The sequence below is a fragment of the Siniperca chuatsi genome, linkage group LG17, assembly GCF_020085105.1.
Source record: "Siniperca chuatsi isolate FFG_IHB_CAS linkage group LG17, ASM2008510v1, whole genome shotgun sequence".
In the NCBI taxonomy this organism is placed as follows: domain Eukaryota; kingdom Metazoa; phylum Chordata; class Actinopteri; order Centrarchiformes; family Sinipercidae; genus Siniperca; species Siniperca chuatsi.
Window position 1 is genome coordinate 8,057,030 of NC_058058.1, and position 119,797 is coordinate 8,176,826.

General features: G+C 39.5%; 5 protein-coding genes and 1 long non-coding RNA gene across 22 annotated transcripts; 2 read left to right on the forward strand and 4 right to left on the reverse strand.

Moving 5' to 3' along the window:
- Positions 1-1,603: 1,603 nt before the first annotated feature.
- thrap3b (thyroid hormone receptor associated protein 3b) lies at positions 1,604-20,252 on the reverse strand. 5 transcript variants are annotated; one of them, XM_044172939.1, is made up of 12 exons: positions 19,796-20,252; positions 16,383-16,537; positions 11,752-12,561; positions 10,111-10,704; positions 9,119-9,285; positions 8,834-8,945; positions 8,651-8,726; positions 7,754-7,935; positions 6,391-6,622; positions 5,789-5,938; positions 4,184-4,192; positions 1,604-3,272 (listed from the first exon to the last, which is right to left on the reverse strand). In XM_044172939.1, exons 2-12 carry the CDS (start codon positions 16,502-16,504, stop codon positions 3,045-3,047), a joined length of 2,682 nt encoding a protein of 893 aa, XP_044028874.1. In that variant the 5' UTR covers positions 16,505-16,537; positions 19,796-20,252; the 3' UTR covers positions 1,604-3,044. The 5 variants fall into 5 exon arrangements, 4 of the variants coding, with proteins under 4 accessions (XP_044028874.1, XP_044028873.1, XP_044028875.1 ...); XM_044172938.1 differs by having other exon boundaries at positions 4,184-4,228; XM_044172940.1 differs by lacking the exon at positions 4,184-4,192 and having other exon boundaries at positions 19,796-20,251.
- A 4,951-nt stretch (positions 20,253-25,203) lies between these two features.
- LOC122865039 lies at positions 25,204-29,916 on the forward strand. Its single transcript, XR_006375375.1, has 2 exons — positions 25,204-25,890; positions 29,702-29,916. It is a non-coding gene; the product is annotated as an uncharacterized LOC122865039 (long non-coding RNA).
- Positions 28,578-75,217, reverse strand: LOC122865031 (MAP7 domain-containing protein 1-like). Of its 8 annotated transcripts, none has more exons than XM_044172950.1 (18): positions 74,827-75,217; positions 54,872-55,081; positions 51,520-51,588; positions 51,268-51,288; positions 48,311-48,474; positions 46,937-47,045; positions 46,006-46,110; positions 39,543-39,662; positions 37,935-38,062; positions 36,535-36,671; positions 35,726-35,967; positions 34,064-34,403; positions 33,228-33,408; positions 30,467-30,571; positions 30,291-30,341; positions 30,142-30,196; positions 29,728-29,997; positions 28,578-29,159 (listed from the first exon to the last, which is right to left on the reverse strand). In XM_044172950.1, exons 1-18 carry the CDS (start codon positions 74,891-74,893, stop codon positions 29,149-29,151), a joined length of 2,385 nt encoding a protein of 794 aa, XP_044028885.1. In that variant the 5' UTR covers positions 74,894-75,217; the 3' UTR covers positions 28,578-29,148. The 8 variants fall into 8 exon arrangements, with proteins under 8 accessions (XP_044028885.1, XP_044028883.1, XP_044028882.1 ...); XM_044172948.1 differs by having other exon boundaries at positions 30,148-30,196; positions 37,935-38,086; XM_044172947.1 differs by having other exon boundaries at positions 37,935-38,086; positions 74,827-75,216.
- A 5,396-nt stretch (positions 75,218-80,613) lies between these two features.
- stpg1 (sperm-tail PG-rich repeat containing 1) lies at positions 80,614-85,971 on the reverse strand. 2 transcript variants are annotated; one of them, XM_044172957.1, is made up of 8 exons: positions 85,830-85,971; positions 85,640-85,749; positions 85,444-85,545; positions 83,665-83,844; positions 83,448-83,556; positions 83,158-83,326; positions 82,871-83,067; positions 80,614-81,311 (listed from the first exon to the last, which is right to left on the reverse strand). In XM_044172957.1, exons 1-8 carry the CDS (start codon positions 85,858-85,860, stop codon positions 81,238-81,240), a joined length of 972 nt encoding a protein of 323 aa, XP_044028892.1. In that variant the 5' UTR covers positions 85,861-85,971; the 3' UTR covers positions 80,614-81,237. The 2 variants fall into 2 exon arrangements, with proteins under 2 accessions (XP_044028892.1, XP_044028893.1); XM_044172958.1 differs by having other exon boundaries at positions 85,640-85,746; positions 85,830-85,969.
- On the forward strand, positions 80,803-90,865 carry meaf6 (MYST/Esa1-associated factor 6). 4 transcript variants are annotated; one of them, XM_044172963.1, is made up of 9 exons: positions 80,803-80,934; positions 86,076-86,180; positions 86,971-87,086; positions 87,406-87,493; positions 87,603-87,648; positions 87,760-87,952; positions 89,392-89,421; positions 89,935-89,968; positions 90,419-90,865. In XM_044172963.1, exons 2-9 carry the CDS (start codon positions 86,091-86,093, stop codon positions 90,431-90,433), a joined length of 612 nt encoding a protein of 203 aa, XP_044028898.1. In that variant the 5' UTR covers positions 80,803-80,934; positions 86,076-86,090; the 3' UTR covers positions 90,434-90,865. The 4 variants fall into 4 exon arrangements, 3 of the variants coding, with proteins under 3 accessions (XP_044028898.1, XP_044028899.1, XP_044028900.1); XM_044172965.1 differs by lacking the exons at positions 80,803-80,934; positions 86,076-86,180 and adding exons at positions 86,663-86,705; positions 86,833-86,837; XR_006375374.1 differs by lacking the exons at positions 80,803-80,934; positions 89,392-89,421 and adding an exon at positions 88,946-89,034 and having other exon boundaries at positions 86,069-86,180.
- An 8,081-nt stretch (positions 90,866-98,946) lies between these two features.
- Positions 98,947-117,130, reverse strand: fhl3b (four and a half LIM domains 3b). Of its 2 annotated transcripts, XM_044172962.1 has the most exons (7): positions 116,869-117,069; positions 115,335-115,510; positions 106,520-106,698; positions 104,108-104,282; positions 102,323-102,492; positions 100,982-101,168; positions 98,947-99,689 (listed from the first exon to the last, which is right to left on the reverse strand). In XM_044172962.1, exons 3-7 carry the CDS (start codon positions 106,673-106,675, stop codon positions 99,538-99,540), a joined length of 840 nt encoding a protein of 279 aa, XP_044028897.1. In that variant the 5' UTR covers positions 106,676-106,698; positions 115,335-115,510; positions 116,869-117,069; the 3' UTR covers positions 98,947-99,537. The 2 variants fall into 2 exon arrangements, with proteins under 2 accessions (XP_044028897.1, XP_044028895.1); XM_044172960.1 differs by lacking the exon at positions 115,335-115,510 and having other exon boundaries at positions 116,869-117,130.
- Between the last annotated feature and the right edge of the window lie 2,667 nt (positions 117,131-119,797).

Below are 119,797 nucleotides of genomic sequence, written 5' to 3' on the forward strand. Positions count from 1 at the left end.
ATGTCCCAGTTCAGAATAATGTATATTAAATTACTGGATTATAATTATTGATGCATTAATATGTACATTACTTTAATGTTGCAGCTGGTAAAGGTGGTTAGACTACTTTATATACTTTATCTGCTGGGTACCCCCCATTGTTTTTCAATTAATTCTTCAAATTGCTTGATTTGTCTGACCAACAGTCTAAAAACCTAAAAATATTCCATTTAAAATGATGTAAAAGAGAAAAGCTGCCTCTCACATTTTATAAACTTGAATCAAAGACTGTTTGGCCTTTAATTTGATAAATGACTTATACGATTAATCATGAATTAAAATGGCCGTTGATTACTTGTTAATCTATGAATAATTGAATACATTCTTTCGGCTCTGGGAAATTGTGATGGGCATTTGACCAAATGATAATTTAAGAAAATAATTTGTATATTATTCAAAAAGGGAAACAGGCTGTTTCATGGTGGGTTAATCAGCTTCCCACAGAAACCCTCGAGTCTTTTCCCAGTTTGTGTCTCTGACCCCATCACTTCCTGTGTTTCCCTTGTCCACAGTTCCCAGCACCGTTCCTCCCAGTTTCAGCTACTGCACTGCAGCTCTCTCTGCTGAAGACATGTCTGTCTGGGGCTATGAAAGAGCCATTGACCTCAGCTGTACTGTAGATATTACCAATGCAGAGCTTCCCAAAATGGATCCAAGCGATGTCCCAGGAGACAGTCTATTTTCTGTTGGCTGGATTTCCTGATCCTCCGTCTATGAAAAGGCTGATTATGTTACAACTGGAGCGCTTGTGTTACGTTACATAAAAGTGGCACTGACTGAATTGGAGATTGTTTCAGGATTTTAGAGAAAACAACTCTCAATCTTGACAAAATGAGACACTGGTGACCTGATGGTGTGTGCTCACTCTGTGACAGACTGTCACAATTGTTTTTGGTCCCTCTTTAACAGATAAAACAACGTATTTAATATTGTTTTACCTCCTTGATACTTTTGAGTTTTGGGGATTTTATGAGAACTGCTTATAAACATCATTTTGAACTGATGACATTTTTCAGACCCGCCAGCTTTAAACAAGACGAGTTGATCTGATGGTTTTTATTTTGGTTCTAGTACTTTTAAGTACAAATCTGAGGTACTTGCACTTTCTTTTCATGCCACACATATTGTACTTTTTACTTTACAATTATCTGACAGCGTTGGTAGTTACTTTATAAATTATAAATAAAGATTTTTGCATAAAAGTAACCTATGAAGAGCTTGTAAAATATGCATTTCTGGGCATTTTATAGGCAAAACAATCAAAAAATAATTTATCTATAATGAAAGTAATCATTAGTTGCAGCCCTATGATGCTTTATGGTTATTTAGTATTTTGTCACCTTCATGAAATGTGCAGTCCCACTTTGTGGCCAAGCTAAAAGTCACCACATCAATACTTTTATACATATCGGGTTTTAATAAGGTCAGAAGAAAAAGAAATTAAGCAAACAAACTAGTTGATTTTTGCAACTATTAATATTTTTACACAGACTGCAGTGGGGTAGCCTATCTGAGACCCCAAACAATGAAGTAAATCACAAACCATTCAACACAGTAGGCTGTCTAACATTTCTACAGTCTGTTTATTTGTAGATCTCAAAAAAAAAAACAATCACTCACAAAATTGCCCTGAATCAAAGAAAACAAATCTATTGAAAATTAAAAGACAGTTACTTCAAAGCTCTTGAGAACAGTAAAAAAGTTTTCAGCTTCAGATTAAACACAAAAGAAAAATACAGTCCTACAGTTTAGTACATGCAGTGTGTACAGTCAAAAGTGGGACGAAGCAGCACAGTGAGATACACAAAACTAGTTATTCTAGTTTGTGTCAACTCCTCCTAAAAATATACACTTTCATCTTTGCCTTTGACAAAATGTTTTGTCACAAATTTTAGGGTTTCTCTTCACTTTTTCATGTTCGTGTTCTCCGACAGAAGTTAAACTGCAGGTCTTTTTTTTGTTTGCGAGAATATTACTGTAACTGTTGTATTAAAAAAGAACTATATTCAGTTTTTATTTTTCCCTCCCCCAGATGTTAAGATCACAATAATTTAGGTCGTATAATTCTATACATGTATTAGTCTTTTGTAATAACTATCCATTTTTTAAAATAAAAAAATCTAAACAAAAGGTAGCCACTTACCTAAATTTATATGACAGAGGCAGAAAAACCTACGTTTGTTCAGTCTAAAGCAAATCAGGGGATTTTTGGTGCCAATTCTTTACAATTTACACTTGTTTTTAACTGAAAACACCCACAATCAATGAGAATATACTGTAGCACACACACATAAAAATGTCTTCACTGCCTACAGGTGAAGTGGCACTATATGAAAAAGCTGGCATAATATAAGTGACAAACACCAGTCGTTCAGGGATTCAACAGATAGTAACTTTCATGTTTGATAACTTGACGATCATGAGCCCTGAGCCCACTTCTGATTGGTCCCGTGGAGCGAGGTATGAATCAAACGTTTCATGCAGTAACATCAAATATTTATCACAGCCCCAATACAAAGAACAAAAAACAATGACATGGACATCGTCTAATGCCTTCCTACACTGACAAACAGGTACAGAGTTGTGCCTCTCCTAGCCGAGGCTGTACCCTCAAACAGATTACATATTACTGTATTATTATTTTCTAAGGCACAAATGATTTTCTCATGCTTTCAGAGAATATTAATATTTGAACTCTATTGTCTCAGTAATGTCTCCTTTAAAAAGATACAATTAAGTCGACCAAAAACGAAACTCACCATCACATTAAAAAAAAAAAAACACTCTGAAATGAAGCTAACCTCACATACTAAAGTAACAGAGTGCTGCTCTTCATTCAAGTCAGTTACAGTTCTTTCTTCACTTTAATAGTGAGAAGGCTCAAACTCACTGAACACATTTTAACCATTAAATGATGGGATGACATGGAGGGGAAAATAAAGAAGAACCCCTTCATCCTCGCTGTAACCGCCCGAGAATATGTAGATGATGATGGAGTAAGTGGTCTACTGCTTCGGGGCTGCGACGTCTCCAGCATTCTTGGTGTCTTTACGGTCTACTTCAATGTTGTCGTCTCCAAGCTCCCCCTCTTCTCCTCCCTGGAACATGTCGTGGGTCCACTTCGGGCTGCTGCCTCCTTTACGGTAGACGAAGCGTCCCCGGCGGGCCGGGAAGGAGCCCCGGCCTCTTCCGCGGTTGTCTATCCAGGTTTTCTCGCCATCACGATCGTCATGCTGGAAGGCGACACAGGCAACGTTAAAGGTCAAGATGACGATAAGAAAAATCATAAGTCCTTTACACAGCAGGATCATTAACACAAATGAAGGGGCTTGCCCCACCCCCCAAAACTCAACTCTGGACCAACTTAAAACTTCTTGATATGTATTTACGAGCCCCTTCTTCAGTCAAGATTACAGCCTTTACTCCGGTTAAAATAATCATCAAATACTTAACAATAATTGTGATTCAACTACACTTCAGTTTATAAAAGCTTTATATTGGCGTCAGGTGGTGTTTTCAAGGAAAAATTATCTGTTTCCTGTGATGCAGTTTATGTGACTGGAAGCAGAAATGACAAATTGTTTTGATATAGACAGGAAAGAACTGGGTTCTATGCTGGTTCATGTAAGTTTAAAAAGTTAAAACGTCTAACTAATCTTTTTTAAAAAGGAGTATTGCTACAGTGGAGCTTTAAGACATTGATAAACTCTTTGTTCTTCAAATTCCAACATTGAGGAAGTTGTTTCAGTCCATATATTTTATATTTGGATGTGAATATATCCAAAAACATTAAACATGAGGACTACAGTGGTTTTTGACTGGCCTACACTCTAACTGTTAAATTGAGCATTAATAGGAACATATCAATTAAAGTCAAATCAAAATGGGGGGATTTGTGGGGGTAAAACAGTTAATAAATAATAATAACTATTAAGAGTTAAGCCCTTAAAACTTCAGCTAATCTGCTTCATCACAAGTATGTGGGTGCGGTTCGATGAACAGATTTGACTGACAGCAACATGAGCAAACGACCCCACAACCGTCATCACATTTTGATTCAAATGTTGCTAAATACTGCCCGGTGCATGTCGCCCACTTCAAATCAAAACAGCACAAACAGAAATCCCATGTGAAATAAACAAACCTGGTTCAACTTTGGCAGAAAATTACGTTGAGTGGGTTGATGGGCCTTTTTCACAGCAGACATTTTGACATGTCATAGTAGGAAAAGCACAGGTGTTACTGATAACATTAACAAGGGCTCTTTTCTATTAAAAAGTGTCCCAGAAGTCATGACAGTGAGCCAGCATGCACAATACCAGGACCCTGAAAGAGAAGCAGCTACATGAAATTCAGCCATCATTCATTTTAATATGATTTCATTTCTACTGTGACATGTAGTGTTGCACGGTATACCGAAATTTAGGTACTTTTTAGAGAAGTTTTTGGTACGGTGGTTCGGTATTAGAACAGTACTTGTTGCAGGTCAAATGTGTCTCTGGTGTACGTGATCGAGAGGATTAAATGTATAATTTGTCTCAATCTCCACTAGGTGGCAGTACAGGCAAGGTAGCCAAGTGGGGGTCTCCCTTGGTTAAATAGCTCAACAGCTTAGGGCTACTAGCTACATGTCACTTCTAAACTACGGTGGCTCTATAGTGTCAGACAGAACGGCCCATAAAAAAGACACACTCCCACCATAAATTTAGCAAACATAACATTGCTCATAGTGAACATAATGCCCCTAGATTTAAAAAATGTGATTGGGTTGCTGGAGTAACATTTAAGTGGAAATGGCCTGTTGGTAGAGTCACGGTTTGTTGTTTTGGAACTATTCATAGAATAATACATGGTCATTGTGCAGGGCAGGTCTAAAATACATAGTATATTAAAGTACCCCTCCACTCAAAAATGTGTTTTTACTATGTTTAATTCTCCTAAAATGTCAGACCTTGACTTTACTGACTTGTATCTGTGCAAAGTTTGTCACTAGAGAGGTGTTTTCACATTCCTCTACTGAAGGGGGAGATGTCTGTACACTTTCCTAAAATCTGAGATTCAAGCGGACTCTGACTAGATTTGGGACGGCACAAATTTGAAAGCCAATCGCAACGCCACCGCCAAAGAAACCTGAAATCTTCAGAGCAGAGCGGACTGGTCAGTACAGAGAGCCAGAGTTTGCACAAAGTTAGCTTAGTGAAAGTTTTGACAGCAAACATGATAGTGTGCAGTTTTTGGATGTAAACCGGACCCTGGAGCTTCCTTCAACTATCTACTAACGTTATGTAATAATGTGAAGACGCCGCGGTGGTGGGCGGCATTCAGAGATCCAGAATTTGTCAATGAGGGAGAAAGAGTAGATGTGCTTCCAGCCCCTTTTCAGAGTTTTTATTTATTTTTTTACTTTTTATGTGGGATAACCATGTTAAACTAAATATTAATCATAGCAGAGTATTTTTACATACTTTAAAACGTGTCTGGAGGGGAATTTTAACATTTGACCCAAGATCAACCTTTGTGGACATTCTGTTTCAGATCTATTAGGTATCGAGTCAGAATCAGTATCGTTTCAGTTGTTTAAAATATCGAGTGCCGTGATATTTAACTTGGTATTGGTATCAAAGTCAAAATTTTGGTATTGTGACAACACTAGTGACATGTCAAAATGTCTTAAGTGAAAAAGGCCTATGTTTTACTATTTAAACATCTATGTATGCCACTAAATGAATTAGCAGCTTCAGAGACACACCAGGTAATACTTCCTGCTCTTGGGAGTGTATTCAGGGTCCCACTCCTCGTCTGGAGGGCGGACTGGAGGATTCATATTGGCAGGATTTCCATTGCTGTTGTTGCCAGGATAATTTCCCCTGTTCCAACCTCTCCCTCTGACTCTGGGGAACTGAGAGCAAAACAACAGGCGGATTTAAACTTGCAGTCAAGGGACAAACACATTTTCCACAATAAGATGGAAGAATATTTTACAAACTTGGTCCCAGTCAAGAGTCAAAAAATCGACCCAGGGACGATGACAACGACAGAACACACAAAGAAAAGCCATACTGATGGAAATCAGGCATTTGTTTAGTGATGAGGTGAAGTTCCACTGATTTGCGCTACATTACCTTAATAAAAATCAGGTAGTGCATGGAATATGTATGATAGTGTCATCATCATTATCATCATCATCCACATTATGTTCCTTTAGCATTAGGAGGAAGGAACAGAGCAGAGAAGCGTAGTCTACTGTGATGCCATTAGGACAGAGAATTGCAAGAAGATGAGATGTCAGTACCTCAGTGCAAAAAACAAATACAGCAGAAGAGTTGAAGAAAGAAACAGACAGGAACTCACAAATCCGCGGCCTCGGCCTCTTTCTGTGTTGTGGCCCTCGTAATCTCGAGGGCCTCTGTCTGCGGGCCCACTGTAGTCCCGTGGAGGATATCGTGGGTGACTATAGCCCTCCTCCGAGTGCTCCATCCCCTCTCCCATGTACTCCTTACCTCTGAAAGGTGGAGGATAAGGGGATGGAGAGGATGAAGAGGAAGAGGAGGATGGAGAGCGATCCCGCTTTTTCTTACCCTTCCTATGAGCACAAACATAAAGGCTAGATGTGAGTGTCAGAAAAATGGCAGAAAAATTTGTTTTACAGTCAAAACTTTTGAAGTTTCAAGGTATAATGTGCAGGCTGTAGAACGCTTGTAGAGTGGTTACAATGGTTACAGGAGACATGACTGATGTTTTCACCTCTTCCTTCTTCACAAAAAACAACAAAACATCCTAAATCTACCTTTAAATAAAAATGTGCTAACTGTCTCATGCTTCAAACATGCTTGTCTCTTCACACATTACATTTTCTGCAGTATCCAGCACAACACAGGCCCCTCTACCAATATCCAACCTAGACTCAACCTCTGCTCTGTGAATTGAAAATAAATATTTGATGCATTTGAAAAAAAAAAAACAGCCAAAGATAAAATAGGAAAATGGAGGAAGAAAAACAGCCCCTTGCAGTGCTTAGATTTTGTATATTGAAATTTTAGACAGTTTTATTTTGGAAGCACTAACACCTTTGGCCAAAAGTGTCTCCGGTAAGTGGAGACTCTACTTGCCTTACCACACAGGCATAGTGTTGTAAGTTTTAGCCATGCCATGGTGTGCCAAGCTTTAGGTGTTTACAGCCTTACAGCAGTTGGGTTAACTGCACTGACCTGCAATATTATGGCCATGTTTGGGAGCAGGCTGTAGTTGTGGTGCAGAGTTTTGTTCCATTTCTAAATTAATGTTGGGACTTTAATCTAACAGCTGTTTTCTGATCCACTCTCAATCAATCATGTCAGAGCTGTATTTTCTATGTTACGTGACTGCTCATGCCAATTCAACATATCCTGCTGCTGCTTCAAGGAAACGCAATGTATTTTTCATTAATCAAATTCCTGTCTAGCAAACAATTGTACTATATAATGCGATGAGCAGCTACTGTGTGTCTTAAGAGGCACCGAACTCTTTGCAGTGGAAGGGTGTTAAAAGTATTCTGAAAAGAAGAAGAGATGATGAGGTGGTAATCTTGATGGTCATCCCTCTAACATGGCAACATGCCCCCTCTAACAACTGTAACCACTCCTCCAAATATTCTGCAAAAATTCCCTGTTTCTCACATGAACACAGCATTGCGTCGACCTCTAGTGGAGTTGCTGAGACAACAGACTAAACGTACTTGGATTTCTTGTGGTGTTTCCCAGATTTCTCAGAGGACTTCTCTCTGCTTGGTCCTCGGGAGCCTCCTGGGCTCCTGCCCCCTTCCCGCTTGTAGACGTGCTCCTTCCCAGGAAACCTCTTACGCCTTTCAATATCCAGGCGAAGGTCCATCACGTCGCCTTTGAACTTTTGGCTTGGATCCTGGAGAGACATGTGTTTATTAGCCACTACAGCAGCTGTTTGCAATATTGATTGGCAATTTTTGAATGAAGCAATCAAGCACACATATTCCCACATATTCTAAAATGCTATACTGGTGACAAACAAATAAAAAACAAATGCATATCTGCAGTACAAATAAAGATGTACAACATAAATAAGCACTGTGTTCCCTCTTGTGGTTAAGAGAAAATGTGAATACTGACAATTATTACATTACACATTACTATGATGGGTAATTTGGCACAAATGCAGTAAAACAAAGAATAATACAAAATGCTTACTTCTTAAAAAAATGACTTTTCATAATTCAATATAAAAGTATTTGTAGAAACCAGCAGCATGCATGTAGCTTATTAAAATAAATAGAATTTTACAGTTTTTTTTGCGGCTTGATTTTTTTCTTTTTAGGAAAAATACTTACAAGGTAAAGGCACTGATAAGCGTCCCTTGAGAGGCTTGGACTCAGGATCTTAATTCACTTCCTTTTAGCCTTTGCTTGGGTTCGTACATACCCAATCAATAACCATATCTCATAGGCTGGGGGGCTTGCTTGGCACTTACAAAACACATTTGGGCTCTTTTGATTTAGAAATATGCATCCTTTGAAAGAAAAGCACAAAGCTGAACACTGCTGCTTAGGATCGTCTCAAATTTGCTTGTTCCAAATACGTCAAATTTCAAAAGGGCTGGTCACCTTGTAGCTCGTTTCCTCCATATCCTCAAACAGGTGAGAGTGCCTCTTAAAGGCACTGGGGGAAACATCGATTCTCCTAAGAGAGGAAGAAAAGCCCTGATGTCAGTAGGCAATGAGAATGCACAATGGAAATGCTTTGTTAAATAAATGACTGATGATCAGATAATTAGACGTCGTAGATACCTGTGGATTTCTGGGCTCTTCCTTGGCTTCATCATTTCTATCTCTGCAGCTTTTCTTTGGTACATGGCAAACCGCTCACTTAAAGTCATGTCTGAGGATTGGAAGTGTTGAGCTGCAAATAAAGAACAAAAAACTATTATTCCATATACAGCAGCACCAGCTGTGGTAACTAACATATTAATGTTTTGAAATGTCCAGCAGATCTCGTCAACAGTCCAAACTCCTGCTGTCTTGTTATCTTGAGTCTGTAGAGTCTGGACAAAACCAGCACAGATCATACTATACCTTTGATGTAATGCACAATTGAGACTATGTGCTGAGCAAACAGCTCAGAGGGGCTGCGACGGAGCTGCGCTGTCTGAATGTGCTGGAAAATGGAACGAAACTCTGGATCTTTCTTAGTAGGATTGACCAGATCTCGGGGCATGAGGCGATCTTTAGACAGGGAAGAGCTGAGAGAACAGAAGAAGTGAGGAACAAGTACAACAAGGCTTTAAAGCAAAAATATCTACCATATTGGCCAAAATATAGGACGAGGGGGTTGTATTATATTCAAGGATTGTTACTGCGTATTCACGCCATCAGATACTTTCTTTGAATAGAATTGGTACAAACTACCTGGGCCACCAGATCCTACAAAGTGCGTTTCCAACGGTAGTTTATTAGTTTTTATGTGCATTTTGTAATGTTCCTCAAATACATGAAACAAACATAAATGCTATATTTCCATCATGTTTTCTACATGGTTTTCCACTGTTTGAGATTTGACTGCCGCTCTTTTAATTAAGTTAATTGCGCCCTCTTCTTCTGGTTTCTGGTTTAATGGCACCCGACTGGAGACTTTAGCTCCACCACCTGTAACAGCAGTGGATGGAAACGTGCATTAATTTGCATTTTCTCTGGAAATTTCAGTTAACAAAATTGTGCTACATTTGGATGCAAACTTGATTACAGAAAGTGTTGCATTATGAGTTGTTTGTAGTCTTAATGTTGCTAGGCTAGCAAAAGTATTTTTATAGTGTGTCTGTTAGCCCTAATGGTTTTTAGTTAGCCCAGTTTAACCTACAGGAGTTTCTGATGGTCGTGTGACTAGTTTTTCTGCGACAGAGCAGATAAATTCCTGACGAGAAAATGAGTCAAAAGCTTAAAAGGCTGCAAGGACGAGGATCTGTTAGTTGAAATTGTTTTGTATCTTGGAAGAGAGGGGTCGTCTTATATTCGGGCCAATACAGTAACATCGCAGTGTACAGTATATGAATGGACATTACGACACATACCTGGGCATGTCTTCTAAAGAACCGATTTTGAGTTCAAAGTCCTCCCTTGATGCAGACATGTGTCGTACAGGTGACTCCTCACGAGATGGGAAAGCTCCAGGGAACAGCGGCGGAGAGGAGGGACTCCTTCTGGACTTCTCCTTTTCTTTCTTCTCCTTCTTCTTGGCCTTCTCCTCTTTCTTGGAGCTGTGCTTGCGGCTTCGGTACAACTCCTCATTCATGTGATCTATGGGTTCTGCCTCTTCTGCATCTCTCCGGCTTTTCTCCTTAACTGACAGGTAGGATGTTGAATAGCTTGGCTCATCCCCCCATTTCCCGAAAATGTCCCGAGCTGTGAGGGTGGTTTTGATCTCGCCATCCTCCTCAATAGCCCTCTCTTTCAGCCCGTGAGACTTGAGGAACTCCTCTTCTCCAGCATCAAAGAAAGGCATGGTCTTGTCTTCCTTGGAGTCGCTGAAAGAAGTGGACGAGATGTTGAAAAGTTCTCCAGACTTGCTTCCTTTCTCTAGTTCTCTGGCTGTGGCGCTCTGCTCCTTATCGCGACCGTTCTCCTTTTCCGCAGCCTGCTTTTTGATTTTACTCTCAGCCAAGAACCTGAAACAGAGAACCAAACTGAGCTTTAGTAACTGCAACGCCAGGCACATGACTAATATGCTTGTTTTAATAACAACACTTCAGACTGAGATGAACAATGCAAGACGGGAAAAACAAGACTACAACAACTGAAAAAGAAACATGTAATACACAGAAAGGATGGGCATGTATAAAACCAGACGGTAAAAACTGTATTTATTGGATTATTAACTTCTGTCAACTATAAGTCTAATCTTTTCTCCTTCCTTGCTCCAAACTGACAAGGTACTAATGCACATGCGCAAGGAAAAGCTGTTGAGAGAATTACTTGCATACTTTACTGACTAAGTTTAGTTACTGAACTGATTACGTGTTGACAGTGTGCCAAAACCTTTTCATGTGTTTTTGTATGTAAAAGAGAAATATTGCTCTCTCTCTCTACATATCCTGGCCTTAAAAATGTAGTATCAAACTCCAAAGATTTCCAACTGCTCTCACAAACTCAACAAACATTTACAGGAATTGTAGTTTTTCAGTGCCAATGGGGTGTTCTTTGGAAAAATATTTGGGACATTATTCTCAGCCACTTCTATTTCCCCAGTCAAATTATTCTTAAAAGTAAAAACAAGAACTTCAAATCCCTACTGCCTGCTGACTGCTTGCCAGAACGGCAGATCCTGTATGATAGATAAACCTAAAACGTGTCCACTGAATTTTTGCAGCGGCAGACTGGCTGCTGGTTTTAATTCCTAATCTTGATAATTTCTAAAAAAAATTTATTTAAAAAAATAAAAATGCCCATCCCTAATACATACAGTAAAGACCAGGACTCACAAGGCAATAATTATACTCACGTAACCACCACATCAAAGGACAACAGCCGGCTACATTTTCAATGCACTTAAAATCAGGAGTCTTATGTATTCCTTTTTAACCTGTATTCTTCCAAGGATCTTTGAAACAGGCTAAACATGTTTAAAAGAAAAATAACGTTCACAATTTGTTAGGAAAATTAAAAAGAAAAACAATGTAAATACATTCAAATAACTAAAAAATGAATAGACATACTTTTTGAAGGCAGCAGAGATCACAGTCTTATCTTCAGGTGGCAGCTTTGCATCTTCTTTTGAGAAGAACCCAAAGCCACTGAAGGAGGCGGTTTGTCCTGACTTTGTGGGGCTCTTTGCTGGAGGGGACGACACGCTGCCGATGGTTTTCCACAGAGGGCCGCCACTCCCGGGCCCTTTACCCTCAGAACCAGTGGAAGCATCCTCTTTCTTAATCTCTGGGCTGGTTCGTTTAGGGCTGGTGTCATAGTCAATCCATTTACCTCCAGATGCCTTCTCGATGTCGCTGCCGTCTGCTGCCTGACCCGATTTCTCTGCTTGACTTTCTGCTAGCTTGTCCTTAGCATCCTTGGAGACAGGCTTGCCCTTGTTGCTGCGATGATGTGGTGATGAGGACCGGGACCGCGAGGAGTAGCTTGAGTGCCTGGAGCGTCGAGATCTCCCTGAAGACGAGCGGTCAGAGAGGCGGGATCGGCTCCGGCTGCCTGAGCGCTTCCTAGGTGTGCGGGAGCGTGAGCGCCCCCTCCTGGGGCTATGTGGGTGGTGGTCCTGGTCATGGTGGCGATCGTGCCAGCCTCCACCGCCACCCTGCCAATTGGCCTTATAGCCATAGCCGCCGCCGCCGCCTCCTCCTCCCCTGTTCTGGTAATGACCACGTTGGTAATAGCCTCGGTTTCTGCCACGGTAGTAGTAGGGCCTCCGGTATCCACGGTTGTAGCCTCTGAAGCCACCTCTGTTGTTCTGATAGTCCCTGGTAGGATAGTTTCTGTAGGATGGAGAGTGAGAGCGAGAGCGGGAACGAGACCTAGAACTGGATGAGAGACAAGAGAGAAAAGACACAAAGAAAATTGTGTTATTGAGGGCTAAGGATGTGGTGTGCCCTAAAACAATTTTCAACCTTTCAAGCCAAGAGCCACACAGTCCGGACTAGTGTTCAACCGATATGGGTTTTTCAATGGCCGATGCTGATATTTCGAGAGAAGGGCAGCAGATGGTCGATATATAATGCCGGAACGTGACTGGTATTTAAGGGAGAGCGGGGTACAGTATGTCAGAAGCGACGTCATTCAACTGCATTATTCTATACATTATAACATAATATATATTTAACACTAGTCAGTAACAGTTTTAGATTAGATTTACTGTCATTTAGGATGGGAGAAACGTGTTACCATTTATAAAAGATGATGGTGACTGAGGAAATTTAAGCAAACGTTTACAGCAGGATGCATGAGAGTTAGGTACAGGGTCCGAAACTAACTTTTTCACCACCTTCCCAAAATTCACAAGGGGGAGCGCTAACATCATTCCACAGCAGCCACACTGGACAAAAGACTGAATGAACACCAGAAACAGACATCAGCTGTCTGTGACCACCAGACCAAAACTGCTCACAGCATCAACTGGGAGGAGGTCAAAGTCATCAACCAGGAGGACATTCACATCTCCATCTGACCATCTTGAGAAACAACAACTTGGACAACAACAACAACAACAACAACAAGTTGGACCTTATGTTGAGAGATTTTTTTGGTCAAACTGCGGTCTTCAAGGTCAAGAATAAACCTTCAAGCTCTACTTCTCTTACCGTTGAGCTGCCACCGAGCCCAAACTGACAGAACTTACATTAAAAAATAAAATGTATTTCCTCATTCAGAGCCAATTGTAACGGACAACAAAATGTCCTGGATTAGCTGCATAACAACGCACTAACAGTAACGACTGCAAGAGTTGGAGTCACTCTACTAAACCATCCACATGACCCTAGAATGATACTGAAGGATCAAGGGTTCCCAGAATTTATCTTTGCAAAAATCCACAAATAGATATGATTTAGAAGATGTTGATGAAGCCCAATCGCAGAAGCTTTATTAGCTAGTTTCTTAGTTATTAAAGCTGACACAATTACTCAATTAAATGATAAAGAAAATTAAGAAGCAACAACTTTAAATAATCAATTAATCATTTGTCATTTTTAAACGGAATTCACCGGCTCTAACTGTTCAAATGTGAATATCTGCTGGTCTTCGTTGTCTTGTATAATAGTAAATTCAATATCTCTGGGGTTTTTTGGCTGTTGGTTGGACAAATTAAGCAATTAGAAGACGTCGCCTTGGGCTTTGACAACTCGCAATGGACATGTTTTCACCATTTTCACAAGTTAAAAGCAAATCGAGTAATCCAGAAAATAAAATCAGAAGATTAATAGACAATGAAAATAATTGTTAATTGCAACCCTATATTACATTATACGCTTACAAAAGACCATTTAAAAAGACAGGACTGATAATTCAGTTATCTGACCAGCAAATGGAGCCCATGGAATATGCTCTTTGCAACAGTGGAGAGAAGGAAACTTCTCAAAACAACAACATTAAAATAATAACTATAAACTATTCCTTGTTTTGTGTGGACCCGCAGGTGTACACAATGGCCCCTGGTGGTCCCAAAACCATATTTTGGGTAGCCTTGACAGGAGGCAGAGACCTACTACTGCCCATGTGTATATCAAGTCAAAAGGGGGCAATGTAAGCTCAGTGATGGGAAGTATCTCCACCGAGCACAGCCAGCTCATCCTGACTGTCAAAGGGTCTGTGTGTTGCTCTGTCATTCACACTGAGTGACATAAACAAAAACTTATACTTAACTATATATATCACACAGATTAAAGATCTACACACTGTCCAATGTATAATTTCTAAAACAGCTGCTACACTGAGAGTGAGCTTAATGCGATGTCAACTTGATGACAAAAGACGTGATGACAGACAGCAAACTAATCATCATAACATTATATCTGCAACTGAAAAAACCCACCTACAAAACGGCATACTGTAGCTTCACTTACGAAGGACTAGTGTGCAAACCTTTCTATTCCAGAGAAATGTCAAGTAGCATGTAAATTCAGGGATAGGAGGACATAAGAAATGCTGCCTGACGCAATCAAAACACTGCACCTGTCCTAATGTAAAGTCATAGACAAACCATCACATTTGCAAGTACATGCCAGCTACATTAGTGCAAACACAGAATTATCATTTCTCTGCTTACCCACCTTTTCATCGGAACAGAGCAGCCCTGGACTGTGCTGCAGTACACACAAAATACAGTGTACTCCTACAAACAGGAGCGTCTATGTTGCCTCAATGTATGTGTACACCCAGGACACACCTGCTCTAATCCACAGAGGGAGGAGGCAGTAAAGGGGGAGGGAGATACAGCAAGGCCAGGAATACTCGCTCGCTACTCCTTTGACAATCATTGACATAAAGTGTAGCAATGCTCAAGGAAAAAATCCGCTCCAACAACCAGACACACAGTGAGCTGTGTGTGAAAGTACTTAACCTTTGAGCTTCAAACACAAAAATGGTTTGACAACAACAAGGCAGACAGCGTGGGAAGCACGGTGGAAAAAAACATTAAATAAATACATTATATTGGGTATATTGGTTGACATCTTAAAACTGCAACACAAATACAAATGATGACTGGAGATTCCTAACAAAAATGAGGGTGAGCTGATGCAAATTGCTTGAGGCTTTGTCAGCCTTTCTACCACGCAGGAAAATAATTTATGCAAATTGAGAGCAAACCTAGAATGAGTAGTAAAAGCAGAACAATGAGGAACTAACTTTAAGTTAGATTTTCATTTAACTAGAGTTATCTGAAAGAAACCTTCAATATGGCTATATCACAACATCAAGTAAGTATCTGGTAACTCACTTACCATTAATAAAACAGACTACTTAGAAGTGTACTACACATATTTAGCAGTGAACTCCTATAACATTGTTGGAGGATCAAAAATCGATGCAGCAGAACCAGAGATATTGTCTTTTTTATTCCATGCAGTCTTCTTCCTTGGCAAAACAAGGCATCTACATTACCCACAATGCAACCTGACTACTGACAGTTCTGTCGGAGATGTGTTAAGCTAGTAGCAGCTATCGTAGAAAAGGTTTCAGTCGTAGTCATCTGGACACTGTTTTCAGAATAAAGACATTTCGGCTCCCATCCGGAAGTCATTCTCAATTGTAACCGAACCGGTCCATTTTTTTTTTTTTTTTTTTTTTTTTTTTCACACACAAAACAGTGTCCAGATGACTACGACTGAAACCTTTTCTACCACAGCCTGTATATCATAAAATCTATGAAGACAACTATTTGTGATATCAATTTATACAGAAAACATAGGCTGTTAAAGAAGAGATTAAATAGACACCAATGCAGCAAGAGAAAATCTATAAATACTAACAGTAATTACCAAAGTCATATTACAAAACTGTATTGAAATATATAACCTACATAATTTCTAAAATCATTAGTCACACTGGTAGTATCATGACTAGTAGAACTAAAATATGTAGTGCATATTAGAAAAGCAGCACAACTTAATCATTGCTAGTTATAAAAAATATGTCTTAAACAGTTCAGTGAGTCTAGCGTACCTACCAACTCCTCGTAGCTGCTATATAATCACTGTATAACATTTCCATTCAAAACGTACTTGATAAATATGATGATAATTCAAAATCCATAAGTCAAACCCTGCTGAATACATTCACCACATACACAAAAAAGGTAATGATGTTGGTTAATTTCAGAAACAGAATTTAAAAAAAAAAGATTTACCTATAGCGACGTTTTCGGGATCTTGAGCGGGAGTGGCTTCTAGAGTGAGATCTGGAGTAAGATCTGGATCTGGACCGTGATCTGGAGCGGGACCGAGCTGGAGAATCTGGAGCCTTTGACATCTTAGCACTTATGCCACTATAAATATTCTTTTCCTTCAAAACATAACAAGAAAACAAGTGGAATTTATTAGTTATAAAAAGGTATTGTTAATGCCAATGTTTTGCTTGCACACACAATTTACAGGAATGAAATAGGTAACAAAGGTTATGTTGAGCAATTATGCACTTCAAAAGAAAAACATCAAATTGAATTCAAACAAATCCCCCACATTCATCGGGATTGTACAGCTACATATTTCCAGACCCGGCTGGTTCTGAACAGCGTACATGACACCTTGTCGCCCGTCATCAAGCACCTAGCTGCTTTCAAACCTGCCACCAACAGCCCCTGAAGCCCCACATGACCTTGAACTGTAAACCCCAATGCAGTGATAACACACAGAGGCCAACAGGTTAGCTTTAAAACTGTTGAAGACAGCTGGAGCAGCATGTAAACATGCGCACATGAGCCGGCAGCAGTGTGACACAGGTTGAGCTTCTGTGCAGCAAGATGTGAAGGCTGCTGCTGAGGAGTGAAAGCTGGCTCAACATCAGACACAATTCAGTGTAAATAACAGTGCAGCTATCCAAGGACATGACCCTTCCAACATCTGGATACAACCAACAACACAGGATCAGATTCTGAGAACTCATCAATCAAATTTATCAAACAAGTCTAGTTAAAGCTACACAATCAGCTCTGTGGGAAACTGTATTCTGTGTTTTTTGTTTCCGAAGGCAATCGTGAGAAGATTGACATATTGACTGTTATTGCTGTTATTGTTGGAGCGCCCCACCCACTGGCTTATGGCTTAAGACGCTGACTAACTGGAAATCTGGCCTGGGATCTCTGTTGCATCCCTTCCAGATTTCATATCATCTCTCAACTATTGCTATCTAATAAAAGGCATAAAGTTGCAGATAAAAAGATTCAAGATGCTGTTATAAAGGTGGATAAACAGAGTCATACAATTCTGATCCCAAAATCATCAAGACAGTCATGATCAGTAGCAATATTAATACAACTGTAACCCATGCTTTTGTTCTGGTTACAATGCCTGACATGAAAATGTTAAAACAAAATCATAATTTAAAAAAGGGGCATGTCTGACTTTAAGGTGGTCAAAAGTGACACTAAACACTGTGACACTGTAACCACCAAAAAGTATCCAACACTGGATATTTTCCATTGAGCAACTTTGTACTATTTCACTGCTGGTTAACAACAATCTGTAAAAGATTTAGATAAAACGTAACTGTGAGGTAAACAAACAAGGCTTCAGTAAAGTGACCTTGACCCCCGAGCTAACTACTGAATCAACACTGACCGTAAATGACAATCTCAGAGGATGTGAAAGGTTAAAGAGGTCAGTGGAGAGTGCAACACTGCATCAGTTATTTCACCCCAACCCTTTAGGACAAGAAAATATATATTCTTTATTTATATGCTAGTTTCTGCCAAGAGGAAGAATATAAATATTAAAATTACCTGGAATTTTTACAATTATACCAACTAAAATTTAGCAGCATTTGTCTATTAATGCCAAAAAAGATTTTTCTCTTTATGCATCTCTTCTACAAAATGGAGATCCGAGCATCAGAGTCTCTTACAAAGCAGTAGCCCTGGAGCAGGTAGTGTTGCTTTAGTGCAGTCGGGCAAGGAGAATGTTTTAACTACTACAAGGACTTGAACCAGGATCGTAATGTTGAAAAGGCAGCATCCCAGGTACTGATGACGTCAATCTGCTATTCCAAGTTAAAGTCTGAAGCGTTTGCATTTTATTCAAGATTCCCTTTGAGAACCCAATGATGTACATAATAGGGGTTTTTCACCGAATGTTGTGGGAGGCCTGTTTTCTTTCATGTTCGAAGGGACAACAGTTGCTATGTGCCCAACAATGGTTGCTACGTGTCCATACAGGGGTTCCCCTGTCTGTCCACATCTAGAGCAGGACACTTAAGTGTTTTTTGACCACCTAGAAGGCCCTCATTGCACTTCCGCTGACCTCAAACTTTCAATACACATAATTAAGTTAAGCAATACCTCTTTGCATGCCTGTTTGTTAGGTATCTAAAACACTTCAGTCCTATGTTAAGCTAGGGAAAAACCTGTTTTTGTGAGTCTCTCATGAAGAAAGGAGATCCATGCTTTCGACATTATGAGTTGTATGCCTAAAAAGCAGGTTGTACTGTGTAAGTTTAATATGCAGAACTGTGCAAAGTAAGCTAGTAGCCTTAAAATGCATAGAGAGATACCTTATAATAACCTTTATGTTAACAATTAGAGGTCATTTAAGAGTTTGTATTCATAGCATCATCTCTGATTCTGCTCTTCTCTGGACAAGGCCCTGCAGACTTCATGTATGCCCTGAATGATAATTACAGGGACGTGCATCAGTAAGTTGACTTCCACTACATTATCTACTGTATGCTATCATAGCACAGCTCCCTCTCTAACATGAAAAGAGGAAGTGAAACTGAGCATGAATCATTGTATGCTGTCTCTGACTGTATAGGAGGCAGTCTGTACAGGTGTACGCCCTGCAAACATCTAATACAATAAACATTTACATGCAGTGAAATTTAAATATGCATATGCAATACTTTTATACTTGTTCTCTAGCCTCAAGTCATTTTATTTATCACATAATGTGTGCTCTGGTGTAGTTTGATGTAAAACTGGTTCTGGTTTACTATGAAAAGTAGCTAGGCTGGTTGTGTGGGTTGATGTTAAACAAGTGCACCATCCCACTAAAGATAGATATTTCCCACCACAGTTAAAATGTGTCTGCGTGTGAAACTTTAAAACCGGAAAGGCCCACGACAGAGTTAGACTGGCTTAAGTCAAAGGCAAATCAAGTCTAATTTGAGTGTTTTGATAATGGTGTAATTCCCTAGAGTTAAGCATTATAAAATGTAGTAAATCAATACTGATCCCTGTTGATTATATTATAAACTGCCAAAATACTATTCTATAAAAAACTATTGCATATGTATTACACTTGATTCAATCCCATATATAATTCGCAAATATAGCTCTTCCTGGACAAATACATTGGCATATATATCATGGGGGGAGTTAGTTAGTTAGTTAGACGTTAACATCAAAGAAACAAACAAAATATAGACAAGAAATAATGTAAAAAATATCTTGCTAAATGTCTTGCTTAGCCAATACTAAAGTCCAAGCCCAATAAAACGATCGATAATGCTCCTGGAAGCACTAACGAAAAGGCATGATTAACGTTACTCGATCATTTACCGTTAGCAAAGCAGCATCTTAGCTACAAAACGAAACTAAGTTGTAATTACCTTTCCCCCGTTTTCACAAGGCCGTACGAGGTTCGTTTCTTATGAATAAATATTTGCAGTTTGTTTGAAGTAGAGCAACCTTTGTGGCCAAACTGCCTGATCGTCTGGTCCCTCCTTCCTGGTTTTACTGTACGTAGTCGGACCGAGTGTAAACGGATGTTAGCTAGCTAGCTTAGTTAGCAGCGGCACGGTTACCAACAGTTAGCAACAGTTACGGACGCACTGCGCCTTTAGAAGAGGCCAGGTGTTCGGATTACTGTGTAATTCCCCATTAGATGCATCTGGGAATGCTTCTGTGTATTTGTCAACTGTGCTAAATGTTTGTTTTTAGAGGCATCGAGATTTAACGGTTTCTAACGATCGGCTGACACAATTAGCTCACGATGCTCCAGCGCTACGCTCAAATCACGCGAGACTTTGTGCGACGAGGTGTAGCCGTCGGGGGAGGAGAAGGGGTCAAATTACCGCAGCGAGAGCTCATTATGTAGTGCTGTGCAACCCTGTGTGGCACAGGCACATAGCTGGATTAATCTGGCTGGGCCTCTGTGAAAACCCCTGTTCTACCCCCTCTCTGTGCATTTAATTAAACACAAATTACCTTAGGAATATGCACCAATGTACGATCAACAGATGAAATATTGATGGTCCAAAAAAAAATAGATTTTGACATAGGGCCCTCCGCACCAGGCATATTGGAAATGTGTCTACTGCCCCAAGGGGTCAAGCCCCCCTAAACTAGACCTTCTGTTTAAAGTGACTATTAACAGTGAAATCTATCTCATTGGAAAGTTAAAGGACTTGTCAAAAGTAGGGATGGTCCAAACATTTGCTCCCAACAATGATCTGAGTACTTTAATATTGAGTATTTGCAGTCCAATATTTATTTTTATTATATTTATTTATTCCTACATAATACAGGTTCACAGTTCATACTTAGGATACAGTAAACCTCCAGTAAAATAAGTACAGAAAATTAAACATTTGACAGCAGTATAACTCTGCTTTAAGGAAATATAACCCCAGGTGTCCTTTTATGGTTCCCTACTATGTGTAAGATCTGTAAAGCAGTACAGACTTATAGTTATCCTCTTACGGAAAGAGATGTAAAATTAGTGTCTTTCTCAGTCCATGAGATACGGTAATAAATTGTGACACATCTCAAGGCCTTTATCATGTCAGTTGTGTATTAGTGGCACATATTCTCATATTCCCAAACAAATTGCCAGCCAGTGAATCTACCAGCAAACATCTCAGATTTGGTTGTTGATAATCAAAGAATGGCATCTGCTGTTTTTGTTGTTGTATCTCATGTGACAAAATTAGACAAAAAATAATAATAATTGTGCATTATATGCTTTAATAGTGCTATGCAGAAATGTACTTGGAAACTTATATGTGGTTAGAAGTTATTCTTTATGTCTTCATGATGATAACTTGAACATTAGTTGGCTGGCAAACAGTGACCCATTTACAGAAAGGTAAATGAATAAATCAAATCAAATTAAAATAATTGTAGCTCACCATCAGTGATTGCATACATCATGTAGGATCCTCTCGAACTGACTGTTCTTTTTGGGTTAATTATATCACTGAAACAAAAGACCTTTCACCAGCAACTATTTACAATCTTCTAACATTTCACAGCTTTAGAAATTAATGTTTTGGGGTTTTTTTTTTTGTTCATTCTGTGGTGGAAGATGTTCGTGCTCCGCCCAAATACACAGCTGTCTTTCAGCTCAAAGTCCGATTGTAGTGCTGTGCACTATTTTTACAGACTCAAAGCCTCATAACGCCTCCTATCACAGACACAGATTCCACCCTGAACACCGCTCAGAGCCCACTTGGTCTTGGCCAAACACAAATACACTTAGTTACTAAAGTTATATTCTGTCTCATCTCACTGACATGTTGGGAAAGTGAGAGTCAGTAGCAAAATGAATGACAGATCTTTCACAAAGACTTCTTTCATATTAGGGTTGTAAGAATCTGCTGGCCGGTGGCATTCCCCTTGAGGAGATTAGTCATTGCCTTCTATGAGATGAATGGTATGTCAGTGTCTATTCAAAGCTAAGGAATGTGTATCGGGTTTTTTTGTGAGGCAAGTTGTTCATCAAAATATAGAAAATGAGAAATTTTAAAACAAGAGTACAAACTGAATCCCTGGCTTTCCTGCCTGTAAACTCCAGTCCTCTTGTTGGTCTGTGCACCACCTGTTCACCTCTGGGAGCTTTTAAATCCCACACAGTGAGGAGGAAAGCAATCCTCAACAACTAGACTGGAGTTCAGTAACATTTACTTTATCGTTTGAGTTTTTGACATTGTGTCCTTATTACTGCCACTTTTAATCTCTTTAATCTTGTGCGTAGACATCCAGTCAGAGGTGCCAAACAATATGTCAGTGCACGAAATGAGTCAACAAAGAGACCAATAATACATATTAATACATGTGGCACAAATGTACTATGTTAATGTAGTCAAGTAATCTTTCATATGGAAATACTGTGTAACAATGGCATACTTTCTGCACCACAGTCATGGATAAGTACAGTGTCAGTATCGTGAGATAATGTTTGCATTGCAAGTGACACAATACAGCTAAATTACAGCACAAGAATATTTGAATATATTGTATGCATTGCATTTTGTTTTCTTATTTCTTAATGTGTGACTTGTATATTCTTTGTGTTTCTCCTTTTTAATAATATTCCTGTATGCCTGTTTATACTCCTTTGTTCATTGTTTGTCTTTTCTTTCTTTAACTGACCGAGAGAATGGTGAAAAGTTTCCATTTGGTTGTACTCTGCACCTCTGCGAATGACAAATTACGTCACTTGATCCTAAATGAAAGCAACACATTTTTGATGATGCACGTTTTGCCAAAGAGGGCTGAGCTTTACAAATCATACATCCAAAAAATGAAAATCCAGTGTGTCACAGCCCCGAAGGCTGTTGTTACAGTTCAGCTATTTTCCTGAGCCTTAAACCCAAATTTCTGTCCTTCATTCTGCACGATAATAACATGACATCCAGTCCACAGCCTGCACAAAGACCTGGTTGGAATTTTTACAGCTCCGCATGGCACACAGTGATCAAAACACTCCTCGTTGACCTTTGACAAAGAAATGCAAACAGTTCCCATTCACTGTCATTTTCCTTTCCAGCACAGGTGTTGGACGCTTGGACGTGCCAAAGTTAAAATTAACCCAGACAAATCTCTCCTTTGGCCACAATGTGGGAGCGCACATAGCTCCTTGTCTGTCACTCACGGTTACGAGCTGTTAATGGTCTCACTGGAGGTTTGAATTCCAAGGGCCAGAGGACAACGTTGACCAGTGAGGTCATGAGATTAAAGTGAAATAAAGTCAGTAAGATTAAAGGGACTGAAACCTGAAACCTGTGGAGCATTTGTGTCATCATTCAAAATAGAGTAAACAAGCAGCAAGCAAAGATAACATTAATGCAAAAGTTCAACGTAAAAACACAAAAGGTTCCAAAATGTCATCTTTTATTTAGTGATAAGGTATTTTTATATATTATTTTAAATGGTTTCTCATCAAAACAACCTTATTGTTCAGTTCTGTTGTATTTTAGAGTTTCTCCCTGAACACCCATTACTTTTGATCTCTTTCTAGTCTTTCTCTAACGTACAGCAACCATCTTTTTCCTGTCTTTGAAGCAAAAATGTATCAAAAGTAAAAGACATTGAACTTACTTGGTTATTAAATCTTGCACTAATAAGACAACTGTTGTTTTAAGTGTTGTTAATATTTCATTAACTAATTTATCTCTTTTTATTCTCGCTTATTTTAACTTTTTGTTTCCTTTCTATTCCTTCTGTACTGTGTGCTTCCCCCCTCCTCCCCCGCCGTATTTTGTTCTCAGGATTGTACTTCATTTAGTTCAATAAAGAATAGAAAGTGAGACATTGAAACCGACAACTCAAATTACAATGTCTACTTTCTCAGAGATACTTTCTGAAATATTTTCAAGGCATAAAACCATAGCAGCACAAAACATAAAGCATGACAGAGAGAAAAGAAAAGGCTCACCTTGCAGGGGAGAGTGAAAGTGCAGTGAAACAGAGACGGCGTCTCTGCTTCCTCGTTTATAGAAAGAAACCACAGTGAAAGGTGTTAAGAACGTGCACAGCCTCTTGCTACCAACTGTCTGACAACCACTTGGTGAAATCACATCTGAATTATAAATAGTTCACTCTCTGGAAGCGTTTTAAGTGATGTTGTTTGAAAGAAGCGCTTGTGATGATCAGGCAGTTACAGTATGTGGTTGCTTCCACGCAATATGCCTGCTTCTAAAAGGAAAATGTAAATGTAGATGTATTGTATGCAATGTATTTGTACACAGACGGATCAAATGTTCAACATCATTTAATGACCACTGATCTCATTTCATTTGTCGTGTGAAGGATGGGCAGGTTGAATCACTCAGCCACATGACATATGTTTTAAAATTTGTATCCTGTTGCTTTTGGCTGAAGTCCAGTGTAAATCTAAGCAGCTATAATGGCCCCGCTTCATGCTCAGCCTCTGCCCATTCAGAGAGATAAAGAGACACCGAAGCCCTTTTATTCTTTCAGGTTTCTACGTCTGGTTTCACATTGATTGGGCTTTATCAAACTAACAGGTCAATGTGGGAGCAGAGATAGCAAGCTGAAAGAAGCTAAAGGCCTGGGTATATATGACCTCACGTTGTAGCACATATTCACACATGAACAAACCATGATACTTTTCATATCGCAGTCAGAAAAAACAAACTATCCATGAACATGAAAACAAAACATTTGCAACAGGATCACATAATCCTCTGAGTTACATCTTCTATTTGAATCATCTCGCTCAGTTTGGTTTGTATTTTTCTGATAGCGCACATGTACATCTGTATTGATGGTCTAAGATCAACCTCCCTTCTAACAAAACTAAGTTCAAGCATTAGAAAAACAAAACAAAGGGTCTACTAAACTTTCATAATACTGAGCTGAGTCTGCAGCCACGCTAGCAGCTCTGTGAGGCTGTACTTAGGCACAGCAGTGCTTTGAGCTAAATGCTAACACACTTGTTTAGCAGGTAGCCTATAATGTTTACAATGTTCATCATCTTGGTTTAGCGTGTTAGCATGATAACATTTGCTAATTAGCACCAAACACAAAGTACAGCTGGGGCTGATGGGAATGCCATTAGTAGGCTATTATGTATTTGTCATGAACCATAAGTTGAGGGATCACCAAAGTTATTGCAATTATCCTGAGGGGAACATGAATGTCTATCCCAGATTTAATGGCAGTCCATCTAATAGTTGTTGAGACATTTCACTCAAAACCACTAATGTCAACCTCATGGTGGCGCTAGAGGTAAAGTCAGGGGATCACCAAAGTCATTAGGATTCATCCTCTGGGTAACACGAATATCTGTTCAAATGACAATCCATCCAATAGTTGTTGAGTTATTTCAGTCTGGACCAAAATGGTGGACCGACCAACAGACATTGCCATCAACAAGTAAAGAAATAATAATTTCAGAAATCATTCTGCTGTGTTGCACCTGTCTCATGCAGGTGAAACCAGAGTAACCATGTAAACAAACAATAAAACATAATAAAGCCATGATTTGCAGTGTAGCTCTACTCTGACAGAGAAGTAAACAGGGTCTCATTATTCACAGTGTGGACTGTGGCGGAGAGATTCTTTGTACGCAGCGCTGCTTTGTGTAGTGAGTAAGCTTTCTAATTACAAAGTCACCATCCAAAGCAAAGCAAAGAGATACAGACAACATGTCCTCCCCTGGGTTTCTGTCCAGAATCACATCTCTGTGCCAAATGGCAGCGTGGTCACAGCGAAACAAGGTCCAATGTATTTAGTTGGAAATTTGATATGCTAGCGACCTTGTGACAGATGCACTGTGACCAAAACTGACAGGTCGCCGCAGCAATGAGAGTTTTGTTTGAGGAAAACGTTACCTAGAGCTGAAGGGAAAACAAGGTTCTGATATTTGATTGCTAGAGTGCATTATAGCAAGTGGACAGCAAATCTCATGCACACAGCTTTGATCCTTTGGCTGGACTACACGTCAGAGCTGTCTGGGGTCAGTTCTCTTCTCTGTGTAACCTAAAGCCACAGCCAAACAAACACAGGCTGTTACTGAAAACAGAGAGATGCTGTTATAATCTTTATTCTTTCATACATAAAATCCAGTCTCTCAGAGATTAAACTGTCGACTGTCTTGGAAATTAACTAAGTACATTTAATCAAGTACTGTAGTAAATTTTGAGGCACTTGTACTTTACTTGAGTATATATACCACTATACTTCTACTCCACCACATTTTGGAAGCCAATATTGTACTTTTTACCTCACAAAATTTATTTGCCTAGGCTTGGTTAGTTACTAGTTACTTTTCAGATTCAGATTATTAATGCAAAATATAAATCAACTAATAAATTATGATGTATCATTTTAGATTAAGCTACCCAGCAGTATTTGAAATTTGTTCCATCTTTACCAGCTGCAACATTAAAGTGATGTTTACACATTAATGTATCACTAATGTGATATAATGTTCATCTTTCTGAAATGGGCCATTCTGCATAATGAATACTTTTACTTTTGGTACTTTGAGTATATTTGAATGCCAATACTTATGTACTTTTGCTTAAGTAAGATTTTTATGCAGGACTTTTACTTGTAACAGAGTATTTCTAAACTGTAGTATTGCCACTTTTACTTAAGTACAAGATCTGAGTACTTCTTCCACCACAGCTTGTGTCTTATTAAACAGCTAACATAATCAGAGCCAGACAGTACCTCAAATACTGTTTGTTACTGTATGTAAATCAGGATATATTTGGATTCCCATTACTTCTGGAAAAAAGCAAGTTTAATCATCTAAATCTAAAGTGAACTGCACCGATTCTACAAATTAAATGTTATATTTACTTGTCATTGGGATCCTAATCAGCCTATGTAAATGCCTGTATAACGTCTTCCGAGACTCTGGAGGAGCTTTTTCAAGTCTGAGTAAAAAACCCTGAAGATGTCATCAGGGTTATTTAAAGCCTGCGTTAATACTGCGGCATTCAGTTTGACGAAGGCATTTAAGAGGCACGAAGGGTCTAACGAAGAGATAGAGTGTGATTGCATTTTGGTAAATGTAGAATGCAGTGTTTTTGGTGCTTGACGCATACTAGTGATAAAAGTTAGCACATCTTGGCCCTTGGCTGCGTACATTTTTATTATTTTTGTTAATGTGTCTCTCTTATTCCCCTTTAATTTATGAAAGTGCAATACTAAATCTCTGCAGAACCCCTTTAGGTTACTGATCATGTTTCGGGTCTCTAGCATATCCCAGCATACATTTGGTAAAAAAGGCATTTGTATGTGGGTAAAGAAAATGTACAATATATATTGCATGTTATGTAACATCCCACTATCAAAACTCCTCATAATGCACCACAATGGTTGTAAAAATGTCTGGTAGCAGTGTTCATAAGGGCAGAAAGTGCAAAGCATTTACAGTTCATTGAAATCCTGATTATCATTGGCTAATTGTGCTTCAGAATCTGTGCTGCCACCTTCTGGTCTCCCTGAACGTGTTACTCTGTAATGCAGCTGAAGGACTGTGAGCTCTGGACCTGCATTTACTACAGAGATACAGTGGTGGAAGAAGTATTCAGATCCTTTACTGAAGTAAAAGTACCAATACAACAACATAAAAATACTCTATTTCAAGTAAAAGTCACATCTAAAATCTTTTGTAAAAGTACAAAAACATCATTACATACATTAAAGTATCAAAAGTAAAAATACTCGTTCTGCAGAGAAATGGCCCTTGACTGGCATATTACATAATAGATTGTTAATATGGATTTATCAACGTATAAGTAGCATTTTACTGCTGTAGCTGCTCGAGTTTGAGCTAGTTTGAACTACTTTACATACAGTTAGGTAGTAAAGTCCAGTGGTTCCCAATTTAGGGGTCAGTCCCCTCCGATGGGTCACAAGATAAATCTGAGGGGTCGTGAGATGATTAGTGGGGGAGGAAAGAAGAAAAAACAAAGTTTTGCTATAAAACTGTAGTAATTCATGAGACTTTTCACTAATCTTTGCTTTTTGTGTAATATTGAATAATTTTACCTCTCTGGGCCTCTAATTGTGATTTAAATAAAACCATCTGAGAAGTTCAGAGGGGAAATGTCTGTTTGGTAGAACTGCTAACAACTGTGAGACATCTGAAATGCGACAAGGAGCCACAACCAGACAGTTTCTTGTAAGAGGTCGGAGGTTGGAAACCAGTGGTTTAAGTGTGTTATATTTTATAAACTTATCATATGTGTTTTATTTAGAATCTTAATCTGAAAAGTGACTATTAACTAAAGCTGTCAGATAAATGTAATGAAGTAAAAAGTACAGTATTTGCCTTTGAGATGTAGTGGAGTAGAAGTATAAAGTAGCAGAAAATGGAAATATTCAAGTAAAGTACAAGTACCTCGAAACTGTACACAAGTACCATACTTGAGTAAATGTACTTGGTTACTTTTCACCACTGTCTAATTTCCCTGTAGATTTTAAACAGTATGTCAATATACTGTAATTTTATTTACAGCTTTATTACAAAATCTGAAAAGATTAAATACCCAATTAGGATAAAATATCAGAATTTTAACATGAATTTAAAGCATTAGTTGCTTCCAGATCTCTGTAGCTACAGTGGATATTTAATGCTTTCTAATGTCTCAACATGAATGGACACACACAGACAGAAATGGAGCTGAGTCCCTTTCATAAAGCTTTATTTCACAGATCCCCTGTAACAGGAGGCCTAGGCAGCCAGGCTCATTATACATTTACATACACTGTCTGTGGCCAGTCCTTACAATGCTCCCCATGTTAAATAACTCAGTAATTCAAGACAAAAACAACAAAAACACACACACACACTGTTCAACTTAAGATAACAACAACAATATCGTAACGACGGTAATAATAACAACCATTGTCAAATATTATGTATTTCCAGGGGTTTATACTGTATTTTCTAAAATTTGTTACACAGTCAGTCTTCTTTAAGGTGCACCATAAAATCTGGATGTGACATTTCAATAAAACTCGACAAATGCTGCACCATAACACGCGGTGAAGGCAGAGAATACTTGTTGTTGCATTTTTTTTTATATTTCAGATGAGAGTTTTGCTCCTCCTCTTTCATCCTCTGCGGGAGATACTGTAGATGTGAATTCAGCGCAGTTCATTGTTTGTTTGGCACACTACTTTTATAAGCCGCTGTGGCGTGGCATGAATCTCATAGCTCAAGCTGAGACATAAGGCTCCATGGATGTGTGGGAACTCACAGGACCTCTGCAGGGAAAGAAAAACGAAAAAGAGGAGAGATGAAGGGGAAAAGTTTTCTTTGATAACTAATATTTGTTAAATATTCTTATTCTTGTCTGCATTAAAAGCCCACATTAAGTGTCCTGATTCCAGCGATAACTATACCTGATGAAATAAATATGTATTATATGTAATACTATTCATCATTTATTGTAACTACCAAGATGTTGCAGCAGAATAGGTCAGATATTTGTAAGGGGACATCTTTTTGTTTCTTCTTATTTTTTGTTTTTAGCAATTTTTCCAACAAGTATACGTGCGTTTTTTTCCTTGATATATTTTTGAAGAGCATATAAAAATCTGAATGCGGCAAAAAAAACCTTAAGTCTTACGTCTTGGCATGAGACAGAGGGCTTTTATTGACCTCAGGATTCACTGATTCCAAATAAATTTGAACATTTATTCTTCTTTGTGTCGAAAAGTCCCAAGTTTAAAATCTGGACCCCCCTCCCTCCACACTAAGCATGAAGTAAGCCTAATACACTGTTTACTCTGCTGCATTATCACAGTCTTATCTGGTGTCTCTTTCCTGTACCTGCGACATGCTGAGGCTTCATGGGGCCTGTTTTCATGAGGAAGGGCTCTCCACCCTCGAACGCCAGGATCGGCTCGCTGACCAGCCCGCTCTGAGTCTGCGCCGGGTTACCGCCGTTGTTCAGCTGCATGATCTCCTCGAAGTCAGCTGCCTCTCCGTTGGCTGAGATGCCGTTCTGGTGAGCGGCGGGCTGGACGCCGTTTACAACAGGACCAGACACACTTTGTGACGGGCTGAGGACTGCCGCATTGGGACTCTGCAGGTTTCCAGCTGCAGAAAGATAATATTAATGAATAAATAAATGAGATTATTAGATTTTTTCAGACTGTATATATGGCATATCAGCTTGACTGTTTTGAAGACATCACTACATTCCTGAGGCAAAAGCTTATTATCATGAGATGTGACAGTTACCCTTACTGAGCTCTGTGTCTTTGCCGTTGACCTGTGGAGAGGCTTTGACATCCTTCTGTGATTATAAAGAACAAAAAGACTTTTGTTATTTCAAAAAGACAAGAGGAAGTTTATTTTCTTCAAGCATATTTAAAAGGAACCACACTAACCTTATCTCCTGCATCACTTTTCCGAGTCCTCTTCATGATTTCCTCAAGGCGCTGTGCAGATCAGACAGAGAGATCAGTTAGTTAGCTGCTGATGTTTTTTAAGGGGGAGGAAGCAACGGGATGAACTTGAGTGTGACTGGCTGAACTCTGAAGATGTTGTTTTTCTTTCTCCTCACCTTCTTCCTCTCCAGCCGCTCCTGCTCTTCTTTCTGGAAGTGTTTCTCCCTCTCCAGGCGCTGACGCTCGGCCTCCTCACGAGCTTTGGCTTCAGCCTCCTCCCTCTGAAAAAAAAAAACATTAATATGAAGCTCACAAAAATAACACTTTCAGACTAAAACACATTTTCATTTCAGCTAATAGAAAAGTCCCTGCTGTGTGAACGGAGGGTTCACAAAGCAGCAGGATGTCAGTCATTTTCAATTGAAACCTTAGTTGAACTTTATGCAAATGTTCTGTAACACACTAGAAGACGCCTCAGATGCTTTTGAGTTTATTCCCACAGAGAGGAAACACAAAGCAATTGACAACTGCCCAACTGTCCAATCATAGCTGAATATGTAAATAACATGCTCAGTGCAAACATGGGTGCAAATGTACCCAAAAGTCTTATTTTTGTATAGGGAAACAACTCTCAACCACCAGGGGGAAGCACATGCTCAGTCTGTTCTGCAGCCTTCAGGCCAGGGTTGATGCTATCTGAGTAACTTCATTACATGCTTCACTGGGTATTCAGACTCCGCACCAACCAAAAAGATGTGTTAAAGTCAGCAATAAAAACAAAAATTATGACGTGTGCATAAATCACATCTGTCAAATGTTGTAACCTGCTGTTTGTAAAATCTGCCGTTTCACACATTTAACCGTAGTGTACTGACAATTAGTTTTGAGATTTTCAGACCGTTTCCATTGCAGAGAGCTTAACACTTGAGCTAAATTGAGCTCTGAAAACTATGAGGCCACTCTAGTCTGGAGCGAGTGCGCTGTCAGGGTGGAACAATGGTCCAATTGAGGGGAAAAGGGGAGTCGAGCTGATAGCCTCAGGCATGGCGTACACTGCCGCTGCTTATCCGACTATCAGCCCATTGCAGAGCCAAGTGTACAAGACAGAGGCAACACAGGCCTGTCACAATCACAATGGCTCCCTCAGCCTCTGCTCATCACCATTATGGAGGTCACCAGCTGGCATCTGCCCGGGCAGACAAGGGGCCTCTGACTAGCAGGCATGACACACATCGTCCGTGACAGCAGCACATATTCTCCTCCTTTAATCTGCCCAGATGCCAGACAGTCAGGGGGTGAGCGAGTCCGACCAGGGTCTGATGTTTGGGCTCACGTATAGTCCCCCCCACCCTCCGACAGCTCAGGCATCCTCGTGTGCATTAATCTGCCCAGATGGTAAATGGGTTTACTGTATGTGGGGGATCACCGGCGATTCATGTTGGTTAATGGAAAATTAGAGGGTTTTCAGTTCATACAAGTATTTACAGTTAATAAGTAATGATGTGTGTCTCACTGATGAAGTGCTGGGCTTGGCAGCAGAGTGAGTTTAGTTCAGGGTTTAGGGTTTGATTCCCAATAGATATTGGCAGCGTGTGCAACGAGTTCAATACCTTAAAATGGATTTGAAGGTATTGTTTCACTGAAATCATGGAGTCAAAATTTAACAGGTTTTGAGTATAACAATAGCCCATATTACATATAATCATATAATACAGTCATTATGTTCATTCCTGATCTTATCGAGTAAAAAATAAATCACAGTAAAAGCATTTATTTGGACAATTTCTTCCTCGATCTCATCTAATTCTGTAGTTCCCAAAATGTCAAACTATTCCTTTAACAACAACTGCCTTGTCAAAGTAATCATCTATCAAACATAAAAAAAATTAAAAAACGCAGAGAACATTTTAACCAAAAACTTCAAGTACTTTCAATGCCATACATTTATTTACAAACATATTTAAATGCTTATTATCATATTTCAAAGGCTTTCAAAGTTTGTGGGAATCCTGATCACTTCTTAAAACAGCTGCAGTCTTGGATGAAAGCATCCACCAAATCGTCAAAACAATCTCATCACAATGTCCCTTTTGTAGCTGTTGTGGAGCTTTTGATCGTATCACACAATCTTCCTCAGCAGATGGGAATTTGCTCAGTTGTCATGGAATTGTAGATGTTTAAATTTCTATTTTTCTGAGCACTTTAAAGACATCTCGTCCATGTTGGCTTAAGAACATCACAATTTAATGACAACGGAGCAAACAAACATATGCTGAGGGAGATCATGTGATACAATAGAAAGCCTCAGAACAGAAATGGACCTTGTGCTGAGACTGTTTTAAGAGCCACTTGAGCACATATTTGTATTTGGTAAATCGTTTATGCTGTTATCAAATGTTATATATGTTCTGATATCATTGAAGTTCATACAACAGTAAATTTTAAATAGTGCATTATGGGTGGACTACGCTAAAGTTGCATTATGTATCTATGTTTATACTTGCTGTTATTCTTTCTTTAAGTGCGGGAATAAAGGTACATTTATTATTATTTACGAGAGACATAAGGCAGTTTTAAGTGCACGTGGTCAAAAAAGTTTAGGAACAATGTGTTGCTTGTAAGACGCCTGAAAATTTTGGACTGAAACAAGTTTTTGACCGTATAGTGCATACACATGAAGTCGGTAATTGACCGGTCTGAGATGTGACTTTTGGATAAGAACCACCTGAAATGATGTTGTGATCTAAACCTTCAAATAAACCCTCACTCTCCGGTTTCCCTGCCTCCTGGACTTGCGAGTCCACTGGTTTCATTCACAAGTGGATTCAGTTAAATGCAACATGAGTCAAAACTAAGATCCCTCGCAGACTAAAAGTGTTCCTGGTTGGAACAAGGTAAAACTCCTGTTTCCTAGGTCTATGGTTCCTGGTCACTGACCTGTCTCTGCAGCCTCTCGTTCTCCTCCTGCTCGGCTTTGGCTCTCTCCTGCGCCTCCTTCTCCTCCTCGGCTTGCTGGGCTTCGTCCCTCATACGCTGCTGCTCGGCCATGAATCGAGCCTCCTCCTCTCTGCGCTTCCTCTCCTCTGCGTCCCGGGCCATCGCCTCCTCCCGAAGGATCCTGAAAAGATGCATCAGAATCAGAATCAGAAATACTTTATTGATCCACGTAGGGAAACTCTTTGTTACAGTAGCTTGCCTTTACGTCAGTGCACACAGGAGAAGTACTAGAAAACGACATGATACACTATAAACACTATAAAACAGGTCAGAAAATAAATTAAGTATCAGGTCGGTATAAGTATAAGATAAACTAAGTGTCGAGTACCAGTATCTGGTGTTACATACAGTATTGCAAGTGCTCATATTATATATTTGCAGAAAGATCAGCAGAACTGCCAAATTCCATAGCTCTTACAAGGAAACTTCCAAGGAAATCAAGAATTTGTCTATTTTTTGTCAGAAAAAAATATTGTAGCAAGGTAACTGCTGCTAATGTGATGCAATACAATGACAGTTTCAAAGGTGTTTTTTTATTGCAGGACTGTTGTATTGGATTACATCATATTTTAAGGTGTTCCTGTTATTTTGTCAAAACTGTATTTTGAATGTGTCTTGGCAGTGAAGATCAAATTTATTTCAGACATTGTTGACAATCCTGTAAACTATCACACACTGCTTATACATTTTAGATGACATTATATGATAAATAACAAGGCGTTATGTTGATACGACATCAACAACAGAGTGATATTCATATGGACATCAGGTCTGACCTGTTCTTGTGCTCCTGCTCCAGACGCTCCTGCTCCTCTCTCTCCCGCTGCTCTCGGGCTTGTCTGCGTTTCTCTGCCAGGACGCGAGCAGCCTCCTCCGGGTTGTTGGTGCCGGCTGATGGCTTGCTGGCCGGTGCAGCCGGGGTGGAGGCAGCAGTGGCGGCGGTGGGTGTAGCAGAAGGAGCAGGTTTACTAGTGGAGGCTGGAACAGGAGAAGCAGCTGAGGCAGCCAGCTCTATGTCTGGCACCGCTGGAGAGGCCGCTGATACAACCGGTGTGCTAAGGGAAGGAGGTGTAAGAGGTGCAGAAGACACCACGATGGCAGGAACATTACTGGAGTCTATCAGAGAGAAGACAAAGAGAAGACAGGTGATGCTTATGTTTCTAAAACAACAGTAATATGGATGTAAACGCCTTGTTTACCAAGAACATGCCTATCAGAAATATCTGAAGAATAAGATGAGGAACAATTACTAGAGTCCAGTGCTTCAGTGCCAAACGCACTTTTGGTAAATTAGTGGCCAGGCTCGCTGGGAGCACTGAGATTCGGGGTGGGATCAGAAAGAATACATTATCATACATTATGGGTGGGCATGTTAGAGGCTGTGACAATCATGGACAATCACATTTGTGCCCTTTAAACTCTCCTCGTCATGACGCACTGAAAGTTTGAATCCTGTGGAGAGTTTTACTCAGAGGAAACTTATTGGGAGTGTCAAATGATGACTCTTTTAAGTTGAATTTACTTTTCTGGACATGTTGAAGATCATCCTGTTTTCTGTGCGTAACAGTGTGCGATTTTACTTGGCATCACAATAACCATCTGCAGTTAAATACCACCATAGTGCCATAACTAAAATGAAAGTGGAATTTGAAATGGGGTCTAGCTTTTTACATGTTGTATTTTTTTATTTCTGTTTTTTATTCAGTTAGATTTGACTGTTACATGAAAAAGTAATTGCTCACAATCAGGGAACAAAATAGTTGTCAGCTTCAATCTTCATATTGCGACAAACGTGATCCTGCTGATCCACAAATAAATTGGGATTTGAAAAATAACACTCTTTTGTTTCTGGGAACACTATAAAATTTAGCCCGAATGATCTCCGTCACATCATGTTAATGATCTCAGCCACACGTCTACCTGTATTGTAATTAAAAATGCAGAGCTCCAAGCCAGACTCATTAAAAAGAAGGTGACGCGTGCAGCCGTTCCCCCGGCTTTCCAGCGTTTTGGATGGAGACATCAGGGGAGGACCGGTAGGAGTGGATGGTCCTGAGGTTATTTGCAGAGAGAGAAGTTTTAATTGATCTACAATTTTTCATGGAAGTGGGTGAACTGTTTTCAATGCGTCAGTCTCCAACACGGCTGTTGATTTGCAGTAGAGACTGTGTACTGTGAATAATTCATCAAAAACTTTGATGTGCACATAAGCACGGAGGTTTCTGTGGTTATTTTACAGTCTGGTTGCACAAGATTTAACCAGCGTAATTGTGGCTTGATAGTGTGCAAGATGGGACAGAGTAAAGGCCGTACAGGCACACACACACTGCAGTTATCATGCGTGTTCACACTGTTTTTTACACTGCAACACGAATGTCAGCCAAAACCTCTAGGTCACCTTGAAGCTTGGATATCGTCTCCATGGTAACCACACTCACTCTTTTTCTCCTCTGGAGTGTCAGGCTGCTGGGGTTCGTGGCCTGTTTCCACAGCGACCGCAGTGACCGTCTGGGGCTGTACCCTGGCGGGCGTCTGGGCTCGTTTGGGCCGGGTCTTGGTGCCAGGAGGAGGTGTCTTCTTGCCCGTCGGGGTCTTGGAGGCTGCTGCTGGCACCAGGGGGGACAAGGGCCGACTTTTGGGGGCGGCAGGTGATGGAGGTCTGTTTCTGGGCTTCGGGGTACTGATGAGAAGAGAAGAGATGGCAGTGGAGGTGAAATATGAGTCAAAGAGAAGAGAGCGTGAGTTGGTGGCATAGGAGATGAGATTTCATAGCAGTGCAGGAAAAGGTAATACATAAAGCCCATAACTAGGTCATGCGGAAGATGTCAGTGACTCGATCTGAAACTCCACATTCAGTTGCCACGATTCTTTGGCTGTAGAGGGGTGTAACGTGAGAAGAGGGGAGGCAGGGAGCCATCTTTTTTTCCTCTGTGCATCAGTCAGGAAAACCCCATTCTGTGTGAGAGCTCCTCACACAAACAGACCTGCTGTTGGCAGACTGGCCCTCGGCTGCTGACTGAACGGTGTCCAGCTGAGTCTCTTTTAGCAGTTAGATTATAGCACCTTGGACCATCTGTCAGACATTAACCTGCTCCAGGGATAAAGCACGAGGACACATTAGCTCCCTCGCTCTCTCTTAGCCTCTCTCCTACATAAGTCCTCAATATAGAATTAATTTCAGATTGTATGGGATTTAATGGTCTACAGAAGGCAGTTTGTGTGATCGGTCTGTGTTTCCAGACGATACCTGATCTCTGGCCTGGATCTCTGGGTCGTGGTGGTGAGTGATGTAGTCTGTCTCTTCTTCTGCACTTTTGCGAGAGCGTTCTTCTCTTTTTCGTTCTCCCTCTCCTTGTCTTTCTTCTCTTTCTTCTTTTTGTCCACCTTGAAGAAAGACGTGACACCAATAACCAGTTATGACCACAGGCTAAGGCGGATACATCTGCTTGACACCATTTATTGCAGCTAAAGGCCTTTTGTTAAATGTCAGTATCGTCACCTGACAATGTTATAGAGGCTCCTCACATTATAAAACAAGCAAAAAAAACTTAACGTCTTTAAACCTGGCATGACAGTTTATTTCCTTTGCACATGCTAGTTAATAATGGAATTGTGAAGTTTTGGTTCTTTAAAATGATTTTTTAAAATTTAAATCATAAAATAAATTATTGATTTTGCGCCCCATGTACCAAGGCTGAGTCTTTACCGCAGAAGGGTTTGAATCCAGCCCGCGGCCCTTTGCTGCATGTCATCCCCTCTCTCTCTCCCCCTTTCCTGTCTATCTTCGACTGCACTATCAAATAAAGGCAAAAAGCCTCCCCCAAAAAAAATTTAAAAGTTGGCAAATGTATTACTGAAGCAAACAGTTGCCTATTTAAACACCCAGCCCTGACCAACATTATCATTCATTTGGAGTCGTGTTTCAGGCAGTCTGACAAATGAAAGTCCAATATTCACTCTTCTTTTAGCTTTAGGTCTTCACCAACTCCTGAGGAAATATCTGTCTCTTTAGCTGCTAAATGTTAAATTATGTTCACCAGCTAGTCACTGTGTCTGCTGTTTGTTGCTGAGCAGGTAGTGCACAGTGGGAGAGCTTTTTCACTGTAAACAGCTGCCTGCTGCGGCTTGAAATGATGCTGATGAGAGTGGTGAGAGAGAACCAAAACAGTAAAGTTGCGTAAAACCTAAACAACGAGCTAAAAGATGGTAAAAGGCTCAGTAGAGTTGAGGGCAACTGCAGAGTCAGGTGATAGTTCTCGGTGGATTTGTCACTAAGAGTGCCACCTTTTACATGTGACCCATTGTTCATAAACATTAGTGCAGGTTGCAAGTCCAAATCTCGCTTTCCATTCCCATTTAATGGGTTTGATGGGTCATTCTGGATTAAAGAGCTAACCCACCAGAAAGGATTGTCAGTGAAGATGTTAAAAGTGCCATGATGGTCTGTTTTTGGGCATGAAAGATCCAAAGATGATGGAGAAAACCACAAAAGATGGATGGATGAATGGAAACGCACCTAATGATGGGCCTTGGGCTTCCAAAACAATTAAATGCTAATCACTACTTTACAAAAATCCAGAGTAAAAACAGTAGGTTTGTGCACTTGTATGTGTATATGAGAGTCATCATGCACGTATGTGTGCCTACCGGTGTGGAGTTTCGTCGGCGCTGGCGCTGGGTGATGTCCGGCGTGCTGGCGGAGGAGACCCTCCAGCGCTCGGTGGCGTTCTGGTGCGGGTGGTGATGGGAGCAGGCGTTCAGCGGGCTGGCAGAGGCTGAACGGGAGCAGTGGTGAGAGTCTGAGTAACACATAAACATGCAGAGAGCGGCAGCAGGGCCGAGGTCAGGGCCTCCACACACACACACACCATGCAGATAACAAAAAGCCTGTCAGTGAGGCCGCACAGTGAACACAACATGCTACTCTTGTTGATTTCACTCACAAGCTTAATCATCTTGTTTATTGTTATCCATTAGTGCATTTGTTTTAGCTTGATTCTTTACAGCAGCAATGACCCCATTTCCCCTCAGTAATCAACTCGACAACTATTTAGTTAATCATTGAAGTCATTTAGAAAGAAAAGATTTTCTGTTTATATGATTGTAAATTGAATATCTTTGGACTGTTGTTTGTTTGCACTTTAAAGACGTCATCTTGGGATCTGAGAAACTTTGGTGTGCCTTTTTCCACTATATTTTGACATCTTTTAGACTAAATGATTAATCCAACAAATAATTGACAGATTAACTGATACTGAAGAAAATCTTAAATTGTAGCTTTATCTTCATTTGACAGTGACAGCTGAAGAGAGACAGGAAATGTGGGAGAAAGACATGCAGAAATGACTGTGGGTCAGATTCAAACCCGGGTCGCTGCAGTAAAGACTCATGGGGCGCACACTCTACCAGGTGAGCCACCGGGCGCCCTGTAGCTTTATCTTCAATCAAACCAAATATCACCACAGGGTGTTATACATAAATAAGAAAACATAGAGATGAAGACAGAAAGACTAAGAGAGAGGGGAAAAGATAAAGGCTGAAACAAGATATTTATAAAGCAAAAATGCCAAATATTTGCTGGTTCCAGCTTCTCAAATGTGAGATTTTCTCTTTTTCATGGCATTTGGGTTTTGAATTGTTGGATGAACATACAAGCAATTAGAAAATGGGATCTGGGAAACAGGGGTGTGAATTTTTCCATACTTTCTTACATTTTTGGACTGATTAATCAGATTTTCTGAACATTTTAAGGACTTCAAAGTTGATGTAAAGGCCAGAGAAGTCCTCTGAACAAGAAATTTTAACATTTACATGATAACTGGGCAAACTCCATCGGCCAATGAAGGTTATGTGATATGATCAAAAGCTCCAAAACAGCTACTACATGGACCTTGTTTTCTCAACTGCTGTTTCCAAGTTCAGGAATGAAAATAATTAATTTAGTTATAATAATTAGTTGCAGCCCTATCTTTCAATCAAACCAAATACCACAACAGAGAGTGAGTTTTATATAAAAAAGAGACACAGAGCAGGATAGAGAGGGGAAAAGATAAAGACTGAAACAAAGCAAGAAGAGTGATGAAAGATGTTATTTAGCACTGTATGTTATGGGTCAAAGAAACTCCTTTCCTTTCATAAATCATCCTACAAAGGTGACCAGAGTATTCCTCCCTCCCTGCACACTGCAGTGATGTGCAGAAAAAGGGGATTGTGGGTACATTGAGTAGAAAGATCTAGGTGGGGTCTCACACTCACGAGAGTCGCTGTTGTTCAGGAGGGTGGTGGCGCTGCGACTGCGGGCCAAGAAGGACAGCGTCGGTGTCATGAGCCGCTCCACGATCCGGCTCTCCCACGGGCTCAGACGCAGGCTGCGGGCTGACACAAGAGGGCGCCATCAGTGTCGGGTTACTGTCAGAGCACACAGCTGCTCACCACACACACACACACGTGAAGGTCCAGTAGATACATACACACAAAAAACACCCTCATATCTCCTGCATACATGTATACTGTCGCACAGGTGCACACTCACACTGCAGGAGGCGTACCGCTCCTCATTGATGACACTGCAGCACACACACACATTCACACACACACACACACACACACTGAAACACAATCTGCCTCCATCTGATGCAGAGTGGAGTTTTACACTGCATTCATGAGCTGCTGGAAACTAAATTCCTCCTCACATTAACAGATTCAAAGTTTGAGGAAATGTTACCAGATTATTAAAAAAAGATAAAACTTTGCCTTTGTCAGTGGTAAATAAACACATTTGTCACTTCTGTTTATTTAGCCAGACAAACCCTGATAACTTCTAAAAAGCAAGAAGCAGCATGTGTCTTCCGGGTTTGATCTTTCTGACAAAATTGCACATGAATGAAAGATATTTCCTCCGGCACGTGAATGCACACTCAATTATAGAAACACTTCTTAGAGGCACTGGAAGCATCAATAATCTCATTGGCTGATTTAGACATCAGGAGGCGGAGCCATGGAACCAAAATGTATTTAGTGAGCTAACTGGCAGACTTGGAAGGTCAGCAGGAAAGCTAGCTAGCTTACATATAGCAGTAATTAACTTGCTAGAGACTAGTAGGTCCAGCTTGACCATGGATGGTTGGGTAAAATTAACTACATTCATGAGAAGAGTCAGTTTGAACAATCTGTGTTATACGTGTTATTTGCGACTAAGAAAGTACACATTTCTGATAGTTTTGTGTTCACAAGTTGTGGTTAGTTATCATTATCTACCCTTGTTTTGCTCCTAGCACACAAATCATTCACCATTTTTGAAAAGGGAACATGTCCATTTATAATGTCACCTAACAACAGTGTTGTCACAACTTAAGCCACTTAAACTCAAACCATAATGTGTATTTGACTTAGCGTATTGAAAACACATCATCACAAGTTCTATTTGAAGGTAGCAAGGAGCAGTGTGTAGGATTTAGTGGCATCTAGTGGTGAAATTGCAGTTTGCAACCATTTGAATACCGCTCGCCTCACCCAAGTGTATAGGAGAAACTACAGTGGCTGCAAAACTCGCAAACGGCCCTCTCTACAGCCAGTGTTTGGTTTGTCCGTTCTGGGCTACTGTAGAAACATGGCGGTGCAACATGCCGACCTCCGTGGAAGGGGATCCGCTCCCTATGTAGATAAAAACGGCTTATCCTAAGTTAATGAAAACACAACGATTCTTATTTTCAGGTGATAATACACTAATGAAAACATACTTACACACTGGACCTTTAAGACCAAACTGAGTATCAGTCACTAAAGTTTATTGCAACGGTTTTATTTACATAGCTTTAGCCAGTGATTTTACTGGTTATGATAACATTATAAAAAGTAGTCCCTGAAATGTGGGGACATGGCTGCATAGCTAGAAAATAGGTCCAACGGGGCAACAAACATGAGCAGAATCTTACAGGTAGTAAACAAGTGGACACTTTAGTCAGATTAGCTTCCACTTTATATGGATGTAAAATTGAAAATAAGTGCAACCATAATAATATCTTATTGCATGGGAAAACAAGGCACCTATGGTAGGTCAAGGTTGAACCAGGAAGTAAACTGTGATGGATATTTGGGGTAAAAATCATGTCCCATCATCTGACCACTCGTGTTTCTTGCCTTGTTGGACCCATTTTTAGTGATGCTGATCTCAACAGCTAACTCGTTGAGTACACTGGTATCAGATATAAATAAAAGAGATACATAAACAAGACCCAAGTTGCCATAAACCCTAGTTTCCTTTAAGCGAACTGTTCTTTTTAAGCTCCACCTGTTGAGGTTTAACTCATCCAGTGAGATTATTACTGCAACTAGGACGTGTTTGTATAACTCAAGCTCCAGTCTGCAGATCAGACACTCTCAGACTCAAAGATACAGAAAAGTCATACAGGTTACACACAGTACCAGACATCAGATAACAACACACAGAGGTGTAAACCCAAGTTAATCTTCATTACTTACCGCTCAAAAACACAAAAGCCAAGTATGGCTGTTTACTCGACCCCACTCAAACCCAATGCAGTGCAAAGGCCTGGCATGGCATTAGTGCTGTTTGTTCTATAAGCAACACACACTACTCAGACCGTAACACCATTCTGATATTATACAATGTGTATTGTATATGTATGTGTAATATGTGTATCTAACTGTTATTAAGAGTCATGTGATGAAAATCCAGCACATATGACATCCAACAACAGCAGAATATAATCAAATGCATTGTAATGATGGGTGGAAAACACACACACACACACCAACAGATCATTCTCTCATGAGTAAAGCAAACTTAATGTCAGAGAATAAAGTTGCTTTTAGTCAGAGGTCGGCGCCATCTTTGAGTCTAGCAGAATCAAATCAGTCTGAAAATGATTGTTAGAAACTATACATGCCTGTGTATGAATTTTACAAAGCACAAGATAAATACTAGAAAACCCCAGAAGGGAACAGAGGGCGAAAGAGACATGAATGATGCAGAGTGAGAGCTCTGACTCTTCACAGAGAATATCATATAGAGGAGACAAAGCTCAAATTTCTTCACTAGTAACTGAAATAAAGAAACAAACATTTGAAGCATTTTCCTCCAAATAATTTAAACTTTAGAATTGCAGATTAAGGTTGGAAAGTAGTACATTTACTCAATATTTCAGTTTTGAGGTACTTTGCTCTAGTATTTCCATTTTATGCTACTTTATTCTTAAACGCCACTATATTTCAGAGTTAAATATTTTGCTTTTCACTACATTCATTTAGCTATAGATTTTACATGCAAAACATATGATGTTTCTAAAATTGTATCCATTTTTATAGATAAAACTACCCAAAAGTATATCAAATATTTAAAATGAGCTGAACCTCAACTACTTACATGTTAATGCATCAGTAATAATATGTAATAAAATAACAGTGACAGCAATAATTTAGCTGCACAAGTATGTTTACTTTTGATGCTTATATACATATTGTATATACATATTGTATTGAGATAATATTGTACATGTACATTTACTAAGATAGATTTTTAATGCAGGACTTTTCCTTGTAAGTATTTGTCACATAGTTCGACATTTTGGGAAATTCCCTTATTCGCTTTCTTGACAAAAGTTAGATGAGAATATCAGTTCCACTCTCATGTCTACACTAAATGTGAAGCTACAACTAGCAGGCGGTTAGCTTAGCTTAGCACAAACACAGGACAAAGACTCCAGGAAGTCACTGCTCCTGTCCAAGAAATAGTCCGGCACATAACCACCCCCACTGGAAAACAACAACTCGTCCTTTTCACTTATCTCTTTTATTCATATTAACGTTAATTAGTGAGCTTTAGAGGTGCTTATAGGCTTTGAACAGAGCTAGGCTAGCTCTTTCCACCTGTTTCCAGTCTTTAGTTTAAGCTAAGCTAACAGTCTGCTGGCTGTAGCTTCATATATACTGTACAGACATGAGAGTGGCGTCAATCTTCTCATATAACTCTCGGCAAGAAAGCACACATGTATGTATATATAAGTACTGTAAGTGTTATGTTTGAGCCCTTTGTGGCATCTGACTGAGTAACATCATGTAGGTTTTGTTCTCTTTTTAAGTTCTTCTACTGTTCTGTCCTGCTAATTTGAAACAGTAAAATACAACAGAAAACACGCAAGTGCACAGGAGACAAAAACAGATGGACAGAATCCACCATCTCGACACGAGATCTACTGAAATACGACAGCTAGTCCAGGTTGTGTGGATTTCCTGAACTGACAACATGCTGTGCACAGATGTTTTCTTTATGTGTACTGCTTCTTCTCAATGCTCTATTGTAGTGTATCACGCTGTTGACATACACAAAAGGTATGCATGACACCTACAAACACATACCACACATACACATGATAATAGTGCAATCACAACAGCGCTGCCAAGAACAACACGAGGCGCGAGGTTTGTTGTTTTTACAAGTTTTACATAACACACGCCTTGTATCATAGACTGGCCTTTCTTAAGCAACAGCACAAGCAGTCACCTCTGCTGTACGTTGGCCGGATCATTTTAACAGCATGTTTTATGACTAAGTGATAACCCGACTACCTCCTGTTGCTAGGCAACAGTGGTTTCCCCTCCTCCTCTTCTTTCTCCAATGCGGCAAGAGGAGTCTGAACTGAGCTGACTGGTGACCGACTGTTCACCTGGAGGTAGACTGATGCCTGGATCTATAAACATCAGTCCCCATCCCCCACCACACTATTACTGGTACACTGTGCAGAGCATCTCGCAAGGCCAGAAACACTGACTCTGGCTCTGCAGAAATATGATTCAGCTCCGAATTGTCCTTTCATGCTCCCGCGGTATCGGAGCATCTGTATTAGTAATGATCAAGCACAAAATCTATTCTACTGTGGCGACGAGGGAGCCGAGAGCCGAACTGCTGATTGCACTGTGGGTGATACGATCTGTAATGACACATGTGATGATGCGTGACGAATCTGAGATGAAGACAGTGCTGCTTATGTACATGTGGCAACTCAGGAGTCTGATGAAATGAGTCTGATATAACAAGTTAATTGAAATATTTATCATAATACAGCAGCGTATTTCTTCCCTCATGACAACAAAACATTTGATCAGTTTCTTGCTATAATGTGAAAAGTGGTTTTAACAAGATCCTTCTCATGTTATAAAGGTATTTTTCATGTTCATTTTGACACATTTTCCTCATTTTTAATGCATAGCAAATTATTCTGGTCTTACAAGAAACTTTTCTTGTTATAACAACATATCACTTGATCTTGTTATATCACGAAACCTTCCTGTTAAAACAACATATGGAAGTTTTTAGCCACGCTAGCAGCATGGCTCTATGGATGGCAACGTAGAACTGTCTGTCTGCGACTGAAATATCTCAACAACTATTGGATGGAAAAACTCATCTTTTTTCAATTCAGTACACTATGACCAGTTGCTTATGGTGGCTAATGTTAGCAAACTTTACATAGTTGTTGTTGGATACTAACTGCCATTACTGTTAGCTGACTTTATGACTCTCTACTCTCTCTCTTGTGCTACTGTTGCGCAACATTTTAGCATTTAACATTATCCTGTAATTGTGCCTGGTGTTCAGCAAAAGTTATATAGTCGTGCTGTAATACCTGCAAAACTAATGACATTCCAGTCAGTCTCACCTTTACTTTGTGCTTAGTGCTAATTAGCAAATGTTAGCATGCTAACATGCAAAACTAAGATGGTGAACAACACGGTAAACAACATACCGGCTTAACATTAGCATGTTACCATTGCCATTGTGAGTATGTTAGCATGCTGATGTTAGCATTTAGCTCAAAGCACCACTGTGCCTAACTACAGCTTCACAGAGCCGCTAGCATGTCTGCTGACTCTTAGTCTTGTTTGCTATAACAACACACCAACCTACATTGTTCATGTTACAACAAGAAAAGTTACTTGTAAAAGCAGAATAATTTAGTATATAGTAATAATGAGATAATGTGTCACAATAACATTAAAAATACCTTGTTTTAATGTAAAAAGGATTGTGTTACAATGAGAAACTTTTCACGTTATAACAACAAAATGAGAAAATATGTTTTTGTCATGGTGGCAGCAATACGTTACTGTAAATTACTAACCGAGCAAGAGAGGCTTAATCTCTATGGAAACAGGCTATATATGTACATAAAATAATACATAAAACCAAAATATAATACAATATATGTGCATTTAGTTGCTCTACTTTCAACAGTCACACTATAATATCCACCACCAATATCACCACCACACCAAACCACCAACAGTAAAGTGGAGGGGGATAACAAATAAAGAAGGTGTAGTGACAAGATGTAAACTCATAAACCTATGAAACAAACCAAAACATATCACAAAATATGGCTCAGTGATGTCAATGTGAAAGGGAGGCTGATCAAAAATGCAGAGGAGACTCAAATCAATGACAACCACCAACTGAAATTAAAAACCATGATGCATACGAGACCGAGAGCGTGATAAGAGGAGGGAGTAGGTGGTAAATGACCAGTCACCAAGCACAGGCAGGCAGGCAGGCCACCAGAGACGACAGTTATAATAATAAAAGAAGAAAACCAAAAACCAGATTAGGGTAAGAGGAGGGGGGAAGGTGGAGGGGTATGAATAGGAAGGGAAAGGGAGGGAAGAGGTAGCCTGGTGGACATTGACGTCGGGTCGTCCTTACTTCTGTTGGGGGAGTTCCAGAGCGTGGCAGAGGACTTGGACAGCCTGTTGTTAATGACAGGGTCCACCTGTCTCGGCAAGTTGACCGTGGAGGCCGAGCATCTGCCTGCACCAGAGAGAACGCAACAGACAACAACTGTTCACAAGGCGGCCGGGGTGCGGGCGGCCCCAGCTGAGGACTGATAAGAGATGGGGCTGCCGACTCCCTCGGTCTGGATCTGGAGGAGAGCAGGGACTCACCATTCTCTGAGGTCAAACTGGCTTCTCATTAACATTTAGAAGGAGATTAATCTGAATTCAGACTTGCGGGAAATGGGGAGGAAATTTGAGGAAAGCGTGGGAAGGGTGTGGTATAGTTAGAAATCACATTTAGAGTAACTACTTGAAGCGTTTTTTTTTTTCTTTTTTCTCAGCAAAAAAATATCACACACACGCTCTCACACACATTCAGGATCTTGAAGGAGAGAAACTTGTCTTGACCTCAGGGTCACGGGTCCAAATGAAGCAGCACGTCACATGTTTGACACCAAAAACAGGACAGTCTGGAAAGGGAAATTAGCTCACAGCTCTCTGAAAAACACTGTTCACTGTTAATGAAACATGTTCATGACAGCTACCTTGTTGCTCATCTTTCTGCCTCTGTGATCACTTTTAAATGGAGAAAATTGGTACTCAAAACATTCAATGAGGAATTATAAAGGTTTAACATCATAAATTACTGAGTAGGTCATCTGCCTCTGGCACCCCGCCCTTATAATGGTAAACCCTTCAGAAGCTATTTCCTTGAATTGCATCAGTTGGACCAGTGAGTCACAGTCTGTGAAGCGTTGCTCAACACGAAGGCTTGAGTTACTGTGAGGATGAGATATACTCCTGTCATTGTGTTTGGCTTCTATGAGTGTCCGTGTGGTTGTGGTTCATTTGAAACTCACTTTCTCTGCGGGAGGTCTGGTTGAGTCCGCCCGCCCAGGACCACCTCTGCTGGCGGATCTCGGCCCACGTCTTCTTTGTCGACCTCTTGATAGCTGCCTCATATCTCTCCTGGAGGACCACACGATCAAAACTGAGTCAGTCTTTGCACATATTCACACTCAAAACAGTTCATTTGACTGTTTAAAAGAATGGTACTGTAAATGTGAAGCTACAGACAGCAGCCGGTTAGCTTAGCTTAGCATAAAGACTGGAAAATAGCTAGCCTGGCTATGTCCAAAGGTAAGACAATTCACCTATTAGCAACTTTAAAGCTCACTGATTAACATGTTATATCTCATTTGTTTAATCTGTACAAAAACCTAAGTGTAAAAATGACATGTTGTCATTTTACAGGCGGGTTATCTGACAGATGTGTGCCGACTTCCAGGAGTCTCAATGGACACTGGTCTTTCTTTCTTTGTGCTAAGCTAACTGGCTGCTGGCTGTAGCTTCATATGTAGCGTACAGACATGACAGTGGTATAAGTCTTGTCATCACGGCAAGAAAGCAAATAAGCGTATTTCCCAAAATGTCGAACTATATCTTTAATTAGTGAGTTTAAGAGGTGCTGGTAGGTGTATTTTTGAACTTTGGAGAGAGCCAGAGTAGCTGTTTCTGCCTGCTTACAGTCTTTATGCTAATGCTAATGCTAACTATGGAGCTAATAGCCTGCAGGCCGTAGCTCCACACTTAGCACACAGACATGCGAGTGGTATTGTTCTTCTTATTTAACTTTCAAGAAGAAAGCAAACAATTCCTTTAACAATGACTCAAATTGAACAATCTACAGTTGAAAGGGAAAATAACAGTTTGGTAGAACTGCTCATAGAGCGGCATGTGTAACTTGTGACAAGGAGTCACAAGAAGACACAGTTTCATTTTGAGAGGTTGCAAGCCTAAAAGGTTGGGAACCACTGCTGGGATCAATTACAGCCAATGAAAAATCTGCACTTATGACCACTGGAAAATTGGTTGTATACGCAGCCAATACTTGGCATCACGACTGATATTCAAGATGGGACCAAATCCCTGTTACACAAGCTATTTTCCAGTGGTCAAAAATTGTGCTAAGAATTAGGCTTGCATAAACATTGGCATAGTGTTGATTTTTCCACCCTGACTTCAGTTAACACTAAATAAATGAAAGAAATCTGTCTGTATTATTGAATTTATGGACAAGATACCATAAATTACAAGCATATCAGCTCAGTGTTAATAATTAGAAACAGAAACATCAAAGGGGTAAACCATAATTTGTTCATTACACATTCCATGCGTCAATGGTTTTGAGCTACTACATCCCGAGTTAAATTTGGTTGTTTGCATTTTCTCACCTTGTTCTTTTCTAGTTTCTGTCTCTGTTTCTCCTCCAGCAGAGCTCTGCGTTTCTCAGCCTTCAGCCTCTGCTCCTCCAGCTTCCTCCTGCGCTCCTCCAGCTGGCTGTCCCTCAGGCGTCGGGCCTTCTCCTCCTTCTCCAGCCACTGGGCCTTCTTCGCCGCTGCAGGGTCACCACAGAGAGAGTAAAAAGAAAAGAATTTGACAGTAAAGTGAGAGAGAGAGAGTAATAAAAATGGTTGAAAAAAGGTTGCTGAGGATCACGTTTGTCTGAGATCTTTACTTTCAGTTTTGTTCCTGTTAGCAAAGTAAGTCAGCTAGTGTTGCCAAGTTGTTCTTTTTAAGCAAAGCCCAGTATTTCTTTCCCTAAAATGATGATAACATTATCCTAGTAATAAACTTTTTTTATATGGCACCTTTTTTAAATAATGTTTAGAAAGAGCCATGCTGGCGGCTCTGTAAGGCTGCACTTAGTCACATCGGTGCTTTTAGCTAAATGCTAACATCAACATACTAACATAAACATAAGGAAAAAGTTAACATCCTGACGTTTAGGAGGTGATATTTACCTCCATATTCATCATTTTAGTTTGTTAGCATGGTGACATTTGCCAGTTAGCACTTAGTAAGTATAGCTGAGGCTGTTGGGAATGTCATTAGTTTGGCAGATATTTGGTCATAAACCAAAGAATTGAACAAATTAAAATTCTGACCTGATGATGGTGCTATATGAAAAGTTTAGAGATGTAATAAGATGTTATAACGTGTGTGTTATTACAATTCATCCTCAGGGGAACATGAATGTGTGTACCAAACATCATGGCAATCCATCAGATAGTTGTCAAGACATTTCACTCAAACCCACAAATGTGAACCTCATGGTGGTGCTAGAGAAAAAGTCAGTAGGATTCATCCGCTGGGAACCATGAAAGTCTGTGCAAAATTAAGTGCCAATCCATCAAGTAGATGTAGACATATTGCACTGGATAAATGAAAACTGATGCTAGAAAAGAGTCAGGGATTCAATAAAATCATTCAGGACTCATCCTCTGGGGACCATAAATATCTGAACCAAATTTCATGGCAATCCATCCAATAGTTGACGAAATATTTCTGTCTGGACCAAAGTGACGGACAGACTGACATACCGACATTACCATCACTAGAGCCATGCTGCTAGCATGGCTAAAACATACAAGATACCAAAAGGCAAAACAAAAAATACATAAAAGCCAATCTACAGATTGTGTAATATAGTAATTAAACACTGATTTTAAGAAATGTCTTCTTACATAGGTTAAAAGTCACTTCTTCACTTCCAGCAGTGTACAATCACTTAAACTCCTGCCTCTACCACTGACACCCAAACAGAATGGGTGAAACAGATGTAAGACGCTGTGTTCATTACACTATAATCCTGGTAACAGTAAATAAACAGAAGTTTCCCGCTGTGTTTTACAGCTCCCTCCAGCAGATGACAGCTTTTCTTTGCACATACGCTGCTGTTGCTCATTTCTTCGGCGGAACAATTAAACAGCAATCAATCCTCTTAAATTAAAGCGCCTTTATGCTGGACAGCAGCTGTGTCGCTCTCTCCCTTATAAGTTAGATTTACATTTGTCTTATCACCTGCATTTAAGCCTGCTTACACAACATATTTTTAGCTCGGTCGAGAGTTTAAACAATGAAAAGGTCAGTATGGATGATGATGTTGGTGGGTTACATGCTGGAAAGCAATGGCATGACATTTTTCAATATTACCTCATATTGCTGTGAGTTAGATGGCATTAGAAATACTTTTTAGTGGATTTGTCTCTGCGAGGATGTAGCTGTGTTGCGAGGCGTGTTTTGTATTTAGTTCAGTATTCTGCAGCTCATCTTCACTAATGAGCCAAAGTGGCACACAAGTCTGAGCCTCATCGACAATGAGAAAGCCCTCTTCACTCCTCCATAAATCCAATTCCAGAAAAAATCCAATTATGTCTGCATTCTGTGCAGCAGGATTGAAAAATATGTCAGTTTAATGCTTGTAAGCGTGCTCTTCACATTCTCATTTTTGCAGTGATTTACCATTACACAAGCTATTCAGTGCACATCTGCTGTTACATAACAACGACGCTCACTTTTTCACAATATGTTCAGATATATTTGTTGTTTAAGGGATAAACGTACAGTAAACACGTTTTGTGACCTACATGCAACTACTGTTTTAAACAAATTGCATGCTCCACATGAAAAAAGCCTAAACATAGTACCATGTAACTACAGACAGAAACAGACTGCAGGAAACTAAACTTATCTCAGAGCAGTTAAAGCTGAATAAACCTCAGATATTATCGATAAAAAGGCAGCAGAACTCCCCTTTCACTGTGCTGCGGCTGCGGCATGACCACATTACTGATGCTAATGAAAGTGGTAATTAAATCTAATCTGTCTGAGAGGCCTGGTCTCAGTTCATGGTAATGACTGCTCATTTTTCACGGCCTGGGCTCTGTGGGACGTCTCTGCAGGGAAACGCCCACAAAGCTCTGCTCTGATTGGCTGCTCACACTTTGGCCTTCATCCACAGGGAGAAGCTCTGTGTTTAAAAACTAGATATAGTCTTTCATGTCTTTGGGCTAGCATAATATTTTCATAAGAGAGAAAAGTTTCATTCTGCAGCCACAAAGTCAAACCAAGATTATAGGTATGGGACATGCTCGCTGGGTGGGAATGCAGACAAACATAAGGTACAATTAAATTTAAATAACATGAGTGGAAAGATTTAAGCCAAAAGTTAAATTGCTGAGGGTTCACAGGGTTAAAACATTTCCCCCGAATGATGACAGAAAACCACATAAATAAAATCGATTCATGGAGGGAAGAAAGGGCACGGCTGTGATTCCCATCACAAGTCTGATTGTTCCTAAATGGCATGACTGCTGCGGACGCTGAGGGTTTTAGTGAAGCCCCTTACCTTGCAGCTGAGTTTGCTGTTCTGAAAGCCATGCAAGGAGAAACAATAAGAGACGTAAATAACCGTCAGTCACGTCAGAGCAGAGTGACAGAGGAAAAGTTAATACTACATTAAGAATTGAATAGAAGATGTGCATGCATCGAGTTGGTTACAACAAATTCCCACTTCATGCATCACCAAGAAAATCCAATTTGTTCAAAGTTAAAAAAGAGTTAAGCCCAAAATATTAGATGTTGTTTTATAATTTCTTACCGATATATCTGGCTCGTTCCTCCCTCCGCTCCTTGGCAAGTTTCTGTCGTTGCTCTGAGCTCATCGAATCTGTAGGGGAAAAAATATATAAAGCTTTCAGTTGAATCTTTCATCTTAAACCTGCAATAACTGATTTTTTCGCCACTTGGGGGGCAGTGCAACAAGCTGTTATCACAACACTGACATACCATCACCTTGACGAGTGATGGCGAACATGTTACCAACAGTTACTTATTTAAACATCCAGCAGTTACGGAGCAACATTATCATTCATTCTGAGTCGTTTGTGTCCACCTGATGAATGTAAGTTCAATATTCACTCTTCTTATAGCTTTGCTTTGGTCTCCACCAACTCCTGAGGGAAATATCTGGCTCTTTAGCTGCTAAATGCTCCACTATGTTCACCAGCTAGTTGCTAACTGTGTCTGAATGAAAATTCAACAGAAATGCGCAATTCCTGAAACAATGTCCCTGTTACTTTGATTAATCCACAATCCAGCAAACAGATTTTAGTGGAACTGCTTTGTACCATAGAAATAGTCCAGTGGAAAACAGCTGACAGTATTTTCTGTGGATAATCTGGAGTAACAGGGACATGCTGTTAAATTTTTACTGTACATTTCTAATAAATTCCCCACTTTCCAGCTGTCTACCTTTAAAGGGTTAATTCACCCAAATTATAAAACAATTTCTTCAGCAAAAGTAAGTTCCAATGAAAAACTGTTCACAGTGAGGGCTGTGGGTTGTCCAGAGTAACAGGGCCATTGTTTCTGGAAAGACACGTTGCTTGCAGACTTTTTTATGTGTCATTTTCTTCAAAGCTGTGAGCACCACAAACAAGATTTGATTTGACTTCCACTGCATTGGGGTGGTGGCAGAAGTCTCAAAGACATACAGCATACATATCTCAAAACCTGGAAATAATAAACCAAAAGTATTTGCATGGATAGATTTCACACAGAAAATGATTGAATTATTGTGTCATTTGGCTGAACTAAGCCTTTAACATGTTACAGATATATACATATAACTTCTTAACACTCATCATAGAAGTAAAAATGCCAGAGGAAGTTTCATTCAGATCTGCAGGTTTCATTCATTGATTCAACTTCAAGGTCAATGCAGCGCCATCTCTCCGTACACTGACGATGTTAAACTCAACTATAAATGTGATGTACATGTGATTTTCAGCCGTTCTCATCTGCATGAATCCTGATACACTTTGAAAGACGCAGCGGTGTAACAAGGATTTGTGTGCCTTAAAACTGGCTGTGAAAAGCCACGACTGAAGAGCCGTACACACCGTTGAAAACCAGGACCCCTGGGGTGCTCACTGATCCTTTTGCGGTTCTTCTCCATGCTATGTAAGATGTATGCCACGCATTCTCAACCAAACGCAGAGGGCCCTGCAGCAATTCAGCCCCGTCTCCATGGCAACCTGAATCCTCCCCCCGCCTCCCTCCCCGCCTTTCAGAGAGTTTCCTACACGGCTTTACACTGGTTGGCATATCTGGCTGATATGCAGAGACTATGAGGTGCAGAGAAAAATTATTCGCATCGGTCTGGAGGTCTCGTCCCACTGAAATGTCACTTAATGCCTCAGTCCCTCCTCCCTCCACCTCCCCCCCACCCCACCATCAGTCTTCCTCAACACTATACATCCTGTCTCCCCGTAGCAAATGATGATTTGGCTTTCAGCCACTACCATCTCTCTGGTGGGAATGACTCAATAAACACTGAAACTTCCATTAAGACAAAATAGTATCTAAGTGTTTTTGTTAAAACTTAATTTTTCCCCAGAATGTGGGAGGCACTGCAGTGTTTTATGGGAGCAACTGAACGATTAACAGGGAGCAGGTTTTGATCAGAAAACAAATCAGCTCACAGTCTGATACATGGCCAGTGGCAGTGGAGGAAAATGCTGACGCCACATTTTACACTTTATCAGCGATTAAACAGCTAATACTGTGAAACAAAGGGTGGAAAATGGACCAGTTTGTAACAAAAAAGAGGGACATTGCAGAATTTTCTTCTGCTTCCAATTTCCAACAGTTTGTAGCTACTGTTTATTTGCCATTATAACACCACATTGTGGCAACTATGACCTTGCATTGTGTCGGGTTGAAAGGCATTTGAATGAGCACCAATATCTCCCTACTGCATCCTTCTGCCTTAATTACCTTTTTATACCTGGAACCCAGCATCTATCTGATCCCAGCACTCTGCTGCCTGCCCGATCCCTGCAAGTGCCAACACTGCACGGTATAGCAGTCCCTCTCATGTATTATTGCTTATATATGCCAGAAAAGTAGCTTATCGTCTCAAAGATCAAACTAATTGCTGCCGATAAATATTAGCATGAAAACAGTCAAAGCCACAATGTGTAGAATTTGAAAATGACCCCTTAGTGATTGGCAGTTGACGCTGCTAACACAGCCCCTTTCGCAGGGATTTTCTTTTTCACAACAAAAGCTTACCATCAGAATAATTTGAAAGATGCTATAATCACATAAGAATTCATAGTGGACACATACACTTCTTAACTTGCCAGTAAAAGCACAAATTACTGAGCTAAACACTCATTTTTAATAATTCTGTAATAATGCATAGAATCTATCAAATGTGGGTTTGTGTTCACTGCCTAAAAAATGCTCCAAAAGTATGTAGACTCCCCTGTACTTTTGGGGCTGTTTTTTATGGTTGGCTTAAGCCAAGGGAAAGGTTAATGCTATGGCATACAATGATATGTTAGATAGTAGTTTGCTTTGAACTTTGTGGCAACAGTTTGTGGCAACTTTCGTGTTTCAACATGACAATGAATTTGTGCACATAGTCAAATCCACAGTTTGGTGTGGAAGAATTTGACTGGCCTGCACTGAGCCCCGACCTCAACCCCATCCAACACCTTTGGGGTGAACTGGAACAGCGATTGTGAACCAGACCTCATTGCCCAACAGCAGTGGCCGACATCACTAATGCTCTGGTGGCCTGAATGTGAGCAAACCCCTGCAGTCAGAGTCCAAAACCTTGTGGAAAGTCTTACCAGGAGAGTGGAGGCTGTTCTAACAGCACATTAATCCCCATGGTTTAGGAATGAGATGTTCAACATCACATCTCACATGTAATGTTCACGTGTACATACAGTTTTTGCTATGTAGTGTACATAACAGTAAATAATCAGACATATAATAATTTATCTAATTTGGGTTTGATGTTTCACTGGCTAAATCTAATAAATTTGGTGGTTTCAAGTTAGGCAAATGTTGCTGTTTTGGACTTTGCAAGCTAAACCAAGACTCACTCTTGTGCATATATGACAGATAATGACCAACAACACCATCCAAAACTCTACCTTTCTTGGGCTGAGGGCTGCTGCTGGTGCCCGGGGTGGAGGGCCTGACATCTGTCTTGGAGGAGGCATCTGTCTTGGTGGGAGTCTCTGTTTGGGGGCTGGAGTCTGTTTTAGGAGAGAGGTCTGTGATGGCTGAGTCATCTGAAGTTTGAGGGTCCTTCCCCAAAGACTTGTCCCCATTCTGGATGGACTCTGTCTGCAGGGGCAGAGCTGGAAGACAGAAAAAGACAAATTGATTATTAACAAGATACCACAGTGAAAAATAGAATTTGCTGATCCTGATAGCAGATGTTTATTTTCCACATCTAACTCGGTGAATTAAGGATTTATTTCGACCAAACCAGAGTTGGTGATTGCTGGAACAGTGCAAAGACAAACCAAGGCAGTTTTGGTGAGTTTTGTTCTGTCGAGTTTGAATGAAGTGTTACGTTGTTACGATGATCTGCGAGGTAAAATTACTTTATTTGTCAATGGAGTTTGGTGGCTTTGAGGAGAGCGATATAATAGCTGTTTCTGGTTAAACAAAAAGGATCTTTCTCTTTAACAAAAAGGTCTATCTTTGTAGGGTCCTTTCCATAATGTTGTCAGACACTTATAATAACAACGTGAGCCTGTCAGTGGCAAAAACAAGCTCTTTTAGTGGACGTACATTGACGGTGCGCAACTGCCCGGATAATTACATTGCAGCCTGATTGGCTGCTGCCGGCTGCATCCCCCTTGCTCAATACTGGACCAATTTTAAAAATTGTTGTCCCAATTAGTCACTTAAATGCAAAAACATAGGAAAATAGGGTCCAGGTTGAAAAATAATCATGATAACCTATGTACATTGCTTTTTTTGTGCTGTCAGTGCTTTTTGTCTAATATATGATGTCTTGCTGTTGTGTCATTCACCATTAGTGTGCAGTCTCCAAGGTGACGATTCCATTAAACGCTAGTGACTTTTTTTCCTCATCCATTGCTAACACTATAAACCTGGAAATCGCTTTTTGACTTCATTAACACTCTCATTAGAAATCACTAACATCTCTTTCACACGTAATTCACACACATCAGGCGATCCGCAACTTCCCCCTCCATCCCTGAAGGTTTTAGTCCTGCAGAGAAAAGGCCTCCTGTCAACAGTGTTAAACACACCAGCAGTAGGTGAGACACAAGTGGGGGAGAGGCTAAGATACACATTGATTTTTCCTGTAGAGGAGGAGGAAAACATTGGAGATTGTTGTGTAAGTCTATTTCAGCTTGCTTCCCTAAAAAGAAGAAATTCTTACATAGTGATTATCATGGGGATAATTAATGATAGATTGGCTTAATTATCCCCATAGAGCCACCTAAACGGATCTATAAATCCCTTGACTTCACTGTGGGGCATGAAAAGATCATGGCTGCTCAAGCTGTAAATTAGTCAACAAAAAGTTCCATAATCAAATAATTGTTAAAGTCATTTTTAAGTAAAAATGCCAAACATTTGCTGGTTTCAGCTTCTCAAATGATGATTTGTTGCTTTTCTCTGTTTTAAATGATTATCTATGATTATTATCTTTTGGGTTTTGCACTGTTGATCGGACAAAACAAGCAAATTGAAGATGTTGCCTTAGATTCTGGAACATTTTAATGGACATTTTTCAATATTTTCCTATATTTTATGAACTAAACGAGTACTTGAGTGATTTAGTATTGCACTTCTATAAAGGCGGGGGACTTGTGAGAGACAAATTTAAAAACAAATGGTCAAAAGCAAAAAGTCGTAACTACGTATGGGAACCTTGGATTTTTCTGAAAGCTCTGATATATCACACTTTCTATTACTTTTTACATACAAATTACAAACAAATTCCTTGTATGTGAAAACCTACTTGGCAATAAACCTGTTTCTGATTCTGATTATATCAAATCATTCAGTAATGTCTCTTGAGTAGTTTTCTTAGACTTGACAAAGCTCCTCCTAAAGCCACAGAAGACATTATGCAACTGTTTTCACCGGCTGTGTGGTACTCATGATCAACTTTGACATGTAAAGTTGGAAGAGTACCCCTACATTATCGATGAAAATAATCAATACTTGCAGTCCTATATTCAATATAATGTTTTATGTATCATGAAGCCTCTAGAAGTGTGTATGAAAACTTCCTAACATGAGCACCATTGATGGCTCCACACAGATCCGGTCATGAGGCCAGACATCCTGACCTCAGACCCTTACGGAGGGTGACAAAGAGGCAGCAAAAAGCAACAAAACACATCCTGTTTTAATCCCTGCTCTGACTTTGTTTTCACACTCAGCCACCCTGCTGATACTGTCACTGAGTTAGGCTGCTCAGCTGCCTCCCTCCCTTTATCCCTCTCTGGTTGTCACACTGAAGAAGTCTGTGACGAACTGAGGCAGAGCTGCAATGACGCATGGAGGGGGGGCTGGAGCAGGAAGAAGAAGAAGGGACAATTTGTGCACTTCTACAAGGACATGTGGAGGGTGAGAAGAGAGATTTATAGAGAAAGGAAAGCTGGAGGACAATGAGAGCGTGGAAAAATGGTGCAGCAGGCTGTTTTTATATTGACAGAGGAGAAAAAAGGGAGTGTAGGATTTGAAAAGACAAAAAGGAAGAGAGATAAAGACAGAAACAGCTAAGGCCCAGAGCTGGAGAAATAATGAGACGGGAGCTCAGAGATAGTGTGGTAAGAAGGTGAGAGGCTGCAGGTTCGTGGCCAGTTCTCCACTCAAGTCAGCCAACAGTGGGCAGATGGAGCGTGACGCTCTCCTCAGGCCCATCCAAACACTCACCAAACCACATAAATCACAGATTAACACTTGGCTCCTCTCCAGCTACCCCCACTGTACTTCAACACCGAGCTTAATGCACAGGTTGCACTATAGAATACAAATGGAGGAATAATAGGACGTGAATTGGAGCCCCATGTGTGTTTAGGTAAGACAGCAACTGTAAGAAAACAGATGCAGCATCATGTTCAAACAGGACGGCACTGCTTCTACCTGATGTTGAAAAACGGATTAGGATTTGGCAAAAAGAGGATTGCAGTGCTCCTCCTTACTTGAGAAGATTACTTGTTCACCAAGTGTGGAAGACCTTTTGAATTTGATCAGTTTACCAGCCTTACATGGCTGTAAGAGACACCGTGAGTCCAAATTAGGAATGATTAGGACGACTAAGATCACTTGAATTCCTAGAATTTAAATTATTCATGGACGGAAAAAAGAGTATATAGCTAAAAGACAAAAAAAAAAGCACATTAACAAGTGGTGCTGATTATACTGCCACCATAACACTGTCAGAAAAAGATGACGCATAAAACCCTTTCTTACCCTCTCCTTTTAACAGTTTCTATTGTGAAGTATGGTTTTCTGTTGTCTTTATCTATGGTTTTATTTTATAGATATTTATTTCCTATGTTTTGGTAACAAGCATGATTGACTGAAATAAATAAGTAGAAAGCGTCCAACACTACTGTCTGGTGACCTGTCCCCTCTCTCTGTATCATCCATGTACGTCTGCCCAAATATGATCATTTTAGGGTTGTAGGACTATTGTCCAGGTCATATGTTCCACTTTTTGGGTGTGATTGCTTATGAACATCTAGGAAATAAAGTTTATTGTACTGTAATCTTGATTGAATACCTTTGACGTCTATGTGCAAACCAGGTACCACTGTGATAAGCTGCACAGAAAAGACTACAGAACAAAGGCTGGCTATGGACGAGATCTCTCATATGACTAGTTTATGCTGCAGAGTTGACTCTAACTAGTTATTACCATAAGCACAGCATGGGTGTGGCTGTTGTGTGGTTTTTTTTTTGCATCTAAACTGCACTGTAAGAGAGGAGTGATGATAGGCGTTGTGTTAAAGCAAGACTACAGTATAAACTTTGAAAGAAGAAATACCACATTCTCCCTCTTACAAATGAAAAGTTGGGTCCAGAACTTGCCTGAGAATCATCCCATTTTTAAGTTTTCTTCAGTATAAAAGTAATCCAGTGATAGTTGTCTGTACATCCATGGATACATTGCAAACAGGAGTGCCAATTTGCAAAAATGTAACTCAATACAGGCAAAAAAAAAAAACATCAACATCATATAGCTCAATGAATCCATGGCAATATTATATTATACTTCCTATTTACATCCCCTAAAGCATTATGGGAACTGTATTTCCAAACGTTAGATAATGATTATACCTCACATAGAAGTAAGAGCAAGAATAATAATAGAAGTGACATAAACCATGAATATTAACTTTTTTCAAGTTTGTTGCAATATATATATATATTTTACATTACTGAGGCGCAGAATGTCCTGTTGACGATGGGGGTTTTGCATCTACCAACAGTTATTCTACATTCAACAGAAATGTATTGGCAAAATTTCACAATTGCTTCCAGTGTACTAACAATTACTTGCTTACTTACTTATGAAAACTACAGCCCTAATATGGGATAATACTTTAATTGAACTATGCAGCCGTAATATTAATATACATGTTTTCAGTGGTTTCCCTGCAACAACAACAAATTAATATCAATACAGCCTTGCAGAAATACATGTTCAGTGTCAAGTCAACAAGTGCATCTTTTGCCCGTGATCAGCCATTCATGTGACAGGCTCCATTTAACACAGAAACACAAATTCAGCATGATGTTCACCCGTTGCTCCCTCCCTCCCTCCTCCCCCTCAGCTCCTCGTCCCTCCACTGCCATCTCAGGTTTCTGTGCCACTGTGACAGACTCTGGGTTTATAAATAGCGTTAAGCACCATACTGAGAATGTCGGCCATAAAAGGGGCTGGCTTCTGTCGAGGCACCTTGGGACGGCACAGTGACCACAAACTGCAGCATGTGGTACACCAGATTTACTGTGCAGGCAGGGCAGGAAACATAACTTTGTTTGTATGTGGGCCACATTGGCTGGTACATTCCAAATCCATCTGGCATAAATACTGTTTTAACCAATTATAGAATAAAACAGAGAAATGAGGCTTGGTAACCTGCCAAACTGGGAGCCAAACTTAAATTAAATTTCAACCACAGCTGAAATTTACCAATGATGGTCAGTTAATCTTTCAATGTTTTCCCTGAGACAGCTGAGGAAGTATGGATGCTTATACTTCTAGTTCTAATGCACTGCATTTCCCAGAATTCCTTTTTTAAAGGCACCTGAGAGCAGATATGACAGTTGTGGTTTGTATGTGCATGTACAGGGACTGAGAGAAAACAGTGATAGAAACAGTGTGGGGAAAAAAGCAGCTATGAAAACAAAAAATAAACAATTAAAATTGTCCCAGAAATGTGAGGTACGTTCCATTTTTGTGTTTAAGTATTTTCCAGTAGATCTTCCCTTTAATTTGGCACCCAAGTAAGAGATGGGCTGTGCATGAAGGGAACTTACAGTACAAGCAGACCGAACGCGATGAGTTTGTAAGAGGGGAGGCATATCCGTCACGAGGAGTATGAGGGCCAGTAGGCCAACCAATCACATTTTCTCTCATTTCCTCCCTGTGTTCAGTCTGGCTTTACCGTTACAGCGTGGACATTGTCACAAAAAGAAAGTTTGGGGGAATTTTTCCCATTTTTCTTACTATGCAATTGAACTCATTTTGCACACAGTTTGTATTTGGGGTGGTCGAGATAAGCCTGATTGAGCTCAGTTTTTAGAGCCAACAGCTCATCCAACAAGGATTATAAAGAGTACGGTCTAGACCTGCTCTATAGGAAAAGTGCAATGAGATAACGTCTGTTATGATTGGCACTATATAAATAAAATTGAATTGAATTGAAGTAAAGAAATACACCTTTAAGGGGCATCGTGGTGGCTTAGTGATTAAGACGCGTGCCATATACTGTGATTTCGATGTTCCTGGTTCGATGACGGGGGAGGGTCCGTGCAGAGCCCTGTGCAGACGTCCATGTGCAGCCCAAAATTTGCGAAGGCTTGTTTCGTGCACTGTACGTATGTACTGTATTCCATATCCATGGTCCTATTCTCGTTAAGCGGCCGTACGCAGCATTTTCTTTTTTTTTACTTTTTCATGTTGTTCAGCCAAATACAACAAACAGATGAGCTCTTCTTCTTGCTGTCAGCAGGTCGCCATCATGTTTTCTAGTGTGCATGTGTAGAACGTGTCTGCATATGCAGACCTCCGATTGTAGTTTGCATTGAAGCTTGTGCGCATCAGCTGTCCGAGTACAAGTCTGCAGCTGTCCTCTTCTGTACTGAAGTATGATCAAGGCTTAAGCCATGACAGTGTGACAGTGAGCCAGCATGCACAATACCGGGACCTGAAAACCAAAGCAGCTACACGGAATTAAGCCATCATTGATTTTATTATTTACACATGTGCTTTTCCAACTGTGTCAAACATGTCTTCTGTGAAAAAGGCCTGTTAGCAGTTTTTGACTTGTAGTCTTCACGTCAACATCCAAGTTGTAATTACCACTGCATTATAAACTGTATAATCATACTGGCAACTGAGTGTATATTGTAAATATTGTATTAACAAAGTTCCTAACTCAGATATTAACATGGGATTGAAAAATTTAATTACATCAAACTGTTTCACTCCCTGTTTACATGCGCCTATAGCCGTTTGGGATGCATTTGTATATTCTGGGAAAAGCTGTTGTAATATAATAGTAGATTTTATACTACGTATCTACTTGAGAAAATATTTGTTAAAGAAGTTTCTTTAAAAAAAGCTATTATGAGTTTGGCTCATTGCAAGTACAGTAAATAGGGAAAATATTAAAAGGGAACTATCTCTTTAATCAGTCTTTTTTGAAAGGTGGAGGGAAGCAGAACCCCATGTTGTGTGAAGCAGGTCAGACTATTGTTTGGAGTTATGTGCATGAGAGAGCCAGTATGTGAACGTATGTGTGTGTGTCTTTGTGATGAGTGGGACATGTTGGATCTGGGTCAGGCCAACCTCAGGAATCCCTGGCATCCACATTTCTCTTGCACGTGTTTATAAAGCAAATGTGTGTCTTCTGTATGAGTCTGCACGGCCTGCATGTTCCAGGGAATCAAAGGATCAAAATCATCCAAAAAAAGAAGAGATTAAATACTGTATGTGTTGTCAAAGTAACAGGACAATATTTGATTGATTTCCACAAAATGCACAATGTCAAGTGACTCCAGGAACTATTCTAACCAAACACAGACATTTTGTTTCACTTCTTATTTCACAACCTTCTGCAGGATGTGTTTGACTGCTTACACACTGTCAAAGAGCACATGCGCCTTTGAAGGACGCCTCCACCACCTCTTCCTCTATGGATGTAAAAAAACGGAAACGCTCTTGGGCAACAAGTATCCACGCCCAAGGGAAAAGCAGAGGAAGAACATTCCTGGGACATTGGTGTTGAGAGTAACAACAGCCAAAACACACGCCTCCAGTTCAGATGTCTGGAGAGCTAAAACCTGTGAGTGTGTGTGAAATATTCACGAAATAAAATTACTAGGTAAATATTCTGTACACCAATTTCCACCTTAACAGCAGGAAGAAAAGATATCTATTGTCCATTGTACTAAACTGAAAATCCACTTCCTCAGCTCCATCTCATGACAAACAACAATGAGAACTAAGTAAACCAAAAGGTCACTGAGTCCAAATTCAAGCATGTATGATACATAAAAACCCCCCAGAAATAAAATATCAACCACACCACTGCCTCTGAGGGCACAGGAAAATTTCAGGCCTCACGAACAAATGCTGCACGAACCTTTGAATCCCTCAGATTCTTCCATTACGCTGTGAGAGTTCACCAGACCAACAGCTGTGTTTGCAATGAGTTCCAGGTCACAGCAACAACATGCACAGCTACTAATCACTGTCACAGAAGACGAAATGTGGCTTCTCTGTACTGATGAAAGCCAAGAAACCTTCACTTTAAAGCTAGGTTTCAATTACAGACCACTTACTCTCAAAACTACTGTGTGTCAGCTGTTAAAGACAATGCTGCCTTTTCTCTTTGGACTGAATGTGCATATCTGGCTAGAAGTTAGCATAGTTGACCATTCATGGAGCCACGCCACCCTTAGCAACTGCGGATACGCCTGTCAAGTGCCGTGCTTAGTCATTTTTGAAAATATGAGTCTTCAGTTTCACACAGAAGTAGACAAAATAAGACTTCTCATTTCAAGCCGACGACGAGTATTTAGTCACCTGAAATGACGACAGACGCTATCAGATTTTATCATCTGTAGCTAGCAAGCACAAGCTAATGCTCGCACTCAAACTCAGTGAGTTGGTCAAAAGCCCTGTCTTCAGCTGACTTTTTAATGTTTCCAGTTGACTTGTTTTAAATGAGAACCTGTAAAAGGGTATTAAATATGCACATCTTTTCTACATACATGATGTGATGCTAAAATATGGAGGGTAAAGCTAAAGTTCAAAAGGTAAAAACACCCTCACCAGCAGATCCATAGCAGACCTGAAAATAAAGGAGGAACATTGTGTATCACAGGGTATAGCTAGTAAGCCCCATTATTATGTACAGTATTATTTATAAAAATGAAATGACAATGTTATTCGTTCTAACATAACCCTTAGATGGTTTCGATGCTTCCTATAGGAAAAACGTACTTGGACAAGAACCACAGTGGTTAGATTTATGCAGTGGATGTTCCAGGTTACGTAACCTGTACCCCCACATAATAAAGTGGATGGCTAATAACATGCTCCTTGCCTTTGGAAGTAACACTCAGTAATACTGTAGGTAGTAAGCTAGTTAGCCGCACATGCTAACGACGGCAGCTCACTTTAGAGCAGATAAACACAAATAAATCAGCATTAGCATGAGCAGCCTTGTTAAAAGCAACAGAAGTTTAGTTACTGTCTGTTTACTGTGTTTATTTACAACAGCAGCCTAGTTGGTTGATTCGGAATAACGTTGGCATTGTTGTTCCTCTAACTAACAAGAGCTAACTGGCTAAATTTGCTAGCTTAGGAGAGGCGAGGGTTGAGAGGGTGGTGACCACTGTCACTCCCATAATGAAATAAAAAGGTAGCTATAAAAAGGTCATTTTGAAATAAAATGTATATAATGAAAAGATTCCTAAAATTCGGTTATTATGAAAATGAATGATGAAATAATATTTCATAATAATGATGAGTTGAATAATTCCTTCAGTTACTTCATAAATTATTGATTCATTTATATATTTTAGGCAATTTATTCATATGCTTATGTCATAATGTATTTTTTATTTATTTAATATTGAACATTTTGGGGCTCCATAAGTGAGCACCACAAACCCCCAAAAATTGACTAATCAGGACACACGATGCTGGTTTATAATAGTAAAGATCAGTGTGAAGGACCATATTCTCGTTATCTCAACCCTTCCCTGTCTTTGAATACAGGGTAAAAACAGGACAAGCTATTAAAAGTATTTAACAAGTACTACAGAGAGTGTTTGGGTCTGAACATGAGCGCTAAAATAGATTGAGTCAGAATGGTGAGGGGCAGTCGACAGGATGTTACTCCACTGCAAACAGGAGGGATCTCCAGATGCTTTTAACCACAAAGAAGTGGGTTACCCAGTCATAAAGACACAAAACAGAGCCAACCATGAATCATATATGGATCATCTATTATTCACCTTTTCCTCCTTCTCTATTCACCAGCTCAGTGTTGATACTAAAAATAAGGTCAAAGGTGATCCAGCGAGAAAAGGGTAAGATTTTTGAACCATTTTTAAATGCCGGGTGCTGAGAAAAGCTTTTCTTCGAGACAGGGAGAAAATAGCTCAGGCGTGGTTTGTTGTGACTGAGGCTGTAGTCAGGGAGATTCACTTCCTCAGTCATGACCTCATCATTAGGTAATCTCCACGACATAGCAACGGTAAGCAAGGTACATGATGTAACTAAACACAAGTTACCACAAATTAAGTTTCTCTTCATGCTGAAGGCTAAGAGAATGAGCGGAGCAATAACTATACAGTAGCAACAGACCAACTCAGCCATTAACACACTCTACAAGGTTGTACGGAACAAGCCTGAACTGCTGATCTGGCCAAACAGAAGTATGGCTACTGCTTTAAGAGTGACAAAGAGGAAACAAGAGGGTACCGCAAGAAATGTGTCCATAGCACAGAGCATCAAAAACTGTCAAGTACCGAAAGCTGGCATTCAATGTCTGCTCAGATCTGTAACCTTGTTTATTCCTTGAGCGACAGACTTTTTAAATCAGACTTTTGTTAATTTTAGACAATTTTATTAAAGCTGCATTAATCTATTTTGTTATATTAACAATTGACAATTAACAAAATGATTACGTGCAACGTGAAGGGTGTCGCTCACAGCAAAATAAACCTACAGAGAATTATCACCCGACTCTGCAGAACTGAAACATTTTTTTATTATTGCCCAAACTCAGGCATCATTTCAGCACTAGAGCAGAACAAATTCAAACAATACTCAGCCCTGTATAGCACCACTGAAAAAAAGAAGTTAAAAAGGGATTTGCCTGCATAAAATGTGATGGAGAGATAATGTCAATGAAACAATCAGTTACATAAAACAGAGACAACAAGTGAAACAAAAGACAGAAACGAAAAGCAAACAGAGATCTGCAGTAACAATGATTCACACTGCAGATCGTTTATTTCTCTTAGAACCGCAGACCACCAGCCTCCTTCAGACACTGACCACTTACTGCATCAGAGCCTGGAAGAGAGTCTGCAAGCAAATCCTATTTATGTTTTTACAAAGCCACCATGCTCCTAATTACATCTAGTCTTTTCTTTTTCTTTTTCTATATTTAACTAACTATTTTTCAAGAGAGACGTGGCCAGTGTACTCCTTGTCTGCAGGTCCCATAACAGTTTCAGCAAATATGTGACTCTAACTAAGAACTTGTTGTCAATATTTAATAAAAACAAAGTATTGAGAGTCTTTTTATGATAAAACATCAGAATCAAGTCACCACAAGTGTATATAGACCACAGCTGCCCCACAACACTCTTGTTTTGGACTCATAAAGTAGGGCATAACTGTATCTAGCTGACTAGTGTTGACCTGACGTGAGGTGTGATGGCGGACTAAGTATAATCTCTGCTGAGGTCTGGTTTCAGTGCTGCGAGGGGCCGTCATCACGTAACTAGAAAAAATAAACACCTTCACAACAGAAAAAGTTAATATTGTGCTCTCTGTCTATAACTATACGACTATTAAGAGCTAGTTAAACAGCTATTATGAGGAATTGGAGAAAAGTAGATCCCCTGATGCAGAATGAATGGGTAGTAATTGTTGAAGAAATCTTCTTAAAGGAAGAACTGTCACGTATCTTGAGACTAGAGCTGGGCGTTATAGCAAATTAATTCAGTTCATTTGAATGTTTGTTTTTGCGCGATGTGTAAAATGTCTAAACTGTGAAAACCAAGTCACGACAGTCACGACAGTCCTGTAAACTGCAGTATTGTATTTTATGGGGGGGGGATTGATAACATTTTTTAATCATCCTCAAGATTTAAAAAAAATCTAAATTTAATTTCTTTGTCCAAAATGGAAGTACAATTGAACTCAGAAAGGTCTGTATGAATGATGTGCTGTTGTAAATATATTTTCCAAACATGTTTCTTTTCTTTCTTTTATTATTTTCAATGATAGAAGTTTTTAAAAATGATTAAAAAAAATAAGAAATAATCCATATTTCTTTGCTGTATATTGTGATAAACATTATTACAGTTATTAGTCTTGATGTTTTGGGAAACATTTAATTTTTGCTTCCAGTATTGACAGTTTGACCCTTAATACATTAAACTTGCAGTGGATTAATCCATTTCATAAATGACATGAAGACGAGGATTCGATACTTCTTTTCACTAAAAATCATCAGGAAGAGGGTGCTACAGCATCAACTCTGTAGTGTTTTGCTTCAAAAACATCAGATTTTCAATCATTCTGGAGAAAAAGTCAACGGGCCGGAGGACAGTAACGACACCTCACCAAAGTCAGACAGCCTCTACGTGATTTAATGTAGCTGTGAACATCAGACACATCAAATTTTGCAACCAAGAGGTTGGGTAATGTCAACTCAAAGCCCTCTAGACAAGAGGAAACCTGACCAGCTGCAGCCAAAACCTACCAGTATTTTGCTGCAGCCCGGTCTTCATCTTTCATCCTGGAGAAGAGCTTTTCAAGGAACATTTCAGATCATAAAAGGGCACAGTGAGCTGCTAGCTGGGTCAGCACGGCTCGTGCGTGGGTGATGGAAGAAGCAGTGTGGCGTCATCGTAGGAGACTGCAGAGGTAATCAATTGACTGGTGCAGCAGGAGAGGCTGCACTTGAACTGGTTTAATTTTGCTCATTTGCCGTTCAGAAATAGCCGTCTGGAGAGCAGAAAAACACTTGGGAGAGGTTTGAAAAGAAAGAATCACAGACAGAAAACATCTGGCACACCACCTAACGACGGATCCTTACACAAACAGAAGTAAAGATTTTCTCCATGGATCATTGTCAGATCTGTTTTAAGTCAAGATGGCTGATCATATACATATGATTGTTTTAATATTATGAGTTTTGTTGTCCTGTCTATGGATTAAATTAGGTTGCAGTCATACAGTCTGTTAGCAGCAAGCATCAGCCATCATCTGCGCTCTAATATTAGAGCCTGTCGGTCCTGTGACTGAGATGTTGTGTGGTGAGTGACACTTGTGTGTGTGTGTGTGTGTGTGTGTGTGTGAGTTTAAGTGGGCACGAACGTCATGTTATCTGCACACACACATAAGCACGCATACACTTCAAAGCAGGAGGATGGGGGGACGCATCTGTTAGTGATTCCCCTGAGGTTGGAGTAACACATCAACAAAAACATCCAGTATATACTGCAAGGCAGCATGGGTAACAACATGGGGGACAAGTACAGGACAGGAACCAAACGGATACAGTTGAACGCCTATGAAGCTAAAATACCAAATTCAAAGAAAATCTTGCAATTATGGGGAATTCTTACCTAAAATAATATTAGACATGTTCATGCATCATCTCCTTTTTGAGCTCATGAGGTCTCCTTTGCAGCAAGCACAGCAAAAAAGCTCCTATTTAACACTAAAAATGAATTTAGCTGCATTAATATCGATCAATTAAACTTTAATAGGCAGCCAACGCCCAAGGAAGTAAAAAAAAGTGAACTGCAGAATAAGAAAAGAGAGAGGGAAGTGCCTCTGGGTTAGCTGGAGGACACAATCAATACTGTATAGGTACTCTAATACATCAAAGTGAATCTTCAGCTTGAATATTTAACCTACTTTCAAGTGCAGAGCAGCTCTGGGTTGAAAGGCCAAATTCATGTAACCGGTCCCAGTTACTGGCTGGATAGCAGAACTCAGTGCTCTTTTGGTACCGACCGAAATGCATCGAAAAACTGACACTGAATGTCTGATCAGATTTGCAATCTTGTTTCGGGCTGAAACTAACAGTTATTTTCTTCATCAATTAATCTGCCAATTATAGTTTGAGGTCTGTAATATGTCAGAAAATAGTAATGAGTCTAATGTAACATCTTCAAATTACTAGTCTTCATAGTCCCATAAGACAAAGAAAAGAAGCAAATCTTTACAACGGAGAAGCTGGAACAAGGGAATATTTGACATTTTAGCTTGAACAATGACTAAAATGATTAATCGATTACTAAAATAGTTGCTGATTATTTTTCTGACGATCAACTGATCGATGAACTGACTGATCATTTCAGCTCTCTTGTTTTCCTATTCTTTGATCAAATAGTCCTGATTTAAATCAAAATGTTACCATTTTTGGCCTGATGTTTAGACAACTTTCATAGAAAAAAGTATCCGTGTGGTATTGTTGTTGTATTGTTCAGCGCTACCAGTAACCAAAAATCAACTAATTTCTCTCAAGGATAAAGTAGTATAACAAGGCATACTATTTTATGTGATAACAGATTTGTTTTTAAATTGAATAAAATTAGGAAGCTATTTAAGCAAACATACATATAATGATTTTATTGTCTTGTGTTGTCAATTAGTTAGGTGCCCTTCTTTTTCTCTACTTTTTTATCTAAAAATGTGACTGGACAACATTTTCTCTAACATCTGTCCAATATGCCAAATCATACTGTATTTAAAACTAATCATCTGAAACATTTTTTCATTAATTGACAGATGTAGGACAAAGTCTCAAGTCAAGTCCTGTTCTTTGTGTTTCGCATCCTAAACTAGTCATTATTTAGTCTACTGTGCCAAACATTTCCCTCCTGCTCACGCAACCTGATTGGCTGCTGTCAGACTGATTATCCCCTGCACACTTTTTAATAACAACATTTTTAATCTTAGGGCTTGAGGAGAAAAAGTGAAAAAATGAAGCAAAGTAACAAGTCATTGGTTTTAAAGTCAAAGTCGAGTTGCAAGTTGATTTTGTCAAATAGAAGTCTAAAGTCATCAGATTGGTGACTCAAGTCCACACCTCTACTGATCGATACAACACAACCGTGATTCAAGTCTGAATCAGTCTTACAAGTTTTTACTTTACAATACTAAATGTCCTCTGGTGCACAATCAGGAAGTGATGCGTTTTGCCATTCCTGAAGCAGCAGCGGCTAATCTGGAGGAGGAAATGCGTAGAAATACTGTATGTAGTATTAGCACTAACAGCTACCTAACAAAACTAACTCAAACAAAAGTGATATTTGGGAAGTGCAGTACAAAAATATCATGATTGAAAATTGGGTCATTTTGGATTAACTGTGAAACATTTCGAGTATTTGTACACATTGTCGAGTAAGAAAGATATCAGCACTTTATCTGGCTCTGATTTCTCTTATTACTCCCTCCATATTAGCTCTGAAACACTCACAGATGTTTAGATGTTGCTACAATGACTCTAATCTATAAAATGTGATATGACAGTTCCTTTTATGACTAAACTCTGCCTCACACCGTTCCCTAACAGGATTATGCTGCAAACGGGATTATTAATATCAACGTCCCATTCATGACTTCTGCTTTTTTGAATGCCAGATACGAAAGGAAACATGACTTATTTGTGCATAAGCTCACAGGAAGCTACGTCCTTCTCCTTCTTCATACTCAGCAGCAGAATGGAGCATTTCCTCGCCGTTCTTGTGTGAGCGGTTAGTGTCGTGGCTGTGATTTATAGCATCTGGTCGCAGAGATCGCTGACATGGAGTGTTTTGGGGGGGGGGCGCGTTCTTCCCCATCTCCTCCTTCTTCCTTCTTCTTCAAGAATCCACTCAAACCACAACAACCTGCCTAAAACCTCGACTCCCCATCCAGTTTCTCAGAGTCATTCCAGCCAAACCCGTCCACACCCAACCCGCCCAGCAGCACTCTCTCTACATGCATTCGAGCCCCCAGGACGCAAACGAGACACAGCTGGCAGAGCTGTGAGAACTCGAGCCCCGTCTGACTGCAGGAGCTGAGAGGAGCTTTGTCTTTCGGGTTTTTGAGTTTTAGTTTTTCCCTCCGATGTTAACTGAAACAGTATTAAAAAAAAAACTCTCAGAAATTAGGATTAAAAAATCTAAGGTGTGATTGATCGAGAGAAAATTAATAGGAAACTATTTTAATAGTTAATTGATTGTTTGCTAGCTTTCCATTCTCACGTGGCACATATGCAGTTTACTGTGATACCCACTCAAAATTATTACCAATTTTTGAAACTATTTTGGGTCCTTGAATTCAGAAAGACGTAGACAAAGTAGGAATCTGTTTTCTAGCGAGAGACCAATGATTTTGAAAAGCAAAAAGAAAAGATGATTGTTGCTAGCAGATAATACAAGCCATACAGTAGCTAGCTAGCTAATCAAGCTAATGTTAGCTCCATGAGTTGGTTGAAAAAGCAATCTCTGACTTTTTAATGTTTCTAGCTGACTTGTTTTAAAATGAGAATCCTGTAAAATGGTCTTAAATATACACCTGATGGCTATACACACACGATATTGTGCTAAAATAATGAGGCTAAAGCTAGCAGGTCCCGGGCTAAAAGGCAACATCCTCACCAGTTGATTCATGTAGAAGACACAGACAGAAATATTGCTGCGTAGAGCTAGTTAGCCCTCTAAGTAAAGGAAAATGTTAGATCCGACTGTTATTTCATTCTAACATAAACGTGTTTGGCTGCTTAGCTTACCTAGACAAGCAAGAGGTTACTTTTATGCTATATTGTTTGTATTTTCAAACAGGCATGGGCATATTTACAGCTGCAAGAGAAAAGGCTTTCAGGAAGAGGACTTAAAAGTGTGTTTAGCCAACGTATCGCTATCTCCGGTAACATTGGCTGGGGTGTCAACTTCCCCAAATCCAATAAGCATCAGGACAGAGCTGCTAATGTTAGCCTAAACTACAGTAGCAAGAAAGGCTTCCAAACAGTGAGTATATACTACTCAGAGGATGTGCTAAATATGAACAGGGCTTTTTTTGTAACATAACACCAGAAAACAATGTAGTATGAAGTGTTCCTAGGCCTTGGAAGCAACGCTGGATTTGGCGACTACTCTAGGTAGTTAGCTAGTTACCTGGAAACGCTGTTCGCAGGAAGGGTTTAGCTAACGGTCAAGCGTTACATCATTTATCAAGCAAAAGTGGTAAACATTCTCAAAACAAGCAATTTTAAGACATCATTATGGGCTCTGGGAAATTATACTGGGCCTTTTCACTATTTTCTGACAGTTTACATACAAAACAATTAACCAATGACTTGAGAAAACAATCATAAGATTAACTGATAATGAAAATAATTGTTAATCGCAGCCCTACATGTAAGTAATTCACCTTGTATTTACTGGCTGGAAACCCAAGACCAAGGTTACTTTTAATTGCGTTTAATGGTGAAGGATGACTAATAATAGTGGCAAATTAAAAGCCGGTAGAGGAAGGTTTCTAGGCCAAGATCTACATTTCCAGCCTGGCTGTGATATTGAACCTGTGCCAAGAACATAACGTCAGCATGACTGGGAAGCTTTGCAAGGCCAAAGGGAGTCCACGTCTCATGATTACTTCCACAGAGGAGCGTTTAACTCCACACTGAGACTGACTGCAGGCCAACAAGGCTGGAAAAGATTTCATCAGGGAAGGAGTTGTTACATATACAGTTTAATCACCTTTAGAAACAAGTGCAGAGATTTTCTGTCTGCATCCCACAAAAGGTGAATTGTTTCAGCGAATGACGCCAGTGCCACTCCTATTGGGAGCCGCAAACAGAGAGTCTTTGAACATGTCGTGTCTTGGAGAGGCTTGGTTTGACTCCAGCTCTCGCTGAGTTAGTAATAAAGGAAGCCGCTAGCTGTGTTTCCTCAAAAGAGAAAAACTCTTTTCTGCTGTGTAGCATCGATTCTGAAACACCAGCAGGCAGAAAAACAGTCTGTGATTAAGTGACGTAATGTCGCTGGTTGACTGGTTTCTGGGGGGGTGAGGGATGACGAGGAGGAGAGATGAGGTCAGGAGGGGTAAGTGTGTGTGTGTGTGTGTTTGTGTGTATGTGTGTTAGGGATTTGGATGGTCTACATGCATTAGGGCGAAACCAAAGGTCTGCCAACCTCAGACCTGAATAAATCACTTTTATACAAGATTATGATCCTCTCTCACAGCTCTGCAGGCACACTAAGCTTTAAAAAAAAAAAAAAAACCTAGTTGGCTTTTCTTTTCTTTCTGTCTTTTTTTTGTACAAGAATGAGACTCTGGGCTCTCAGAAAGGAGTCAGACAGAAAGAATGTTTCTGTTTATCTAACGCCACTGCCTTTTTCGGCGTCTAGCATTCCTGATAACGTCACATGTTGATCAACCCTGCTGCGTGCTGGAGCTCTCGCTAGAAGGCCTGCAACCAAAACATGCTTTGTTTTTCATCTTAGATCACTTATTGATGGGTGAGTTTGCTCAAGAACAATACGAGCTTGTTGAGTATTTCATTAAACGCACTTTTTACAGAAACAATTACACCTATAACACAAAAGTCTCATGATTAAGCTGCATTTTCTAGCACCAAAAGACAGCCTCAAAAACATACACAGGATGATATCACCCTCCTCTTAACCAATGAACAAGCAGCATCCAGCTAAATCCTTACTCAAAGTTGACAAACTATACATTTAAAAGCACAAAGCCTCACAATACTATCAGTGTAAACCATTTTAAGATCCAAATATCACTGCGGCAATAACCTTACAACCTCTGTAAACGTTGCTCAGTATCACTTTAGACTAAGTCCGACTTTTTGATTGTAAACTCCAAAGAGTTTCCTTTCAAAAGAGACCAGGATCATGACTGTAACCAAAAGGAGTCAAGAACAGGAGCCATTTTATTTTGGATATGTCGTGTTCAGGCTTATGCTTGTTAAGGGCTTGCTATTAGAGCTAGAACGATTAATCGTCCAGGCCAATATAAGATTACTGCACATATATCTGTCGGACGATAAGTCACAAGGCACTGCACTGCAGAAATGCTATAACGATGCTATAATACAATAGATATACGTCATATACGACACACGTCACCAGTACATAGTGAGAAGTGACAAGTTGATTTCTGCACTGTAAAATGTCTCGCTCAGTAAATATCCTGGTCACAGTTTAAAAGAAAAACAAATCTAAGGGATCCGTATCAAGATTGTTTGTTTATGTCATGTGTTTATGCTGTGAGGGAAATTCCCTGATAACATGTTCTTCCCTTTAATGCCCCTGTTTTTTGTTTTTGTGATGCCGCATGTTAAAAAAAAACAATTACTACAGCTGATATATTGTTATCGAGCTCCCAGATACTGATATCAGTAATGGCGTCACAGTTCCAGTATCCATCCAGCTATTCTTCTTCTTGCAACATTAGACTCCCACACATGCAGCGAGCGAGCACCACAACGGCCTCCCTTTGCAGTGATGAAAAGCTGCAGCAGATTGTTTCTCCCTCCATCCAACGCTCTCCACATCAAGTGGAAATGGGGTGGGGGGGCTGCCAGTGAACAGAGTCACCTTCTACCAGTACACAGGTCAAAGGGAAGGTGTGTGATGGAGGTGGAGGAGGCAGCATGAGGCCCGTCTTCTGTGCTTTTATATATCTTAATATGGATGGATTCATTCTGGGAGGGGGGTTTTATAACTGTGTCACACATACAAGACACTACAAATTCATATGAGCCAGATCCAGAGAGAAAAACAACTTTCACAAGCAGATCTTCAGACCTTCATTGTCTACAAAAAATAAATAAATCACAAAATCACAGGCAAAATCATTGAATCTATAATTCTGGAGTGAATACCAGCCTAATTAAATTGTCCATGGGTCTAATATCAGCTTACTTGTGCATAATTATAAGGATTTCATTGAAATAAAATCTTCTCTGGGCTACTGGATGAGCTACAAATAGCAGTTTGAGACACGATCAGTTACAGATGCAGATGTTGAAGCTCTGCATCAGCCAGCCGAAGTGCTCCTGAGCAAGACACTGAACACCAGAAGGAGATAAAAGAAGAGTTTTCCTGCAGGGATCTGTTTAGTATCTCACTGATATTGTGGGGAAATGTTGTTTTTGCTGTGTGCCAGCTTGCCAGATTGTATGTGTGGGCCATTCTTCACTCTGTGCACCACTGACTGTGTTTGGTAATGGAGACCACAGCTTGGTGCAGTATTTCCAGGATCTCGCCTGTTAGAGATGCAGACAGCCCGCTGTTTGGTGTGGAGGAATTACAGCGGGTTGCCAGGACGGAAAAACATCCCTTTTTTAAAAATATATATATATTTCAGTGGGAGAAATCTGATGTGTTGTATTGCTGCAGCTGTTCAATCTAAAATGTTCACTTCCCAGGAAGGCGCGTTTCATAAACAAGGCTGATATATTGGAAAATACCGACACACTTTTCATTATTATTGGTAGGATAAGAAAGATTAAGGAAATCAAATCACCCTAGTGTCACCTTAATTCTACAGCAACGTTTTCCATGACCTATTTTAATGTATGTCTGACTGTAACATACTCACTTTTTTCTGTTAGTGTCAGCTTCTCCTCGAAATTATGTCCAAGCTCCTTATAATCCATTGTTTCCATTCAGGCGGATCGCAGTTCTTTTCCAGTTGCTGTCATTCCTCAGAGTCGCACAAGTACAGGAGATGAAACTCCCGGTACAGATCGCCCAAACACGCCCTTTGTAAATCCAACCGGAATAGAAAGGAAAAAGTGACCAAAAAATAATAATGTGGCAATAAAAACCGGATCCGACTGAAAACAGCTGGGAATGTTTAAAATGTTAAATTATAAGAAAACTTGTTAAAATGAGAGACTCGGTCCAATCCAGTGGGTCTTTGGTGGAAAATCTACAGTGCGGGAATAAAAAAGCGTCAGTGAGTCCTGTTAGCCGCAGGACCGCAGTCAAGTTACAGTCAATGGGGAAAAAACACTTCCGGTCAAGATTTCCAGAATAAATTGATCCACACAATTTCACGTATTTTCACAAAACTCAAGGTCCACTAACTAGGGTTTTCCAGAGCTTTCAACCGCATCTCTCTCGGAGTTTGCTCAGTTGGCTTTGAGATCACGTGACCAAGAAGACTGAGCTATCTCCATGACAACTGAGAAAACCATCCACTGAGGAAGAGATGCAGGAAAAAAAAGCTAGTAAGCGGACCTTGAGTACATTTTTTTGTCAGACTATTGTTTCTAAGGTAAAGAATGAACTTTTATGCTCTAGTGTAAGTATGTTGCAACTTTTTAGTTTAGTTTTTGATATATTTTTCTGATTTTCACAGACAATATGTGACATAAGTGACATGGCATAACATTCAATGTACACACAATATAGCCTACATACACCTTAACAAAACAAAATTAAAATAAACAATGCATTTCAAGACGGGGCTGTAATAAATAAACAAACACAATAATCTTGGAAGACAGCTTGGAAGGATTCTACGATTGGCAAAGTGTGGTAATTTTGTTTAGACGGTCTGACAACACATTTTTTGTATGAGAATGATATCATACATATATCATATCAAAGATAAATGCTGCTCTTGAATGTATTGTAACAGATTTAGCTTAAAGCCAATTTCGTTCTGCAGTCACAATTAAAACATGCAAACAATGATGTAAAACACTAAACAGACATAATGCAAACATGTTAGTAATAATTTGGTATTATTTTCATGCTCAAAATACAGCTATTGTCCCAGAATTTTCTTCATGGCAAAGTGGAACTCATACTACTCCTGACCTCGTTTATGGTCGAAATGGTTGAAATTATCATTCACAGAAAATTATTAATAAATATCGTTTTTGAACAATTACATAAAAATGTTTCATTTCAGGTTGGCTCCATTTTAAAAACCGTATTTTAATCTGAAGGCAGGATTGCTTGATTTCCGGTTGTAGTCTCTTTCTCACGGTTGCTAGCTTGACGCCGCCAATCGCAGCGAAAAACCGCATGTCGGACAACTGGACTATACCAACTGTTTCGCAAGGGAAGAAACTTATTTACCCATGAAACACTAGGCTAAATAATCTACCGAAGACGTATAAAAACGTGAAACAATACATTTTATTTATCGTAAGGCCTCTCTCGTCGCTTTTAGCCGCAGTAACAGGACAGAAGTGTCCATTTAACTCTTGAACCCCGCGAATGGTTTGATCCATCAGATGACTTCCAGCAGCTGAAATGAGCCCTGCTGCCTGGCTGGATCTAGGTGAGTTGTCACGAAAAACAGCACATTAAACTGACTGCATGTGTAACTACAGCAATTAGGCATACTTTAATTAACGATGTGTAACAGTAAAATACTTTTTTTAATTTTTACTTAACGGACGTGATAGGAAAATGCTTATACTTAATATTATAATGTTAATTTAATAAAGACGCAATAGGCCTTAATTACCACAGGAAAACAGAAATCCTATATTACTGGAATACTAATAAACAAAAGTAAGACAAAATAGCCTTCAAATGTCTCTATAAACCTACCAATGAATGATCCTATATAGACTACATTGTAGAAAAAGCATGATTTCTTTAGGGATATACTATATAAGTACTAAATGATGCACACTAGATGCTTAAATCATCTTTCCGGTGTATAAACAGCGACAGTGGGCATTATTTGCCTGTATGCTGCTCATAGTATTGCTGATGACAAGCTGGCTAACAGCTGATATGACTCTTCCTGCCACTGCAGGAGACAGAGGAGGTCAGTCTTCGAGGAGGAAATCTGCTGCCCAGTCTTATCTGATAAAAGGAGAAGCAGCAGGCAGGAGGATGAATAAATAAAATAATCTCAAGGCATCAAACCCTAACCCAGTATGAAATGTTTATGACACCATGGCAGTATTAAACACTCTTTTATTGGGGAGTAATTTGATCAAAATACAAGTAGTTCATTCCGGGAACCCTTAAATATGATAATATGAGGATAATTTGGATATTGTCAAAACACTTTAGTATTATATGAAAACTATGGTAAATGTTCAATATGACATCTTCTCTCATAGATGAAGGGTTGAGGAGGAGTGTCATTCATTTTTTACAAGAGGCATTTTATAAATAGTCTGACCAGAATCACACGCACTATGCTTTTTTTTTTTTTTTGGTCATTTGGATTAAAAAAAAAATTATGATTAATTATAGATGAGGTCATCCGTATTCATCATCGTTTTTTTTTTCTTGAATCTGCAGGACATAAACGATGGCACTGAGTACGAATATGTGTTAAAAAACATAATTACAAGAATCCCTGAATGCTCATTTAGAGCAGGATAGATAATTTAACATGATGTTAGAGCTATACTACATGCTAAAAGGCCAAATGTATGTGAGCGTTACTAGAGAGATAAAATATGCATGACCCACTTAGCTTGGTGAAGACACTAAAGCACTTGGGTTGCGGCTGATGATAGACTTCCTAACATCCAGATCATTCGCTGTCGTTGGTCTACCTCTTTCCTATTCCTTATAGTTCAGCCTAAAATCAAACTTTGCCAGGTCAAACTCTAATTTCAAAAACTATATTTCTTAAAAAACCTAAGCTGACTTATGACTGAGCAGATAATAGCTTCTTTTGTTTGTAAGTATTTCTTTAAACATGGTACATGGAAGCTAAAGATAGCCTGAGATGTGCTGAAACACTGCTAATCAATCCACTGGCCGCCCTGCGACACATGAAAGGGGGAAGAGAAGCAGCTCCAGTGGGACTAATGGAGTTGGATCTGAACTGTTGGTGCCTGTGAAGGAGTGAAAGGCTCTGTTGTTGAGTCTGGAGTCTCTGTTAAAAATGATTTGCTGATGCAGTAATGGGATTTGGAAATGCAAGGGCAGGAAATGCAATACAGCGGTAGGTGAAAAGCAGACAGGCGTGCCCAATAAACCTCGCCTATCTCGTTCATCTGCAGGAGAACCTTTGTCTCTTTCTGAACACACATACAGTCTACGTGCCACTACGTATCTCGATTTGCAATCTATTTCTCCAGAAACATCATGCTGAGAGGCGCTTGATGACACTGATCACATTGTAAACTTGTTGTTTTCCCAGAAAATGTTGCTACTGTAAGTCATGTGTTATGGGGGGTAATTTTCAAGGCTATAACCTCAAAATAAATAAATGACCTAATTTATCAGAGCACATGGTGAAGGTATTCAGACACAGATGGCAGTGAAACGATAAACAGACTACAGCTAAACCTTTACGTTCCCCTCAGGTCTCATCTACCATCCACTGCACCAGTATGAACGCATAAAAGAGTCTAAGAGGCTGTTTGAGGCTGTACTTACAGCGGTGTTTTGAGCTAAAAGCTAACATCAGCAAGCTAACATGCTCACAATGGCAAAGCCAACATGCTTTTGTTTAGCAGGTATGATGTTTACAATTGTCTTAGTTTAGCGTGCTAGCGTGCTAACATTTGCTGATTAGCTCTAAACATAAAGTACAGCTGAGGCTGATGGGACTGGAGTTTTCCAGGTATTTGATTATAAACCAAAGTATTGGACAAATTAAATTTTTTGACCTTATGATGGTGTTAGTGGATTGACCGACTGACCCACATTGTCATCCCTTAAGCCGCGCAGGTAGCATCGCTAAAAAACTAAATATGATGGACAAACAGGACAGGAAACTCCTCAAATGCTTTTCCATGTTTTTCCTCATATTATTTCATTATACCTTCATGTTCTGACTCTCAAGGACTCCATAAATACACCGTGTGTCTTTAAATGTTTTACGCAAGACTCATGAAATTACAGCAGAACAAATCGTGCCTGCAATCCACTGATGTACTGCCAAGCAACAGACACGAGCTCAAATTGGCATGATTAGCTCTGATGCAGGCAGCAGCACCTTAGCAAGACAAATTAGTTTTACTGGATCCTTCAGACTGTTATAGGTATGATTTAGAGACAAATCTAACCTAATGTACCTGGACAGAGCACCTTAGAGCACTAAGGTAAGATTTTTAGTCAGCGAAGCTCGATGAGCAACTTGTATCCTTGAACTTTTCCTACAACAAAGAGCGTTCTCAATGAGACTTCCTTTGAGGGCGTGCATGTTCGTACTCGCCTGCACCTGACTAAGACATGGGGAGGTTCAGAGAGCCTCCCATAAACCCATAGAGGCATGTAGTTAATTGCCACTCCTACACACACTACCACAAAAGCACTACAAAAAGACTCTCAACAAAAAGCCTGCAGTTACTCTTAAAACATTCGTCTGGTTCCTCCCTGCGCGTTTGACCAGAGGGGAGAGCACATTTCTCTCTGCAAAAGGGAGTTATAAAATGCTCTGTTCACTGTAAAACCCCCAAGTACACAATGGTTTGGTTTTACAGGGTGAGCACACATATTTGGAGAGCACACTGCTGAAGTCAGAGTCTGAATATAACCACAGCTGCTACAGTGTGGGAGTCAAGCATGTCTGCAGTTGGTGTGGTTATCGAGAGCAGAGCTAGGGGAAAATCTCCAACTGGTTTCCTTGCGAGCAGATGACACTGCGGTTTAAACTGGATCGCATCCTTTGTCTTTGCAGATGGAAATAAGCAGGAGGTATAAATAATAACTCTTTGGCACCATGTTGTTGTTTTATTCTGTCAGAATATCTTTCCATGAAATTCATTTCCACGTTAACAGCTGCATCTGGTGAACGCAAAATGCCACGTCAATGTTTGAAACAGCTTTCCAGAGTTCAAACTTGTCTTAAAGCAAAAGTTCAACATTTTGGGAAACACGCTTATTCACTTTTTGGAGAGTTAGATGAGAAGATTGATACCAATATATTTTTATCTGTACGGTAAATATGAAGCTACAGCTAGCAGGCGGTTAGCTGAGCTTCGTATAAAGACTGGAAACAGCTAGTCTGGGTCTGTCGACAGGTAACAAAATCCGCCTACCAGCATCTCTAAAACTCACTAATTAACACGTTATCTTGTTTGTTTAATCCGTACAAAAACTGAAAGTTTAGAAATGACAATTTGCCGTTTTGCAGTTGCCAGGCAACCAGCAGGAAGTTGTTCCTGGCCAAGAAACAGTAGTCCTTTTAGACGGTGTAGTCCCTCATTCGTCCAGGAGTGTTCCATCCTGGACGAATGAGGGACTACACCATCTTGTTTTGAAGAATTTTGGGCAGAAAACCTTGGATCTGGTTCGGAAACTCAAAAACACAGCCAGGAGTAGCTTAAATTTCTGAGTTCTCAGACCATTTTCACAATGGAGAATGACTTCCGGATGGGAGCCGAAACGTCTTGATTCTGAAAACAGTGTCCAGATGACTTTGACTGAAACCCTTTCTACGAAGTAGTCCTTTTATTATTCACATTTTTATTTTGTCCTTTTTTACACTGTTAAAGCCACTGTTCCAACAATATAACATCTGAGAAAGGGAGTGACTGATGTGTCCATTTGTCTTTCGGGTTAAACACCATCCCTGCCGTCAGTCACATTGCTCACATACAGAGTCGCACTCCACCCCGCTGCCTGCCCTCTAGCAGTTGGCACACTGGTGTCATCTCAAGCTCTCAGCTGTTACCGTGGCGTACCACTGACTGGACCAGCAGCTGTCGGGAACTGCAGCAACACTTACTGCTATATCATCTCCCGATTAGAGCATCAGGAAATTGAGGTGAGGATAAAACATATGGCTTTTCAAGTTTTTTGGCATTCCCTTACATCACCACTATGGATAAAACAGCCCACATCTCATTGGACTGCTTAAACATATAGATAGAGACTAAATGGTTGCAAACATTTAATATTTATCCTTTTTTTTCTCAACAAATACTGATCTAAAAAAAAAAATGTCATGAACCCATGTACATTTAAACATAGAGACACATATCTTGCATGTAAGCATTTTGATACAGCTAATCATAGCTCATGTGTGTGAAAAATGTACATATCTGCAGTGCCGGTTTCCTTGAAAGCTTCAGACAGGAAGCCAGACTCTGGAGTCATTGTAAAAGAAGGACTGCTTTGGCAACATTTGAGGATCATAGAAACCTGGAAAGAGGGAGAGAAAGTTTAACTTAATGCTTTCATACTTGCAAACATATGAGCAACTGAAATACTCAAATGCTCAAATTAAGACTTAGTATATGTTATTGCTAATGCTAACAACAGTTCAGTTAGCAATTCTCAACATGCATGTCTTTCTCCTATAGCCAGAGAAAGTAATGTCAGATAAATGGACAACCAGAGCTACTCTACTCCCACCAAAAATGAGTCCTGCACTGCCTGCATGATTTCTACTTTTGTCTAAAAGTTTAAAATCATGTTGAACTTTATATAACAGGACAGCGACCAGTTGCAGGGGAGTTACACTTCCCTCTCGATTCAGGCGATAAGAGGCAGAGATGAATGTTAAGTGAGCAAGAGCTTTGGTCTCTCACTAAAATCCCAAAAGTCAGGGGCATTCCCTGTTTAAATGTTGGTGTAGGTGGAGAATTTACCCATTCAGCTCCAGGGCAAAAAATGCATTTTCGTGCTACTTGTGTTAATCTAACTCTCAAAATCAGTTCTTGGCTTCAAATATGGATGTGTTGCACATTTTACGGAGCAGTAATCCAACTAATCTTTGAAATCTGTGAGGTTTGTGGGCTAATGTGGGTTTAGCTTATCACCATAACCAATAAATAACACAGGTTAAAGTACAACAACAAAACTTTAGTCAAAGTAACTTGCAGCTGTTAACTCTAGTCAACCCTCACTAACCTTTCTGACTGTATAGGTGTCAACTCAAGGGTCAAAACCTAGAAAGTAAATTATTTACAAAAGCAACATAGCCAATAAATCACATTTTTCCAGCCGCTTCCCTGACTTTATAAAGTTTTACACAACCATACTTAATATGTACGTGTTTCTAGGATAGCCGTATAACAACAAGCAAAGACTAGTAACAACTACGCAGGATTGGAAATTTTGCTCCTAAGGAACAAAACTATTGATACGTAGATAAACAGTGAGACTTAAAAGGTGGAAGGGATAGGGTTAAAGGAGTTACTTTATGATGAAATGTTGTCATTAAATTTTTATGTGCACCTACTTTTCCTTACCCAGCCTCATTTACATATATTTAATTCAGCAATTTCCTACATTTCCCACACTCAATTTCAACAGCCCCGAAAGTAGGGATGCAAATTTATAGCAATCCTAATCTAATCCAAATTTATTTATTTAAAGATGTAAAATTAGCATGTGACTACAACGAGCAAAGTAGGGTGTGAAAATTGTGGCATGCCACACCACAACAACCCCACTGCAGAAGTCAGTATTTCAGCCTATTCTGCAATTGTGTATGAAATGTATAAAATGATTAGTCTAGAAAGAAACCTATTCTCTTTGATTATGGATAGATAACAAAACCTGGTGTTTATTGCTCATTGTGTTTTAGGGAGCCGAAAGGTTTTCTGTACTGGAAATATCCTGACATCACATCATCTGTATTTGTCTACAGAAATAAGAAAAATACATACCAACAACCAAAATGTCCTGTAAAATGCATGTTTTTTTAAAAGTATGTTTGTAAGTATGTATGTTTTATGTAGATTTGTAGGCATTACCTGGACCTGGCCCTGACCTCACATTGCTCTGTGAGTTTTGGAGTATTCTTTCAGTTCTGGATGCAAATGCAGCAGTGGGCATGAGATGCTTAGGCAGGCCGTTATAATCCCTTATGTTATAATGCCCAGGGCCTGGCAGGGGAGGGTCCTTAGGAACAATCAGAGGAGGCGCTGATATTGCCAAGTAATATCCCCTCCTTGAAACACAGTTAACAGAATTTACGTTTTTAGACTATCTAAAAGAAACAACTGGGGAACACATCCATTAATATTGTGTGTTTACTCACGGCAGGATGGTCTTCTTCACCGGTGCAGGGGTCTGATGGGGACTGTAGGCTCCTGGGCCTGGCACACAGTTGTCCACTGGAGCAGGGATTCTCTGGGTTTTTGATTTGAAGGGGGACAAGACTGCCTTGGAGCTGTACTGGATTACGTTGTTGTTCACTTCATAGTGGCCTTTAACAAATTTATGATGTAAGATTAAAACTAAGATAACCACAATTAAGAATAAAAAAGATGGAACACAAAAAAAACCCTATAAAATGAGATTATGCATGGCTTTACATAGAGAACTTACATGGTGATGGCACATTTTTGTTTGGGTAAAAACAGTTGCGTCCAGTTTTTGACAGGAAAGCTGATGTACCAACCACAGAGGAGAATCTCTCTCTACTACCACAACTGACCTGTGCATACAGAAGAAACAAAAAGCTGCACATTAACTACAGGATGCACAGCACAGTCTCAGGAGATCTTCTTTCTTTAAAAGCAACTTGCATATTTCACATACATACATCATATTGATTCGGGGCTGGAGTTCTGTGCTTTGGACCATCCAGCTGCACAGCCACAGGCAACCTGAACACCCTGGAGACTCCAATGTTGAAGTCATACTTGTCTTTGAGGGAGCTCCGCAGGTTGTATGCATTAGGTCCTGGGATGCTTCTCTGTGGGTTACTGGAAGCCCTGGCAGCCTATAGGAGGGGATGATATGAAAAAGCCAGTTTAATGCTCCTGCTGGTGTATTCACAGGCAATTAGCAGAATCTAAACTCAGCTTCAGGGCCATAACTACCACTGAGGTCATGTCATCTGTATTTCGTCTGGGAATTTGAGGGGTTTTTGCCACTATGGTACATTTATATTCTACAATTAGCAAGACTAAGAGTCTACACACTTGTGGCTCTATGTTTAGGCTTTGAGCTAAATGCTAATGCTAGCATGGCAACATGCTCACAATGACAATGCTAACATGCTGAGGTTAAGCAAGTATGATGTTTACCATCTTAGTTTGGCATGTTAGCATGCTAACATTGGCTAATTAGCAAAACCAAAGTATTGAACAAATTAAAATTTTGACCAGATGGTGGCACCAAAGCTATTAGGAGACATCGTTTGGAAACCATGAGTGTCTGTCCAAAATGTATGCAATCCATCATGAAGAGGTTGAGATATTTCACACGATAAGTGGAAACTTTGACCTGCTGGTGCTACAGGAAAAGTCAGGGGATCACCAAAGTCATTAATATTCATCTTCTCTGCACTATACTGTATATATCTTTACCAAATTTCAGAATCAGAATCAGAAATACTTTATTGATCCCCGAGGGGAAACTCTTTTGCTACAGCGGCTCACTATCACGTCAGTGCACACAGGAATAGAAGTACTAGGCAAAAAAATATAATACACTATAATACAGGTCAGATAATAAATTAAGTACCAAGTGGGTATAAGTATAAAATAAAAAGTGTGAAGTACAAAGTGGGTTTACCGGTTGATGATAATAATATGGTATAAGGTAATAGTGCATGAACTGCCAAGTTAAGTGTAGCTTATTTATAATGAGACGGAGGATAATGCACAGCAGTAATAGAGGTATGAATAAATATCCATCCATCCATCCATCCATTTTCTACCGCTTGGTCCCCGTTAGGGGGTCGCGGGTGACTGGAGCCTATCCCAGTGACTTCGGGCCTTAGGCAGGGCACACCCTGGACAGTGGCCAACTCGTCGCAGGGCGTGAATAAATATCAATATCAATAAATAGGGAATTTAAGTATATTGTCCAGGAGTATTAACACAGGATATTGCACAATTATGTCAAGTATTGCATAGATGTAATGATCAATGTCCAGTTTAATGACTTAGGGTCATACAGACTGACACTTAGAGGGAGGAGTTAAAGATTTCATGGCAATCCATCCAATAGTTGTCGAGATATGTCAATTAAAGTCAACCTGTTGATGGTGCTAGAGGAAAAGTCAGGGGATCACCAAAGTCAGTAGGGTTCATCCTCTGGGGGCCATGAATGTCTGTACAAAATGTAATGACAATACATCCAACAGATGCTGAGATAATTCAGTCTGAACCAAAGTGGTGTACAGACCAACACTGCCATGTCATGTTGGGAAATAAGATTTGCAGAACAGTTAAACAAATAACAGAATGAATAAAATATGATGGTTTCAAATAATTAGGACTTTTTTTTTTTTTAACTTGACTTCAGTATTTCAATAATCCTGGCCTTGCTCAGCATGCGCCTGAAATCAGTACAAATGACATTGGGACCTGACCTTGGATGCAACAAAGCCTGCGGTGCCTTTCTTTGAGAAGGAAGGACTTTTGACTTCAGCGCTGGTGATACAGCCATAGCTGCCTGGTCCTGGATTTTCATTCTGAAACAAATACACATCATCATGCTGTTATTTTTTCTTTTCTTTTTTTTTAGCTGTTAATTTATAGTGATGTTGGGAGAGTCAGATTCCCTACCAGGCAGACTTGTGAAGGGAATCTCTTAGCTTGAGATGAAAACCCTTTCTTTTCTTGATTTGTTATCAGCGCTCTTTGGTATTTCGTTGGTATCGTTGGTATGTTATCTGCTTTAAGATCAAAGGAACCAGTATGTCACATTGCATTTTTTTTAGCTAAAAAATTAAATAAAGCTTTCACTTAGACTCACTTTTATTACACCCTCGGTACATGTTGCCCATGGTTCAGCTGGATATCATGTAGAAAGTTACTGTTGAAGTCAGTCAATCTGACGCCATTTACACACTCAGCGTCCTCACAGATCATGTTGCTATGGCGACGTAAAAACACAGCGTGGTTCGATCTGACGTCCTGTTGCGGTCTTTTAGCGCCATCTATCGGCAAAATGGCGGTTTATCAGGCGCTTTATACCAACCCGCCTCTGTTTTGTTTCTAGATAGCTACATCCATCATGGCGATGCATGCGAAGGCGACTCCTCCACAGATCCCGGACACCCGCCGGGAGCTCGCCGAACTAGTGAAGAGGAAACAAGAACTTGCTGTAAGTTCATGTTACTGCAATTTCGTCAAAGATGAAAGCGGCATTAAGTGTTTTGCCATTTAGGATTACAGCTAACTGTAACTTGAATCTCAGCGTTCGCCGTTTGCTAGCCGAGGCCTTGCTGAGTGCTAAGCTAGCTAACGATAGAAGTTGCTAACGTTAGCTATCTCTCGGTTTGCTTCTGCTCAGTTCACTTCAGTTTTGCCTTTTGATCCTGCTAACTTGGCTAGCGAGCTGCTATTAAGACAATACTGTAGAGAGAGTAGCGTTATTAGCTGTTGTCTAGCTATCTAATGTTGACTCTGCTGGTAATGTTTAATTACAACACTCAACAACAAGTGTGGCATTTTTTTTTTGTTATTTTAAATTTTACCATTTTGGCGCTCACGGGCATTGCTTTAGCGTTGTTGGCTGAACATGCTCGCTAGCTAACTGTTAGCATAGCTACATTTTAGCCGCCGCCCGGTTTAGCAAAGTTCTCGCGGTATTTTAGCTGTATGGGTTTATTAACGTTATGCATCCATGGTTAGTTTGGCTAGCGATCACATATTCAGGCTCCAAACATTTTGGACAGCATTGCAGAGGAAAATGCATGGTGCAAATATTAATTCATGGTAGTTGTCTCTCCTTCTCATCTCTATCCTGCTTTCAGCTAAGGTAACTCATCTGTCTCTGCATCCCTGTCAATAAAACCAACCCGAAATCAAATCGAGAGTCTACACATCTGTCTGATCATCTGTGCACAGTACTTACTCCTTTTTTTCTCTGTTTGATTTCACAAATATCAAAGGAGACGCTGGTGAACTTGGAAAGACAAATATATGCATTTGAAGGCAGCTACCTAGAAGACACCCAGATGTATGGCAACATCATCAGAGGATGGGACCGATACCTCACCAACCAAAAGTAAGTATCAGATTACTCTCCGGCTGTCTGCATGATTTTTTTTCAAGTCTGCAGAAGAGAAGAAGATAAGTGAAATACTAGAGTATCTTCATCTCAATCATCTCAAAATTAACAAGTACAAGGTGTGTAAACCATTTTCATTACTTTACCAGAAACCAGACTAGTTTTCTCTTAAGCTTTGTTATAAGATTAAAAATGATAGGGAAATGGTTCAACACTAAGTGTTATGGGGTTAATGATCAGATGCATGGTGGGAAATTTGTGTCATTGCACTTGATCATGAGCTACTTGCCTAACCATATTTCTGTACTTCTAACAGGAACTCCAATAGTAAGACTGATAGAAGGAATAGGAAATTCAAGGAAGCAGAGCGTTTATTCAGCAAGTCATCTGTCACATCAGTTGCAGTAAGTCTCTCTCTCACTGGACTTTTTCACACAATATATTAGTTGCTCATTTGCTGCATGACAAGAAAAGAACTGTTAATGCAACTGCACTCTCTGTTTTGAATGGCAGGCAGTATGTGCACTTGGTGGGATACCGGATCACATGAATGAAAAACGTGAGTTGTTTTTGTAACTTTCTCTAGCCAATCAGCGTTGGAGACGTTTCTCCTTCGTAGTCTCTGGTAGTTTCTGACACTGAGTTTGTGCTGTTGTTTGGGTCCCGTCAGGTGAGGCAGGCAGCGGCACGGAAAGCGACGGCTCGCCAGATCTCCAGAACCAAGAGAACGAGCCAAGCCAGGAGGACACAGAAGATGTGGACTCGACGCTGCAGGACCTAAAGCCTCAGAAGGCTGCCTCATCTTCCTCCTCAGGCAGCCATCACGCGAGCCACAAGAAGAGGAAGAACAAAAACAGACACAGGTACAAGATACAAGACGCAGTGTGTCAGCATGCCGTTTAATATCTACATCTTTTTCCTTCTGATTGTGCTGTTGATTGGCATCCAATTTCAGGATTTCTTGATTAAGGAGTTGAGTCTGTTCATACCTGATTTGGTTTGTTTACATGCACACAAGAAACCAGGTTACTGGGAGAAAGTGGGTTATGTTGGAAGTTGTACAATGTGTGTACATGCACCGTAGTAAAACCTAGTTACCTTAAAATACATGCAGCAGGTCAGGTAAGATTTTCCCCTTACCCTGTCCTTATTTTGGTACCATGGTTTAGTCATTTGAAGTGTCTTATGATACGAAATGCTTTCTGATTCATATTCAGACACTTCCTGACAGCGGTCTGAATGTTACAAAAAGTAAATTGTTCAGCTGTGGAAACTGACTCAGTTAGACTTGTATAGAGGCTACTTTGTGTCAGTTTCAGTCAGACTTTGAATTAAGATAAATTAATTTAATTTTAAATACCGGAATACCGGGCTGCATGGCTATGTGTAATGATCGGTATTTCAATCCCAGGTTCCTCCTGTCCACATGTCAAAGTGTGCTTGAGCAAAATACTGAATCCCAGTAGCTCCTTAAGTTGTTTCATTTGAAGGATTTTTAGTGACCCAAAGAGCTCAAAGTACCAATTATTTTACAAGAAAACAGCAAAAATTAGAGAAGAGCCTGGAAAAATAAACCTCCCTTTTCCAACGCTTGTTTTTTGAAAACATTTAACTTTGAAAATACAGAATGCTTTCAGACTAGTCCTGTTGGGAAAGTTTCCCTGAGACACTGTTAGTCCAAGAATAAGATAGTCCTCAGCCCTTTTCTCTTGTTAAATTGAAAGGAATATCTGATGTTGTGAATATGTAAATGTAAGGTTCTCAAATGTAATACTTGTACAAATGCAATTCCCGGAAAAACAATATTGTCTTATTTCCAGGCCAATGCAGTATGTTTTTCTTTCTCATATCTTTAGTTGTCTTGGTAACCTCTTATATTTTGGGGAATCCGACACCTAATTAAATACTGACTCAAGAGCATGTTAAGCGCACTGATTGTTTAATGGTAAGTCTAGTTTTGTTATTTTAAGAGTTAATGTAGTTGGATTGGGTGAACAGTTAACAAATTACTGGTTAGTAGAATTGTTGTTTACAATACAAAGAAGATCTAATAGGTTGCTTTGCAGTGTGTCATGTCACTGTGTTGCTCACCTATTTAATATCAACCTGTTTTTCCTGACTCAGACTTCACTGTTGAAACCACATATTAACACAGCAGGTGCCTCACCTAACACACTGTGAAGAAGTGGTTCTCTCACTCTGTAAAGTCTGGACTGCAGTATTATGTAGACGTAGGGATTTAGACTCAGGTTGGTGAACTAACAGCTGCTGCTTTCTTCCTTCCCCTAATGCTGCCCCCCAGTCCTTCTGCCATGTTTGATTATGACTTTGAGTAAGTCTGAATTTTACTTCCTGCTCCTGTGGTGTTAACATCCTGCCTGCTGTAAACCCCATCCTCAACTTTTCCACTGTTTTTCCTGATCTGTCTGCTTCTGTTGTCCTAGAGTTTGAGTTTAAGCCTGCTAGTTATTCAGCCATACTGCATGTCCAACACTTTGTTCTTTAATTTTGAATGCATATCAGCATCCAGCACTCTGAACTCCATTAGATATTCTTGCTTGTTACTGGGGTATTTTCACATCTTTCTGACCCCTGATTCATTTCATGTGTGCTTCCCCAATTCCAGCAATTAAATAAAACATTGCTGGTCTTGTCAGATGCTGGTTTGGCTACTGATTTGTGCACAAACAAGAACAAACACATGGCCATTTAGCGTTCTTGTTATGGGCTTGTTTTTAGGCTTCTTCATGACACAGTAGTGGTTCCACTTTTACCATAATTCTCATCAAAACCAAGTTTATGATCTGTTAATGTCTAATGCAGCTGTACTTTGTTTTTATTTCAGATTTGACATGAAGGTTAACAAGAAACCAAGAGCTGTAAGTTGAGTTCTTTTTGCTTTATTTTATCTGAAACTTCTGTTATTTGGGCTGCAACTAACAATTATTTTCATTAGCAATTTAAAATGGCGGTTATTTTCTCGATTAATCATTTTGTCTATAAAATGTGAGAAAATTGTGAAAAATGGCCATTATAATTTGCCAGAGCTCAAGGTGGCATCAGTAAATGTCTTGTTTTGTCCAACCAACAGTCCAAAACCCAAATACATTCAGTTTACTATCATGTATGACAAAGAAAAGCATTAACTTCTCACATTTTAGAAGCTGGAAACAGCAAATATTTAGCATTTTTGCTTAATAATGACTCGAACGATGATTCTATTATCAAAATAGATGCTGATTAATTTTTTTTCCTGTTGCAGCTCTGACTGTGATCACTGTCTTTACTTCAGTAGATTTTCTCATTCCTTGTCCTCTGTCCTCCTGCAGGATTATTCAACTTAACAAGGACGACTGGAACACCTTGGACACACATGAGGACACGTATAGAGAAACACAAGATTTCTGGACTTTGTGAACTTTTTATGCCTTTCCCCCCTCCGGTTGTCATATTTCCACCTGTACTGTGTGTATTGCTTGAAACATTCCCCCTGCCACCTACCTTTGGTCATGGTTAAGATTTTTGACCTACCAATTAAGTAGAAATATGGTGTTGCATGTTACTTAAGGCCTGATGAGGCCCACCTCCAGTAACACACCATCTTGTATAGTGTTAAAAAAGATTGTATTTATTATGTAGTTAATTTCCATGTTTCCCATTGTAAGAGAGTTATGCTCTTTGTTAAGTGTCACATAGTCGTATAACCCCTGAATACCCGGATTCTTTTATTACATGGTTTGTTTTTCAAAAAAAGAATAAAATACCAGTAACGTGAATATGTTTTGGTTGTTTATTAAAATGTCTGTAGCTGTTAGTGAAGGCAGTGCTGTCATTCATCACAGCAGTTAAGGGATTGTTGGATGTTGTGAAGTGGCTGATAAGTCCCTGCTTTTTCTAATAATCACACTAAATCTGTTGTTTTTTTGTGTCGATCAGTGGCAGATGCATGCCAGTGAAACTTGACCCATTGTTGGATGGAGTTCCCACAGACATGGTCCATAAAAAGTTATATTATGGAAGAACAGCTGTTTTAAAGAGCTCAACTATAATCATTGTTTACCTAACTAATATAGAGAATAGCCAGCGCGTTCTCTTCTGACAGTTCTGTTTGTTTTATGAAAATAGTTACTTAAGTAAACCGGCGACTCGGAGCACAAGCTGATGACAGCCCCATGCTATTTATTTACACAGCGTTGCCTGGCTTTTGTCATCAACTTCAATACCTCATGCTGTTTTAACAAATAGATGATTTAAACACTCGGAAAGTTGTTTCTTTTATACTATTTGGTCAACAAATGTTTGTGAAAGTTACCGCTTTTAACACGTTTTTAATCCACATGTAGTCGGCATGCAGTATACCGATTTTTTCACTAGGCAGCGCCAGCACACATGGGTGGCTATACTGTAAAATAATGACATAACACCAACACAGAAGGTTTGATACTTTACATTTTCATGTTTATTCACTTGTTCAGATTGGGCATTTATACCTGGAGTCCAGATTGTTTGTACAAATCCTACACGATAATTTGTTTTTGTATTGAATGCATGTGGACAAAACAAACTTGTAACATTAAAACACAAAAATTTGAATACTAGCAGGAGTGTGTTACATTATCAGTGAGTATAGACAATACAATAAAGTTAATAGAACTTTATTTATAGCACACTTCATACAGAAAGATGCAATACAATGTTCTTCACAAAAGATAGAAAAGGCACACAAGACATTTGAATGTAGAAGCAAGGCAAAAGACATAAAATTAGCAATAAAGTACTGCTACTGTTGGTGAGGAAAAATGTATAAGTTTTTAGATAAAAGCAAGTTTGAAAGGATGAGTTTTAAATTTTTTCATAACAGTGAGGAGGTCACTGATGTAGTTGGAAAAGGTTTTTCCACAGGTGTTTCGTGAGTACAAGGTTTCTGATCTTCATATTTCATAGTAGTAACTGATGGAACTTACTCCCAATCATATGACCAAATGAAAGGGGGATTATATGAGTTAATTTAGTATTTATTACCGTTAATGCTTTAATCCAGATATACATTTTTGCAATATCTTAGCATTTCGGGAAATTTGCTTGTTTGCCACCAGTTAAGAAGATAGATACCACTCTCATATCTGTCTGCTAATGACATATGGAGCTAGAGCTGTTTTTTTATATATATATTTGTATATATGTTTTCAGGCTTTTCTTTGCCTTTTATTAGATAGGGGCAGCTGAAGAATGACAGGTAAAGGCGGGAGAGAGAGAGAGAGAGGGGATGACATGCAGCAAAGGGCCCCGGGCTGGCATCGAACCCGTGTCACTGTGGTGAGGACTCAGCCTTGGTACAGGGTGCGTGCGCTTCCAGGTGAGCTACTGGGGTACCCTTGGTGTAGTTTTTACTTTTTGACAGTGCTAGCTGTTTCCCCCTGCTTCCAGGCTCGCATTATATGTTCAGCTAAGCTAACCGCTTGCTGGTATTTCCCAAAATGTCAAAACTTTTCCTTTATGGCTGTTTTAGTGTTTATATCCTTCTCTATTTGCATTTTTGGATTAAAAACACACATTTTAAAGCTCCTCTTAGAGTAACTCATACACATGCACATTAGACACAACTGGTCTAAAACATCACCACATGGGGGGATGGACACAGGCGTCCTGGGGAACCAGAGCTGCTAACAAACACATATGATGGAGAGACTGACTGGGAAGAGTCCATCCCTGGAATGCACTCCTTGGTTTCATGCTGCTCCACCACCGCTCCTTCCCAGAGTCACATTTCATCGGTAGGAATGACACAATGACTTTTTACTGCTCTATTTTTCTAGCAGGCAGTTAGCATTTTAGCTGTGGATGACAATGTTGGTCAGTTGGTGCACCACTTTGGTTCAGACTGAAATATCGCAACATCTACAGGATGTATTGCCGTGAAATGTTGTACAGACATTCTCATACACTGTATGTAAGGTCTATTGGTGATCCCCTAACTTTTCCTTTGATGCCAGTGAGGTTGATTTTATTCATTTTTAGTGAAATATCTCAACAATTGGATTTATTGCCATGAAATTTTGCACAGACATTCATGGTCCCCAGATGACATCTGCTGACTTTAGTCTTTCATTTAGCGCAATCTGCTGGTCAAAGTTTTCACTCATTATTGAAAATGGGTCCAATATTTACTTCGGTGACTATGGGGCGAATAAATCGGTCATAATCTGTGCTCATGGTCACTTCTCTCATAGCCTGAATAAACTCAGGACCGTCTGCTAGTCTCCTAAAGGGACGGGCTATGGGATCACCTAAAGGTGATCCTATGGACTGTATATAAAGTCTATGGGCGATCCATGAGGTTTACAATATTATTTTTTAGTAAAATACCTCAACAATTGTTGGATGGATTGCCATGAAATTTGGTTCAGACATGTTCCCCTCAGGATGAATTGTAAAAACTCTGGTGATCCCTTAACTTTTTCATCTACCGCCATCATCAGGCCAAACCTTTAATTTGTCCAATACTTTGGTTTGTGACTAAATGCCTGAAAGATTAATGACATCTAACAGTAAGACGTGACAGGCATTGGTTTCTATTTATTTATATAGCTCTTAAGGGCACCTTGCCACAATACATCACTTCCTTATTAAACTGGTCCCACAGTCATTATTGGACTCGATTTAGTGATTGGTTGAAGCTTGATGTCCCACTTGCTAACACTAAATTTGGTTTTTGTGCTACACACACTTTATAACACACTAAAACTCACTAAACACTAAAACATTTGTACCTATAGGTCAATTTAAAACCATGATTACAAACTACTCCCCACTTGAATGTAATTGTTTTTAACTGTGTTCAGTTGCTGTCTGTTTGTTTTCTCATTACTTATTTTTTGTGTGTATTTATTCTGTTTTGTACTCTCGACATCATTGAAAATGAGGACATTCCCTCAATGATTCCCCGAGATTTAAATAAAGGTTAAATAAAAAAAACAAACATTAGCATCAGCTGTAGTTTGTGTTTATTGCAAATTAGCAAATGTTAGCATGCTAACATGCTAAACTAAGATGTCAACCATGGTGCTCATTACAGCTGCTGTAATTATCAGCAATGTTAGCATTGTCATAATCAATATGTTAGGATGCTGACGTTAGCATTTAGCTCAAAGTGCATCCTCAGAGCTGCTAGCATTGCTGTAGATTGTTTTTACTGTGTATTTGACCCTTTTCACTACTTTATTGCTCTAACAGGCAGATATGCTTTGAGGGGTGTTGTGAGACCTTTATCCTCCTAACTTCACAACTAAGTTTCACCAGAGCATTCACTTCTTTACCTGGGTTGGTGATTCATAACTAATGACAGTGTATTGAGCATTAACAGAAGTTTGGAGACATACTGCACATTTTTCTCCCAGCGGTATTATTTCCTCGTCTCCTCCCATGTCTACTTCAGCCATCCAACACACAGATACTGTAGAGGCTGCGGTTGAGACCAGGTTACATGTCAGCCCATGACTCACTCACAAGTCACATTCAAATTGCTCAACATCACCTACTACGTAATGCAATCTGGCTGGAAACACAGCAGAATACATTCCACACATTTAACTCTGGGGTGTGTGAGTAATGAGGCATGAATGTACAATGTGTGTTTCACCACTTAACAGCAAATCTTTGTTTCATTTCCTGTAACTTTAAATTATCTGGAAAGAACTGACCAGGGCAAAACTTTAATTGAGCTGTTTGGAGCCAAACAGGATTCCTCAAGCTAAACTTAAATGACTCAACTGTATGGCTTTTAAGCCATTCAGATTAGCAATATACAACAAATTAGGAAAGTACACATTGCAGTCTAGGGCTTAAAATAATCTTATTTGCTGCCAAATGCTCTTGAGTTTGACTCTTAACACACACATTTTTCATGTAGGATGTTCAGTGTCCAAAAGTGGATCACCACGGCTGATGATCGTGTTGTGTTGCGGAAAACCGGCATGTGTGTTCAGTCTTGTGTCAGTCCCTCTGTAAAAACAACAACAGCTTTAAATAATGATTCCTTCAACAGAAAGTGAAGTATTGCAAACAACTTCATTTCAACCCTGCTGACCTTTACTGGAAATGGAGCTTTTCTAATCTGTGTTGTTTGTCATTTCTTGGTGTTGTTACAACTCCCTGATGAAGACCAGAGTATGATTAAAACATTGGAGTTGTGTTTATATCTTCTTTTGAACTCGCCTCAAGTACAGTTAAGTTAGAGATTCTTAAAAAGTGACTTTAAACTTACTTGCACACCAAAACTCAACAGAATTATTATTTCCTTTTAATTGCAAAACAAAGATTAAAAAGCAAATTCACCCAAATGACAAAAAAAACCCAAATCTTCCATTTACCTTTAGTGTAGGTTTCTGATTTGACGATTAAATGGCAGGCTATTCAATATATAGCTTAATATCGCTTGTTTCACCCTCCGCGGATTATAGCCCTTTTTATTTATTGTCGGCCAGTTTTTGTTTAATTGAGTTTTGTCCTCTTCTCTGGTTAATTCTGGTACACTGAGGAAGGCGGTTGTATATTTATAGCTGATAATCAGTTGTACGCACAGGCTGCAAAGTGCCGTCTATAGAAAAGAAATGTATTGTTGGTTGAACATAAGGCTCTGTGGTGTGATGTAGTTTTCAGAATCAGAAACAGAAATACTTTATTGTGTTCTGTAATTTAATAGTTCTACCATACAACATTATCATTGTCATATACCTTTTTTTCTGTTATCCTCCTCCACCATGTTTTGCCAATTCATAAATAGTTTTTGGATAAAACAACCATGTCTGTTTTTGGCTAACCCAGTGAATTAAATACCTGATAAATAATAATAACAATATTGTCATAAAGCAGTCCAGCTGCAGTTTCCAGTCTAAACTGAACTTCATCATGAATTTATGTTTTCCAGAAACGTACTATATCACAATGTATATCGATATAAAATTACATATACCATGGTAGAGGATTTTATTCATATCGCCCACCCCTACACTCGTCGTATCTAACCATGCAGGTAGTTTTGCTTTTAAGGTTTTAAGATATCCGTCTGTGAGATTTCTGCCACCACCCTAATACAATGGAGGTTTATTGAATTCACTTTGTGATGCTCACAGCTTTGAAAAAATCAACAGGAGTAAACAAGTACAGAAGAATATAAATGATAAACCACAGACGTCTCATTGGAACTATCTTGTACCAAAGAAATAGTCCCCATGTAAACTGCTGACAGTGAGGTCAGTGGATTAAACAAGTAACAGGGATGCTGTTTCTGAAAGGGACGTTGCTGTTTAATTTCTTAAACTTGAATTTGTGATGTTGTGAACACCACAAATAAAATTCACTTCCATTATATTGGTATCGAGGCAGAAAGAAAGATGGATTATCGGAAAACAAGGGAGATAAAACCACAAGTGATAAGTGACAAATGTGTTTTGGTAATTTAAGTGAAATGACCCTCTTTAAAATAGTCCTCATCATTAAAAAGTTACAACAGGGTAAATCCCACAGAGAAAGTATTGAGCTTGCAAATGCTCAAAATTCAATTCTTATTAATACTACACACAGTCATCTAAGGACCTTAGTTGAATTTAAGAAATATACAGTACAAATAGTGTAGAAGCTCAGGGTCTTGTGCGAGGCGTAGCCCTCTTCCTTCCTCTGCGGTCTGTCAATCAAGAGTAATGTCATCTAATTACTTCAACAGCCTCCACCAGCAGGATCCAGCTGAGTTTGAGTCCCCGGCCCCTCAGAGGCTGAGCGGGATGACGTGAAATCTTAAATATTCACTGAAGAGCTTCGACCCCATCCTTCCTCCTCCTTTTTCTCCTCCCCCTGGGACCAAACAAGACTTCTTCTCCTTCATCCCTGCAAACAAGGTCAAAAATATTTCAGGAAGAGTCATGGGAAAAGCTCGAACAAATAACAGCACCACATGGCCCTTTTATTTTTCATCTGGAGTTGATTTTGTGATAAGAGTTTAACAGAGTGTAGAGAACAGGCTTGTTGCAGCAAGTCAATACTTTTACACTCGGTCATAAATGATGATCAAAAGCTGGAAGTAACAGGAATGTATATCACTTCCTGACAGTTAAATATCTCAGTTTATGAGGGAATACCAGGCACCTGGAGTGAGAAGAGTGCTCATATTTTCATATTAGCACCTGTCAAGCCTCAAGCCATATATTTTGTCTTTTTCACATCCTTTTCTTATTGTTAACAAAATCTTTTTATTTAACTAAATGATTTTAACTAAAAGTCCACTTACTATCTTTTTATGGAGTTGTGGAAGTAGACTTAACTCGCCTTTTTTAATTTGTCAAACTGTTTTCTAACTTTCAGACTCAGTATTTTTAAGATTAAATCTGTTGTACTGCTTCTCATAAGAATGCTCCTTTATTTCTGTCAGATTAAAATATTTTCTGGATAGTTCAAAGCCAGAAAAAGCAGGTGCAAGGTATTTCAATTAGCATCAAGACCATGGAAATGAAAGTACTATAGGCCAAAATCACTTTTATGGAAAACTTTGTCCTTTTCAACCAGAGAGTCTTAAACTACATCATCTCGTCAGCTGGTTTTCTGTTCCCTCCTCCTGATATGGACACTAGCCTGGCACTGCCTCTGTATACACACAATCATTGCAGACCGGTACAGAGGTTCTGAACTGTAAATATTTATGTTGATTATGTAAGTAATAGTAAGGGAAAGTCTAGATGGGACTACCCACAGAAAACCATCTTTGGGAAAACGGGATAAGGCTCCCTGATTTTCTTTTTTAAGAAAGAGGTTGTAAAGACAGTTTATGATGTAATGGTTTTCATTAAGTATCAGCAAAATTTAGTTTCAGCTCCTTGATGCACCTCAGAAGAGAAATTAATGATAATTAGTTTTTTAGTGAGACAGCAATACAAATATGACTTTAAACACTCCTATACAAAGGGCAACCTTTGAAATAGACAGCATAATTTGCACGTTTTTTGCCATTTCTGAGTGTATTGTAGAGCAGTGATTCTCAAATGCTTTGGCTTTGTGACCGCTTCAACCAAAGACAGACTTTTTATCCCTTGTTTTGTTTGAATGATTTTTAGCCACGCTAGCCGTGTTGCTCTCGGGATGGCAATGTTGGTCGGTCCATCACTTTGTTCCAGACTGAAAAATCTCAACGATTGTTGGATGTAGCGTCATGAAATTTGGTACAGAAATTCATGGCTCCCAGACGATGTATCCTAATGACTTTGGTGATCCCCTGAGTTTTCATCTAGCACCACAAGGTTGACATTTGTAGTTTTTAGTGACACATCTCGACAACTACTGGATGGATTGCCATGAAATTTAGTGCAGACATTCATGTTCCCCTTAGGAGGAACTGTAATAACTTTGGTGACCCCCTGACTTTTTTTCATTTTGTCCAATACTTTGGTTTAAGACCAAATACCTGCAAAACGAATGACATTCCCATCAGCTTCATGTGTTTGGTGCTAGTTAGCAAATGTTAGCATGCTAACATGCTAAACTAATGGTGAACATGGTTAACCTTATACCTGCTAAACTGAGTGATGTTAGCATCTAGCATTAAGCTCCACTGCCTAAGTACAGCCTCACAGTGCCACTAACTGTAAACTGTAAACTCTTAGTCTTGTTAGAACCCCAAACGGCCTAAAATTATTGAGGAATTCACAAGAAAAAAAGGAGGATGGAGGAAAGTCTGAATAAATAAAGATAACTGTGTGCAGCAGGGAACCAATGCTGCAGAACAGTGTTGATAGGCTAACTTACACCTACTGTACATTATGAGATGTATTCTGCATGTTCAGTTCAAATAGACAAATACACAATTTATTAATTTGTTTTATGACATTTTTATTGCATGTACACAAGTAAAGATTGTTTTAAGCTGAAAAGAAAACAGTTGTAAGTTTTTGCAACAGTTCATTTTCAACAAATAAGTTTACATACAGCAAGTAGTTGGAGGAGAAGAAGAAGGGCAGCTTTATAAATTGAATATTGAAATATATCTGCCAAGCATAGGACATAACATTAAAGTTTTGGTTCTATCTAGCCGTCATGAAAAAAAGTGTTGATGTGTATGATGTATTACCACCTTTATGAATGAACAAACCGTTTAAAGGTTTACATGTATCTTTTGTGTATTTTATTTAGTCTTTGATGTACAAAACATATAAAATAAAGAAAAACAAAGTCATACACATACATCACAGGGCATTTCTGCAGAATTTCAATGTGTTAAATGCTGACGAGAGTTTTGAGTTGTAAATACTGAGCTTTGTATTGTATCAGCTTTACACTGTGAGTGAATTAGTAATATTGCAGCGTTCATGTGCAAGGCTGAGGTTTAGAAGTTTTTCTGCTGGTGTCAGCAGTGTTTGGTATTTGCTGCGCCAGGTGCAGGTGTTGCAGGTGTAGTTAGCGGTGGTCAGTCGTCGTTGTTGCAGTCTGTACACAGAATCTGGTCGCGGTCGGGGAAGAAGCCGGAGCCCACCAGCGACACAGAGCAGCGCGAACACTTAAAGCATGGCTGGTGCCACTGTCGGTCCTCAAAAGAAACATACTTCCCATCTCCAAACCCTGCGAGACACAAACACAATACATGAGCAACTAATGAAGGAATGTTTCACCAGGGGTGGAAAATAGAATTTAATAACAGCCCTGCAGGCAGCATTGCGGAAATAGCATAAATGAATTCAAGATAACATCAGCTGTTGGCAGAAACAATAAGAAAGCACTGCCCGTTCTGTCAACACGCTGGTATTCTAGTTAATAGCTGCGGTCAAAAGCATCCAATTCAAGTTTTCATTTAACTCTGAAGTATTGGTAAAGAAACTTTACATGCGAAAGAGGTGAGATAAAGAGGATAATGGACCTTGTTGTACCCATATTTCTGCATTGTCTTTTCTTTAAGTTTCTGTCTCCTCTGTGTTCACTTAAAGCCATCTTGTATAGAGTTTTTATGTAATTATAGCACATTTCAAATTATTAAGGTGCAAGTTTTTGTTAATAGAAAAATGAGACAATCCTGGTGAAAAATGGTTCAGTCTGTGATTTGTTTTCAGGATGTTTGTTTTTGTGTTGCCAGGTTGGAGCTATCTACACACAGTCTTTAAAGAGGCTATAATCTATATTTTTTATGATAAAAATGTGAAAACAATGTGACAATGTGAAAGTAGTCTCTTGTAGTGATGAACCTACAGAGAATTATCACCTGAATCTGAAGCTCCCCTCGGTTTTACAGAGCTTTATAGTGAGTTTAAGCTCATTGTTTAGCCGTCCGGCCTCTGTTTTCAGTGAAAAAGCTCTAAAAACCCACTGTGCACTACCTGCTCAGCACCAAACAGCAGACAAAGTTAGCGACTAGCTGGTGAACATAGTGGAGCATTTAGCAGCTAAAGAGCCAGATATTTATCTCAGGAGTTGGTAGAGACCAAAAACAGAGAAAAAAGAGAGTGGATATTGGACTTACATTCATCAGGTGGACAGAAATGTGACTCCAAATGACTGATAATGTTGCTTCATAACTGCTGGATGTGTAAATATGGCGAACTTGTTTGCTAATAATCTTGTCTGTTTGCTTTTCTTTGGACAATAGGAAGAAACTACACAACACAAGGAGAGGATATATGCAAACATGCAAACCACACAAACAGGATCAGAGCAAAGATTTAAAACCTGAGTCACCTTACTACCTACACCTGTTTGTCAAAGATAATTGTTTCGGCATTTTATTGATAGTAGATAGTCGAGACAGACAGGAACCATGGGGAGAAAATGGGATAAACAACAAAAATCCCCAGCCAGAATTGAACCAGGGATATTGTGCAACTGTGGGGAATTTACTTGGTGGTCCTGTACACGCCACTGACCTGTGATGGCTGTGTTGCAGCCGGCACACTTTTTGGCGTACAGGCTGCTGAAACACTTGACACAGTACGGACTTTCCCCCTGCGAGGTGAAGGGTTGGCCAGCCAGCGGAGCTTTACAGCCCGTGCAGAGAAAACACTCTTTGTGCCACACCTCGTCCTTGTAGGTCACCCCTCCTTTAGTCAGAGCCTGCAGGATCAGTAAAATGTGTTTTTTAGTGATACCTGGCAGCATTTTGGTACAAAGTTATTACTGCTGTGATGTTTCTGGTGGCTTTTTCCTTTGGGTTTCTATTGATGAAGTTTGAGTTTCAGTAGGTAGTACTCTTTTATGTACCTGTTTAGCCATTGAGACTATCATTGCTCATGCTTACTACTCAGTTCTTCTTGTAGATTTTATCCCATGTTTATCCTCTAACCTAACACCTGGATGTTTAAAACAACATATTAAATGTTATCAACTCAGAATAGAATAGAATTGAAACTCAGAATCAGTCAGAATAAAACCAGACACAGTCAGTACTCCTACATATTGTGGTACGTATATATGGACTGCCGACCAAAATACTGTAAGAGAGCTCATGAAACCTTCAAAAGTTTAAAAAAAGGTATTGTATTATATCTAATTTAGGTGTCTAACCAATCTCAGTCTGTTATCTGATGATTACATTTTTCTGTGTTGCTTTATCCTCCTCCCCTCAAGTCATTTAAAAAAAACTTTTCTGATCATCGTTAGCTGACTTGAAATGTATTGCGCAGTTCACTTTACGTGCCAGTTCTCTTTATTTTGTAAATAGAGTATATTTAAGAGTATTTTTTAATTAATTTATGTTTTTTAGTTGTTTTTTTTCCTGGTTTCATGCTGTCTGTATGTGTAAATAAAAGACGAAAGAAAGGAAGAAAGATAAAAATGTAGTGGATGATCACGTTTAACTGCTACTTAGTGCTGAAACCAGTCGATCGACAGAAAATGTATTGCCAACGATTTTGATAATTTATTAATCGTTTAAGTCATAAGCAAAAACACCAAACAGTCTCTGGTTCCAGCTTATCAATTATGAGGATTTGCTGCTTTTCTGTGTTTTATAGCGTTGTAAATGGAATATGTTTGGGTTTTGGACTGATGGTTAGATAAACAAGACATTTGAAGATTACACCTTCGGGCTCTGGGAAATTGTGATGGGCTATTTTCAGTATTTTCCGGCTAAATGATTCATTGGAGAAGTTCTCGACAGATTAAATAATAATGAGAATAAATGTTAGTTGCAGCCCTACATTAATTTTATAAAAGTGTTTATTAATGGTCAACATCGACCATCATGCTGCGTATGAGGCCTGGCTCACCTTTTTGCAGTGGCTGCACTGAGGAGCAAACCTGCCCTCGTAGCACGGCACACAGTAGTAGTTGTTGTTGTCTGGGATGAAGGCCTCGGCACCGATCGGCTTCTCACAGCCGTGACACACAAAACAGTCCTCGTGCCACGAGGAGCCGCCGTACTCCAACATCTTCGATCCTGTCAGAGGAAAAAGAGTGGAAGAGAGGGAGCAGATGAGGATGGAAACTGAGATGTTTGTGATTGATTGTTGATATCTTCCCTGACATTTGCACACCTGTGTGTCACTTCGGGCATTCCTTTGATCTCTGCCCTGCAGTGCTGTAACTATAAGCTGGAATGAAATCTGATAGCATTCACGCAAACACTGAGAAGACCAAAAGTGATAATTCAGTGTGACAGTTGAACCTGTTCTCACACAGCTCTGCCGTACCGTACAATTACATCAGCTTATCTTGCATCAATACAATCTGACAAGCTGTAACAAAGCAATGCTCTAGCTGGTAGCGGTGGGCGATACCGCAAAATCTGGTTTTGATCCGAGACCAGGTAATACAGGGCCAGAATCACCAATATCAATACTGATACCGATATAGGGGAGAGCATATAGAGTGTCACAATTTAAGAGGTGAATGCATCGTAATAGGCTAAATCTGAATACATTTTCATGACCACTAAATGATTTGCCAAAGGTTAGCAATCATTGTAAGGTTAGCTGAGTGGTAGAATTTCTACCTGCCACCTGTGAGACCCGGGTTTGGTACATGCATTGCAGTTAGCAACGTTTTCATTCACAGCTGTGAAGTAGCTCCAAACGATGCTCCTCTTTCGTTCAGCCATCACTGCAGTTTTGTGTCTGATTAAACTAGTCAGGAGGCGCGACCCGTATGTTAGAGTGCTCACAACACGACAACAGCAGAGGAGAAGCAAAGAGTACATGCACTAAGATGTGTTCACAACAACTGAACGTTGTTTGCACAGACAGCTCTACACTTTGATGAAATACAAGAGGAAAACTGATCCCTTTTTTGGTATCGATCCTATTGATGCTAGAATCGATCTTCAAAACGAGACGTAGTATCTGTAGTACTGATATTTTGGTATCAATCCGCCCACCCCTACTATCTATAGCATACATGGCTGCACAGCATCCTAACACTGCTTTTTATTTTAAACAATTTCATAAGTAGCTGTTTGTCCACTCCCAAATATGTAAGAGTTTGCTAAAGAACACATGCTTCCCTACAGAGTTTTATAAAAGAGCCTGTTCATGTTTATGAAATTGGACATCAGATCCTTTAATCACTGGCCTTGTTTTACGACTTCTGGGGCCTGAAACGCAGCCCAAAGGCATGATGGTGTTGTGAACTTGAACTTGGCTGCACTTTTAAGAAAACGGGGGAGAGGGCAGCAGCTTTTAAAGCCATTCCAGGTTGAACAGAAACTAAAGAAAATGACTGGTCAGTTCAAAAAAGAACCGGTGAGTTATAATATCCCACACTACCCACAGGCTCGGGTAATTTTCAGTCATCCGACACCACTGCTGCACTTGTGTCGTCACAGCGCCCAGAGCTGAAAACCCTGCTGGGAGATATTTTCAGCAGAGCAAGGAAACGATCATTCTGTCACATCTAAGCTGTCACGCCCCGGATAACAAAAACTCATTAGCCTCTTTATCCCTGCAAAGACAGGGTGTGAACTTTTCTGACTATTTGAGTGATTACTCAAGGATTTGTGAACTTGTGTGTTGTGTTGGGAGGATAAAAGTGATACAGACAGTTTTTATTGTCATTACCTGGCATGACTGTCTTATCGCAGGCCACGCACTTGGAGGAAAACTCGTTGCAGTAGCAGTCGCTGCACACCAGTGCGTCTTCCTGGCTGGTGAAGGGCTCATCTGCCAGAGAACGGTCGCAGCGGAAACAGCGAAAACAGTGCACGTGGTAATGTCTATTCTCATAGAAGAGCTCCTGGAGGAAGAGGAGAGTGTCAAACTGAGCACTGAGCATTTAGAGATGGTAAAACCAGTGAGGATTAAAATGGGCCAAAAATTTTCTATATGATCAAAGGTATTTAATAAAAACATTGTTAAAATTATGTTTGTTAGGGATACTACATTTCTAAAATGTAATCATTTTTCACAGCGAGATTCAGACTCAAGTAAATACCTTTTTTGCCAAATTAAGACATCAGGGTAAGAGACTTGCAATAATAAAACTAAATGGATATGTGGATGGAAGGAAGCCAAGGAGGCGCATACAGAAGTTCTCCCGAATATGAAAAATTGATCAGCTCCCCACTACAATGCTAAAATCCATCTCATGAAGTACGTTTTCAGGATTTGAACTCAAACACAAAGCATTCTCAAGCTGGGTGTACCTCATTTGAATCAGAGGAGCTGGTGTCTTTGTCTGTTCTGTGTTGAGACTGAGGATTTCAAATTAATTCAGTAAATACCTCCATTGTTGTCCAAAAACTATTAAAAACCCATCAGTAAGCCACACTGTTCCTTCATAATCAATGAACATGGGCACTGTAGTTTATTTTGAGTCAATCCCATATACATTGTGCTGCTGCCGTAAATACTCAACAAATGTGTATTAATCCGCACCTGAAAATAGTCCCCAAAAAATGCACTATTTACACATGTTTGCGTAACGTGTGAATAATATGGGAACTCAAGCAATTTACCGTAAACTGTGAGTTAATAAAAACACTTGATATGTTATTGTTCCTCACAGGGAAATTCTCTATTTGCTGCCACCCCATCTGTTTGGAGGTCAGAGGTCACGGTCGACCACAGGATTCAGTTTCCTGCACAAGGACACTTAAGTGTTTTGGATGTTTGCCCACATGGGACTCTAAAACCAAAGTTTCCTACTTTCTGTCTTCCAAACAGAAGAGAGCTGGCAGTGGCATGAGAGAAGTATTTGTGCATTCCCTTTTTCTCTTAAAAATCAGAATAACCCACTTTGTGACTTTTTTTCCAACAGCTGCTTGTGATCCAGTTCATCTGCAGTTCAAGCAAGCTCTGTGATAAATGGCCCCATTGAATGGTAGGTGAAAAACTTATTTCTGAGGCGTGGGGTTTCACAGTAAAAGAAACAACTAAAGCAGAGGGATGGCGAAGGATGAAGGATGAATGCTGTTATGTCTTGTGCGGAGGAGGAACGGCCAAAGCAAGCAGGAGCGTAATTTACTGCCAGTCCCTCACAGGGAGTCCATAATTCACAGGACACTGTCCTCATGGCGTCTGTGTTTCCTTCAAACCGTGTTTTTAATTAACTAAAACTAAGGCTTTTGGGCAACTTAAAGGGGATTACACACAATTTGGTGTTCTGTAAGTAGAGTTATGTTTTCCAGGAATGCCAGCTGGTTTGTAAAAGCAGTTAGAAAATTGATCATAATGCAGTCAGACATGTACAATTTCAGTGGTGGAAGAAATACTCAAATCATTTACTTAAGTAAAAGTAGCAATACTACAATGTAAAAATACTCTACTACGGGTAAAAGTCCTGCATTCAAAGTGTTACTTGAGTAAAAGTATTATTATGTAAATTTACTTAAAGTATCAAAAGTAAAAGTACTCGTTATGGAGGCAGAATGGCCCCTGGTAATGTCTTCTTTGATTATTATTAGTGATGCATTAACATGTAAGCAGCATTTTAATGTTATAGCTGGTTAAGGTGGAGTTAATTTTAACTATTTTATACACTCTTGGATATGTAAAGCAATACATCATATTTATGATAGAGCTGAAACGATTACAGAAACAGAAAATTAATCAACAACTATTTTGATAATTGATTAACTTCAATTTTCCAGTGAAATGCCAGTTATTCTTTGGTTTCAGCTGAGGATTTTCTACTTTTCCCTGTTTTAAATCATTATAAAGTGAATGTCTTGAGGAACAAAACAAGACATTTGAAGACGTCACCTTGGACTCTGATTAATAGATTAATTAAGAAAATTATCGTCAGATTAATCGACAAGGAAAAAATGATTCGTTGCAACTCTAATTTATAAAATCTGCTTATGTTTTGCATATACAATCTTAATCTGTAACCACAGCTTTCAAATGAATGTAGATAAGTAAAAAGTACAATATTTCCCTCTGAAATGTAGTGGAGTAGAAGTATAAAGTAGAACCATAAAATTAAAATACTTGTACTTAGTTATTTTCCACCCCTGTACAAGTTGAGCTCACCTTGGCATTATGCCCAATGATTTCTTTACATTCCTGGCAGGTGTTGGCATACAGACGGTCGTAGCAGGGAATGCAGTGAGGGTTGTCCTCCACCTGGATGTATTTGCGTCCGCACAGGGACTCGTTGCAGTTTTTGCAGTCGAACTGGTCACTCATGATGTCTTTCTCTGGCTGACCTCCTGCAAAATTCACAGGCACAAGTTTAGCATTCACTATCTGCATGAAGCCAGCGCAGGAAGGAGGAGGAGTGAGATTAGTTAGACAGAGAGAGAAAGCAGGAAGAAGGGAGGCAGACAGTTTTTGGATATACAGCTGGGAAATACAGACCAACAGGAGAGACAAAAATGAGAGAAAAATAAATACATTTTAGAGAGCTTTTCAAGATACTGAAAGACGTTTTACACAACAGGTTAAAAAGATCCTAGATAACTAAAAACACACTAAAGGAACAGGGTAGTACAGGAAAATAAATCAAACGTTCAAAGCTGTTGTAAAAAGGTGAATTTTAAGTAACTTCTTAAACACAAACAGATTGGTGAAATCACGGATGTGTTAGGGGAGAGAGTTCCACAGGGAGGGGGGGCAGCTATATGGAGAAGGCCCTGTCCCCCCAAGTTCAGTGCTTGTTCCCGTTCAGGGGAGCGGAGGCTGTGGGCATTAGCAGGGTATGTGACCCCCATGTTCTGCAGCAGCAAAGGGAAATGAGCGAGGAAATGAAGTGTGGGAGGTTGAAATACCCTCCTGTGGAACGGTTAAGACAGGGCAGGCAGGGCTCAGAAAGATATATACAGTGTGGATGAAGATTATGGATAAGGAAAGGTCTCTAGAGTTTGGGTATATGTTCATGCTCAAGATCACAACGTCTGGAACATTTACAAAGGACACTGAAATATTTCACTTGGAAACAGTTATTGTTTATAATTTTTCCTCCCTATTTTGGGCACAGAGGGGCTTTGACATGTTTCTATAATATCAGAAAAAAGGAGGTGGGTTCAACAAAGTGCAGCTGAGAAACCGTGTGGCTTTGAAATCTCCCCGAGGGATCGAGGAATGAGCCGAGACCCACCTCCTCCCTCCTTTCCTCAGAGGTGGAAGACGTCACCTGCTTGGTCGAAAACGATGAGAGGACCCAGATCTCGGTGCAAATAATGAAGAACACTTGTTGTGGTTTTGTTATGAAGCTGGTAAGAATTAAACGTCACTCATGGTGAAGGTTTCCCGCTCCACAAAGCTGAATTTTACAGGTACTGCGCTTCATGCTCTGTAACCTCCAAGTATTTGCATCTGGTCTGTTAAAGAGTCATTTTGAAAGTGCAGTTTACATTCCTCATGTCTGACTGCTATCAAACAAGTTGTTTCTAATAACCAATGATGCAGCAATTTCAGATAAACATAAAAAAGATAAACACAGTCTGCTCTCAGTCATGTCCCACAGCTGATGCCAGAAGCAGAAACTCCCGCTCCTCCACTTTTTCTCCCAATGCCATGTCAGCACAACACTGAGGACATCCCTCATGCATCCCTCCTTGCAGATAACAGCACTGCTTCCTCATAAAGGACATCAAGCTAGGTCAACAAAACAAGGAGGAAAACCGAACTGAGACGAAACATCACATCCTATGTCTGCTTTCTGTCAGATTGCTGTCTGGGTGGGGAAAACAGCCCAACTTCCCTCCTAAAATGTCTAAAGAGGTTCGGGTTTCTATTCTCGTCCATCCATGTCTACGATGAATACAGTGATAGAACAATAGTTTTCCTTCCGGACATAGTCTTCCTAGTTTTGAGCTTTATGTTTCTCTTCCTGAGCCACAACATCTGTGAACACATTCTGTGGTCTCCAGCTGTTGTCTGTCATCAAATTCTCCTTTATGCATCCAGTAGGGAATTCGTATGGGACTTGTGCCAAAACACAACAGCATCTCATTAAAATCCATCATTGTTGAAACCAATATTTTATGGTTCCTATTGAACAGTCCATTATAACTTTATAGTCAGCTACACAATAGACAAATATAGTAAGACTCATACTGTTGTAACAGTCGAGTGAGAAACTGAGCGTTGAGTATGGAGCAGAACCAGGACGTGATTAGCTTAACTTAGCATAAAGACTGAAAGCAGGGGAAATTTCTAGCCTGGCTCGGCCCTAAATGCCTAAAGCCTGCTTACTATATCTCCCACATTTAATCCATACACAAACAGAAATGTAAAAATGACAATTTGTGATTTTAGGGGGAGTTACATGCTGTAACTATTTTTTGGCGAACAACATGACTTCCCGGAGTTTCCTCAACTCCCTCTAAAACCAAAAATTATTGTTTCTACATTTCTGTTCATGTATGGATTAAACAAACTGCATAAACTGTGTTAATTAGTGAGCTTTAGAGGTTCTGGTAGGTGGAGTTTTGAACTCTGGACAGAGCCAGGCTAGCTGTTTACCCCTGTTTCCAGTCTTTATGCTAAGCTAAGCTAATCACCTCCTGGCTCAGCTCCAAGCACAGACATGAGAGTGGTATTGATCTTCTCATCAATCTCTCAGCAAGAAAGCGAATACGCATTTTTCCCAAAAATATTCTTTAATGAATGAAAAATGCCACTGAAGTAACAACACTGGCCAAATTGAGCAACCAGATTTTTTTTACCTGACTTGAATTTTTAGATCCGAATTGAGCTTATTGAATTTTAGCAATTTTAATATAGTTTTTGAATACTGGATACTTTGTCCCTTTGTCAAATGTCAATACCCATTATTTGCTTCCATACATCTTCAATTAATGTCACAACTGACTGCATATATACACCTGGTAAGCATCTGTTCATTTGACCGTCACACCATCCAGACTGTCTGACATTAATAGTCTTAAACAGTGATTCACATGAAGTCAGCGCCTTGTTTAAGAGGAGTTCACTTTACTCTACAGGTGTCCTCTTGGACTGCACCCAGGAATACTTGTCACCCCTGTTCTCCTCCTCACCGCGAGACATTAAACCAAACAGTCATCCATCCCGTCTAAGTACTCTCTCTCTCTAGTAGCACGGCTGCTGAAACTATTTAAGCCCACAATTCACCTTGATGAGTGGACATGTTGAATTCTTCACCAATACACTGTCGGTCCCGGTGAGAGATTTACTCGAGTCACTTGGCTCTGAGCGCTTTGTAGTGGCAGCCAAATGGCAACTGTCTCCCAGGATCAGCCACCGGGCCTCCTGTCTCATGTCCCTTCATGGCTCGCTGCTGTTGTTTTACTCGGCAACAACCTGACAGTTTCTTACGACCGGAGCCAGGAACTCTGCGAGCCATGAAAGCTGCTGCTGGGTGTCAGTGTTTATTTTCCCAGCGCAGGAATTTAGACTTGTGTCTGAGGTTTACAAACCAGATTATTCCATGATGAAAACCGCTGTCACACGTAATAAAGTCCAGTGGAATAAATATGTAGGTAAGTGTTAAATCTGTCACAGCAACAAAATATTAATTTATGCATTATAAAACAGCCTCAGTGCCTTTTTTGGAGTGACATTATTACACTCCCTCTCTGAAACAGGCACCTGAATCTGAGCTGTACACCCTCCTGTCTGTTTTAAGAAAGACTTGGCTGCTTTCATATTCTTTCTAATGCTTCAACTTACAATCACTGCTTTCTCCTTTCACCTACTAAAGAACTGAGACTGTTTGGGCGCTTAAAACAGGAAAGCAGCTAACAAAGTGGGTTTTTAGCCATGCTAGAAGCGTGGCTCTATGGATGGCAATGCCAGTCGATTGGTTGATCCAAGACTTTGATCCAGAACAAAAGATCTAAACTATTACAACTATTCTACTCTACAACTATTGGATGGATTGTCATGAAATTTGGTTCAGACATTCATGTTTCCAACAGGATGAATTTTAACACTTTGGTAATCCCCTGACTTTTAATCTAGCACCATCATCACGTCAAAACTTTGTCCAATACTTTGGTTTATGACAATAACTAAAGATATTCCCATCAGCCACAGCTGTACTTTGTGTTCAGTGCTAGTTAGCAAATGTTAGCATGCTAACACGTTAAACTAAGACGGTGAACATGGTAAACATTACACCTGCTAAACATCAGCATGTTAGCATTGTCACTGTGAGCATGTTACATGATGATTTTAGCAATTGACTAAAAGCACCGCTGTGTCTAATGCTGCATTCACGCCATGTCTATCCTGATTTTGGGAGCATTATACCAAGATGGTTACTGCCACTGCTAACCTTGTAGCCACACCATTTAAATAGCCTATATTAGCTACTTTTGCGCTGTTAAGTATTTGAAGTGGTTCATTAACAAGTGAAATCAGATACAAACTATGAATAGCTCTTTTTCAATGAGCTGATTGTATTGGTGTTAATATTGGGCTTTATGTGGATGTAACTGCCAGCAGTTTGTTGACACTTCTGTAGTTCTCACAAAGTGGGAGATATCGTTGCTGTCAGAAATTCTCGATATCTCTGACTCAGAAATACCACTCAGAGGCTGACGTGAATGTTTTTTCCGATTCTGTTGCTCATAATTAAAAGATATGGCATGAGTGCAGCCTTACAGGGCTGCTAGTGTGGCTGTAGACTCTTGTTTTCCTAATGCTTAACTTACAATCACTGCTTTCTCTTTTGCTGTAACACCCATTAAATAACCTAAGCTGTGTGTGCATTCAGTTAAAACAGGAAAGCGTGTAACAAAGTTTTTTAATTACCACCCTACTTTACTGTTTATTCCCGCTGAAATGGATTAGGGTAGTTTAACGGCCTCTGAAGCTCAGAACAGTCCTCATATTGTGTGAGTCCTAGGTTGCATAACCTGGATTTGGGGAGGTGAATGAGAATATTGACAGCGGCACAATACTGTGTAGAACATGTGAACAACAGCGAAGGAAACGGGACACCCTCGTGGTCACAGCTATAAACTGTTACAGAAAAAAAGAAAAAGAAAAACAAGACTGGTCTCTTATGGCTGTCAGATGACTGCACTCCCTTTCATCCCCAGTACAAAGACGCTCAATGTGGTGTGGCTTCCTGAAGATCACAAGGCCAATTTCAGCTGCACGCACACAAATCAACATGAACACACAATGTACATTTTGGTGTCGCTGATTAAAGATCTCGTCAAGATGAATTGCTTCTTGCTGTTTTAAACAGTGACGATATTCTGAAATACTGAGCTGGCAGATCTGTAACATTATTTTGGTTACTTGAACATGAAAAATAGCTGGTTTCTTAAGTGAAATCCTTATAAGGTCAAATCAGTGTCAAATATACAACTGTGTTGTTTAACAATGAGACTTTAATGTGCTTTAATGTATATGATCATGTCATTAATGATCTGTTCAGGAAATCAGTGTTTTCACTCTGAATTGCACTAAAAGCATAACAAGATCAGTGTCATTTGATATTAATTGCACATAATCTAGTCATATTAAGCCAATAACACATGGAATAAAGTGCTTTTAAAGATAGAGTGGCTGTCTGACTTTGTTTAATAAGGCCTCCTGCAGATCACATGCCCTATTTCAGCTGCATGCACACAAATCATCATGAACACACAATGTACATTTTCGATGAATTGCTCCTTGCTGTTTTAAACACTGATGTTATTGTGAGATACTGTGTTGGCAGATCTGTAAAATTATTCTGGTTATTTGAATGTGAAAAATAGCAGAATTTTCTTGTAAGGTCAGCTAACTTTCAGCTTCATTTAATTTAAATTAATGTAATCTTTTCAGAGAAATCTGTTCTTTTACGCTGAATTTCACTAAAACCATAATATGATCAGTATCACTGGATATTAACGACACATAACCTTCTACTCTAAGCCTATAACATTAGGGAATGAAGCACCTTTGTCTGGCTTTGTTTTATGAGTCTCCAGCTGGCTGTTTGTTTATCCAGTCAAACAATGTGGGCTGCAGCTGCAGTTTCATCTCTGCTGCTGTCGACTAAACTGACAAACAGATCTCAGTCAGACAACAAGTAAACAAGTCACCACCATGCCAATCGCACAGTGACCTGACGCCATAGTTCCCAACTCTGGGGGTCAGGACCCCCACCAGGGGTCGTGAGATTATTACTGAGGTGCAAAGTAAGAAAAAAATAAACATTTGAACTTTTCTCAGATTTCTTTTTAAATACTGTATAGTTTTACTTCCTCTGACCTCTAAAATGCTTTATTTTATGGTTCTATAATTTCCTAATAATTTCTGTGGAAAGAAATATGTAATTTGGGGGCAATATATGAATTTTCTTGACAGAAAAACACCATCTAAACTCACCTAAATATTTATTTATTATACTTTTTTTTATAGTAAACCCTTTTCTACATTTAACAAAAAAAAATAAAACATAACAAATCTTATTTCATGGTCTTCCTCGGTGGTTGAAGTTTTCTCAGTTGTCATCACATGACTTACAATATGTATGGAACTTCAGTCATGTGGTAAAAGCAAACTCTATCCGCAGAGGAAGACCGTGAGATGTGGTTAAAAGTGACAGGGAAAAGCTAGAAAGTGGGCTTTAATTTTTTGTCAAACTAGTATTTCCAAGTTCACTTTGTTCTTCATATTTGTTGAACTGTATGCTTGCCTGTAGTCAAAATTCCCCATTTTTGACCTGTTGTGCAATTAATTAATTGAAAGTGTACCAACTGAACACATTATCCCTGAAATTTCTAGATAATGATTCAATAAACACAGACCTGTGACAAGGGGTCAAAAGTAAACATTATTTGGGCTTACAAGCAAAAACTTTTGAAAATCACTGACCTAAAGGACATGTAGCTGTACGTGAACATGACTTCAGCCATGCTAGCAGCTCTGTGAGGCTGTACTTTGAGCTAAATGCTAACGTCAGCATGCTAACATGCTCACCATGACAATGCTATCGTGAAGATGTTTAGCAGGTATAATGCTTACCGTCTTCACCATCTTCTAGCAAGCATTTTAGCATGCTAACAGTTGCTAATTAGCGCTAAACACAAAATACAGCTGAGGCTTATGGGAATGTAAGTAGTTTTGCAGATATTTAATCATAAACCAAAGTGTTGGACAAATTTATGATGATGATGGTGTTAGATTAAAAAAATTAAGGGATCACCAAAGTTATGACAAGTCAACTGGAGGGTACACGAATGTCTGTACAAAACTGAATGGCAATTCATCCAATAGTTGTTATAGTGGACTGACCAACAGACTGACATCGCCATCCAGAGCCAAGCACTGGCTAAAAATACTTGAAATGTCTGAATGTTTTCTGCAAATCATAAAGAAAAGAATAAAACCAGAAAGAAAGATTAAAAAGATTATAATCAAGTGTGGTCAAGTCTCTTAAAATGAAGTATCTTTAGTAAAGTTACTTTTGGCAATGTAGTTGTTGCACTTGGATTATACTTGCAGGCGAACGCTGACCGATGCAAATAAACACTCGGCCTGATCTTAAATACCAACAACTGTTATCCAAAACAAATACACATGTAAGTAATGCTGTTGTTGTTTGATAGACTGGGCCTCTCTCTCATGTTTGCTGCTGGATTTATTTGACTTTGAGTCTGAGCTTCATCTTTGTGTTGGAGAGCTTCAGAAAGGCTGAGGGTTGGTTTCAGACTCAATCGACTGACAAAGTCATTGTTATCATATCAGGTTGTTGAGAACAAGAAAAGGCAAAAACTACTGGTCAAAATCAAATTTTTACACCTGCAGAAAACACAGATAGATGATTTTAAGTTTTTAAGCAACTAGAGATGTGGATGTAAAGACAGCAGCCAGTTAGCTTAGCTTAGCACAAAGACTGGAAACAGGTGGAAACAGCTAGCCTGGCTCTGTCCAAAGGTAACAAAATCTACCAGCACCTCTAAAGCTCATTAATTAACACGTTATATCTCGTTTGTTTAATCCAAACAGCGAAAATTACTACTCTTGGTTTTAGAGGGAGTTGAGGACACTCTGGTAAGTCACTGCTCCTGGCTGCTGTTCGCCAAGAAACAGTTTCAGCATGTAACACCACAAATTGTTGTTTTTACATTTCTGTTTTCATTAGTAAGTTTTAGGTGAATTTTTGGACTCTGGCTAGACATTTCCCCTTGCTTTCAGTCTTTATGCTAAGTTAAGCTAATCGCCTGCTGGCTCCAGCTTTATACTTAATGCACTATTTATTGGAAATGTTCCTGGCCAAGAAATAGTCCGTCACGCAAACTGTTTTTCTTACACTTCAGTTTTTGCGCTGATTTTTAAAAAAACAAGATATAACATGTTAATTAGTGAGCTTTAGTGGTGCTGCCTTTGGACAGAGCCAGGCTAGCTGTTTCCCCTTGTTTCCAGTCTTTATGCTAGCTAGCTTACTGGCTGCTGCCTCCAATTTCTTATAGCGTTTGAGTGGTATTAATCTTCTCATCTAACTCTCAGCAAGAAAGCAAATCAACGTATTTCCCAAAATGTCGAACTACTCCTTTAAAACTCGTCCCGGGCTGTGCAGCAGAAATGGGAACTGGAAAAGACGGCGATGTGAGTGAGCCTGACTCATGATGAGACTCTCACGTCCCCCGACAGTCTGATTTTCTGGCCGTCAGTCACTTGACAATCCAAAATCATCTCCCTGTAACTGTTTTATGGCTCGTCTCCAGTGATTGTACACAGTCCCAACCTTCGCCCAACGCAAGAATTTCAGAGGAATGTGACTGTGGTCAAAACGTGGCAAACTCTTGTGGTTCCAACTCTGAGAAGAAGAAGAAGAAGAAGAAGAAAAAAAGCCTCTGTTTTCTAAAAAAAAAAAGAAGACAAAAGTCAAGAATTCCTCAAAAAATAATGCACTCACATTCATATTTCTTCAGGAGGGAGAATGCAACCAGAGCTGGATAGTTTCAATGAATGTATTAATTTCATCCAAATGGATTGGAACATGATGGTGGTGTGGGGATGGTGTGCGGTGATGGAAACTATGAGCGGTGCCGGAGGTGGGGTTTGCTGAGTCTCCAGAAGAAAATTTGTAATCTGAAGGAGACATGACATCACTCTAACTCAACAAGAGTGAATGGCTTGTTAACATGCCTCCAAATGAAATATTAAAAAAAAAAAGGACATGATTCAGAACACATGAAGACGTACTTTGTGCATCCGACACTGAAACATTAAAGCAAGGGATTGTTTCATCAAAGGTCTCCTTAAATCCTACTTGAAAAACCTGGCCGCAGCACTTATTCACAGTATCAGTTACTCACTTTGGACTCTGTTCAGGCCCCCAGCCCCCATTAACATCCACTATTTCCTCACTCTAAAGAAAGAACATCCTTTCTGGTCCATCCTGGATGTCGGGGGCTTGGAAATATGCAGTTCTTCTTGCGTGATTAAGATGATTATGCTCTCAATAAAGTTAGTTAATTTGGCAAATAAGGCACCCTTTATTAAGGGCTAATAATGTGTTTATTGTTAATAAATAATTTACTAAAGTTTTGTAGATAAATTAATAAGGACACATTTTGGGTTGCCAGGTTGTGAAAAGTCCCACTTTCAGCTGTTTATCCTTTCAATTTGCTTATAAATGTTGATGCTATTAATAAATGCTTGAGATTCTCATTTTCTAATAAGCAATCAAGTCTGCAGTTATAAATGTTATTAACTCATCAATAAATGGATTTTAGTCCCAATTCTCTGCAGCACTAACCAATCAAAGGAAGCTTTCACAACCTTGCAACCCAAAAGTTGTTCTCATTAATGGCATTTAACTGCTCTATAAAGCTTTGGTAAATTGTTTATGAACCATTAGTACCCTCATTAGAGAGTGGTACTTTAAATTCAAACCCTCCCTGTGTTTAACTTAAAATGAGGAAAAGATATTCAAAATGTAAGTATTTGATGCTTCAATAATAAGACACAATAAGATAAGATATACTTTATTGTCCCCGAGGGGGAATTTGCTTGTGCTATCGGTGCTTAGCAATATGTAGACAATAAAACAGTAGAGCAGTACATGGAGACCCAAGGACAAAAAGTAGGATATGTAAAATATTGCACATGCCTTTTGAGATAAAGACAAGAGTACAAGACACTTTAAAAAGAGGAATCAATCATGAAAGCCATGACACCAACAGTGCAACAGTGTCTCCTTAATTCGGGACGCTACATAATTGAGGATTGAGCTGATAGTTTGTTGTAACGCCGTTTTGCACCAGGTGAAGCCAGGTGAGGATCTGTGCACGCCTCAGCAGAGCAGACACCAGTGCTTCAGGAGAGTATACCAATGCAAACTCACAATAACACACTTATCATCTACTTTTTCACATCACAAAACTGTAAAATTGTACCTATCGTCTAAACTTTAAATCGTATAAATCGTACAAATGTAAACGTACCTCTCTTTGCGCATCAGCAGCCTCTGGAGATGCTCACAAGAGACTCCGTCTCTGCAGGATCTGAGAGGTTTGACCGCTTGCGCTGCTCGGGTGTATAAAATGACAGGTAATTAAATCCTCCGTGGACTCCTGCGAGCTGAAAACTGACTGGTTTTCACTGACTGAAGCATCTGTGTCTGGTGCGTAAAACCAAACCTTTCCTTCAAACACCGCCCCTTTCTCCCCCGTCTGTCCCTCCACTCCCTCTGTCTGTCTTTCACCTTGTGCGAGTTCAGGCTGAAAGAAGGTAGACTCAGTGTGGGGTTTTGCATGTAATTGAATATTTTAAATATAAAGGCCTAGTCTAGACTTTTGGCTCCCAGCTGCTGATGTAAACCACTTTATTATCTCTCTAAATGGAAAATAATCTCATAATAATCCGAAATAAAATAGGAGCTATTTTATGTGCTTTACAGCATTTTAATCTCACGTGATTTCACAGTAAAAGTTATTTGGGGACTTTGTAATTGTACATAATTAATATGTAAGAGAATACTTTTCATCGTTTTAAATTGTTTCCTTCACGGTAACACTTTACTTTAAACCCCAATTTAGCAATTGTAAGCAGTACACTTAGTAAATGGTTTATAACACACTATACAATGTAATGTAATTGTAGGCAGACGTAAGGACATTAAGTGTTTTATTAATGTATTTTTCAACAAACTTATGGTATGAAGCATCAGTCACGTGTATAAACAGTTAATGAATGATTGATAACAGCTGTTTACAAACATGATCAAATCTTACAGTGTAAAGCATGTATTTACTGTTTATACACATACAAATCTTATAGTTTATTATAAAGCATTAAATTATTTTCTATATACACTATGGTGCGTTATAAAGCATTTATTAACTGTTTATAGTCCTCATCATACACAATCATTCCCAGGTGGGTTTAAAACTTAGTTTATAGCTGTGTTGAAAACTCATTAAAGATCCAGTGTGTAGGATTTAGTGGCATCTAGCGGTGAAATTGCAGTTTGCAACCATTTGAACACCGCTCGCCTCACCCTCCCCTTCCAAGCTTGTTGGAAAAACTACGGTGGCCGTGAAACTAGAGAAAAACGCGAAAGGCCCTATGTAGAGCCAGTGATTGGTTTGTCCGTTCTGGGCTACTGTACAAACATGGCGGTGCAACATGGCGGCCTCCGTAGAAGGGGACCCGCTCACCATGTATATATAAACGGCTCATTCTAAGGTAATGGTAAGGGAACGATTCTTATTTTCAGGCGATTATACACAAATGAAAACATACTTCTAAATATTATATTCCATTTCTGACAATAGCTCCTCCTAAATGTTGCACACTGGACCTTTAAGACATTTTGACCTTGAAAGTTTCATTCTTGACCTTAAAAATAGAAATGTGAGTCCACTTACTGGATTTCCCGCAGAGCTTTCAGCCGCATCTTGTGGCTTTCATCAGTGAATGGAGATGAAGTTGGCTCAGCAGTAATGAGAGAGTGAAGATTGATGAATTGATAAATACTTAATTTACAAATATGATTAAAAATATAATTAATATTATAGATAAATACATATATAGGGATATACTTCACTGGCATAGGCTATGTCTGCTTACAACTATATAATGTGTCATACTCTATTATTAACAATTTATTAATTGCTTATGAAGGCTAAATAGAGGGGTTAAAATACATTTTTACCATATGGCATCATTTCTCTGCACAGTTATCATCCATAATACATGGGTGAGGATGCTGAGCAACAGCTTTAAACCTTACACACTCCCTGTATTGTCTTTCACTCTCAAATCTAGCGTTTTCTTCTGAGTTTTCTCAGCTAAACAAACTTTTCTGTGGTCAGGAGCAAACTGCAGGGTCCCGGAGAGCAAGATATCATTTTCCCTCTCATTGACCTCTATTTTCCACAGCGGTGAGCAGGAGGTCTGGGGACGATTAGAGGCTTCAGCTGTGGCTCCATCCTGCCACTACCCATTAAGTCAGGATGTACACTACATGTGTATATGATGTGATGAAGGCTTTTAATTAGTGTGTGGCATCTTTAAGCTTATTTGCAGGCCCCATTGATGAGTTACTAGGTCTCAGACTTTGTTGAAAATATTAAATTATTTGAATTATTGCTCAAGCATGATGAGTGAAATGTCAAATAGTTACATGTAAATGTGCTGCCATCTGCTGTTCAAGGCTATTAGTTACAATGGTCCAACTGTGGGTGGATGAACATGGTTAGATTGTTTTAAAAACATAAAGCTAAAAGTCTGAAAAATATACTTTTATTATCACAATCTTTTAAAAAACATGTGGGGTGACTGATTTTTGTCTCATAGAACCTGTCCATAATATGGAAGCCCAGTTCTGCCACAAAATAAATCACTTTAGTTTTTTCATAATTATGAGGGGAAAAAACTTAAGCTGGATTTTAAACTAACTGTGTACCTCATAATTATGAAATAACGCCACAATATTATGACTTAGTATCTCAAAATTATGAAAGTTGCTCATAATAGACATTATCTCATAATTATGAGGGGAAAACACTTCATAATGTATTCATTTTGGTGGTGGATATTTAACTAACTTTGTATACTGAGGCAGTTTGTTTCTCATAATGCGATATTTAGTCAAGATAAAAACTTCATAATGAAAAAGTTAGGTGGTGAATTTTGCATCTCATATTAATAATTATTATTAATCCAGATTCTTATAATTATGATAGTTCATAAATATGAGAAACTTTAATCATTATTAGGCTTTGAATAATTATGAGGAAAAAACACTTTATAATAAAAATTAAGTGATGGACTTTTAACTAATCCTGTATCTCATTCTTATGAGATAAAACTTTATAATTATTACCTAGTATGTCACAGTTCTGAAAGTCAAAATTTTGACTTTGTATT

Coding starts and splice junctions, on each gene's coding strand:
- thrap3b (XM_044172938.1), bottom strand. CDS start 16,504: ATGTCAAAGGCTCCAGATTCTCCAGCTCGGTCCCGCTCCAGATCACGG. Junction 8,727..8,833: donor AAGAGCCCAGAAATCCACAG/GTATCTACGACG, acceptor TTCCTCTCTTAG/GAGAATCGATGTTTCCCCCA. Junction 3,273..4,183: donor TTCTGCCAAAGTTGAACCAG/GTTTGTTTATTT, acceptor GTCGCCTTCCAG/CATGACGATCGTGATGGCGA.
- LOC122865031 (XM_044172947.1), bottom strand. CDS start 74,893: ATGGAAACAATGGATTATAAGGAGCTTGGACATAATTTCGAGGAGAAG. Junction 34,404..35,725: donor CACTCCAGAGGAGAAAAAGA/GTGAGTGTGGTT, acceptor TCTCTCTGATAG/ACTCCAGTAATGTTCCTGCC. Junction 29,998..30,141: donor AGACACAGAGCTCAGTAAGG/GTAACTGTCACA, acceptor ATCTTTCTGCAG/CTGGAAACCTGCAGAGTCCC.
- stpg1 (XM_044172957.1), bottom strand. CDS start 85,860: ATGGGCAACATGTACCGAGGGTGTAATAAAA. Junction 83,557..83,664: donor CAGCCCCGAATCAATATGAT/GTATGTATGTGA, acceptor CTGTATGCACAG/GTCAGTTGTGGTAGTAGAGA. Junction 83,068..83,157: donor GTGAAGAAGACCATCCTGCC/GTGAGTAAACAC, acceptor CTGTGTTTCAAG/GAGGGGATATTACTTGGCAA.
- meaf6 (XM_044172963.1), top strand. CDS start 86,091: ATGGCGATGCATGCGAAGGCGACTCCTCCACAGATCCCGGACACCCGC. Junction 86,181..86,970: donor AGAGGAAACAAGAACTTGCT/GTAAGTTCATGT, acceptor CAAATATCAAAG/GAGACGCTGGTGAACTTGGA. Junction 89,422..89,934: donor ATGTTTGATTATGACTTTGA/GTAAGTCTGAAT, acceptor TTTTTATTTCAG/ATTTGACATGAAGGTTAACA.
- fhl3b (XM_044172960.1), bottom strand. CDS start 106,675: ATGAGTGACCAGTTCGACTGCAAAAACTGCAACGAGTCCCTGTGCGGA. Junction 104,283..106,519: donor TCATTGGGCATAATGCCAAG/GTGAGCTCAACT, acceptor CTCTTCCTCCAG/GAGCTCTTCTATGAGAATAG. Junction 102,493..104,107: donor CGATAAGACAGTCATGCCAG/GTAATGACAATA, acceptor TTCCTCTGACAG/GATCGAAGATGTTGGAGTAC.